The sequence below is a fragment of the Centroberyx affinis genome, unplaced genomic scaffold (genome assembly GCF_046629955.1).
Source record: "Centroberyx affinis isolate AG114_WGS23_722 - 3 ecotype Tasmania unplaced genomic scaffold, CSIRO-AGI_Caff_v1 ptg002349l_1, whole genome shotgun sequence".
Classification (NCBI taxonomy): Eukaryota; Metazoa; Chordata; class Actinopteri; order Beryciformes; family Berycidae; genus Centroberyx; species Centroberyx affinis.
In genome coordinates, this window is record NW_027280612.1 from 1,169 (window position 1) to 112,807 (window position 111,639).

Here is a 111,639-nt window from a genome sequence, read left to right on the forward strand (position 1 = left end):
GTGTGTGTGTGTGCATGTAGGCATATGTACATGTGCTCGATTTTGCATGTGTGTCACTGAACCGATCAAATAAAGCCAAAGCTATCTATAATCTATAAACCAGGGTGACAGACCAACTGACAGACATAATCTGTAGCAAAGCCTGTCTTAGCAGATGATTTGGGCCATGACTCAATAGTTTACATATTGTTCCATATTCACAAATCGCCTCTTAGTACAAGTGCTGAATAAGGATCAGCGATCATGCCTCCCTTGTCTGTTTGGCTGGAAAAAAACCTGATTCCACATGCTGATCAGCTGCTGATGGACTTTCTCCAACACGCCAAGTCAATACGTTGCCCACGTTTCCAGTCTTTTGACCGGCGTCCCATTACGCTAACTCTTAAAACCGTTCAAATGTCCTTGTTTCTGAATGACAGAGGCAACAGCGAGAACAACATTTCTGATGTTGTGATGAAACTGGAAAGCCAACTAAATTTTTTTTTTTCAAAAGGTTACATTTATAACGTTGCTAATAGAATATCAAGGACAGCCAGTGTTCCCAATTTCTGTCTAAATTTTGCAAAATGACATATGCGGTTTCATCATCTATTAGTAGGCAGTTGTAAAGGAAAGCATAGCAGTTTGTGTAGAGGTGAAACCACATCTCAGTGCAGCGAGATTCCCTTGGAATAGACTGAACAAGTGAATCCAGGTGAAAGCTAAGGTCCATTATTGATTTGGCCCATTAAATCCACTTGAGTGATGAAGGAGATATTTGATGTAAGAGGCAAGTTAAAGAAGAATTTTGAAGTCTTGAGACAACTGGGATATGGATTGTGCAAAAGGAGGATGCAACTCAGTGTTTGGAAGGTGGTCCTAATAGATTGTACACTACGTGTATCAAGCACAGGCAGCTGGACACCAGCCAGCCCGGCCAGTCAGTCTCATTAGGTCTGTATAATCAATAACGCTCTATTAATGTCCTGGAATGCTGGGTTTTGTCTCGGAGTGGGTGAAGCCAGACAAGGAGCACTGATGCCAGTTTGTGAAATTTCTAAATTCTAACAGTGTTAATAACTATATTTGTATAGCACTTTTTTTAACAACAACTTACAAAGTGGCGTGACAAAGTTGGACAGTGATTCCAGTGCAATCCTCCATGCTACAGGGTTTCATGACTAGAGTGTGAATGTTTCTCTGTTTCTATTGCTGTCTATGTGGGACAAACGTGCACAAACGGACATTCCATTATTATGTTGTGCTCGTTTAAAGCCCCTCAAATAGCTGAAATCTACTTAAAAGGCTTTCTGTTGGAGGATAGTGGACTAATGGGACACACACACACACACACACACACACACAACACACAGTGTGTGTCAGTGGGATCTGTGGCAATACTAGTATCCAGCACTATCAGTTAAGTCAGTGCAATATCCTTGTATTGTTTTAATGTGTGTGTGGGAGGGTGGGGTTGGAGGATTTTGTGTGTGTGTGTGTGTGTGTGTGTGTGTGTGTGCAAATGAGTGGGCGGGTAGGTACGTGCATGTGTTTTGGTTTGCATCTGTCTGTGCATGCATGCATGTGTGTGTGTGTGTGTGTGCATGCACATGTGTGAATTTGCGTGCGTGTGCTGGTGAATTTGGCCTCTCACGTTCTGTCCAAGCTATCTGAGGCCAAGTGGATTTGAATATAGAGCACGGTACAAATACAAAGCAGTCTGCAGCATAGCGGATAGTGTTTCCCTGCCCCCACTACCACGGTTTCCAGGCTTTCAGGGAGGGTGGCCAGATAAGACAGTAGAGGCATGGATTAAGGGTTGGGGGGGGCACTGTAACATATGGTGGCCCCTGATATCCATGCCCCTTATATCGCTATCGCTGGACTGACAGCACCTGCATAGCTGCAAAAAGCACCTTTTGCAGGAAGGAAGAAAATAATGCTAATTTGCTCTTTCTCATTTATAAAAATACATAATAGGTTTTCAACAGGTTTCAAGGGCCCAAGGGTCATCAAACCCATCCAACACATTAAAGATCATATTACTTTCAACTGATGTGGTATTTCCATGACCCAAACCATTGACTACCCGAGGCTGAAGTACAGGGTGCGGGTGTAAATGTTATGTGCTCCCATTAGAATTCATGAACCAAACAGTAAAACATTTTAATTCTGTACAGTCTATGCCTATGAAGGTGTGTTTCTAGGCCTGTGGGTATCAGGTGTGTGTGGGTGCATTCCTATATGTACTATGTGTAGGCATTAACTGTGACACTCTGCATATGTGTGTGTATGCGCGTGCTTGTAGAGGTATGTGTATGGGCATTTGTGAGTGCATCCATGTCTGGAAACGTGTGCAGGCGTAAACTGTGTATGTGTGTGTGTGTGTGTGTGTGTGTGTGTGTGTGTGTGTGTGTGTGTGTACGTGCATGTGCTCCCTTGCTCTTTTGTCAAAGACCCACCTGTGCCCCCCTCTGTTCTATGGGATACAACAGCGACATTACTTAGGCAAAGTCTGCTGTTACAAGCGCAGATGGGATCTCTCCAGCTTGCCTTCCTCTCTCTCTCTCTCTCTCTCTCTCTCTCTCTCTCTCTCTCCCTTTCTCTCTCTACTCTCTATGTGCCTTCACGCACCATTCTTCCTGGCTGTTCGCATGCATCAGACTTGACATGCTCATTCGTTCTCTACAAGGACAGAACAACCGGGGAACACTTTTCAGTCTCAGCTTCATCCCTGGAAAGTCATTTGGGTGTCTAGTGAGTGTGTGGGAGGACAGAGAAAGAGAGAGGAAGAGAGAGAGAGAGAGAGAGAGAGAAATTGAGAGAGAGTGAACAAAAGAGAGACAGAGAGAGAAATATAGAGCAAAAAGAGAGAGGAGTAAAGTGAGGAAAAATACAGAGACAAATACAAAGCGGGGAGAGGGATACGGGGAAATATAGGGGCATAGAGAGAAACAATACAGAGATAGAGAGAGACAGAGAGAGAGAGATGGACCCGTAATTATCAAGCTTCTCCGAATGACTCCTGAGAGAGAGAGAAAGCAAAAGAACAACAGAGTGGAACAGCGAGAGAGCGAGGCTCCAGGGCGCCGTACAAAGGAGGGACCAATAAGGAAGCTTGGGAGAGACGCTCCAACAGCGTCCCTGCAGAGAGCCGTTCAGCCAGCTAACACACATTTGCCGGAAGGTAATATGTGTCACACCCAGAGCTAGCCTCCCACTCCTGTGGGGACATCTCGGCTCGGTGTCTCACTCACCAGACAGACGCACGCTGTAATGGCTGATACACGCGTGGCCCCGGCCCAGCACTTAGGAGCTGGAGGCATGTCGGGGTTAGCTGCATGCTGGCTTACTTGGAAGTGATATACTTGAACAAATAACTATTTTTATGGTTTTACTGTCTTGAAACGGTTGATGAATTTTTGAGGTATTAATGTCAATCAAAAGTTGGTTTGAACTCGGGTCCTTTAGGGCAGTTTCTTACGCCACCCTGCTGCCTTCAACATTGTGTTTTTAGACTGTGCAGATTTCCAAACAGATTTAAGTAATTTTACTACTGATATCTACATAAACAGAAGAAGAATATTGAAAATGAAGGTGTATTAATTGCATAGCACGTCAATCAAAAGGATTCATACCCTGGATATCGTTGTTTTTAACCAAGCTGCTTGATTGATCCCCAGATCTTTGACATGATACGTTGAGTGCAGAGAGACAGAAAGAGAGAGAGAGAGAGAGAGAGAGAGAGAGAGAGAGAGAGAGAGAGAGAGAGAGAGAGAGAGGGAGCACAAATAAAACAGCAGTATTTCACCCCAACAGTCACTTTATGAATTACCTATGGCTGTGAAAAGCCTGGGGCATATTTAATGCAGGAGAATCTGTCCCCTTTTCTTCTTTGTTCCCCTCTATTCTCCTCTCCCCACAGTATTCTGCATTTTCACTCCATTAGAGGCACAACATCAAATGGTGTCACGAAAACTAGCAGAGGCTTTTCAAGTTTATTACAACTACTTGCTCTGACCACAGTATTTGTAAAAAAAAACAAAAAAAAACAGGATTAATATATCTTGAAAGGTAAGGTGTCAAAGGATTCTTATGAACTCACAAGCTGCCGCCGGAGGAATGAAAATCACGAATATGATGGAAATTTTCACAACCACAAAGGAAAGGATATATATATATATATATATATATATACATATAGCAGAGCACTTGAATAGCAGCAGTCAGCTTCCAAAAGCTAAATGCAGACAAGTTATCCATTGCCTGTGAATCCACATCAGGCCTAGACCCCCTGAACCGCAGAAGCTTTTAAAAATCAAAGGAGAAACATAATTTCTGTTGAAAGTGCTTTCAGCCAGGCACCTAGGAGTACAGGTAGCCATTACTGAAGAGCAGAGACACATTGTGTGCAACAATGAGCAATTTTCCAAATTACATTCTTGTAGAATATGAAATTATCCCTGGTGTATTTTTAGAGCCTGGGCAATTATCTGGTCAAGACGACTCAATGGACCACAATGCACTCAAAGCAGGTCACAGTATCTGGGTCCCCACCCCCCACCCCACCCCACCCCCCCAGTGTGACACCCAAGAGTTCAGCAGTTGGGTTCATCAAGTGCTCCAAAGGTCATTTAGTTCTGGTGTGGATCATTCGACAATCAATTTCAAATTAGTGATGCAAGGCCACAGAGGTCTAGGGAGTACAGTTGGAAATACACTTAAATAGCCACATATAGTCCTTGCTTGAGGACTCATTTGTCAGGAACATCTGACCTAAAAACACCTCGAGCTGAATTTGCATATTTCCACCAGGCTTTCTGTAAATGGAGGATTTTCCCACTACATTATTTCATGAAGCTGTCTGTGAAAGAAGCAGTTTGGGGGGAAAGACTGTCTGCTTCTACTGTTTGAGCAGTGTGATATTTTGTTTTTGTGGTGTGCTGCCCATGATACATTGGTGAAATTTGTTCACCTTTCTCTTGACCAATGTAACGCTCTTTGTTTCCAGTAACTGGCCGCTTCATATTTCCCATTCACATTCATGTCCATCTAGCTTTGTGCAGTAAAAGTCTTTCTATTTTCGAATCTCGCCATTTCTTGACTTATTTGAAAAAGGTATGACTGCGCAAGTCACATTATGCAGATGACTCACAAATTTAGTTAGTGTTAGAGTTAGTCTATCTTTCTTACAAACAATGACTTCAGTGGGAAGGGTGAATCTGCCTTAAAGTGGTGAACCTAAAAGACAATCTGGACCCCAGCCTGGGACCTGGGGGATTGTTCTCCTGGCCTCTATTTGGTGGATCACACTGATGAGGTCATTATAGACCCGGGAAACCCAGATCCTTTGGGAATATGAGTGCATACACACACACACACACACACACACACACACACACACACACAGACCCCTCATATTTGCCCATACTTTAAAAACACACTTGTGGGAATAACAGGTGCACAGTAGCATTTCCTTAGCCATTGATTTGAGCTCACAAAGGCTTACAATGATACACACAGCAACCATTCTTGGTAATACCACAGATCTAGCCTAATGACCCTCTGTCAGACGTTGATTGAGTGTTGCAATATATCACACACACAAGGGAGGTGGCTGGTGTAGGAGAGCTTTTATAAAGTGAAAGTCAATTAACAAGGCTTGTTACAAACCTGAAAGTTAAAGACGTAGCACAAAACAGAGAGCACAGCACTATTTTTTATCAGACATGTAAGAATAAATATAAGAAGAAAATAAATCATTTTATTCAAGAATAAAATATAGCCTTTGTTGTTGGAATGTAAACCTAGTTGGTTCCCCTAAATGTGATTTATACTCAAAAACTTAATATTTTTACTAATAGATTACTTAATAGATTTTTTTTTTGTTTGTTTTTGTTCACTCAAACTTCATAATTGGGCTTTTGGAGCAACAACTGACCGTATGTAACAGCTCTTCACTATTATTCTGAAATGTGGAAAATAGTAAAAATAAAGAAAAATGTGGTATGTCCAGACTTTTGACTTGTAGTGTATATCGGAGAAAAGTCTGCACCGAATGTCTACAAGTCACTGATGGGACGTAGGAGGCCCGTCAGCAAAGGTCCTGTCAAACCTCAAGAGCCAGCAAAGCACACAACCACTCAGTTCAAGGAGAGGAACTTCAGGGTGCCACGACATAAGGAAGACATCCGCTTTAAAGATGCATAAGGCCTGGGCTCTTCACACTCACTCACTCACACACACACACACACACACACACACGCAAGAGAAGGGGAACTCGAGCTAAAAGGTAGTCGTTCTCTCTCATCTGAATGTTACAACCTGTCACAAAATGTTATGGGCCAAGATACTGTGAGAGGAAAATTTCCATTCCATGCAGGAATTGCAGTAAAAGTATATTCACTTAAACGTAAACCAAACATTCTGCAGTCAAATCGGCGGATTTTCATTTCTCTTCACTTTTGGAATTATATCATCTCCTCTGCACCCGTGACAAAGCATTCAAAGCATTATTGCTGATTCCCTTTTCCATCCTTGAGTTATAATGAGGAGGTGTTGCCTTTGCAGTCTCTTAACTAACACCAGCTTTCACCATCTAATGCTGTGATCACACTTAATCCGTATAGCATTTATGCTGCTGCAAACTATGGGCAGAGTTCTACACAATGATCCTGTGGCTCAAGTGTAGTGAGATAAAACTGATAAAACATTAGTAGCATTACAACACAAATTTTCATTGCAGCTTTTGATGCACTGATGAAATGCTTTCATCATTGGGTAAAACTTAAACTTTCATTTATTTATGTGTTGTGAATGCATAAGTACAGTGAATCCAATGCATGCACTTGCTTCACAATGCATGAATCTGCGAGGAATGATGCAAGGACCGAACTTCCAACGGAGAGCAAAGAATTTGAAAAGAAATGGGAATCTGAAACCAGTTTGACAAGTGTACTAAACTGACACCAGATGAGCTTCTGCACTGATAAGCGACACCCAACTTCCCCAAGAGCTTCTATGGATTTGAAAGCACAACTCCTCAAAGTTCTAGTGTGAAGTCAGTCTGTAATCGTCGGTCCAAACGTCTCACCCAGATGAGGGAGTTAAAAGCAAAACTGCTCTGGCATCAGCATCAACAGCGTCTATGTTCATCCGCCCCTGCTCCCTACAGTCATGACTCTCTCATTTGCCACTTTGATTAAAAGCTACAACCAACCCCAAAATCCTCAGAGCCCCAAAACTCCAAACCCCCGAACCTCTGTGAACTGACCAGATCAGATGTTTTGCCCCAGATGCTTGGCCAACTGCCGTGCAGCGGAGCAGCGTGCGGGCTCTTCGGGGGCCTAGTTTAATGTGTCCTTAAGAGACCAAGGGACCAGGCGACTGCGAGGCTCTCTCCTTTCCAAATATCTGCCTATCATTTATTCATACACATCCCCAGGATGGCCGTCGCCGCCATCATCTGAGGACCCCGTCATCTGAAGTTCTCTCTCCGCCTCTGTCGCTCAAACACACACACACACACACACACACACTCATGCACTTTGCAAGCGGTCCCAGAGGTCTTTTAATTTTTTGAGAGGCTATTTTTAGTGTGAAAAATAATCGAGGTGGAAAGTTCCATCTGTCCAACACTCTCGTTCCAGCTGCTCCTTTTTAGCAGCGGGCGGAAAGAGGAGGGGGAAAAAAATGCTACTTACGCATCAATTTACCAGATAAAACTGACACAGACGGGGTTTTGCTTTTTTTTTTGATTGTATGCATTCTGCTTTAGTTGGATTTTTAAATAGAGGGTCCTGTTCTTTTTTTTCATCAAAGGTTGATGCATTTTTGGTGCCTTTCATTAAAAACAAACCCAGAAGTTTACTGTGTAAGATTACCTGTGGTTAGAGAAAGCGGGAGTGTGTTTAATTGGCTCATTGAGCTGTGAAGCCTCTCCTCACTTCCCCGCCATGTTTTTCTCTCTTCAGCGTTCTCCCTGCACTGTCACTTATGTCGCTCTGTTCTCTCTGTCTGTCTCTCATTATCTTTAACCACCTGTGAAAAAAAGCTGATTGAAAATAATTCACATTGAACAAAAAAAGAAAGCAGGCAATAGAGAGAAACTATTCATCTTTTTGCACTGTGAATCCAGAACAAAAAATGTCCTGCATAAATCATATTGGAGTGATGGATTGACTGAGAAATGAAAAGGGCAAACTGAGCAAATGAGACAATGTGAACCACAAACAGACCGGGCTTGCTATGCAATATCAGACTGGGAATCTAGCCAGGTCCTCAAAGGTTAACAAGCCCATAGAGAGAGTGGAGAGGGGGACTTGTCTAAATTCAGCTTTAATGCAGATGTGAACGTCCTGAATGTCAATGAGCTGGAAAAACATTCAATGTTGTCTTTTTTATGTCCTCCTCATCCTCACCGGACTTATCGTTCAAACCATATGGGCAGTGGGATGTGAACCTTGAGGCTGAAATATCTCACTTCATGGGAATTTAAATGTTCTATAAGATCTATTATGCAGACAACCAAAACAACAACTAGTTGAAAGTTTCAGGGTCGCCACCTCCGGTTGAATTTAATTTGCTGCATTGATCGGACACCCGGATTGGTCCCTGCCCCCCACCCCCCGCCCCCCAGGGTCTGTTCTGGGTAAATCGCTAAATCGGGGCATGGATAGAGAAGCGCTGTGTTGGTGCTGCCAGACAAAAGCTGAACCAATCACTTCATTAGTATGGAGCGTCTATCGCTTATCCTTCTAACTTCTGGAACGTTCCTTTCGACTTCCAGAAACTCTCTTCAAGCACTTTCTCTTTCATACTCTCCGCGCATCTGAATGACCCAACTCCTCTCTGCTGCGTCGCTGCAAGATGGCCATTGCTAATTGAGAGGGAGGGATGCAAAATTATTAATGTGTGACTGGGGAGAGTTTGATGGCTGAAGCGGGACATGGCATGTCCTCAAACTTAATGCTGAAAGTGAACTGACGCCTGTCCAGTCACCTGCTCACTGCCCCTTCCTCCTCTCACTCTTTGTTTTTCACACTTTTTCTTTTAAGTTTGCTCTCTTTTAACTCAGCACATGTCTGTGTCTGCTGCTGCTGGTTCCAAACACACACCTTATGTCTGCATACAGGCTGCCATGTGTGTGTGAAGGCACAGACACACACAGGAGATAGATTTGTATTGTTTTGTACAAGTATTACATGAAATAACATCAAGGAGAAAGGCTAAACAAGTGCTACAGGAGAAGTCAAATTTAAATGCTGCAGGTCAATAACTTTATCTCATTGCGTAATAAGCCAAGACGATCCAGTATATGCTATCATAATGAACTGATCAGATCAATCCAGCACCGAATGACAATGTGTGACATGCAAAAAGTGGAGGTCAATACATGCAGCCAAAACAAGCAACCACAATCAATACATAGTTTGCTGCACTGGAATTTATTTATAGAAACAGTAGCTGCTCCCCACCAAGTCTTAAGAGGAGAGGAGGGAAAAAACACTGTTCAGCAAATGCAGTGGCAGCTTTATTTGTGAACAAGTTGGTTTGTTAGTGGAGCTGAGCTCATACATGCAGTTTGTTCTTAGAGCATTGGGACAGAAATCAAGTCAGGTGTGTTGGAAGTGCTGTAACCTGCGGCCTTTCAATGTGTGTGTGTCACTTTCATTCCTTGATTTAAACCTGGATTCATTGCAATAGCTCGTGTTCTTCAGGGGGAGATGGCTCTGAATGGACGCAGTGTATTAGTCCCTCGATCGCTTTAGGAGAAAAGAAGTGAAGAGCGAGAACAATCCAGTGTTTTCATTTGTCTCAGGGTGATTTTATCAGACAAGGGGCCAGACTGATTAAAAACACGTAAAATGGTGTGTGTGTGTGTGTGTGTGTGTGTGTGTGTGAGTCTAACCCTGAGTAAAGGTGACAAGACACCCACAGCCACCCATCGCAGGGGTAGCCCAAGCTAAATAACTAGGCAGTGGAGTGAAACACCTTGGCAATCAGGACCAAATTCAATCTCGCAAAAGTGTGTGAGACCTAAATTGACATGTCAGTGCGGTGTGTGTGTGTGTGTGTCCCTGCATGGCTCAGTGGAAACGCCTGTGTCCTGACATGAGGCCCCACAGGGGCTGGATCTCCATCCCAGCATTATTCAGAAAAAACACAGACTTGTGTGTGAAAGAAACTTGATGATTGGATTATTCGAGTCGAAATGGAGCAGATGAACTGGAGTGAACTTTTGCTTCAACCTATGGCTAAAACTGTCAAAATGCTGTTTTTTTAATCGTGTATTTGTTTTAAATAATGTTTTGAAATTATGTTCATTCATTAATTTATTTTAAATGGTGACATTTATTCTTTCCTTTAAGATGATTTGTTTTTGTTTGCTTTAAATTCCGTTCCCTAAACACTGGCGCCCTAAGAAATAACTCTAGTAATCCTATAATAACATTTAGAAGGATACTTTACAAATATCACAGCAAAACTATAAGCCTCCATGGGAATACTATAGGGATATTTTAGAATATTACACGAGATAAAAACAAGTAGGCTACGATAAGGTCACTCTAAACTCACCACTAAGTACCGCCCGCACATTATGAATCCCTATAGGAATAGGATTATTATAGTAATATTAACGCGATACCATTGCAGATTGAAAATACCATGAAGTACAATAAGGTCCCTAAAGTCACCAGTGAGTACCACAAACGAACTATAAGTCCCCATAGGAAAATTGCAGTAATATTACAGTGATTTTTCTTTGGGGGCTGCACTCCTGCTTGTTTTGCTGTGCTGCTCGGTCACCGTGCACCATGCTCCTCGTTAATCGGGCGGATTACCGGCGCAACCCTCCACCGTCTGCTCCGTTTCTATTTCAAAACACCGACTGCCCCACTACTGTAGCTACCACGTTTTAGTGGGTATCGGTTAAAGAATGATAATTTAGATTTACAGCATGGTAGTGCAGCACAAAATCGACATAACGCGCAGCAGGATGAATTGCGGATAAGACGCGCGCACAATCAAAAGTCGTTTTAGGAGAGATGACATGAGGACTGCTGGGGTAAAGTCATCCTAAATCGGTGCTTTAGTTTCTGGGGAAATGCCGGGGATTTGTCAGCCTGATCCAAACATATTAAGGAGGGGGGATCAAATGGCTGTGGCATGCGCTCTTGGAGAGGAGAGGTTGCGTCCATGGCACGATTTTAATTCCAGATACATCTGTTTTTGCAATAGGCTACTGTCATGGGGTATTGTTATAATGATTTCTTGTATCAGCTGATTTGGAACGTGGAATGTTTCCAAATTAATTAATTCAACGGGACAGTCTAATATTTCTACACAGCGAAAATCGGTTAAAATTTTGAAATCCTTAAATTAAATTGTTTGTTTTTTTTATTTTCTTTACAGTTGTTATTGCTGTCAGTCATTTTGGCATTGCAAAGGTGCAAGGTGTGTGTGCAGTTGGGAGCGGGCACACAAGTTTCCAAGTGACAGATAACTTACCCTCCATGCAAAAAATGACCATCCAGGCTATCCATAGGTCCGAGTTATGAAACTTCACCATGGTTCGCAACTGTTCAGTGAGTCGTCTTCAGCTTCAGCCCAGTGCCACGTTCTTTATCACACAAGAGGTTCGCTCACAGTTTCTCTGAAGAAAAGTACTTGTCCCTTGTAATGGCATGAGACGCTGAAAGCGGTCAGATGTTTCTTTACGCAGCGCACTTCAGCGACATTTTCCTAAGACAGGGCGAAATGTTGAAATGTGTGAGAAATAAAACCAAGTGCATTTCGATCCACGCGAATCCGTTCTTCCTTTAGACGCTTTTAATCGTCTTTTCCTCCAGTGCTTTGGCTGCTCCTGGCCGCTCCAAAACCGCTCCCAGACAGACTCTTCTCTTCCCCCGACCTCTCCAAATCAGTTTACGCGCAAAAACACACTGTCCACTGGCTGGAAAATAAAAAAAAATCTGCCCGCTGTAGTTGACACTGACTTACAAACAGATGAGGAGCTGACACTTTCCCCGTCGGCTTGGTGAGTCTCTCCAGCGAGTCTTGTTGCGCTCCATGGTTTCTCGTCTGCTGCAGCTGAACGGACCTGGCGGCAAGTCAGACACAATTGAAAACAATACGACGTCCGGTCAATATTTTTCAAAATAAAATCCTTATCGACGCGCATATGTCCCAACGTTTTGGTGTAGCCTAATACAAATTTACGTGGAAAGTAATGTGAAGAGGAAGCAGTAGTAGATTCATATGACAGTGTCACCACAACACAATCTTCATCAAGTGCATTATGGCAAATTTAGATCAGTCAGTCAGTGGTGAGACACTATCTGTATGCTATCAAACTTAAAAAGTCAAAAGTCATCTAGCAGTAGGCTACCTTATTAATAAAAGTAGGTAAAAGTTGTATTATTCTGAAAATGTAACTTATAGTCTTCGCATTTTAGCGCGAAAATGTCACAGAAATCCAACAATCGTCTATGTATTCAGAAATAAATATGGTTAATCACCACCAATGTGAGTCTTGAATCTGTATTTATTTTACAAAATGTCCTTTTCACAGCATAGTTGGGGGCCTATTAGGCCCATGTGAGATACACATGCACAAAGAAAGATTCAATCACAAAACATATAGGCAACTTGGCAGGGGGTCTACTACCTTAAAAAAAAGTATATTTTAAGCCTTTACTGTGGCAAATTTGTCCCTAAATGCTGTAGATTCGGACATTTGGTGTCAAGTCACTAAATGCCCTGCTTGCCATAGCCTATAAAAAGGGCTGCTACAAATTTGCAAAGACTCAGACACAAAATATATACCAGACAACTTGGAACAAAGTCAATTTTAACCCATAGCTGTGGCTGACTCTTCCTAAAGGCAATGGATTGAGCCCTCAGTACGCGGTCGTTTTTTGTTTCTAACGGTGCTTTTATTTTGAAAGCAAAATCCACTTAGTTTCCGGTTTGATGCGTGTGTCTCTGTGTGGCTTGACGCCGCTCAGGAACGGATGATTGAGATGAGCTCAAGCCCGGGCTGTTGCCAGGAGACCGCTGACGCCAGTCGGGAGGGAGAGGCGTTCCTGCCCCCCTGCGGTGGGTCAGAGAACGAGAGGAGAGGAGAGGTCCAGACTACTCCCTATGTACACACCTGTAGTCTAATTACCCCTACTAACCACAACTCACATCCTGGCACTATTTACATATACAATCACAATACATTTACACTTCTTTACATGCAAGTATGTACACATAAATCCATAATACCATACTAATTTGGACTAAAAACATATACTCTCTTATAGATAGCATGCCAGGTCTTTAATTCTTTATTGTACTTGTAATATGTACACCTACAGCATGATAACCCTATTGGGACTTAGATACTGTCCTTACATACTAATATAGTTATAACCCCAACTAAACACCACTAGGCTACAATTATGTCACAGTTGTAGATCAATATTTTCATATCAGTTTTCATCAGTCTGATTGAATTATGCCACTATATGACCTAATGACGTTTCCCTAATCTGTAATTCTGCATATCACTATTCAGCACAGTCTCACTTCAACACAGCGATACAACAGTGAGCCTGACACAGCTCAGTTGTTCACTGAGTCAATGCCAGCTGCCTGCTTTGTATTCAAGTCCCCCAGTAGACCTGCGACACAGCCTGTATTACACATCACAAGCACTCAGAGAAAAAGGATACAGCACACACACGTGACCGTGTGCACAGAAAGTCGCCCAGGAAGACACTTTCACAGCACACATACCAGGGTAGACAAATTCCCAAGAATGCACATACATACATACATGCATCCAGACAAAGAAACAAAGAAATACACAGAGTCTCTCTCTGTTTCTCTGGGCATTGTAAAACACATCAAAATGCAACTTACTAAAAAGAAAGAAAAGACACTTCTGTTGAGACTATTTTTAATCTTTTTTTTTTTTTTTACTTTTTCTACTTATACTGTGATGGCAAGCTGAAGGAACCATTCAATAAAAAAAAACCAAGGAACTAATGGCACTGAGTGTACTGCATCAAACGGCCTGTACTCAGACCAGCACATCCACTTGAAATCATTCTGATCTCCTCATCACACTTAGCCCAGCTCAGCACTAAATGATTGCATATATTTTTTTCTATCTCTTAGGGCTTTTGGTCTCTGAACAGTTCCTTGGAAAGAAAGAAAAAAAAAGCATCTAAACATCAAAAGACAGACAGTTCTGATGGAAACTTTTCCCTTATTCATCAATTTTTTTAGCCTCTCATCAAAGAGGATAAGAGGCCATGACAGGGGCCAGTGCCCTATCCATCCATCTATCCATCCCTCCCTCCATCCATCCTTTCTTCCCCGGCTTCTGCCCCTGGCTATTGGCGGTACTTCATAGGGAAATGCCTGTCACTCCTGACTGAGGTACAAATAAGAAAATCTGTAGGATGCCTCGGGGCGCTCACATCCCTTTATCCATTCATCTCTCCCTCTCTTTACTTTTCTCACATGCACAAACAGCTCCAATTTCAAATGGTCATGGGACTTCTGTGATATTGGATTCATGCAATCTGCATCATGGGGAAAACAACATCTGCCACATGGGGTCAGCTCTTACAAAAGTTTGACACTATAAACTCAGTTTGGTGTTGTAACTTGAGGAGTACTGGAATAGTCATCCACATAGTCATAGATGGTCTGGACTCCCAAGAATCACATGATGGTAAATCCATGGGAACAGAATGTGGAAAGACGCTGGCCTTGCTTGTGACAGTGACCTTGAGCTATTCAGCCATAAAGGATAAGTTTGGTGATTTTAGACCTATATATAGCCTAATGTGTCTCTTACATACCTGTTGTACTTGGACCCACAGAGAATATTGACTTGTGTCAGCTGTCGGTTGAAACCGCAAGCTCTGTTGCTAGGCCTCTTGCCTAGCAACAGGAATGCCCGTAAAGCTATTTCTAACAACAACAACAACAAAAAAATGTCAATAATTACGACAACACGCCCTGAAATCAATGTGACAACATGCCCCAACCAGGCATTCCTGACAAAGGTCCCTTCCCTCAGCACAGAGCTTCACCAAACCATTCAAATTGATGATCAGGTTATAGCTGAATGTGTCACTATGTAGAATTATTTTGACTCCTTCATAAGAAAAAAAATGAGAAGAAAAACACCAGTATTTTCATTATTTACTTTCAGGTGTCAAATTTGCTCTTGTTAGTGTGTTTTGACATTTGTATTCAACATAGGTAACCTCTTATTAAGGAAGTAAACATTTGTGTAATTGGACTTTTGGCTCTAAAATATTTAGTTTCAGAAATAAAGCCACTGAGACCCATGTGACAACTTGCCCCACTCTCCCCCACTGCAGGTATGTAAGAGACATATTATATATAGGTCCAAAATCACCACAATTATTTTAAAGTTTTAGTCATGTCTGAATAATAATCACTTTATTTGCCAAGTACAGTAAATGCACAGGGATTTGTGTTGATATTGGTGCAGTTATACAAACAGCTAAGACAGCAACACAGTCTGTACTGTCACACATGGGGAAACAGGACCTTAGATACGGCACAAAGAGACAGTGCAAGACAAACCATGACCTACAAATACAGGGACACTACATGTACTCACTCATTTCTCCCCTTGGTCTTTCCTTAAAGGTTTAATAAAATAAAGGTTTGAACATGACGGATGGGTTAAGTTGGGCATCTTCAACAGCCCCCAAAAGATGCGTGCGTGATTTATTATTGATTCCTCTCCGAAACCGCTCCATTTTTCTTTTTGCGCACCCCCATGAAAGATTCAAAAGACCTGAAGGAGATCCGTAATGCTAAATGCTGTAACTCTCTTCTCCTGACAGTCTTGGCCAGAGTTGACTACAACTTCAATATTGATGTCGAGTAAAGGAAACGGACGGCCCTTTCTTTAGTGCTGCATCATGTATACTTTGAGTTTCTCCAGCTCTTCTTGAGAGGTTCGGCTTTTTTGCACGATTCAACCCAGTCCAACCACGTGTGTCTACTGTCGCCTGCTGACAGGGTCACCTCAGGTCAGATTGAGCACTGTGCACCCATGGGTGTTTCCAAAAAAAGTGACACAGATGAGATACAGATGAGACTTTTGTTGACACATTGGAAACACATTTACAGATGTAATCCTTTATACTTAAGAAAAAAAACATGACCCTGATTTAATTATTCATTATTTCCAAAGTGCATATATGGCATTTTGGAAATAAACTCATTCATTTACAGACCTGGTACCTGTTGCATGTCTAACAGCATTTAACCATTTTAACCATTTTAAGTCATCTGCATGCCCAAATTCCCATTCTTTTATTTAAGCAACAATACCTTTTCTTCAAAATATTCGGTAAATTAAATCCATTGAAGAAAATGTCCATTGAAGAATCGTTCAAATTTTATTGAGCTTACAAATTGAAAACACTGCCATCTTCTGGCAAAGTAAAACCCCTATACTTGACAGTAGTGTGGGAAGAAAAAAACTCTAATGCATTCTGTTTGTTGTTAGGACATTTACTTCTAGGAATTAGGCATTTTGTTCACACAAGACCAGTATATCTCCACGAGGCCGGTGAGAGGATGCTTCAGTGCTTCTTCTTCTCCTGAAATGATAAAAGGACGATGGTGTTACTGCAGGAGGAACATATGATGGATTAAAAAACAGCTCAAGTGCCACAGCTCCTAGTTCTGGTAGCGGCATAAGCCATGACATGCACCAAAATCGCATTCATTTTTTAGGACTGTTACGTAGTCTAGTCAGGCCATGACAGGTCTAACTGCAGTGCGTGTGTGTGTGTGTTGATTTCCAGGGAGGGGATACACTAGACAACAGCTCTTTTATTACTCTCTTATCTGACCTGTTTCTCTTCCCCACCCTGGGCTGGGTTCCTTCCTCTTCGCTACAGTCATTTGCATGGAAAAAACATTATTCATACAACAATGACCAACGCAGAATGCATTGCTCCATTATCACTGCAAAGAAGTGAAAGGAATTCAGTCCGAGCGCAATGGTGAAAAAGCTGATGTGCGATTGGCTGCAGGTTGATACGCTAAAATGCATTTAGATCTGGAAGATAGTCGCTAAACAACATAAGGTGAGTATGTAGAGTATGAGCTATAAATGGAAACAGCGGACACACCCACGGGGCCGGGTGGAGTGTGAGACAGACCAGTTCTAAAGCAGACACCCCCCCCCCCCCCCCAACTCCACCGGTTTGGTTGGTAACCTTTGTAGCTAGGCGTGACCAGTATGTCACCTGTTGAGCTGCATTTTATTGAGTTCAACTGTTCTGGAAAATCCCTGGAGATTTGCAAACAATTGCCATGTTTAATGTAGCGCTGTAATTATAATGCAGGGAAGTCTGCGGGTTGCCGCAAACACTTTCACAAAAGGTGTAAAAGAGTCGAAAGTTCAGTTGGCAATATCCACTGCATCCTACCTCATCACTGCTGGAGGAGGAAGATGAGGATGAGGATGAGGTTGAGGTGTCCGACTCATTTCCATCCTTGTGTTCCTTGTTTTTCTTGTCCTTCTTCTTGTGCTCTTTGCCATCATGGTCCTTTGACTTGTCCTTGCTGTGAGACTTGTCCTTGCTGTGAGACTTGTCCTTGCTGTGAGACTTGTCTTTGCTGTGAGACTTGTCTTTGCTGTGAGACTTGTCCTTGCTGCCACTCTGAAAAAGGCAAATGGGGCTTTTGTGACGACAAGAGATCGATCCGGTTTGCTTAGACATAAGGATCTTGCTAGAGTGCGTTTCAATCATCAGAATTAATTCATCGAGTTAATAGTGTGTTGGCTGCAATACATGGGTCTTTTGCCTCAATAAATGGACATCAAGTCCTGGCCCTGGAGGCCAAAGAGCACAGATTAAGCATGACACCCAGAGAGGTGCTGCCGTCCTCCAAAAACACACTCTAGCCAGGTCTTACTTGGGGAGAACTCTTACATTTATGATTTACTATATTTAAGTGGACATCTTGTCAGAGTGGACATATATAGAGCGCCTACCTCGGACTTGTCCTTGGCCTTGTCCTTGTCCTTGTCCTTGCTGCCAAACCAAGAAAACTTCTGGTCCTGACCAGAAGCATCCTCCTTGCCTACAGCTACACAAAGACAAGGGGGGCAGGTGGAATGCAGGAGGTTTACAATGCCAGAATTGGAATAAAATTGAGGAATAAAAGTTAGAGTTTCATTAAAAGTAAGACAAGCAATTCATTGAGAGAATGGTTTGATTGACAAAAAAAAACCAGCAGAAGGGGAAATTCAGTCCAACCAAATGAGACTGCAAGGTTTCAAGTAATGCTGGTGGGGATTTTTGACGAACTTTAAATAGCCTAGTTCACTATCTTACTGGAATGTTTTTCTGGTCAGTCAGCAATATAGCCTACATCAACATTATTATTACTATTGTCTACAGGTGACAAGTTATTTTTGGCTGTTTTTTCACACACCAAATGTTGGAAACTTAAACCGACCGTTCTGCTTCAATTCCAGTTACCGCATCTTGGAAACTATTAAGAAGTTGGACATGTTGGCTACAGAAGACCAATATCCCCAAACCCAGTCTGTATCAATGCATATTAAGAAAAAAACATCAAGTAAACAAGTAAATCGGAGCCTACCTGACTCCAAGTCGAAAGACATTGTCGCTTCTGTTAGAGCACCTGTGCAAGTAAGCAGCAAGCGACAATGCAAACTGACAGGCTGCTTTTCACATAAACAGGAAAACTGGATTGACCGCACCTCTCCACGCCCAGCGACCACACGTATCCCACAGCGTGCCTCCAGGTGTGCTGCGTGACGTAACCTTTTGCTACGTTCAAGTGCTGTCGGAAATATCGGACTTATGACAGTTCACCCAACAGAGTGGAAAATAGGCTATGATTGGGGAAAATAATGATAGCGTATAATAATGGGAAAGTGGGAATTTTCGATGATAAGTTGCCGAGATGAGTTTATGGAGGAGAGCATGGAAGCTGTGTCAACAACTGATGGTGCAAGTGATATATTTATTGATATATGTTTGACATTCTATGTAGGCCTAAATAACTGGCATTGTTGCATGCTTCTGTTTTGACTTTTATTTGTCATGTATTAGGTTGTTATTCCTAAGTAAAACATCTTAATTCTGCTGCAGCAGCACAAAATGTCTTTCCACAATCAAACAGTCACCAAAAAGGTATTTTGTTACATCGTCCACTTCCACTATGTTACTGTTTCAAAATAAAAGCACTTGAATGTGCGACAAATTGTGCTTTCGACTTCCTGTCTTGGAAGTAGGAACTTACGAGGAGCAGTTGAAGGCAGCATATCAAGCAGACACTTTCTGGTTTCATCCTGTGAGCTCTTTTATCAGTTGTTGTGGATGAATCTGTTCCTATAATTTGTTGAAACGTTTTATTTCACCCTACACTACCGTCGTGTTTTCTACAGTTTTATTCTCAAATAGCCTACAACAATAACATATATTTAGCCAAAAACAACAATAATGTTGACATTAATGCTGATTCAAGACCTTTCCACATTCTGATCAGTTCAGGAAGGACCTAGCCCATATTTTGTTCCTTTTTACAATACACATGCACATAAATCCTCTCCTGTTACATCACATCTTTGCAAAGCTGTGTCACAACTTCTCAACAGGGCGAAGGCTGCGTTCCATGTGAAGTAATTACAGTGTCAGCATTTCCAAAAGCTGTTCTAGGCCTAATGCACTGTACAGAACTACAGTTGCTAATAATTGAATATGCTTATTCTACACTATACTACATGCCATACTGTAATAATAATAACAATAGTTATAATGATAATAAGAAGAAAAAGAAGAAGAGGACAAATAAACACATAACACAAAATAAATAAAATCATGTATTTTTATTCCCCTAACATTTGCATTTTCTTTTGATTTGACTGGAGAATTTATGCACATTTCTTCCACAAATACACTTTTTAATCACATAAAGCCACTGATAACGCCGCCATTTTGCATAATTATATCCCATATCCTGTGCATTTCCATCATGTCAGGACACATCTTTACTCAGCGACGACCTCTCTTCCCCACAGTAGACACTGATAAGTTGTGAATGGATGCATTTGTCTCACATGAAATCAAGGTCCTCTGAGCATTATTAGAGCAGATTTTTTTGGATTAAAGCATTCTCAAACCATCTTATTCTACCACCAAAACCCAGTAAAAGCCTGTTTATCAGTAACGGCTACACAGATCGATGTCATCTCACTGATGGTAAGGCTTGGGGCCTCTTAGTAGATCACTAGAGGTGAGGTGGGTGGTGCGGCTCCCTGGGTCTCCCAGCCTCCTTGGGCTCCCTATCAAGGACTCCATGGGGCTGACGGGCCGGCGGATGGGGTCTCTTCGGTCAGAGGGACTCAGCCTGGAGCCAGATGGGCCCATCACAGACTCGAATCGGGAAGGCTTGGAGTCGGCCAGGGGATTCAGAGGCTCCAGCTTCAGGACGGGTTTGGAGGGGAGCGATACAGAGGAGAGGACCGGGGGATTCAGAGGCTCCAGCTTCAGGACGGGTTTGGAGGGGAGTGATACAGAGGAGAGGACGGAAGTGCTGCTAGGCCTGGAGCTGCTGCTGCCAGCGGCTGAGCTTTCACCGCCGACAGGGAGTGAACCCTCCGTCTTTGGCTCCACGCTTTCCTCAGGGCCATCCTGGAAGAAGAGGGATAGGACATTCAATGAATTCAACAGTAAAATGCATGGTATCAAGGTGGGAATCAGCGACAGTCCATGGGTTAGAGAGCCACTAGGTTGGCCCTGCTTGTGAGGAGAAATACAGTCATTTAAAAATAATAAAGGGGGTTTTGTTCATAAATTCAGCAGTTTTGAAGTTTGTCAAAGTCTGTGTGGAACCTTTACAAATCTCTTTATATCTCTTTCTTCAACTTGACCAAAGATGTCACCTAGGCTCCAAAAATGAATGCAAGTCTATAATCATCCTTAATATTGCTCTCAGAATTCACATTAAAATAAAACTCACTTTCTTTTTCTTCTCGTCCTTTTCACTCCCTGATGAGCCTGAACTCTGGAAAGCAAGCAGAGAGCCAATAAGATCCTGCCGTTCCCCTTCATGTGGAACATAATCTGATGAGATTTCCTTTTCATATGTAATTTACCTTTTTCTTCTTCTTCTTCTTGTCCTTTTTGTTCTCCTTGTCACTGCCGCTGGAACTGTCAGATGAGCTTGATGAACTTGAGCTCGAGTCCTGCTCCAATAAAGAGGGTGAAACATTCCATTATTCACCTTTTATAACGTGGTATAATGGCATCGAATGGTTTTCTTTCTCACACGCTGAATTACCTTCTTTTTCTTCTTCTTTTTGTCCTTCTTCTTCTTCTTCTTTTTCTTATCATCATCACTGCTAGAAGAATCTGAATCCTAGATGGGTGTGAATATGGTAATTGTTGAGTCCTTGGGCCTTAATTTGGATGTAAGCTCAATAACGCATGGGCTTGATTCAAATTTATGCCTGACCAAAACGTTTGAATTTAATTTAATGTTAAACTTTTTACACTTTGGAATAAAATGGACTTATACATTGCATAAGAAACCTCCCATCCTTAATTCTTGGTTAGGGTTAGTATCTTAATAGTAGCACTTAGTATACCTTAATTCAAACTTATAGCTCTATTGGAAAATAATTCACATTTGTGTCAGTGAGGAGAAAGGCTGCTGTGGACAAATGCCAAAACATCCACCCTGCTTTACCTTTTTCTTGTCTTTCTTTTTCTTCTTCTTCTTATCTTTCTTCTTCTTCTTTTTCTTCTTATCATCATCACTAGAAGAATCAGAGGAAGAAGAAGACGAAGAAGAAGAATCCTGGACAGAAAAGAGAAATGATGTCATATGTCACATTCCGCTAACAGTAATGACACAGTCTAAGCACTGACAGCCATACATACATCCTTCTTTTTCTTTTTCTTCTTATCTTTCTTCTTCTTCTTCTTCTTCTTCTTATCGTCGTCACTGTCGGATGAGTCCTGAACATAAAGGGGAAAACATATTGTCTAGAACAGTACAAAGAGATCATTTTTGCACTGTGATAACCAGTAAGAATTCTTCGTCACAGCTCCTGCAGCCTTCAGACACACTGTGACTTCACTTCTTTCACTCCACTGCATCTTCTGTTCACAGCCCATCTGATGTCTGGCTTTTTTTCATTTTTTGTCAATTTTGAATGGGCAAAAATGGCTCAAATTTTGTTTCAAAACTGTGCAACCAATTGTATTGACCTAACACTTGGTACTGCAGCTTGTGACACATAATGTGTCTTGGGAATGGTCTCCCTAGGGTACTCAGATAATGTCCCAAACCCATCCACACTACACTTTCATAATTTGAACAGGTGGAATTTGTTACACTATTTTTGTAAGATATTTATGGACAAAGATTGTTATTCATTGTCAAACTGTCTGTCACATGAACTATCAGGTTGCTGTCTTTCTTTTTTTTTAAAGATTTATTTTATGCTTTATTAGACAGAGATAGTGAGAGAGAAAGGAATGTATGGGAGAGAGAGAGGGGAGGACATGCAGCAAATGACCACAGGGTGGATTTGAACCCGGGTCGCTGCGGGAAGGACTGAGCCTTATATGGTACGCGCTGTACTCGGTGATCCACCGGGCGCCCCAGGTTCCTGTCTTTCTCATGGTGTTTAACTTTTGTATCTGGGATCTATTGTTGACCTTGTGCTCACCTCACCAACACCCTCTAAAGAGGAAGTTGGACTGGAGCCGCAACATAACAAAAAATAACATTTCTTTTTATCCTTATTTTTCTTGTAATCCTCTCTACCAGATTAACCATAATCAATAAATCAATAAATATATAATGTAGATATACACAGACAAATGAAACTAAACAAATGATTCTAGTTGTGCTGCCAAACTGAGTGTGCAATCCTAATATCAGACTAAAAGCTTCCAGTACCACCTCCTTCTTTTTCTTCTTCTTCTTCTTATCCTTCTTCTTTTTCTTCTTATCATCGTCACTGTCAGAGTCAGAATCCTGCCACAGAACATATTATTTTCCACCATGTAACTGCGTGTTTAAAGTCCAACATAATAAATATATCTGTGTATGCATGATATTGTGAGGAGCTTTGGATAAAAGTCATCATTAGATGGCATTTGTCATTGCACCTCTCTGCAGCATGGCATATTGGATTTTCACATAGGTTCAACAATAACATAAATCTTCTCCTCACCTTCTTCGTATCCTTCTTCCTCTTCTTTTTCTTATCTTTCTTCTTTTTGTCCTTTTTCTTTTTCTGATGTAAGCAAAAATGTGTTCAGAATAAACCATAAAACCATTTATCTCCTGGTGATTGACACCTGAAGTGTGTGTGTGTGTGTGTGTGGCCTCACCGTGTCATCATCACTATCAGAGGAGGAGGAAGAGGAGGAAGAGGAGCTGTCATCAGAAGAGCTGTCCTTCTAGAAAGCATATCAGTGAGTCAGTGGTCAGTCAGAGAGGCTCATGGGAAGATTCTCAGGGTTTTATATGTCAGTGCCACCCAGACTTCATCCCTACACTTCATCCCTACACTAGCCTGGATCAATCACTCCTTTTCATTTCCACTGGTTAACCACAGGAACCATTTGAATTTCATGGGACTGGCAGTAATTTCCTCTGAATGGGCAATTTGAGCACAGAGGTATTAAACACTTTGATTGGACTCTCCTGTTTGTGGGTGTAAGGAGGATGAAGTTAAACCAACAAAACAGTATAACAGAACAGTGGTGGAAAGACCACCATCATTACATAAGAGCACGTCAAGTGATTTAAAAGACAATCAGGAACGATTTAGGCTGGTGATTGAAAAATCATCGATCCAGGTGATGAATTCCTGAGGCTGGATCCAGGTTATAAGGCATATTTGCTATCATGTGCCATTTTATCCAAAAATCTCCACCATCAGCCTATTCATGAATTAACTCATCAATTCAAATTCAACTGAAGAATTGGAACTGGAAGTTGAAAAAACCTACAGGAAACAGAATTGGAATTGAATTGGAATCTAAGGGAGTTGAATTTAATTCAATGAAATTCTGTGAAATTCTGTGTTGTTTTTTTTCTTACCACATATTTGAGATTACACATAGTGTTATATATAACACTGAATATCATAAAATGTTAAAGGTACCTTTCAAGTGGTACTTGATGCATAACATGTAATCGTAACCCATACATTATGACTGAATGTATTTGATTTAACTGTCTTTTATTTGATTCATAATGTTTGATTTATTATGTTTAGCAAGTCAAGACAAACTCTCTTAGAAGTGGAATTTCATGGACTTTCCTGTCATTCCAATTCTGTTTCCTTAGAGCTGGGTGACATTCCAATTCAAGTTCCAACTCCAGGAATTGAATTGGAATTTACCATGCATTCTCAGTTCAATTCATGAATGGCCCCATCCCTGACCATTAGTGCATACATGGTTAATTGGTAAGCACACAATATTTGTAGACTCTCACCTTCTTCTTTTTCTTTTTCTTCTTCTTGTCATCTTCGCTATCAGAAGACGAGGAAGAGGAAGAAGAGCTGGAATCCTGCAGAGAGAGAGAGCTGAGAATGATATAACACCAATACAACACACAGCTGAGCCATTCATCAACAACACAAACAGAAGGGGATTTGTGGATGTGTTTTGAGGACACAAACCTTATCCTTCTTCTTCTTCATCTTCTTTCTCTTCTTCTTCTTCTTTTTCTCATCTTCACTGTCTGAGGAGGAGCTGTCAGAGGAGGAAGAGGAGGAGCTGGAGGAATCCTATGGATAAAATGTATCAAAATTAATATCATATACAATTTCTTCCTCTGGATGTCTCTGTTCTGTCCTTTGAAGAATAGTTGCTGTATTTGAGTTCTGTTCAGCGTATATATCTTAAAAATATAATATTCTGTGCACTGTACCATGCTCAGTATACTGTGTTGTTTTTCTGTATAATGATGTTTGAAAAATATTTGCCTATACTGAGGCAGCTTACTGATCCGCAGGCACACCACCATTTGCAAAGGTCTCTTTACCTTTTCCTTCTTCTTCTTCTTTTTCTTCTTCTTGTCTTTTTTGTCATCATCGCTGTCAGAAGAAGATCCAGAACCAGAATCCTGTTGCAAAACAAAACAAAAAAAGAAAATGAAAAGGTAAAACATGCTGTGTAACATTACTATATTATGTATTAACAAATCTTACATCAATTCATTGTGATAATCATATACTATAATATTGTATAATGCCAATACAAATGGCTAAATTCTGTGCTATAAAACTATGTTTTGGGGCAGCAAAGACCAAAGCATTCATCATATTTATATATTTGTTCTCTTTGTAGCACAGTAGACACACTGTAACATGTTTACCTTTTTCTTCTTCTTCAACTTCTTCTTCTTCTTCTCCTTGTCTTTGTCCATCCCTCCTTCTCCCTCATCATCACTCAGGTGTCCCTCCTCCATACCATCAGCTGAACAGGAGACATTATTACATAATTACCAAAAACAAAGTCTATACTTTTCCAAACCTCCAATCACATGTTGACTGGTCGATCAGCCACAGCAGCACACATACCAGTGAATTCAGAGTCCAGTTTGCTGTCTTCTTTTGCTTTGTCCTTCTTGAGCTGTCATGAAAAAGCAAAGGAATTAGTTTGTGTGTATGTGTATGTGCATGTATGCGTGTGTGTGTGTGTGGTGTGTGTGTGTGTGTGTGTGTGTGTGTGTGTGTGTGTGTGGGCTTCACCTTGTCATCATCTTTCTTTTTATCTCCATCGCCACTTGGCCCTGCACTCTCACCACCTGCAGACAGGGGACAGAGTGTGTATGAACTGGTTTGATCACACTTAGAGCTTGTTGCTGCAGTTCGCGTCTCTGTCTATTTCCAGTCACCGAAACACAGCAGGAACTCACCAGCAGCTGACAGAGCAGCAGCACTGCTGAGCTCATCCTTCTCCTGTTCATCCTTCTCTTCTCCCTGTGAAACAACACAAACACAATCAGACTTTTTTATTTAGTATCTTACATACTGTACCTTAGTAGAGTCATTTTGTCTCGGATTCCCCCTGCAACTCTACACACACACACACACACACACACACACACACACACACACACACAGAGAGAAACACACACAGACACACACAAGTGGACACACGTACAGTATATACAGGCAAACATGCGCACACACACACACACACACGCACATGCACACTCACATTTTATACAAAAACAATGTTAACAAATGTTGTTTGTGCCATATATATCCATATATATTACAAAACACACAATTTTGCAATTGTTTTTTACAAAAAGTGTTCACTAATCCAAATATTAGAGCAGTATAATCAGTGTAGAGTGTAAAGTAAACATGCGGTGTCTCTGCAGTAGAATACATGTGGAATACAGCTGAGCTACAGTATGAGCTGATGTGGTGAGAGAGTATGGTAAGACTATGAATCTTCTCATAGCATTCTCTTACAGGTCCAGACAGGTACAGTAGCTAGCTGCCCACTTTCTGTCCTGTGTGACAACACTGAGGAGGCGCACTGTTGGGAAATCTGCCTTTTCTTCACTACTAACTCTAGAGCCACGCATTATGAAAGGGAAAGATTTATATTTGTTGTGTAACTTAATGAAAAGCAAATCTGTGCTATGCAGAAAAAAAGGAGAAATGGGATTTGACTCAGCATTCCCAGAATAAATGAAATGCCTTGCAATGTTCACATGATGAGCGACCTCGCTCCTGACCTAAAAACCTGCTGCCTGACTGAGTTTACAGACTTCAGACTTTCTGGAAACAAAGAAGGGGAAATATACCTTTTTCTCATCCTTATCCTTCTTCTTCTTCTTTTTCTTGTCCTTCTTCTTCTTGTCTTTGTCGCTGTCAGAGGATGAAGAGCTAGAATCCTGTGTCAACAGAGTTTTTATTTTCATTTCCATAAATAAAGCATCTGTTGGCCATTCATGCATTCATTTGAAATTATTTACATTAACACAAGTCATGCATTAATTACACTTGGCAATAATGATCTATATACAGCTGCTTTTTTTTTTTTACAGTGTAATTACAAAATGCATTTGTTACTATAGGTTTAGCTGAACATGATCAACATACCTTCTTCTTCTTCTTCTTCTTTGTCTTCTTTTTCTTCTTCTTCTTTTTCTTCTTGTCATCTTCGCTGTCAGAAGAGGAGGATGAGGAGGAAGAGCTATCTGAAGAAGAGGAGCTGGAGTCCTGAGAGAGAAGAACAAACCGATATAAACTTGCAAAGCAGATCAGACACCCACCAGTGTCAAACAATTGCCACTATATGGTGATAACAAAATGTTTGGAATCATACCTTCTTCTTCTTCTTCTTCTTCTTCTTCTTTTTCTTCTTCTTCTTCTTCTTCTTTTCATCCTCACTGTCTGAGGATGAGCTGTCAGATGAGGAGGAGCTGGAATCCTGGGACAGAGGCAACAGAGAAGTAAATATTCAGTTATATGTTTATAAGTTATGGTTTCTGAGTGATTAAGATATCATTGCAGAATGCAGTTCACAAGTTAATGCTTCAGTGTTGTTATAACAAGTATGACTTTTTGATCTGTGCTAGTCCCACAAATAACAGACTGGCGATGAGACAGTTGTGTATTTGCGGTATATTGTAGACATGTTTGGCATACCTTCTTCTTCTTCTTCTTCTTCTTCTTCTTCTTGTCCTTCTTCTTCTTCTTCTCTTTCTTCTTGTCATCTTTGCTGTCTGATGAGATGGACTTCTGAAGTAGAGAAAAAACACATTTATTTGGAGAAAAAATGTCCTTACCCTGTGTTCAGCAGACAATATTTAAACACCATTTACATTACAGTTTACATTTTAGCCATTTAGCTCACACTCCTATCTGGTGAAAAGCTTAAATTCCTCGATCATCAACATTACAAGCAACCAAAAGTAAGAAGTCAAAGGGTCAAAGCCATAGAGTCAAGACAATAGATGTAAAAAAAAATCCTGTTTTTCTGTGTTTTTTCATACTGCATCCATCTCCTTAATGATGAGTTCAACAGAAGCAGCATGGTTAACATTTCATCTGAGTGTCTCACCTCGCTTACCTTCATGCCTTCTGTAGATATCGGTTCCATCTCGCCATCTGGACCTACAAACAAGCATTATGTCTGCTTTAATGAATGGACAAATACTTTCCATGCTGGGATTCAAAAAAACACTTTCTATATGGTGCATTTGGATCTGAAACTAAAAACTTTTTAGGAACATTTTGGCCTGAGAACCTCAGATGGCCTCAGATCTCATATCATTACTGCAGGGTGAACCATGCATTTATGAATTTAAACACTGTGATTTGAATATTGTTCATGGCCTCTAGGATGATTCTATCGACCTTAAATATATAACAATCATACAAACTTTGAAGTAAATGAGAAGCACTGAAATCTGAGGAATTAAGTTTTTACACGGTAACAGCAGTCACCACAACAGTAGTGATATACTATTCTAGTAAGAATAGCACTAGGGGCTGTAACACAGACCTTTATGTCCAGTATAAAAATCATTATTTGCTGAATCTAAGGGGAATTTTAACAATAATATTTCATTTAAAAGCACAACAGACAAGATGAATTGAACACTTCTTTTGATTTTTTTGGCCAACATACTTGCAAACCACATCACCATTCTTTCTGTAACTGTTAATGCGCAGAGCTTCCAAATGCACTACCTTGCTGAGATTTGAAAACATAAAACAGACTCACTTTGCTCTTTTTCTAAAGGCTTCAACTGGGAAATAGTTTCACTTACCAGACTGAGATATGACAGTGCTGTCCCAGACATATTCCTTCTCCTCATCCTTTTGCTTTGTCTTCTTCTCCTTTTTCTTCTTCTTCTTCTTCTTCTCATCCTGCAAGCGAATGTTGAGGGGAATCTTTAATTATTCTAGTTTAGCACTGAAACAGGCAAAATCAAACACTGATTGATGCAGTGAAATAAGACCAAAGCTTATCTGTGCAGAACGAGGCTGTGAGTTTTAGAATTTTTTATTTGTGTTATTTATGTCTATGAAGCTTGTTTGGCAAGGTAGTGTCTTTGCGCAATCTAACCATCTGCATATATTTATTTAAAATATATTTAATAAAGATAAAGCCATCAGAAACAGGGCCTGGTGCCACCTACAAAGTACATATGAAACATTTGGAAAACTAACATCCACACCCACTCTGGATATGCAGCCACAACTAACACATGTAATGTCATGCACAGGCAACACTGTGGGTATGAGGCATATTAAACACATACTGGATGCATGGACATATTATATATATCCATGTATGTGAGCATGCACATGTAGCAGAGAGATGTTATTACACTAGATTATGAACGGGGACCCTTACTGTGAAATATAAAAGCAGGTATGCAGAGGTCTTTTATTTTGAAGAGCAAAGTTGATCAACACCTCCTGTTTTCATTTTGTTTTATTATTTTTATCTTCCAGGTGAGTATATTGTATGTATTTTCTTTTATGTAGAAATGTGTCATCCTTGAAATAAACAGCGCAGAATAACACCCGCTACATACACATACACACACACACACGTTTTGTGATGCCTGAAGGTTTCTGAGGCTAAATAAAGCCAAGTAGATCACAGATAAATGTTTAAGCTGAGTGTTTTAGTCCCTCACGTCTTGTAATAGATAAGTGTTTGAAAGGTTATGCCTTTCAAACAACTAGTCAATGAACAGGTCAATCCTATCAGATGTTTGAAGGGAGTGGAGAAGTGGGTGGGGAATGCACAAGGTTTCTTTGCCGTTACTCGTTCATCAAAAGCTTGCGAGAGCCAAGCCACTTGCTTTTCCTGAGTCTCCTGATTTCCCACCCACACCCACAGGAGACAGGCAGGAAGTAGTGCAGCACCTGCACTGGCTGGCTGAGTACATTTGGTGACATCTTACTGCATATCATTCAGATCAAATGGTATCACGTCACCATGTGATTGCAGTTATTTGGATCAAAGTGTTATCAAGACTAGACTAAAAAAAGAGAAGGGAGTGAATGCTGCTTTTGGGTTTATTTGTGTGCTCTTTAGTTTGGAGGTATTGCAAAGCTTAAGCTGTTGACAAAGCAGCCCATGGGGAGGGGCTGCTGTGCTGATCCCCAAACTTGCCAAAGACGACAATGAATGCTCAATTTTTAGATTGCTAAATATAGCCAAATTGACAGCGATTCCAGATTTAATATTTCACTTCAGAGACTGCATTGTCTGACAAAATCAAATATCCTCACCTGAGGCAGCGACATAGTTAGAGGGCCTACCGATCTCTTATGAGCTGCTGTGAAATTGTTTGTGCTTACGGCAAGGGAGCTAATTTAGCGGTGCCACGGGAAAGACTTCCCGCGGATTAAAAACACACACGACTGATTGGTGGCAGAGCGGAGAGCAGTCGTGCCCCATGAACCAATCAGATCTACATTCTCTCTAATTGCTTCATTTGGGGGATATTCTGGCTTTAGTGGAAAAGACAGAGACTTCCTGAGAGCTGAGCACATGACAAAAGAGCTCAGTCTTCTATTTATGATGCATGAAAAACACAACAACTCTTCCTCGTTATGTTGAGTAAGTCACCAGCAGAGCGGTTACTAATGAAAATATGCAAGTCTAGGCCTAATAGGGAGAATTTCTGTGGTATTGAAAAATATGTGATGAGGACAACTAGTGTATGACATGTCACAGCAAGACAAGAGTAAAAAGAGTAAAAAGGCACCATTTTACACTCTATATTTCGATTCAAAATGGGCTATTATATAGTGAAAGGATAACTAATTTCTACTAATAATGATCAGTGAAAAAGGTTAAAGCGTCAATAATGATGCAATCCTGGATCAACGCTTTCCAGACTCCCACACCGCCCAAAAAGCCACAACTTACCTCACTGTCGCTGTCTGAAGAGCTGCTAGAGGAAGAGGAGGAGGAGGAGGAGGAGGAGGAGTAGGAGGAGGAGGAAGAGGATGATGAGGAGGAGGAAGATGAAGATGAGCTGGAATCCTGTTGAAAAAGAGGCGGGGAAGTTATTGCTCAAGTTTGTGTAAATAGCGAGGAGGTTTATTTATACCCGCCTTTTGTCGGTGAAAGTGATAAACGAGAGACGAAATGAATGAGTCACTGCACACGAGCACTGTGGAACAATGCTTTGTCATAACCAGTTGGAGATATAGCAGTTTGGCTGGCAGCAGATGGGAGGGGCTGTTCAGGGGAGTTTTCAACACACAAAGGAATGTTTTACCAGAAAGTCACACACACACCAATTCCAGCCAATTAAATTTCTTGCAAGAGTGAGAGTTGATCCATATTTTCCTCAACTGGATGCCACTTCCAGTCCCAACTCTCCCCTGTTTGACTGGCTGTAGTTGGTGTTCTTTAAGCCTTCTATCCTACTTTCTGCCCTCTGTCACATGAAGTCATCAGGCTGGATTTGTTTCTGGTATCCAGCCCTCTAGGTGTGTGGCTTCCAATCAAGACAACACCCTCAAGTAACCATGGGATCTACTGACTGTTTTGCAGTGACTATTCCTTAATCTGATTAGACATGAGGATAGATTTGGGGTGTGTGTTTTTTTCCCCTTTCAGCGCTCTCTGTCCCATTTTTATTAATGCAACGTCATTGTGAGTTTTCAGTATATACTCAGTGCTGGTAAAGGAAAAAAGTGGCTTTGAAGAGAGATTTTCCATAGTCATTAGAACAATTAGGCTCCAACTAGGCTTTGTCCTGCAATTGCAGGCTTACAGTTCAATTGAAAGCCAGATTCTGTTTGTTTACAGTAAAGAAATGATCTTTCTCCAATTAGAGCTGACTTCAAATCCATGTTTTTTTTTGTTTTTAATGACTGAATGACTTTGTTCTGCAAGTAGCAGCGCATGTGGATTGGTTAGTGATGAAGATCAGCTTTTCTGAGACACGTACCTTCTTCTTCTTCTTCTTCTTTAGTTTCTTCTTTTTCTTCTCCTTCTTGCCTATCCCCTCATCCTCGCTGTCTGAGGAGGACAGAGAGCTGTCAAATGAGTACAGCTCCTGATGAAAGACAAAAAGAGAAAGGAGGGATTATTTGCGGTGACATTTACAGCCTTCAGAATCTTGTAAAACACAAACAGGGCTTGAGAGCATTCTTCAAGGGTTCTTGTCATTCTCACAGTGAACTTTTTAGCCTTTCACCTTTAGTTTCAGAAATTCAGTCTTGGCCTTTTAGAAATGCAGAAATGTATTCCAAAAGGAGATAGCCACCATTTGAAACATGTAACACTTGAAGAGTTTCATTCCACATTGCTATATATAGGTATTTGTTTTCAATATTTAGTTAATATTTAATATCGCAAAACAACAGATGATTATACCTTAAAAAGTGCCTTTTTTTATAAGAAATGGTCTCAATATGACTCATAACTTTGAGAGTAACCCAAAATGTTCTTTACTTTTATGCAACATATTATTTTGCAAGTGTAGGTGTGTTTTAGAGATGTCGTGGCTATATCTCATTTTGAATTGAAAATCCTCACACAGTAAAATGAACTACTTTTCTTCCAAATGGATATATGGTGTCATTCTTCCAGTGTGTCTCCTGCTCACCTGTCTGTCTCCTGCCCCTGCAGGGTATTTGGGCTCACTCTTGTCTCCATCCAGCTTGCCCAGGTCAGCAGGCTGGCCTGCCTCAGCTGCCGGCTGCACTCCACCTGTAAGGACCCGCACTGGCTGGCCTGCACCTCCACCTCCATCTGCTCCGCCTGGAGCTACACAAGCACAGAGAGGTGTTTCAGAGCCTTGGTACACTGACACAACTAACTCTGATCTGTACTTTTCATTTGAAATCATAAAAGTCAGGAAGTAATGAGCAGCCAATATCAAACTTTATAGACAATCTGCTGTTAAAAGTCTACCTTTGATGGACTAGATTTCTGTGATGCTACCAGTGATGACATTCAGATATCAGTGTATCAGTGTAAGTATAGCCTCTCCAAGGATCCACATCAACATTGGTTGTATCATACAATATGACTGAGGGAAAGGGTAGGACTGCACTTCCTTATTTTGCGACTTCCTTAAAGTGGACAGCCAGGTAGAAAAAAAAAACCATGTAGGTATCAAAATCAATTATTTGGTCTTAATGAATGGATCAAATGGTGCACTACAGGCTTTTCTCTGTCCTTTGCGATATAACTAGTGAATTGCTTAACTATTACATTGCAGAACAGCAGCACGCCAAGGTGCCACACCCCTGACAGTAAAAAGGAAAAAAGGCTCTATGGCTTTGTTATATGTAAACATGCAGTATCAACCACAGGAACGTTTTTATAAAAAACAATCATATATGGACCATTGGTTTTCTCTTCTGAAATGCTGGCTCACCCAATATACAAAAGAGATGAGCCAAAATTGCATCCAAAAGTCATCAAACTGTAAAGTGCATGATAACTATGGTAGACTGCTGAAAGTGATTATGGCCAAAGTCAAGACAGCAAACCTTTGGGTCGGCTGGACTCCATTCAGCTCCAGTCCGCTCCTCACTTCAGGGATCCGGCTCTCATCTGACTCCCAGACCCACCTGTAGACGTCTATGACCAAGGTGTGAGGAGTCCTTTAGCTCTGGGAGCTATATAGAAAAGGAAATAGGGCCAAATGTCAAGCCAGCCATAATACAAATTGAAACTTCCCCTCACAAATGTCAAAATAAAAGCTCTCATTGATGAACATAATCTTTTATAAAACAAAACGGTTGTGTCTACTTTACAGCTATAAACCTCACTCTGTATTTAATCAAATCATTCCATTGAGTATTTTCATACGAGTTTTGTTGTTCTGTACGCCCCAGTACTTGCTTAATCTTTTCTTCTCAAGAGTGACTAATTGTACACTTTTATTTTGAAGGCAAAATCGTCTACATTCTGGTGTCATTCTGGCTAACCCTAAAAATGGGTTGGTCTACCTGTGTGCTCAACAGGTAAAGCCGGTTTACTGCCTATGTTCACTGGAAAGCATTTGCATTGCAAGTGTCACAGCTGCAGGAGAAAACTGGACTCACGTTTGCGTTTATCTTCTATTACTTTTGAACAGTGTCAGCAATTTTACAATACTGAGTTTCAACCGGTTTCAACCGAGGTAGCATGGCGAGATCCTTTCCCTTCTATAGTCTATTCTACGAAATACAATAATCCTATAACACTTTTTAGAAGGATGTTAGCTACTGGCTCAGCACACCAATACTTTAAAAGTAGAAGGGCATTTCTCAAAAGACGGGCGAGACGATGGCTGAACATTTGTCGCCGCCGTGTGGATTTTCAGCGTTAAAACCTCCCCTACAAATCTCAATAGTTGGTATTCTGTCCCTTCTGAACTTCCGTAGCCTATAGCTGCATCAAGTCAACCAGAGATAGTCAATGCAATACCGGGGAATTCGTTTTGTCTTCAAAATAAAAGAATCGAAATTACTATTTAAAACGAAAAGAATAATTAAATATTGAGCCGTACTGAACCACAAATGGTCGTATAGAAATACTCAGTGGGATCATTAGGTCATTTTAATTATATCTGAACAATAGATACAAAATAAGACCTCAAGATAGCAAAGTTGTGTTCATCAATAAGAGCTTTATTTTGAAAAAATAACTGAAAGTTACCGTTTACTAATTTGGCGAGCTTGACACTGGTGTACCTTACATCGGTGGACTATTTCTTCAGTGTAGCCTACTTTTACCCTTATATGCGTGACCACAAATGCAGTTACAGTGTCAACTTAATGTGATGTGATGTAGATGTGGAACAACTAACGTTTGCGTACAGAAAGAAAACGGAGAGTCGAGTCGGTGTGACGGTTTATGGTTTTTACGCACGTTCTCACGCCTCCTAGCTCCTTTCGCTATGGAAGTTTGCCTATGCAAATTAGTGTTTTGGGACTATGAAAGGTCAGTGCTTTGTCTGCCGCTCTTTAGAGGGCCAGAGGGAAGAGATGACCACTAAATTTGTGTCTAATCACACCTGAGTGACTGGTTGTCGTCATGCGGAGCCAAACGACGACCCCGCCGCTGACGGTGACCCTGCTGGCCGCGCTGTGGGTCAGTCTGGGTCGGTGCGCAGGGACCGGGTCTCCGTGGCCGGGATGCGACAATGGGAAGGTAGGATTTAACTAATGTTCACATCCGTTATGTTGTATTCACCCAACGTTTTATGAAGACATTTGAGCTATTGTACTGTACGCAATACATCCAAAGGGCTGTCAAATCAATGTTGGGTAATAATAGACTTCTGTGTGTGTGTGTTTGACAGTTCTCCCTGGAGAGGGACCTGCCTCAGGAAGCAGAGTGGGTCTGTCCTGTGTCTCCTTGGCCCCAGTCCACTCAGGTAACTATGGATACCCTGAACCTCATCCCACTGAATCGTGTTACACATCGCCTTCAGCTCTGATTTGTTTTAGCCGGCTCAGGTGCCAGATGGGTGGGGTTTTGCCACATAGGACTGCACACTTGAGTGCCAGGAAGTTTAAACAATTGCAGGAAAGTAGTTGAAATATTCATTTAAAGTACTGTTTATATTAGTGGCAACTTTGCTGACATCATCTGAATTGTTCTGATGTGGTAAACCCCGTCCATCTGGCACTTCAAGTAGGTTAAATCAAATATTCAAAAGTGGTTGTAAAAAATATTTGGCCCAGGTTGTCCTCTGTGTTGCCCAATTCTAACCAGTAGTCAGACTGCACAGTTAAAATGGTATTGTATTGCAGTCAATGGAGTTAGTTGATTTAATCATCAAACATAGAATCCATTTTTTGTTTGACATGACCGCAAGCCTGAAATGCATGATTAATATGCAAAGTGTACACATCATCAGTTTAAACATCCATCAAATTTTTTTTAGCAGTGTCTTGCTGTCAAAAACCAGGCTGTTCATGTGCCTCTCTCTCTCCTCTGTCTGCAGAGACTTCCCAGTATCGACACAGTGTACGATCCTGAGGTGAGTCAACACACATTACAAACAGAAATCTCTGTCTTCTAGCAACTGCTATCTTTATGGAGATATCCTTCACAACCTTTGACCCTGCAAACACCAACATGATATGGCTGCTTCCCAAAATCAAAACACAACGGGATAACATGCAATGCCACATCTGATTCCAAAGTTCGCAAAGTATTAATGAATGCATGAAACAAAACCAAAGGTTTTACTTCTTAATCCAGGGTGAGAAGAAATGCTGACTACCACATTGACCTGGCCTGGTCCCAGCTTCAGTTTGGGTTAGGCTAACTAAAACAAACAGGCAGATTGTCCCCTATTTGTTGCTTAGCTGGTTGAGTCAAGACAACAACAACAAATAGGTCAAAACTCAACAGCCTCTATTTGGTATTTGTCTTGTGGGTGTTTGACACTTGGGCATACATTGTTAACCCAGATGCAGGAGTGATAATGTTTGATTTGACCTGATTTCTTTTCACTACAGCCAGCCAGGCAGGTATGCTTGGATAAACGCATCTCCTACAGCCACACCATTCCCAACAGGTAAGGCTGTGTGTGTGTGAACAGAGATATGATACAGTAGGCTAGCCAGAGGTGGGGACTAACTCACTGAGTGGCCCAACACAAGTTGCGAGACTTTGGTTACACACACACACAGGCAAAAATATGCACATCTGCTTTCACAAACACCCACAGCAGTGTCTTTATTATGTTTGTCTATTCATGGTGTCTGTACTTTGTAACAATGCAATAAAATAGTCGACATGCAATTTTGTCATGTTATAGGGAATATCAAGGCTATTAAGGTGTGTGTGTGTGTGTGTTGCAGTGGAGCGTACAGACCAGTGAGGGCAGAGAGTGGAGAGTACTTGTTCTGTCCTCCTCAACGATGGCTCAGTAACCTGCATGTAAGTCACAACACGGGACAACCAATAATACCATCACAGATTTTTGAGCAATCGCCCCTCTGCCCTTCCCATCATATAGAACCTACAATTTGACAACATTCAAAGTGACATGAGTGTCAGCGTTTTTGTGTATTGAGGATGTAGATAATGATAGTTGTGTGTGTGTGTGTGTGTGTGTGTGTGTCTCTGTGCATGTATGCATTTTCCAGCATGGAGCCACCGTATTGCTCTACCACCCCTGCGCTCCTCTCCGTGAGCGCCTCCTCCTGTCCGTCCTGGCCCGCTCTTGTCTGTCTGGCTACATCCTCACCCCGCACCCAGAGCTCAGAGAACACATGTTACCTTTTTTTGTTGTTGTTTTGGGAACTTAGATTAGATTAGATGCCTTCAGCTTGAACAGTTGAGCAGAGCAGAACAACAGAAAACCACATGCAGCACACAATAGAGCACAAATAGACCTATTTGGCATCGACTGCGCACAACCAGGTATCTGTTAAACAACACATCATTGGTAAGTTGGGTGTTCAGCCCAATACCAGTAAGTCAGTACCCTGACAATATTCTTGTGGCCGTAGAACAATTATGTATGAGAGATGTGCTAGGAAATGAAATAAAATAAGAGCTAAGGAGGGAGGTACAATGGATTTTTGAGACCAATGAGAAGTGAGTAGAGGGAATATGATTCAGTGGTGAGAAGGTGATGTGAGGTATTTTCTCAAAAGATGAGTTTTCAGTCGACGAAGGAAGATGGGGAGTGAGTGTATGTTCACTGGTACATCTGTGTTCAGCCGGTAGCCTTGGTATCCTGGGGTCGTACTTTGGAGCTGTCCACTGTGGCCACTGCAGACGTCTGTGATTGGCTGGAGACGACGACGACCACAGGAACCAAGCATGGTGATGTGAGACAGACCAGGAAGTACAACCTCCTGTTGACTTGGCCAGCAGAGCAGCACCTGTCTGGAGAGCGAGAGCAGCAACGCACCCCCATAGAGAAGCACTCACCAAAGACACAGGTGTGGAGACTTTGCTGATGAATTATTAGTAATATCACATGCACTATACAGTAAAAGCACTGGAGAGTGGCATTTTCAATCATGTTCTAGATGTTTCTAGGTATGCTTTATTGAATAGCTCTTATTCCAATCCCCCAGGGGTCTGTGAGGCGATGCTGTGAGCGGACCCTCTTTCCTCTCCTGGATGGAGGGATGGAGGCAGAGCTGGATTCAAGGAGGAAGAAGAGAAGTGTGAAAAAAATAAAAGAGGGGAGGAAACGCAGGCAGAGCAGAGCTGCCTCCTCTCCCTTGACCAACCAGACCAATGGAACCATCCTCAATGGCACCGATGAGGTCCGGAAGTACATCAACATGTCTGAACCATCAGCAGACTCTCTTCCAGGGACCAGGGCTGCGCCTGAGCCCACCCTCAGAACAGACTCCCTTGGTTCCGGGAAAGCACCTTCTGCTCCTCAGCCTGAGATCTCAACCGGGCCCATAACTCCTTTAGGGTCGAATACATTGGAAGCTAAACTTGCAGCTGAACCTTTAGGATCCAGCAGCTCTGAGCCTAAAGCTCATGCTGAGTCTCAGAAACACAGCCAAGCACCACAGCCAGAACCACTACAGTCCGGTCCTGAACATCCTGACCTCAAACACCCAGACCCCGCACCTGGGACGAATGTTTCCAGTGAACGCACCCTTACCACCAGGCCTGAAACTCCACGTTTAGACGGGGGACAGGCAGCCCAGCCCCTCAGCAAGGGGGACAATGCCATAGAAGAGAGTACAGACGTAGGTAAACACAGAGATAAAGACTCTGCTAAACACAACACGACAGAGAAAGACTCTGATAAAGACCTAACAGTCAGCAAGATGAAGGATAATGAAGTAGTAGATGTAAAAGAGAGAGAGGTGGAGCGTAAGCACTCGCACAGTAACACACGCACTCACAGCAAAAGTAAAAAGGCTGGATTCGAGTCTGCGTCCCAAACCCAATCCCAACCTGATCCTCCACCCCAGCCCAATCACAGACACCCCCAGCCAGCCGGTTACCTGTCTAACACCCACGACTGCGGAGACTGCGACCCGGACGGACACTGCGACTGCACCGAGGCCTCCGGAGCCCAGGGTCGAGCCGCCCTGCTGGGTAAGGGGATACCCAGGACCCCCAGGACGGATGAGGCGGTGTGGGCCGCGGCGGCACTGGGCTTCCTGCTGGTTCTGCTGGCGTTGTCGGTGCTCCACACGCGGCTGTACCGCCACTGGAGGACCGCGCCCAGTCTCTACTGGCACGACCCGCGGCAGGACTACGACAGCGTGGCAGGTAGGTGACCGCAGAGATCACACCAGAGAGCCAAACCATACATAGGGCAAGACACTGGCTGCATTTGGGTCCACATTACAACGTCATCTTCCCTTGATGTCTTCCCCGCAGTGAGCCCCTAGTGATGAAACCTCTGACGTACAACAAGTAAACTTCTGGTTCTCAGTGAGGGAAGAAAGGTGAGGGATCAACGCAAGTCAGAACTTAAAAGCCCTCGCAAATTTGTATAGGAAGGAAGTCCAATACATTTACTCTCGGAAACAAAATTAGACAAGATTTTTCCAGTGAGACATTTTACACTCATGTTTGTAACCAAATTAAACTGCAGCTAAAATTGTTTAGTCTCTATAAATCAAATACTTACAACTCTGCATCTTTTGACAACCTGCCCGCTTTTGAATGCAGTACAATTTCTATCAGCCATTTTTCTGTTAAATTCAGCACTGATTGTACCCTTTGTGGAAGGGAGGAAGGGAGAATGAATGCTCGCTCGTTTAACAGAAATTGCAAACAAATTCCACTTTGTCAGCCATTTTTCATCTGGGCATTTTGGAGATTAAAGGAAGACAACATCCATACAAAGCATTTTATGTGGAACTGAATGCAGCCACTAATTTCCTACCAGCACCAGGGCTGCTGTAGCTGACCTCTGACCTCCCTGGAAGGATCATGCAGAATGAGAATTTCCTCATGGCGATTAATTGACATTTAATTTCTAGAGTGATTACAGACGATAATAGGAACTTCCTCCAAATATTGAGTTGAACCCACTTTTTCCTATTCTACTCTCAACTTTATCAAGGCTTAAAAATACCTCACTGCCACCTTCATGACTGAAATAGACTTCAGTCAGTAAGTGTTCCTGGTAAGTTTATTTAAGGAACTGCATACACACAACTACAACTTAGCTCATAAAGACAAAAACAAATGCAGAGCACTCACATTCATACATGTACAGTGTGCACTTATGAGTTGATACATTCTGATTCCTCAGCAGTCTCACACAACACACACACATATTGTACACATGCTGCCTCAGTCTGTACATTTGTCTCATTAATGTGTGTGTGTGTTTGTGTTTTAGATGTGATCCGCAGGAGGCTGAGAATCGCAAAGAGGAGGCGGAAGAGGGGCAGAAGGCAGGAGTGTGTTCTCCTCCCCAACTCCTCCAGCTCAGATGGGGACCAGTAGAACCAGTAAAAACCAGTAAAAATATGAAGGAAGCCTCCCTTAAGGATCCCTTTGAATGAGTCCAACTCTTAATGCGTGCAGAGGAGGTGAAGAGTGGATTTCTTATCTCCAAAATATTAGCACTGCCTCGTCTGTCCATGAAATAGACTGACAGAAACAAGTGGGACCTGGCTTGCGCAAAACACAGTGCAACTTATTATTAGGACAGCGTTCCTAGTATTTTGTACAGTTTATGCATCCCCATATGGCATGAATTAGCCCCGTCTTTCACATGCTACACTGTTTATCTGACAGGATTGGATTGTGCCACCTCCCGGACAAGGGGAGGACATGCTGCTGGATAACCCTGAAATACCACATAGCAGCTACAGCATCATAACCTGTGGTCAAAATAGATTCTGTCTCATGGGCTGTATTTTGATAGTCTCAATTGTCTTTTCCTTGCCCATTCATGTGTGTGAAGGAAATATAGAAAACAAAAAGACTTTGTTGACAATCCAAATGGAGCATTGTACTTGGAACTGCCAGAACACAGGCAATCATTTCATACCAAATGCAGTTCAGATAGACGCTGCCATAGTTTTAACATTAATTGAATCTAGACCCCAAATAGCAGGCATCAAAGAATACGCACAATATAATATAATAATATAATGACTAGCTGGATCTCTGATGTAAACCTACACAATCTTCATTAATGAGGTGGTTCTGGATTAGTCCTTTAACCCTCCTTCACAAGGCACTTGTAGTGAAAAAGTGTCATTTGCATTTCAAATAACCAAAACGCAGCTTTTTCAGCATTTGTCATTGGAACCAAGTGGTAGTATATGTACTTTAAGGACAAATCCATATTTTTCTGTTTCTGTTTGATATCTCAAGTTATCCCTTGAAGCATTAGCTCCAAAGAGAAGCCCTCAGGTTTTGTTTAGTGCAGCGTAAACCTTCTACGAACCCAGTCCAGCATAATTGTATTACTGCTTGCAACACATTTGTCTTGATATTGCCTTCTCCACATTATTCAACATTTAGGGCCCTATTTTGTGCACTATACTTTTTTATTACCATCAATATTGATGGTCAGTACTGATACATGATGTCTCCATTCCTGGTGTAGCCATATTTTCTACCCAAGGATTTATTTTATTGAATTGCATTATATATGCATTTTATTTTATACTTATTTTGTTTTAGAGTAATATTGCGTTGTTTTTACCTGTGAAGGTTTAGTATGTGAGTAAGTTGCTGTTGTAAGCAACGCTGTGTCATGTGTTGTCATTGGACGGTACGAACATGAGAATTGCTGTGATATTTTAGAGAAGTTTTTAGATGGATGGTGTAGAGAGGAGGGACTTGAAATGAGATTAAATTACTTGACAGAGGTGTTGTGGAGAGTGTGGACTGTTGTTTGAAACAGTATTGTCATGGAAACCAATGTATTTTATGGTATTGGGGAACAACACAAGCCTATCCAGTTAAATTCAGAGTCTGAACTGTTGACTGAGTAATACAGCAAATACAATCTTTTCCATAACTGAAGCCTTGATGAGGAAATATCAGTTTTACAACTGCAAGTACATTTAAAAAGATGATTGTGGTCATTTGGCTGAAGGCTTCAAGGTATCAACATGGCATGTTAATGACAAAAACATTATACAGTCGCTTGGTGTGCTGATTCTCAACACTAAGATGATTTCAAACACCACTACATCCTCAATATTTATGGCAGCAATATTGTAGCTATTTACATTTCCTGATCGGTTGCCCGGGAGATTTCTAGACCTCGCTCGGAGAAATGAGGCCATTGCTCCAGCAGCGTCTGGAGTGTCTCCAGCAGCACCTCCGTCCATTACTGTGTAATGGAGTGTGATTACCCTGAATGACTACACCTATAAAGCTGAACTAACAACCGGTGTAAAAACTGCTCAAACACAGGATAGTTAAACATTAAGCACACAAATGTAGAGGGAGAAAGTAGAGAGCGATTTTGTGTGTGCCTGTGTATGAAATGGTATAAGTGGTATCTCACCATCCATATAATAAAGACACAAAATACAGACAGACCCAGGTCAATTAACTTGTTTTATTATTTTATTACAAATGTACAGCTTATGAGTTTCCATTACGATTGACCTTTTAAGTCATTGTTTTCTCTACTTTATACAGTTTTTAACGTCTTCTGTTAAAAGATAATTCTCCCGTCACCCATCTCCCAAAGTGTAGAGCTGTGAAGAAACACAGGGACAGCAACAGTACAGGCCACAGTGCACTGCCAACGGCTGAACATCAGGAGTGTGTGTTGGTGTGTGTGTGTGTGTGTGTGAGAGAGAAGTGTTGGTTCACTGGCTGCAAGTCTGTATAATTAATGTTCAATTCACTTCGCATGTAGTTGTGGAGGGCTTGGTCCACTTGATGGGTGTGTGTGTGAGGCGATGGGACATGTGTGAATGCGTTCTGGATGTATTGTTGGTGTAGAACATGTGTTGGACATGGACAGACGGAAGCATCTAACATTCACACCAGAGGCACCCTACGTAGTGTCCACTAAATCGGGGAAGGACTAGGCTTTGTGCATTTCAGCCTGCCCCCCCTCTCCCACTGATTGAGATGACTGTAGTGCTGAGCCTAAGTGCACTTCAGACCTTCCCTATGGCCCCATTCCAAATCAGACCCCTACATCCTGCACCCTACGTACCTGCACTAAAACCTTTGGGCGAGTGCAGTACATAATTTAGATCCTACTTCACCCCACTTGCCATTTGAATATAGTGCAACTAATACCACACTGTTTAGAAATGAGCTAGATCACACCTAGCCCACACTGTTGTTCATGCTCTTCGCTCCCTGTGCTGACTGCAGTAGTTTCTGGTAGGATCATTAACATGTACAATGTGACCAGAGACTAGATAGGGGGGCAAACACCACAACATAACCATACTCACAAGACCTAGATTAAGATGCATAGGGTGTCAAGACCTAAGGGTTGACTGGAGATTTGGTGAATGGATACCATAGCCTGAAGCCCACTTTGGCAAACAAATAGATGGACATAAATATCTCGCAAACATAATCCTAACATATAGCTTAATATAAAATATACCATGAAAATATATGTTCATATATAAGGCTCTAGTCTAGAACTTGGGCAATCATGATTGAAGGGACAAGTCGTTAGAAGCTGTTCTACTGGCCCCGTGTGTGTGTGTGTGTGTGTATGTGTATGGACGTGTGTGTGCTCTTTCAGCAGACAGTACGACAACACTGTATCTAAGCCACTCAAACAGGAGATGATGATGTGCAAAGGCATACAATATTACGAACAATGATACATTTCAACAGTCTTCTGGACATGATTTGTTTTGACAGGGAACGGAGCAAGCCATCCAACCGATCCATCCTCCCCTACGGGGACATGTGTAAAACCAGATGACAGACTGAGAAACATCGACAGTCAGAGACCCCAGGTGATAGTGGGGGAGTAAAAAAAACAAAACAAAACATGAATAAAGCGCACGCAGAAGTGCTGAAGGTATTCTGACATCAATCTCTCAAAGTGTTTGGAGCTTAAGTTGTAATTGTTCCTCGCTGAGGGCAGTGAAGCAAGGAAAAGGAAATAGTCACATAGTTTCTGTTTGAAGAATGAGGACAATGTTTCACATGAGGAAATTAAATGCACAGAGAGACATTTTGTGCATTGAGAGCATGACTGTAGAGTTGACCAATGCAAGGAACAACAAGCTACAAACCCTTTGAGAAACCAGCCGAAGAATCATTGAAGAAGGGTTAGAAGTGAATTTAAATTAGTCCTCTAGTCAGTTAGATGAGCTAACTGCTAGGAAGGACTCGCTATAGCCCGTCTGCATCCTTGTTACAGACGCAACCATATTTGTTCGGCACAGTACAAGAAGCTTTAAACCTACAGTAGGCTAAGTGCGGTATCTTGTTTGTAAAAACGTCTTTGTTCCCAAAGTTGTCTCTCTCATTAGCAGAGTTCAGAGACAGTGAGCTATAAGTGACGACTTCTGTGGCCCGGATCAGCAGGCCATGACAGAGACAATCCATTGGAAATGGCATTTCAGGAAAACAGAATGTGGGCTTGATTTTGCTTGTCAAACACTTAAAAGTCTAAAAAGTCAAAATAATACAAGGCAAACTAAATCAAGCACACTTGAGGTGGTTGAAACCATTTCAAATGAAGGTATTTTCCCAAATATGTGGATGAAATGAGTTCTAGCTCTTAACTAATGCAGCTGACAAACCAGCCTAAGCTACCTTACGTAACGTTTCAGGTTGTTAGATCTGGTGGTTCCCACAACATGAGGATAAGTCTATTTAAAGCTTACTGCAACATACCGGTATGCTATATCAATCTAATATGTGGCTGAACATTTGATAACATGCATGCAACTAATGGTTGCTGTATTCAGCCCCAATGTAATGTGTGCACACTGGAGCACACCCGCTGTCTCTCTTCAAAGGTTGTTCAGGCTGTCGCGTAATGACATACCGTCTTAAAGCCAGACTGGGGGGGCGGGGTTTGATCCTCATACACAAACCGGACCAAATGGTGCACTTGATTTCATCATCTTGCTTGGCACAGCAAATGTATGTGGGATTGATTCTGAGATGATTCCACTGGCTCTGTTAAATCAGGCAAGTTGTATGGTAAATCGAGTGCACAGAAAACAGTTGAGGAAACATGAAAGAGCAGTTTGACCTAGGTCCTGTCATAGCGCACCAAGGGACTTCCAGTCTGACAGAAAATCAAACTGAAAACAAATCCCCCTACACCCTCTCCCCTTTGGCAACTGTTCCACCCCTTGGCCACAGGACATATCACAACATGACAGGTACAAAACCAAAACGTCAATTCAATATGAAAAAAAAAAAAAACTCATCCAGATAAGAAAAGGAGTGCTTGAGAAGTGTCGAGGACCATTTCACAGGTTATTTTCTGTGTGTATTTGTGTGTGTGTGTGTGTGTGTGTGTGTGTGTGTGTGTGCGTGCATGTGTTATTTCCACCCCAGTCAGAGGTTGAGCACGTACTCCTGGCTGTCTCCCTATTCCACTGAATGAGAATCATATTTGAGACATTGAAATAAACATACATAAACAGTTAAATCATGATGACAGTCAGTAAAAATATCAATAATACAAAAAAAAACAATGAGCATGATAAACAATAATAACAACAAATCACAATTATTCCAGTGTAAGTGTTTGTTTTCTTAAGTCAGTAATTTTTGTCCTCAGAGGTGCAGATCCGACCGATCTGCATATTCAAAAGAGAGGAAAAAAACAAAAATAAAGAAAAAGAAGAGAAGGAAAAGGAAAACATGCCAAGTCATGCTGTGTACCACCAAGTCAGGGTGAGGGGTGTGGGTGGGAGGGAGGGAGGGAGGGGGGGTCTAGAGAACCATAGAGACTGGTGGGAAAGAAGTGGGGCCCTCTGCTAAGGCTGACCCAGGAGGGAGTGTCTTGAGAGCCAGGGTGGGGCAGGATGGGGTGGGGGTGGGGATGGGGTGGGGTTGATGTGGGTGGGTGTAGCAAGGCAGGTCCCTGGAGGGGTCCCTCTCCCCACCTCCAGCTCATCCTGTCTGGGGATAGAGGGGCCTTGTTTTCTGGTAGATGTGGATGGAGAGAGAGAGGGAGAGGCGAAGGGACGGAGAGGAGAAACATCCCGACCACACTCTGGAAGGAGGGATCGGAGGGAGGGACGGAGGCGGCACGGCGTATTGTCGAGGTCTAGTTCATTGATCTAGTTCCCTACCTCTCTCCTGCGCTCTCTTTCACACACTAAACTCCCTCCCTCCCTGGTGAAGATGAACGGCGAGAGGGAGAGGGAGGGATGGCGAGTGAGAGGTGAGAATAAACAAAGAGCGGTAATATCTCGGGATGCGTTTTCTGTACATCACCGCCATCGTTAATCACGTATGCATATCACAGTTAAAGCGGTTATTATACATATCACTGTTTGACTCCGACGCGGTTTATTTGGGTTGCTGCGGATCCCTCCACAACGTGTGGAATTTCTCCCTCCCCGCAATTTTCTCTGTAGTGTTACAATCTAAACAATCAATTCTCCTTACTTTCCTCTGTCCCCTTTCCCTGTATTCCCCTACATTCTCTCCATGTCTTTTCTGTCTCCCTAGTTTTCCTTTCCTCTTCTCCCCATCATTCTCTCAGTCACTCCCCCTCTCTCGTCCTCCCATCTATAGCTGTGAAAATTTGTTCTCTCTCTTCCTCTCCCAGTAGCCCCCTCCCGTCCCTCTCGGCCCATCCATGCATTGATCCCTAGTCCTCGCTCTCCCTCTTCTCTCTCCATCCATTCATCCATCCATCCTTCACTCCATCCATCCGTCTGCGGGTCACTGTTTCTTCTCGCGGGTGGTGATGGTGACCAGTTGCTTGGCGGCCTTGGCGATGTCGTAGGCGCACTGGATGACCTGCTGGGTAAGGAGCTGGTAGTCCACGGCAGGGGCCCCGGGCTCCGAGGGCGACGCCTTGCGGCACTCCACCTGCAACCGCGAGGCGCTGGAGGCCAGCAGGCGCAGCGAGCAGTGGACCGCATCTAACGCCGGACGCTATGGAGAGATGAAGGGGAGTCAAAACTAGCCTCACATGTTCAGATGGAAGATGTTGTAAACAGAGAACAAGGAAGAGAAAGAGAGACAGAGATGGAGAGGCCAAGACAGAGAGAGAGAGAGAGACAAAGAAAGATAGGGAGAAGCAGACGGAGGGACAGGGAACTTACTTTGGGAAAGAGTGAGGCCATCTCAGTGACAGCGGAGTGGATCTTCTCAGAACATGGAACGAAGCTGAAGAGGAGAAGAAAAGGCTTCTAATGATTGACTGAGGTCATGAAGTTGTAATATATAGCCATGAACTGATGCTCTGGACTGGTCTAAATGGCTGTTATAATGCATGTACCACTGGGTGGGAACAAATTGCCCTACTGTACCATGAGTGCATACCCTGGCAATGTTAGCACCATGCTGTACCACTGAGCTAGACAGGACCATTCCAGACAGCATCAAGTTTATCTACTGCACTAACTTGGTGCAGATGTTAATGTTGGTATATGAAAGCAACACCATTTCTGTTAGAAGTGCGACTGATGCAAATAAAAATCCACTGAACTGTGTGTAGGCAGGATGAAGAACTTGTAGGCGTGTGCATGTCTGGTTGGTAGGTGGGCTGCTCCGCTTAGACCAGTCTGTTTTCCTCACACCAAATGTTCATTTAAAAGAATGTAGTGGCACTCAACAGCAAGGATATAATAAGTAGTATTTAGTCTAAGATGTTTTGAAGATGTTTTCGGCACTACATCATTCGTCAGCTCTTGGTGTGTGTGTGTGTTTCTCCCTCCTACCTGTCGTGTTTGAACTCCTGCGCGGCCCTCAGGAGCTCCTGGATGTTTTTGGTCACCTGCTCCGTCTTCAGTATGACGTCCTCTGTGCAGGGCAAGGTGGGGTCCGGCTCCCCCGCCTCCCCGCCCCCTCCCTCCTCGGAGTCCCCGCGGCCTTCCTCCTCGCTGCTGCGGCCCATACTGAAAAGGGAAACGCAGGCAAATACACTTTAATTAACACCTTAGACCAATGAGGCGAGGTGACAGTCACGGAGGACATTTAGCAGCCTGGGTCTGAAGATAGACTGTAGCACCTCGATGCCGTCTTTAAGTGTTAAAAGCCTTAAGAGACCGTCTAGCTCCCCATCTGCTCTGTGATTCTCATTAAAAACTGTTAGTGAGGATCAGCCACTTCCTTTTCCACGTGGACCTTGTGCCAAGTTTACACAGCACAGAGTACAGCATAGTCTCACAGTGAATACAATTCTGTGATGTGTCCAGGACAGTATATAAAAAAAGCAGTAAATAGGCCTAACTGAAGCGTTTCATATATCCATTTTGAGAACAAACTGTAAGCTTAATTTCATGACTAAATATTTAAAAAATACAAATTTTCCTATCCTCAGAGAGGTGAATATTTTGTAAGTAAAGGGCTTTAGTTGGATAATAACTTGGCTAGGGTGTCCAATTTTTTCAAACTGGTGGATACCTCAATTTGGATTAAAATTCTTCAAATTGAGATGTAACACAGTATTTAACACTTGTTATTAGAAATTAGTGAAAGTGTTTAAAAAATAGAAGATGAGAATTGCTGAAATAAATAACATATCTCTGTGAGTACAGTGACTTGCAGTGAGTCTGACCTTAGCGAGAGGTCGTACGTTTGTGTGTTGTCATAGTCGCTATCCGTTCCACTGCCGTGCTTCTCTGCTTTAGGGACCTGGGGAGGGACACACAGCAACAACACGCTGCATCAATACACTCTCCATCCACCTCATCCTCCTGCCCTGTGTGCTGCTGCAGAGCTTAATGGACAGAGCATGGCATCAACACCGACAGGGTTCATTCCCACTGGGGCTTACTATACCATAAAATGGATGCTCTCACAGTGTGATTATCTGAATATGTGATGCTTTCAATAAAAGTGTCCACCAAATGGCATGTATTATTAAAAAGGCATTTATTACTCAGTCTCTTAGAGGATGTTTTTCTGTGAATATTTTGACATAAAAATCCTTAACATTGCAGATGCTTTTCATAAAAAATGCAAGGCATTTTGGGATGTTTAAAGTTTTAATTTGTAGTAAAAGTTGCAAGTGCAACGATGCAACAATTGTTTATATTGTAGTTAAGTTTTTTAACAGGGTGCGAGGGGTTTTCTGTAGTAAAAGTGCAGTACTGGGTAAAAAATTGCAAGCCCTTGCAATATTTGTGGGAGATTGATTTGGCAAAACAATGCAATCCTATAACCTCAATTTCCTGAAGGGACTGAATTCTGAATGCAGAATCATCAAGATGAAAAAAATCAATCTTGAGTCAAGGCGAAACTACAAGAACTCACCATGTATCTTCCCATCTCCGTAGATCCAGAGAGATGCTGGCCCCCATAGGGTGCCGGGCCCCCAGGACCACCCTTCCTCACCTGGAAAGAGAGGGGCACAGAAGGATGGAGAGAGGAAGAGAGAGATGGAAGAAAAAAGAGAGAGGTGCAGGGAGAAGGAGATAGAAGGAGAAAAAGAAGCAGGGAAAAAGATGTAGGGAAAGAGCGGTATAGTGTGGGGAAGACAGAGGGAAAGAGAGGTTTTTGCAGAGGGCAGGAAAACAACCCAATGAGAGCAGTGCTAGATCAGCTCAGCAGTTCACCCATCATCCCACGAGACTACATGCCTCTACAGTGATCTAAAACTGAAGGTCAAATAACACTCAACTAAACTAACTCCGAACTAACACTACAGACTGTTGTTGATCTCCAATACTAGAATGCATAATCAACAGAAGTGATGCATAGTTGCAAATAGAGAGAGAATCCAACGTTTGAGGATGAAGTGGCAAAAAATGCAATGCCCAATGACAGACAGACAGACAGACGACAGAATGCTTACATCCAGAGGATGCACGGCTGCACTGCAGTGAGCAAGGGACAGACAGGTGAAGAGAGACAGACAGAAAGAAAACAGACAGACAAACAGGTAAATCTTTGTGTAAAGAGATGGTGAATTGGACACCGACTTCTATCTTCTATGGGGGTCTCCATAGAGAGCTTGATAGCAGTGGCAAGTAATTGTGTGTCTGCATAGCTTCATAGATGCTGCCATAGCCTTGCTTCTGGGTTGTCCTGAGCCTCTCATGATGGTTGTAAAACATCAGATAAGTCATGGGAGTCATGGGCAACTTAGCATGTGTTTCTGTTGGTGTGCGGGTGTGCAGGGTGGGAAATTCACAGCAGTCACCAGCCAAATGCTGCTAGATGCTATATCTGGTTGCCTAGTTGTCTGCTCTATCATCCACTTTGCCAGGTAAGCAACCATTGGATGGAGCTACTTTTCCATCCTAGTTAGCTGGTAAAATTGTGAAAGTGGCTGGTGAATCTGGGAATTTACCAGCCACTGTAGCCTGTAGACAAAAAAGTTCATTTCCTTCCCTTTGTGTGTCTGTGTGTGTGTGTGATATTGCCGGGGTTCCCAGATTAAGCAGCGGTCCAGCAGTAGGACAGGACAGGAGAGCAAACTGGAGATCAAAAAGGGGTTGAAAAATTGAAAGGTCAGAGGGTGCAGAGCAGGCTGGAGAGCAGAGCATCAGAGGCGTCACCAGGCAACAGACCAGACAAGACAATCCCTATTTTCCATCTTTCTCTCTTAGGTCACACTCATGCAGTTCCCCCCTTCATGGCCCTAAAAGAAAAGGATGAGGTCTAATCGTTCTTGGACATGGCAATCCTACACTTTCACATCTAAGCGGGGCACATGCACGACTGGACGTTTCAAAGAGAAGGATGGGGAACTGAGATGCAGGGAGATAAAGAGTTAAAGGGAAAGAGAGAGATGATACGGATTGGACTACCACCCGTCAATCAGGCCACAGAGAGCCAATCAGGGTCACCAAAAGGAAGGTGGGAGGTGGAGGGGGGGGCGGGGGGGTTCTAACTTACGCTGGGTGTGTTGAGGGGCTGCAGGCGGGCTGCCAGGGAGTCCAGGGCTGGGGGGCCGTGGGCCTTGAGGCCGGGGGTCGCCCCGGGCTCGTACATGGAGAAAGCCTGGCGGTCCCTCCGGTGGGGATGGGAGTGGGGGGCCACCGCAGAGGGCACCGAGAGACCCGGGGGATCCCCGCCCGGCCCAAACCCACCCACCCCTCCTCCTCCTATTCCTCCTCTCATCCCGCCCCCTGGCCAGTGGCCTCCTCCCCCTCCTCCTCCACCGGGGCCCCCTACCCCGTGGCCGGCCGCCCCCCCAGCCTGCTGGCCCCCCCGCAGCGCACTGTTCTCCGTCTGCATCCGCGTGATCTACAGGAGAGGAGGGAGGGAGCAGGGGGGGATGAGAGGATGGAGGGAGGGAGGGAGGGACATGGGGAGGTTGAAGGGGAGGGAGGGAGGTGTCAACTGAATGGTCAAAGACAAGCATCCACAAACACAGGTACAGTTAAGAGGGGAGACTTCATTCAAATATTCAAATATACAGGGCTTCACATATTACTTCACATAATTACAGGGGAGGGAGGGGGGGGGGGGGGTTACATAGGTTACATGCTGAGTTAGGCTTAGGGAAGGGGGAAGGGGCTACATACATACCTAGTTTGCTAAGAAGGGTCAATGAGGGGGAATTGGTGGGGTGGCTCACCTGCACTGAGGCGCTCCTGTCTAAAATGACCCTCTCACTTGACCACACTATTTCTGTTACTTCTCATTGTATGTGTCTTGCTTGCAAGTGCGTGTTTGCATGTACAAGTGCATGTGTGCTTCACTCTTCACTCTATCCTTAATCGAGTGACAACAAGAACACGTGAATCATGGGTCATGGAGTTTGACATTGGCGGGCAACTAATGACTACAGTGAACTAATGATGATGACATTATCATAAGAAACCAAATGAAGCAAAATGGAAGAACAGATAAGCACTATTCAGTAAAAATGACATCTAAATCAAAATGGGAACCAGTATTTGTCCTCCATGACAATGACATCTACTTAATGTATTGAGTGACACTGGAAAGGTGTCAGCAAATGTATCTGTCAATGACTACAGCATAGGAAAATCACACCTTGTCACAAAAATCAGTTTGCAAAGATATTAAACTATCAACTTGTCTCTCCATCATCCTGCCCTCCTTCTGTCTGACTCGACTGCTCCCTCTCCTCTTGCTCACCTGTCTTTCTTGCTTTCCTTGTCTTGTGTATTCTTCTACACTCTCAATCATCTAGTCACCATCTCCTATCTGATTTAATATTCTACCTTCTCCATTTCCCATTTCTATGCTTATTATTCGCTCCAACTTTCTAATAAGCAAAAAAATAAATAAATAAATCACACTTGCATGGCGTCCTGTGTACATTTTGATGTCAACAAAAACATGGTGGTGAGCAGTACTTACTATTGCTATTGGGCAATAGTTATTTGCCCAAAAAAACCTGAGCAAGGACAATAGCAGAGTTACTCCATGTAAATATAGCCAATGATGTCATGAGATCCAACTCATGGCCTTTGTCGCATCATCCCATCTCTCTCTCCTCTGTATATTGAAATAATCATCTTTTGAGGAGTTAGAACTCCCAATGCTAGTTTATCTTCACCTTTATAAAATCCCTCCCTTCATTCCCCATCGCTCAGTTTCTCCTCAAGTTCTGCTCTCTCCATCCCCCCTGTATTTCTCAGAGTTCTGCTGTGAGCTGTTGTTGAACCTCTGACCTTCTCTACCCCTCCTTTCATCTCTTGCTCGCTGCATCCTGCTTACCTCCTTCTGGAGCCGCCGGAGCTCCTCGCTGAGGTTGTTGTTGACCTTCATCAGCTGCTGCACCTTGGCTTCTGAGGAGGCCAGGGCCTTCTTCACCTCCAGGTACTCCTGCAGGGTGATGGGACCGTCCGACAGGTCCGACGAGTCCATACTCTGGATAGATGGGGGGCAGACAGATGGACAGAGACACAGACAAAGTGAGGAGACCAACATTGTGAAAGTTGTGAAGTGATTGCGGGTTACGATCACATAATTTCTTTATTGTTTCCCCAAATTCTTCTCACTGGTACTTGGAAGAGCAGTATACTCCCTGGTTTCTAAAATTATTTGTCAGGTTTATAAAACAATTTCAAAATGGCTCAAGATTCATGCTCGTTTCTGGTGGCCCCCCACATGACAAGAGTCTAGCATGTTTTAATAAGCCTTGGCCCCGGCACCAGAGAGCATACTAGACCAGAAAAACTGTCAGAACCCTTGGTATAAGTTGACACCATTTCATACTATCTATCCAATTTATGCAGGATTTATGCCGAGGTGATATGGAGGAAAATGAGTCAGTTCCATTTGAGCTGGGTACAGACAGAGCTTATTACTGTGTGAGAGGCAGAGGGCTGGCCTGGAGCCTGGAGGCCAGCGGTACAGCTGATCACACATATAGACAGTGGAGCCTTAGTTCTCCGTCTCCATGCACCCCCACCCCCACTTCCTGCAACTGTGGGAGCATGCTCAAACACTTCTATACCACTCCCTAAGATTTTACCTACAAACACTCTTCTTTTGCTGTGTCTCTGTATCTATCCATCTTTAGCTTTTGTTGTGCTGTACTATAGTTTACATATATAGTACATGCTATAGAAGAATAGCATATTTCATTTGCTATTCTTCTTTCTCATCCATTCACCTCTTTCCCAATCCATTTCTCCTTAACCCAGTTGTCCATCCTAATTCCTCCACTTGATAACAGACTACAGAAAACACCATATATAATAGAACACAATGCCAATGTAATTTTGTTTTATCTAAAAAGCATGACAAAACCATGACTGCAAATATTTTTAGTATGGGGCCCCAAACTCTCTCTTTCCATAGGAAAAGCAGTTAGTTACAGGCCTAGTTGTTGTTACTGGTTATTTCCACCACTCCCTATCCTTCTCTACCATCTCTCCTCTCTTCCCAATCCCCTCTTCTCTTCCCTTCACTCCCACTCATCTCTCTCTCTCTCTGTCTGAACAATGCCTCTCTGACTGGGACCCAGAATAGCTGATGATGTCACTCGGGAGCTATGTGGCAGCCCTGACTGTGGCCGCTCCCCGCAAAGCATGCTGGGACAGGCAGTCATAGAGAAGAAAAGATGAAAAGCTTTGCTAGCTGCTGCTACTGATGCTACTGCTGGCTTTCCAGATATTTTCAGAAGCTAACTGATCAGAACGGGACTGAATTGTTGAGCATGTGTGAATCTCGCATTGGCACATTAGTCAGTGTTGCTTTTGGTGATCAAATATTTCAAGAAGTGTGAAATGGAGTGTAGGCATGTATGGAGGTGTGCATTAGTGAATGTTAACTTGGCAAAGGTGTTGCTTTGTGGTATGTGTGCAGATGTGTATTGCTTAGTAGTCTGTAGTGTGTATAGTGTGTGTTCAAGTGTTGTACCTTTGCACGGTTGTTGCGCTGCGTGTTGTTGTTGTTCTGGGTGGTCAGTTCGCTGTCCGTGTCTTCGTCGGAGGCTACGCTGTCATAGTCATGCTGGTCATCATCAATGCCCAGGTCCAACGGGTCTGAGAGAAGGAAAAATTTGCTCATTTATTACATTTCTCTCTATATCTCTCTATCGCTCTATCTACACCTGTCCTTCCCTTCCCTGCTCAGATTGATAGACTGCTGAACCAAATTCAGCCAATTTTCATTCTAACTTAATTCAGCGGTGGTCTCTAAATTGGCTTCACATAAGAATCAACCCTAAGACACAGACAGCATAAGCCAAATTTCTCTGCAGATGGAAAAAGTGTCTCAAGGAAAATGTAGTCTCTGCTCTGGCACTTTTACCAAGTGTCAGAAAAGAGAATAAAGCTCCATTCTGAGAGGTGTAATGAAAGTCATGTGTGCAATGGAAGGCCCCAAAAAGGGGAAATGTCAAGGTAGACAACATACGCGACTCTCCCAGTTGTCAATTAGCGACACTTTAAAACATGCAAACCCTACAGCAGGGACAGCAAGACTGCCAGAGAAATATCAGGAAACGTAATGGAGTTCATAGGCCTTGATATCATGCCATTTTCTGATGTGGATTCTGAAGAGTTCTGACCCACAGATACAGAGTAAATACGCACTTTGCCAGGACTTATGTAATTGAACTGTAGCCTACATCAGTTACAGCCTACCAAACAGTACAATGACAGCATGCTGAAAGGAGAGAGCTCCAAGTATGAAGTATGCATCCCTTGGACATGTTGAACCTCAGTATTATGGCAGATATAGCACAAGGGCACAAGGGGAAGTATCATGATTTGACAAATTCCTACTGACAGGTTTTAGCAATATAAACAATTCATTATTCATCAAGATGAAAGTGAAATGCTTGCAAAAACTTTTAATCGTTATAATTTAGTCTGTGTTATCCTGTTAATGCTTGATCGTAACCTCGACCAAAGCAACAATGTGTGTGTGAGATGCTGCAACATCTGGTGCTTTGTGCAGGCTAAAACCTGTTATTTCATATGCTTAAGGCAAAATTATCACAATGTGCTTTGCGCATAATGTGGCATAGCAAGGGTGATTATAACCAGGCTTTCCGTTTCACTTACCCATGCACCTCTTAATTTTTATATTCTCTCATATAAAATTGTTAATGTTATTGCTGCACATTAAAAACATGACTGAACAGGATGACAAATTTAATCGACCGCTCAGGAACAGAGAGTTTTCACCTGCCTTAGTGCATAATCACAAAAAAGCACAGGCCTATTTTCAATCAGTGCAGAATGTTGTTTATTGCATTACAGTATGTAATTGTAACAATCTTGTTTAGTCAAGCGCTTGTTGTCTTGTCAGTGATAGTTCAATTCAATAGATAGTTCAGTTCAATTAACCCTAACCTTATACAAGCCCACCCAAAGGCGGTGGCCTCGTAAAGCACAATTAAATTTCCGAGCCTACACTTGTCACAGCTGCATTCTAAATCTTCAAACAGACAGTTTAAAAATTTTGTGAATTCACTTTGCTATACAGATAAGTATTAGTATCAGTTAGTTCTGCACACAAGCCACTGGCCTGTATTGTCCCCAAGAATTCAAATCGGATCATCTGTGTCTTTTCCACTTTCAAGTCCTCTGTCTATCCACCCATTACTTTCAGTCTATCCATCTTTGCAACCAGGATAAGGGCTCTGGCCTTGTTCTTTCCGCTCCCCTAACTTTGTTCCTCTTTCAAACCCACCATATTTATCCCTCCAGCCTTCCATCCGTCTATCCCTCCATCCCTCCCCTCCCAGTGTCTCACCAGTAGGGCTGCTGAGGCCTTTCCCCTGCTGTCTCCTCTTGGCGTCACTCAGGATGTCGATGATGAGTGTGGCGAACTCCCGAGCGTTGAAACGGGCCAGCTTCTGACGGCCCTGAGAGAGAGAGGGAGGGAGGGCATGAGGCAGAGAAGAGAGAAGGAGAGAGGGGGAGAGAGAGCATCAGAGATGAGAGAGAGAGAGAGAGAGAGAGAGAGAGAGAGAGAGAGAGAGAGAGAGAGAGAACGACAAACAACAAGACAAGCAAGAGTTAAAACTTGAATAATTATTTAAACACATGCACACACTGGCATGTCAAAAATTTAATGAGTTGTGTGGTATACAAATACAATCCAGCCCCTCAGCCACTGGTTCACTGTCTGTGTGACTGCTGTGGTCAACGACCATGTGCTGTGGAAAAACACAGTCATATTGAACACACACTCACAAATACACACAATCACAACTATCCACATATGTACAGATGCACCCGTGCACAAAGGCACACACAAACCAATTGCTGTACCATGCAATTACGCAAGCATGCTGGTGTTTATATAAGAGAATAAAAATGTCAGTTTTCATCCAAGTTCTAATCTCTGTGGAATTACCCTTCTATTCATAGCACATCGCTTTGTTTAAGGAACACAAAAGAGTGTAGAAAGTTCAACTGTACGTGTGTGTTGTGTGTGGTTTCTCGGTTTCCCACCATAAATAGTCAGCAGCTCCACGGCCACAGTGACTCTGCCCAATCAGGGCAGAGCAAACGTGGCGATGGTGGGCGTTTCCTGTGTACGTATGTGTGCGTTAAGGTCAATGTTTACACTAATGAGCCACACAGCAGAGGATAGAACTATGTGAGAGGACATATGGGATTTCTCTCTCACAGAGGGGGAGAGAGAGCGGGAGAGAGAGAGAGAGAGAGAGAGAGGGAGAGAGAGAGAGAGAGAGAACACAGATGGAAGGCATCTTTCCTCTTCTCTCACAGCTGAAGAACATCCCTCGTCTATTTCACACTCATTCTCACACATTCTCAGCTTTCCCCCTTCTTGGTCACACATACAGAACAGCTGGAAAACATCTCTCTGTATCGAAGCGAAGACATCACACAGCTCTATTTGTCTGTCTATTTGTGGACAAGTTCTTTCACCTTTCTCTCTTGTGTCTTGTTGTTGTCTACAGGTTGAAAAAATTCTACAATTTGATAGGGATGTGTATGTGTGTGTGTGTGTGTCCATTTGTATCAGGCTGTGCACATGTGTGTGTGTGTGTGTGTTTACCTGGTTGCGTGTGGCCGAGTACTCGGGATTGACTGGTAGGAAGGGCACTGCGCTGCGTTCCGTTACCAGAGTGCTGTGGTTCTGAGTTGTCAGCCACACTGGAGACACACACACATAGAGGGCACAAAGTAAGTCAGTGTGTGTGTGTTTAAGAAACAAGGTCATCTAAACTGGAACACAGGCAGCCCCACGCCCAGTCCAGCCACCCACACATACACACAGGCCCAGTTACAAAAAAAAAAAAAAACAGTAAAGTAAAAACTGTAATACAAATACAAAAGCTAAATTCCAACTCCTACAATGCACCGCTGTGCTCTGAACCCTCCCCCTCTGTGTGTGGTTGAGTGAGAGTGTGTGTGTGTGTGTGTGTGTGTGTGTGTGTTCTTGCCACTTACCTGGAGTGCTTCTGTCAGAAAGCACAATATGACTGCTACTGCTACTGAGGAAAAGGGAGGGCAGAAAGACAGAAAAAGAGAAGGAGAGACAGAGAGAAGGAGCCAAGGAGGAGGAGGAGAATTCCTGAGGCACTTCCTCACTCAAACACTCTCTCCTCCTCCCTCACTCATGCCATTTGGCCTTCCTCTTTCACATTCATTCTCCTTTTCTCTTCACTTTCTCCTCTCCTTCTCTGATCCCCAAGTCCTTCAAATTCACTCGCTTTTTCCTCTCACTTCTCTCCTCTCTCATTCATTTATTCTGTTTTTTTCTGCTCCTCTCTCTGCTCAAACAGAGTTCAGCACAACAGACAGAATGATTCTTTTGATTACTTGTTCATCTTCCCCTAGCCATCTTCCTCTCTCTCTCAAATCTTCTCGAGTCCAGGTTTATGAGCTGTTTTAGTTTAGCTCTAAACAATGTGTGTGTGTGTGTGTGTGTGTGTGTGTGTGTGTGTCTCGTAGGGTGGTGTTTACTTCAACATCCCTACAGCCAGAGAAAGTTTCCATGTCTGAAAAAGGCAAAAGGCAGAAGAGCAGGTCTACTGTGGTGAGGAGGAGAGAGGGAGAAGGAAGGAGAGGAGGGTCACCTGCATCGTTCTCTCTGCGATCCACCTCATCATAGACGTCCATGGCTAGCTCCTCAAACAGCCGATTGTTCAGCTACACACACACACAGACAAACATATAGAACACAGACATGGTAACAAATGTATATAGACACATCCATACCAAGAGTGCAACAAACACCAGCGTGGAAAACAGAAAGACGTTATAGGTTTGTATAGATAGGTTCATGAGTACAACCTGACGTATCGTCATGAAGTATAGACTCTAAAAACCTCAGAGAGCGTTAACTCAACAGTCACCATCAATTCTATTGCTACAACCTGGGCTACGATTCCCACAATTTCACTCAGCATGTTGTCTCATCTCCAGTCAACCCTCTCATCTTGCCAAGAACTATCGTGGTCCTAGTTTATGAATAAAGTTCCTTCAAATGAAAATAATTGACCAGAAAGACCGTCTTGGAGAGATCAAACAGACTATTTTGGGAGGTATAGCATAATACTAACTAGGGTTGCAAAGGGGTGGAAAATTTCCGGTAAATTTCCGGAAAGTTTCCGGTAAATTTCCATGGGAAGTTAAGATGGGGAATTTTGGAAATATTCCAAATTGGAAACTTTCCATGGGAATTATGGGAATTTATGGGAATTTATGGGAATTAATGGGAATTTATGGGAATTAACGGGAATTAACTGGGAATTGAGGGTAATTTAATGGAAAGGTATCATATCCAAGCATAAATATTTGTTTTGTTATAAGCAGACATCCATCCAAAATAATACAATTAAAACAGATTTATTTGTAAGTAGAACTTTATCAAGTGTTAAATATTTTATTGAACAATCAATTCTTTCATTGAAGAACAAAAACATGAATGTTGAGTTGCATGTAGGGGGCGTGGTCTCAATAGCCCTGCAGTAAGCAGTGTGTTATGTGTGCATGTGATTGAGGAATAGCATAGATATTCAACTGTACTTGCATGATATCTGGTTGTTTTAGTCAGGATTATGCTAAAATATATTTTCCCCAACTATATTTAAGTTCCCTATTAAGAGCATACCTTCAATTTAGTAAATTCCTGGTTTATTCCCGTTTATTCCCATAAATTCCCGTTAATTCCCGTTAATTCCCATAAATTCCCGTTAATTCCCATGGAAATTTTCCAACTTTGAAAATTCCCAGAATTTTGCAACCCTAATACTAACAAACTCTTTCTGCCTGACACTTCTCTATTTTACATAAATATTCCAAGGACACGGGGAAATTTGTTCCATCTATTGTCTGGGCACTGTGACTTTGACCTTGGCAATCCTTACGATTGTCTGTAATATAGGCATTAAAGCTTATTCTGTTGTTGCACTCATTTTAAGTCGTTTTTGATAAGAGCATTAGCTAAATGCCTGAACTGTAATGTAAATGTACAAAGGCCACATTATTAATCCCAGAGTCTGACCCTACTCACCGCTTGGAGCTTCTTCTTGGCGGCCTTGGCCAGTTCTGAGAGGTCCAGACTACAAAACACAGATAACAATAGTCAGTCAGGCACCGCAGACAGACAGTGGAGAGAAGGAAGGGGGAGGGAGGGTGTAAGGGTTGAGGATGGGGAGAGAGAAGAGAGAGGTGAGGAGGTGGGGGAGTGTTCGGCTAGAGAGGGCTGGACAAGGAGAGGGAGGGTTGGGATGCGTTTGGTGTCAGATCAAGAAGGGAACTTAATATGATGATAATTGTCCTTAGGAGCCAAGTTTAACCTGAAAACAATATTCTGTACAGTCCCATGGTGCATTTGTGGCTCTGTAAGCTAAAATTATATCAAAACACATTGTAAATGTGCAAATATCAGCAATAATTAATGTCAGATAAGTTGTGTATTGTGACCTGGCATGTATTTCCAATTATTTACATCCAAGGAAAACATGATTTTTCCTCTGATGTTGACACGAGTAGTCAAAGATAGAGTGGAGGGAGCAGGACCGTAGTAGTTGTGTGAAAATTTGCTACTCATTTGGGAATATTCATATTTCATAGGTTATATTTTCACAATACGCGATACAAGATACTGCTAAACAAACAAAAGATATAATTTGTCTAAAATTAAACTGAGTTTGTAAACCGAGATGAGGTTTGATTACACGGTTATGGAGGAGTGAAGTGTCCAAAGCTTGACTGACTGACATGAATTTTACTCTTGATGAAAACAGCACCATGGGGAAAAAGATAGCACTACACAGGGCTTCATTTGGTTTAAGTAGACTCAATTTCTTTCAAACTCAAATGCATTTGAATTTGTTCCACCGACTAAAATGAAAGTTCTGTGATGTACAACTTTACTCGTAGGCCAGGGATTCTCCCAAGCTCTGTAACACCTCTGATCCCTAGCAGCCTCTAGTGATTTAGATTTTTTTTTCCAACATAACTGTACAGCCCTGTTTTCTAGTGGTAATAGATTTAGGCCTAATATTCTTCCCTCCTAAAACCAGGGAAGGAGAACTAGGTTTATTATGGTATACAGCAGGGAAATCTACAAAAGATCGGGTAGGAGAGAGGGGGGACTGAAATGAAGGAGGAAAATTCCGGAGGAAAAGGGAGAACAAGGAGAGTGAAGATACCTCTGTGTCGGGCACTTAGGACGAGCTCTGGCTCCACCAAGCGCAGCGAAATGGAGAGAACAGAAAACGAGTGAGAAAAAGGAAGAAAGAGAGAGAAAGAGAGGTACAGAGGCCACATCAAAACAGCTTCAAAAAGTTATTATCAAGAGGAACCATTCACTAGAGCAGAACAGAGTGCAACTGGAGTTAGATGGCCACACCAAAAGTAGCATCCACTTCAAATAACAAATAGATTTTGAGGTGTGCTTGGTTTAGCTGCCTTACATGCACACTTGCATGTATACTTTTGGCACCACTTCTTCAACTCAGTTCAGACTTCATAAACCAAGCAAGTATTTCAAAGGAGTTGAGCCAAGTAATACGGAAGCTGATTTATCACAGCCTGACTGTGCACTTTTGGACCTCTCAAATCAACCCTCCAGTTCTGGCTTCACAAATCAAGCACACCTCAAGTATCTAAATCATTGGAGTTAGCTATAATAGCTTAGATCAGCAGTGAAAATAAACAGCAAGCTTTGTTAGAGAAGCCAAAGACCTCCCCCTTCTAAGTCTCTACAGGGAGATATGATGACCTAATGCCATAGTGCCACCTGCTGGTCCAAATACTCAACTGCAACATTGCCAATTCATCCATGCAAAGGAGATGTATACTGAAGAAAATCAAATTCAAGCTGAGTCACAAAAGTATGGCAAGTGAGGCAGCTGCAAAGACATTCAAGTACACCAACACACCCTCCACATTTAACAAAAATCCTTCATGCAAACAAACCACACACCACACACGCAACAACAGCACATCCATAACCAGTATAACACAAACCAATAATCTAATGAGCTGTGCCATGGTCCATACCTGTCTGCCATCTGAGGAATGATATAGTGGCCATTCTTGTGATCTGGAGAGAGACACAGAAATGAGCTTGGGTTAATAAATGAAGAGAAGAAGAATGGGAGAAGGGGGGGGGGGGGGGGGGGGGGGGGCAGAGAAGAGAAGAGAAGAGAAGAGAAGAGAAGAGAAGAGAAGAGAAGAGAAGAGAAGAGAAGAGAAGAAGTGGGTTACCTGGGCGCCGGCCACACAGGTAGAAGGCTAGCCTGTCAGTCAGCTCATACTGACACTCCACCAGCCGCTCTGCTAGCTCCACCTGGCCCGCTTGCCTGGAACACACACACACAAATGAATTCTATGAAATACTTCTGTCTTTCTCGTTTTGTTTTTGATTATATTTTTTCCTGCAGCACCTTTAAAAGGTGCAGTTACAAATAAAATGCATTATTATTATTATTTGCAGATGTATATCTATGTGTGTCTATTGTCATGTACCTAGCGTAGTCCATGGGTGTGCGTCCGTTGATGTCAGGTGCTCCGGGGTCTGCACCGTACACCACTAGCAGCTCAGCCTGCAGGATCTGGCCTGCCTTGGCAGCAACATGGAGCGGAGTAGTGCCTTTCTCCTGGAGGGTCAGATACACACACACACACACACACACAGTCAGGACAAGAAGTCTGTAAGAAGGAGAGGAACTGAACTGTGCGGCTAATTGCTAGATGGAGTGAGTCAGCGAGTAGATGTTGTTCTCTGACCGGGTGGAAGAAGTTGGCCTGAGCGCCGAGGGACAGGAGCCGAAGACACGTCTCTAAACTCCCTGTCCGCACACTGGAGTGGAGTTGCTGAAAGAGAAACAACGGGAGGGACAGCGAGAGAGAGAGAGAGAGGAGGGGAAAAGAGGAGGGAGAGAGAGACAGGGGTGGAAAGATTAAGCATCGGGGAGGAATAAAAGTGGAGAGAGAGAAACAGGCAGAGAATCCCCTTATTAGCCCAGTGGAGCTCCACAGCATTAGAGATCATTATTACATCCTGCTGTGTCATTCACATCATTTCCTGCCAGAGGGTCTTTTCAGTGTGGAAACTGTGTGTGTGTGTGTGTGTGTGTGTGTGTGTGTGTGTGGTGTGTGTGTGTGTGTGTGTGTGTGTGTGTGTGTGTGTGTGTGTGTGTGTGTCTGTGTGTGTGTGTGCGTGCGTGCATTCCAACTATGCACAGGCATGCATGTTGATGTCTGAGGCATTCCCACTCTCCAGCCTGTACAATAAAACTGTGTTTGTGCTTACACTTGCAGCTGTACAGTATGACTCTCTGTACAGGCTAATTAACCTGAACTCATGACCTCTGAACTGTGAAATCCTGAGCCCTCACCTTGCTGAGGTCCTTGGTAGTGACGCCGTCATCATCGCGGCAGGGCAGCTTGTGCACAAAGGCCAGCATCTGGTACTTGGCTCTGATGAACTCTGACTTGGTGGGACTGGACAGTAGGAGGTGGGGGAAATGGATGAAAAAGGGATGGTTAACAGAAATTCAGACCCCAGAAAAAACGGGTTCATCTAGGGATAAAACAACATTTGCCACTACTGGCCAGTTCAATGTGTTGTTTTAGTTTTGCTCTGCACACAGCAATGTCTTTTTTGAAAGACACTTTGCACATACCATTCAAATAACATAACATAACATACGCCATTTGGTGGATTGTTTCATCCAAATCCTACAGTTTTTTAGCATGGGTCCCTGTGGGCCACAGAACCACAAAGCAGACACATATATGCAATGCTATTGTGCAGCTATTGTGAAGGCAGGGTCGTTCTATTCTTGAACACTGCCCATTTTCTGATTGATTAGACAAACATGATTGCCAAGTTCCCGCTGCCAGGAAGTCACCCCCCATGAAGAAGAATGGTATGAGTAACAGTAGAAGTGCATGAATTGTGTACTTTTCTTCAGACAAGTGACTTCAGCTCATAAAAAGTCCACCCACTCTCCTTTCAAATAAAAAAAGACTTGGAGAGATGGAAGGGAGAGACATGCCTGCCAGAGCGTCCTTCCTCGGCACAGCATGAGCAGAGTTCCTCCACATTTTCCATTTCACAATATCACTTCATCCAAACCTTCATTTCTTGACCTTGGCTGAATCTTAAAATTTAGCCAAGTGTTCAACATGATGCAGGCTTATAGTGGCTGGGCAATATGACAAAACTAGGCCAGATTGGAATAACCTATCAAAACATTTTTTGACAAATTGTCAATTTTATTTTCTACAGTTTTACAGACATTGCAGAACATCGTAGGAACCCTTCCTGACGGTGGAGATAGTTGATCTGCAGAATGGACCAGAAATGATGGGTCACCACTGGTTTGCTGCTCGTTTCACAAACACACACACAAGCGTATACATTTTCAGGGGCTTTGCACAATGTGCTTCCGCATTTGTGTAAGTAACTCAAGTTATGCGAGTGAAATGAGCGAGAAATTATCCTGCAGGTCAAATTCCTGATCTCATGGCCCCCCAACGGCCATTTTTCACCCCAAAAAACACTGGGTTGACAAAACTATCCTGTATCTACTTATGCAAATAGCTCTATGGGAGGAGAGCAAGATTAATTAAGAGGACAATCCATAGCTACGGAAAAACTCCTTTGAGGTCAATAAGGTACGACAACTGGGCGCACATCCTCTACACTTCTTAATATACCCCACATCCAAATTCCCATGCAGCTGAGACAAATTAATATCCCCCAGAAAAGATGATAGGGAGGAGGTTTATGATAAAGAGGTGTGCTGTGTATTTTCAGCCTGTAGGTATACTTACTGGACTTTGTCCTGGGGGTTGGGTTTCCTGCGGCCGCTCTGCACCTGAGCAGGGTCCAGGAGACTGTGTTCCCATATGGAGTTGGCTCCGTTACTGGCCAGAGTCTGCACCATCTTACCCAAACACACACACACACACACACGCGCGTTTTTCAGCAGTGGTTCACCACCAAGCAAGAAAATTACCACCATCACAGGTTTTTGTTGTTGTTGTTAGAACTGTTTTTAGAACTGCACCCTGCACTGGAACCACAACTGGATCCAAAACAGGAATGGATGTGGAACCAAAACTAAAATGACCATAGCATAGACACACCTATAGCAGTGGTGTAATGGGCTCCAGCCAAATTCAGCCACTTGCCAACTAGTCTCTTTATTGCGGTGGCATGTCCACCACAGGCATTTTCTCCCCAGGCATTTTCTCCCCATACTCTTATCTTTCTCTTATCTTGATTACATTGGAAAGTGCACACTTTTAAGCACAGCATGAAACATTGTGCGCTATTATTCTGCATAGCATGTGAGGCAGAAAAAGCAAGTACTCAGGAGTATCTATGGTCACATAGCAACACTCCGCTAGCCAACCTGCCTTTTGAATAGACTGAGACAGATAGAGAGATAGAGAGAGGCCGAGAAAAAGATGCACATATATAGATAGAGGCAAAGACAGATGCAGATAGATAGATAGATAGATAGATAGATAGATGAAGAGACAGATGCAGATAAATAGAGGAGGCAGAGACAAATACAGAAGATAGATGATGCAGATAGCGATACAGATAGATACAGATACAGACTTAGAGAAATAGATAAGAGAAACAGACAGACTAAATAGAAATATACTAAATATAAACAGAATTAATGCAGTGGGGAAAACAGTGGGAATGCACATGCAGCCTCAGTGCTATTCTAGTTTTTCTGTACTAGTCCTTACCTGTGGCAGCACTCAGGGCCTCAGGTTTTTACCTTTTTTCTTTCCGGATGTGTCAACCCAGCCATTCCCCCTGAGTTTGGCTTGCCCTCTCCCTGACCCAGCCCATCCCTGCCCCTGTTTCCTTCCCCCCCTCTCTTCTCGCTTCTCAGCCTCACCTGCAGCAGTGCGGGAGGCCACCCACTGTGCCTCAGGTGCTTGACTATGGAGATATGGCGGCCCAGGCTGCGGTGGACCGAGCAGCACTCATCACAGATCAGAACCCCTCGGTTGATACTGGTCCAGCCCGGGTCTGACGGAGAGACAGAGAAATAGATGGGAGGTATTAGGAGGTTTTAAAGCACACTATGTACGACAGCCAGCCCGCAGCCCTGTGAAGGAGTTATTGAAAGCTACACCACAACAGTCATCAAGGACAAAATGAACAATCCAGCTCCAGGCTCTCCATCCTAAAATAAAGCCCTCAAGATACGAGTTGCCACAGTACAGGGTCTAAATGACAGCCTACTACATCAGGAGTCTATGGTGACATGTTTTTCCCCCAAGAACATGTTACTATATTGAAATAATTATGTAGGAGTATGAGCTAAGAAAATAATTGAAAATGCCAATTCCCAAATTCAATCTCAAGTCAAACATGCTCCTTTTTTGTCCATTTTTCCCAGGTAGCGTGAATAAATTGTGTAGAAGGCTATGCTACGGTAACATAAGGTAAGAACACTGGGATACTGTATTATGAAGCATTAAATGGTAGTATACAAATAAACGCAGACAAGCAGTTGTGCAATACCCAACGTGTGGTAACCTCCGCCCACAAAATTCCAATTAAATTTGAATATTATGAAAGATTTCACAACTGAATGTGTAATTGTGCTGTGCACGCAAATCAGCAAATCAGCAACGCAACCAGATCTGAAGGACTAAGAAGCAGGTGCCTACAGGTACTCTGGTACTACTTTGACTAAAAACTCCACCTGTTAACACCAAAGTGCTGTGGTAGCACAGTGCTGTTGCAACTAAGAGAATCACTGAACAAAATATTTAATTCATGCGTTGACTGAGCCACTGCAGTTAGAAAATCACAGAGCTTCTTCCTGGTATGTGGATGTTCAGCGCAGCAACCTAGAGCTGGCTCATGCTTGCGTGACTTCTACTGTACTGCCTGGTGTACGAGCGCACACTGTATTTCCTTTATGCAGGGTTCTTAGGGCTCTGTGCGGCCTAAAGAGCGCATACCGTAATTGCCCTGAGCATTGCGCATTACAAAATGTGTTACACACGAACGAGCAAAGAACCGAACCAACACACACAGAGAGCCCACCTCTTATAGAGGTGATCCTAAGCATCTCTATAATGGAGGACTCTAGTGAGCCTGATTATGCTGAGGCTGAAAGAATTATTTTAACACAAAGTCACCTCAGTGCTGTGCAGAAACGCTACAAACAATATGCTATCAGCAGGGCTGATTCAAGACCACCTTAGTGCTGTGATTGGAAGGTCTCAGGTTTGATCCCAGCAACAGCTATGAATGTCAAAGTGTGCTTGGGCAAGATGCTGAACCCCTAGTGGCTTTCTCATTGTAAATCGCTCTGGATAAGGGCATCTGCTTACTGCCTAACACATAAAGACATGGGCTAGTCAGGACCAGAGCGAGGCAAGTCTTTTTCAAGACCACAATATTTAATTGTCAGAATATACTAAATATGATGTATATGTGCAAAAGAGAAATTTTAAATAGGTGCAGATTCAAATATTTTCTGGGTAAAGGCGACATCCCTAACGTGTGTACATGCTCGTAGACACACACACCCACACACAGTGAACTCTGACCTTTAATCAGTCATAAGCAGCTTGGTACAAAACCAGTGGTGCCTCGCTTGCTGCGCCAAATGTCAGATCTACTCGTTTTCTACAGTAGTCTGAAGGTTCTGTACCTACTTTCAGCATTTGCTGTAGTGTGTGACATACGAGTGGAGTTAACAGTTTTGGGTAGAACATCACTGTTTTCTATCCCAGACGAGTAACTGAATCTCTTTTAAATGGGAGTAGATGTGGACGAACGAGGTGAGGATGGGACAGGAAGAAGGCAAGGAATCAATGCCAGCCTACTGAGACTTACAGTCTAGTCATACAGTCTGGGTCATGTTTATGCCCTCAGGACCCTGATGTGATGAGCTGCTAACAACTAACACACTCTGCAACATCAACATACATGCATGCACACTTGCACGCATACGTGCACACACACACACACAAACACGTCTACTATCGGCATTAGTCACTCACAGGCTGGGATAAAACTGGCTGAGCTTAGGGCATTAATGGAGCTAAAATAGTCTATCATCAGATGAACTGAACGGCTCTAAGTCTTTCTGCCCGCAGAGAGAGAAGCAGCAAATGCAAAATGGTTTTGATAAGAGCTATAGCCTAGTTTAGAACAGTAGCCCATAGGCTTTAAAGGCTGGACTGCAGCAATTTAATTCCTTAATCTGTGTAATAAATATAAAACTCCCATAGGCTAGGCTATCTGCTTGGCCCGCTGGATCAATACAAGGCTACACCATTAAGCTATTAGACTTGGATAGATGATTGGCAGCAGAGTATTGGCCAAATTTGGAGGATAACATAATTTAGGATGGAGTTGGCCCATCACTATTAGGCCTCAGCCCAATTCATCAATAGAGCATTCGATATTTGTTGGGCCTGCATAAAAAATTCTATCACAGTGAGTATAAATGATGAATAATTAGACTTAAGTTTGCCAAACTGTTGAAATAATTACTGAAAATGTACATGCTGGAAGAGGATTCTACGCCTAACTGGTTGGTTTCAATTCATTCACACTGAGAACTGTGTGCTGTCTGTGTCACAGGCTAATTCATATTTCACACAGGAGGAGCCTCACAGCTCTTAGTATCCATTTTAGCATCCCGTATCCACACTTAGCTCCACTTACCGATCTGAGCCACTAATGGGCTGATTTCAGTTCTTACACAGGCTTTTTCCCCCTCCAATTTTTTATATGGACACAGAGAACAGATGCAGATTTTCATTCTGGATATATGGGACATGAGTCGTTAGCAAACGCTGGCCCAGGCATCAACAGCTAGGGAGACATAATATGGTTCTCTATAAAATGCAGAATGGGGATTGGGTGCCATTGCTAAAATGCAGAATGGAGGATGGATGCCATTACAAAAAATGCATTGAATGCTTGAATTAGAGCCTCAATTACTGACACAACTGTGACTGTACTCAATAGCAACATAATGTGATAATATTTTAATTTAAGGTGTTTACCATCATGGTGACATTATTTATTGTTGCCATAAACGTGCAGATTGCCATGGCATGATATTAAAGCCTCCTAAGGCTTGGCTAGGACAGGGTTGATCAGTCGTCCTTTGTAGCCATGCCATCGAGTTATCCCCTCATGTGACAGAAAGCTGGGTAGCAGGGAGGTGGGCTGTCACCAGTGGCTAGGTCAGCATCTTGCAGAGTACACTGCGTGTGTGTTTATGTGTGCATGCATGTATGTGTGTGTGTGTGTGTGTGTGTGTGTGTGTGTGTCATCCTGAGGAGGGGCTGCATGCAGAATGCTGACTGAAGAATATTAGAAGAGGTTTACAATACCAGGTACGCCAAGACAAACAGGCTAACCAGTCTTTGCTAAAATACACCCGTTTTTACAGTGCAACCTATTTAAATGAGCTCAGTTAATACATATTACTTGTGCTCTGTTGTTGCCTTAAAACAAAGATATGTCTTGACCTCAGAGAACCTTTACCTGCCTTTTTTCCTACCGGATTTGTCAGGGAGATAGCACATAGATCAACATTTCTATGGCATTTAATTTACAAGGGCAAGGTTTCAACCTGGGCTGGTGAGCACTGGTCAGGATATGAAGTGGGGACGGGAATGGGAGGGGAGATGAGGACAGACAGACACTGACGCAGGCAGGTATGTACAGAGTTATAGCAGGGAATAGGTTCAGGCCATAAATCAGAAGGACAGTGTAGCCAGCACAGTGTAGCCAGCAAGGGGTGAGCACAGAGCAGTGGGGCGCTAAAGCTTGTGGACAGTCATACACACTCAAGCAATAGCACACTTGCTTACATGCACACACACGCACACACACACACATTCCTAATAGGGGGAGCAGCTGTGAGGAGGAGAGCAGCTGTTGTAAAGCACTCGCACACGCGTGAATGCAAGCACACACAACACACACACACAGGAGCACCCATAACCAAGTACTCCTACCTAAACATGGGGGCATGTGGGGCTGCATATGCAAGGCCAAGGGGATGCCAAGGTTGTTTTGACATCACCTCACACACATACACACAATGATGGGGAGGGGAAAAAAAGAGGTGAAAATGACCTACAAAAATGGATGATCATTGCAATGCCCATACATAATGTTACATAATGAATGTTATTCTTTAACATTTGTTTATCAGGTTAAATGTTCTAGTATGTCTATTAACAGTCAGTTGCTACTGTAAAATGCCTCAGCTACCTTATAGTATGTGAACTGTGGACGAGAATAAAACATTGGGCATTGAGGAAAAACGAATATATTACAAGCTTCAGTCTAGCAGACTCTTTCAACTTTCTGAACTGTCTACACGGGAACTGGCATTATTATGAAACCTAGCTAGTGTTAGCTGACGCGTTAGCTCAGTCAGCTAACTTAGCAATGCCGTTTGCCAACTAGCCAAAGTTAGCTCGGTTAGCCAACGTCGTAAGCTAACACAGTTGGCCAGGTAGACACATATCAAAACGCTACGGGCAAAAGCTAACGTTAACACAAGGGCCCAAGAAAATAACATAGGGCTGTCGGAAGATAGAATACAAAGTGTTAAATGTTGAATGTTAGCCAATAAGTCGGTCGCTAGCTCGTTAGCCTGGGTAGGCTAACGTGTTAACAAGTCTGCCCCGGTCATGAAAATCAAAACAAACGTCTCTCCAAGTAGCTAGGAAGGCGAGACAAATCTGACACACAAATCTTCTGCTGCAGCAAACAAACTGGTCGCCCTCACATAAAATCAGATATCTTGGTCAAATAAATATACGTATCGACCTGCTCAATGGGGTAAAGTGATGTTAAACTGCTATTAGCTGACCATATTTCCCGTTGTGATAACACGCCTATTTTCACTGTTTATTTTGGGCCTAAGCGACGCCTGGGAGCCCTAGCCGTTTTCCTGCTCTACGGACCCGCTGACAGTGACAGCAGCCCCGGCCATATCGTCCCAACATGTCGCCCTCCCTGCGTATTGTTCCAGGATAGTGGGCTTTTATAATTTATTTTCCTCTCTCTTACCTGGCGCACTGCAGTCGGCGCAGACTTCTGTCCGTTGGAGCTTTCTTGACATGTCGAAAGTGGCTGAATTCAAGAGGTGGATGTCGGTAATGGTGTGGATGTTCGCCCTTTTTCCCCCGAACTAAGACCGACGTCTGCCGTCAACCGATGCGGCCCCTGAATCCCCGGAAGCCGGGCGGTGTGATCGGCTTTCCCGGCCAACTGACAGTTAGTTTCCCGTTTATTCCCAGTCGCTTCGTCCACGTTCAGCAGTAAACTCTCGGTCAAGAGGCAAGTTTTGTGAAGATAGTTAATCTAACTGTTCGTATAGAGCTCATAACTAAAGGCTATACTAGATATATTAGTTCGCTGCATTGCCAACAACTCACCGAGAGACGGCAGCTCTCTACCTGTCAGTTTCCGCACACACACCCAATATGCCTGCATTACCTATGGCAGGGAGGGGGGGTAGTGCAAAAATTATCTTGTCATTGACTCTCCATTAACCCACAGGTATTTGTTTGTGTCTTCACTTCTGTGGCATGTTACAGTCAGATGACATATCAAAATATTTCACATATATTTCACAATATGTTTACAGATATGTTCCAAAAAATAAAATAGAAATTGAAGAAAAATGCAAAAATACCCTACATTACATAGCCTATAGCCTGTATTTCAGAATATGTTAGGACATAGGCCTATGTTTCAACATTTTCAAAACTGGCCAAAGCCTATTACATAGCCTACATGACATTCATCAAAATATATTTTGCAGACTGGAATTACATTTTCTTACTATGGCAGTGTTGACAACATACTAGCCTATAGTCAGTCTGCCAAGTAGGCCTAGGTTATGCCCAAAATATATTTTGACCACTCAAAATATGTTGGGTTTTTTTATTTATTTTATTTTATTTTTTATGTTTTTTTGTAGGCTATTTTGAAACGCAGGCAACCTTCAACAATTTTCTTAATGTATAGGCTATCCTATTTGTTTGTAGACCTATGTTTTTGTTTTTTGTTTGTTTTTTTCTTTTTCCATATGGTAAAGGTGTTACAGGCTATAGTCAGACACTTCAAGTTCATGCCTAATTTTAAAGGTTCAAATGAGTGCCTCTTTTGTAGGTTATGAATCAAATAGGACTTGATGCAAATAGCCTATAGCCGTTTTTATTTAATGCATGTTATTCTATGGTGTTTAATAATAATAATAATAATCATTATCATGATTATTATTATTGTTATTATTATTATTATTATTATTATTATTATTAGCCTACTGAAGTCCAATGCAATCGATTTAATCACTGTAGTCCTAATTAACACGGTGTAGGCTGTGTAAGCCGATGCATTGTGAACTTATATTGACTTATATGGTGGCTGTGGTACTCAATCGTGAGTTTATAGTGACCTTATCATACTTAATGGTATTTTTTTGTATCACTATAATATTCCTATAGGGGCTTATGCTTGATAGCATCCATCTGAAAGTTTATCATAGGGTTATGGTTCTTTTTTGTGATGGTTATTATTTTTTCATCGCAATATCCCTGACAGCGGATTGGCTGAGTGTGCGCACATTTCATTGCGGCTTGTCATCGCATCTCTCAGTCACCGCCGGATGGGAGGAGAGGAGGAGGATAGATGTGTTAGAGTAGGCAAGGAAGGAAGCCAGAGAAAGAGAGAGAGGGAGGCAAGATGTGGAGGTAGGGGTTGTTAGGGAATAACACTGTTATGAGACAATCAAACGAACGGTTTCTTATATACATGATTTTCGCGTGGCTTTGCCGTTTATTCTAAGCAGAGCGAGTAGGGAATCATTCACTATTTCTGACGCGCAAGGCTCCCCTATACGCCTTTGGGCATCACGAGCGATAAAGGATGATAGGCTTGATTGTATAGCGAGAAATTCATTATAAAGTAGCCTTACAATCTACAGTGAAGAAACAGCGAGGGGGCAAACTATGGTCCGAAGATGATTTCTGCCAAGAAAACTCCGGAGAAGAGTCGTTATCCTATCCACTATTTGGTGTGGCACAACAAACACCGACAGCTGGAGAAAGAGCTGGCAGCGAATGAGCAGGTGAGAGAGAAAGAGAGAGAGAGAGAGAGAGAGAGAGATAAAACATCTCTTCCCTCACAGACATAGGCCTATTTCTTTATTATAGGCGTTATTATAAGGGCGTATGGGTCCCTGCACCAGCCTTGATGATGATTTAATAGGAGGTGTTATAGGGTGCCATGCATGGAGCACCTCATTCAAGAACCTGGTCGATAATTGGGAATAGCTCAGTTAATTGTTGTCTGTGTAGGATGAATGAGGGGGGGCGGGGGTGGACCATATCACTTGTGGACCATATCATGGGTTTTACATTTACCCCACCTTATTGCATTTTTCATTATCATTCGTTTTTACATCACATGATGACAGGAGTAGTCTTTGAATGTCTAGGATTTGTGTTATTTACTGCAGTGGGGTTAAAAAAATCTTCATCTACCCAGGATTTCAAAATGATGTCATTCAGTTGAGGTAAAAGCATTCTGGGAAGTTGTGACAGGAGTTTATTGTTGGAAAATTCCTAGTGCATATGGCTATTAACTGATTACCAAGCCTGATAATGTTGCAGTGTGTTTGCGTGCCTGTGTGTGTGTGTGTGTGTGTGTGTGTGTGTGTGTGTGTGTGTGTGTGTCAGACTCGGTGGTACCCTGTGCGTGTGTAAGCAGCATCATTGTGTGATCTATTCAAAACTGTAGGCTCTCCACCTTCCCACCAGCACCTAAACCATTTGTGAGTGGGTGAGACAATGCGGATACTGTAGCTGTGTAGCATGTGGGCGAACAGTTGCCAACCACCACAGTAACTACAGTAATGGAATCATTAAGGTATTGTATTAGGCTTCCAGAGAAGATGTTTGTCATTATGAAAAAGCACAGAAAAATATTTTCACCCACTGGTAAAATTAGAGTACTTCAGCTGTGTGGTGAGAGTGCCGGGCCAGATGATGGACATAATCAGAATTACACAACAGGGAGCTGGTAATGCTGGATTTTGTGCATTATCTCTATGTAAGAGCATACATGTGTGAATTTAATCATCTTTTCTGCAAATGTACTGAAGCACATTTCCATTACATAAGAGATGCTCTGCAGGTTAGCGAAAAGCAGATCTTTGAGTGCATGCAGCCGTCTCAAGACATCATACTTGCACACACAGGTATGCATGCATGCACAGACACCTATCCTACATTTTCTGTTTTAGTGTTATGATAATTTACTCTTGCGGTTATAACAGCATAACCCCATTTTCTTTTCACCAGAATGTGCCCCAAAACAGGGTTTTATTCCATCTATCAATAGTTGGTTTACCACAATCCCAACAATTAAGTGTGGTCGTGGCATTTCCCATTTATCCAGACTGTGTGGTTCTTCTGAAACCCCTGATCGTGATCTGGCCAATTGGGAAACAAATGAGCAAACTGATCACACCTCTCAGTGGCTGAAAGGGCAGTGGAAGGGGCGGTAAGAACAGACTAAGACCTTTGGCATTCAAATCAATGTCACAGGTAGCATATTTCACAGAAGGGGGGAGCAGGAAATGAACCCTATATATGCTCGAGGCAGAGGAGACAGCGAAACCTTTTCAAACTGCTGTAGCTCTGCGGTCGTTGAATACTCATTTTTCATACCCTGCTGACTCCACACTCTAAATAAAAATGAGCAGTTTACCACCTTCATGGGTTCTTTGGTTTGGCACGGTACAGAAACCTTTATAGGTCCAATGTAGAACCCTTTCTCAACAAAGGATCCTTTTTTTCAAAGGTGTGTCATTTTTACCTAGAGGAACATCGAAATAGAAAACACAGTCATTTAGGCTGTGAGTGTATGGTGACCTTCTACACATCATGGACCTCATATATAAAATCTTCTCTAAATTCAACACCAAATGATTGTATAGGCTCAAAAGTGGAAAACAAAACAAAAAACAGACCTAACTTAAACCTTAAAACTTGTGTACATACTGTACCTGCAACATTTATCACAGTCATCCTGGAATTGTTCACACATGAAAAGGCTTTTGTCATCTCCCACTAACTCACAAATAACCACAAACAGCCATTGAAACATGCCATATTTTCCTTTTGCATTTAATTTCTTAGTTGCGTCACTATTCCCAATAAGAAAACAACAAAAGTTACTGCACATCATTACACATAACAAACCATAAGACCATGCTGACATAACAAATACCATAATGTCAGTGTAATGTCAGTATTTCCATAAGTGTTATAGCTTAAATCATTGCATTAAAATAGTGTATTCAAATTCTACAATTTCTCAACAAAGAGATCAAGGAATTAGACACATAGGCTAAACTGAAATGGGAAGAAAAGCAAAACTTGAGTTATTGCATTCAGTGAAATTCTTACCTGACAACCTGACTTTATAAGGCAATTGGACAGGAAAGTAATCAATTAATGGTTCATTGATATCTTCTTCTTATCTAGTATTGCATATACAGTAAATAATATAAGGTGTGAAGTGAAGATGAAGTGACACAACACTGTCCAAGGAAGGTGTAAGGAAAAAGATGTCAAAAGAAGTTGCCATTAGGCAAGTTGTAATGATTCTGAAACATGAATTGTGGTGCAATACATGCATGTTGCATATGTAAATAAATAAATATAGATATTGATATATGGCTTACATATAGGCACACATTTCTATAAATCTGAACTTGTGAGTGGACATTGCCTTGTGCAAAGTTCTGGGTGTATTCTTTTGGCGTACACAAGCTTAATAAATGAGGCCTCAGATCCCTAAAGTCATTCATTTTGCAGGGACCCCGTGTATCTATTAATATTTAATGATGCAAATTTGATGGTTCTCCTACTGTAGATTTGAACCCAGGACCTTTTAATCATATTTCTGATACATTTTGCAAACTGAGCCTCACAGAATGTCTTGTAGCAGTAAATCTTCCTATATGCGAGAGGCAAAAACAAATCTCCTTTCACAACCTTGCAACCTTGAGAACTCTCTTGTGCCAAAAGTGTTCCTCTAGCAAAAATGGTTTGATGCTGAAACCGGGTAAATCAAAGTGATGCTCACACCCACCTCTTTCACTGGTGCTGGACAACGGTTAAACTGCAAATTTCAAGCTAGATCCACAGAGCATTCTTGCTCCACCGGTTTGTTTTAATTGTTTCAGACTTTTCCTATATGCTGAACCATATCACCTAAGAACCCTCTTGGAACTCATACTTTTTTAGTGCGTACTTTCAAATGGCCTTGATCATATTGGATTTCATAGTCTGGGAAACATGATTTTGACTCGATTATGCCTTTACAGCTGTTTAAAGCTGTCAAAATAAGCACACATGAGGAACAGAAACCAAGAGACAGAGAAAGACAGATAATGAGACCTTTTTCTATTTTTCACAAGGGCCATTATTCCTTCTTCTTGTTATGCTAGCTCCAGAGGAACTCTCTTAGACCCTAAACCCTATAGTTGCTATTATCAGCTGACTGTTAGAAGGCAGGGGAGAGGAAGTCATGAAGAGACAGGTAGTAAAGTACAGCGGCGGAACTACAGCTACACTTCTCTGCTCTCTTGTTCCTGTCTCATAGCTGATGGACTTCTGCTTAGTCTCATTTACAACAATGCCTTTCAAACTATCTCTCTAACTCGCTCTCTTGCTTTCTTTCTGTGTGTGTGTGAGAGTGAGTGTGTGTGCGCATGTACTGTATGTGCATGCACCACGGTTTTACATGTGCTGTATACACCCATGTATTTTTGCATAATCAAACATTTATAGCCCTCCAGAAATTCCCATAAACTGAACTCATCAGTCTAGCATCACATCAGTATCAGACCCCATAACTCACTTGACATATATATGGCATGTTTATATGGTAAATTGAGCCCTCAATCTTCGATGTGTTGTACTGCTAAACTAGGACAACACACGCACCAGCTCTGAGCTTCAGTCAATTATACACACATGCAACCCACACACACACACATACACATGTACGCAGTGTGTGATGGTGATGATAAATGTCTGGAAGCAGTCGGCGTTACTGTGCGAGTCCCATGAGTCTGGTCGGTTCGACACAGATTTTGACAGCACAGGCATTTTTTTAATAGCTGCAGGCAAGTGCTGGCAGTCATATTGGACTGCTGCAGGAATAATCAACATAGTTCAATGTAATTTAAATACTAGTGTGTAATCTGTCTACATTGTTTCTAAAATGCCCACATTTGCAAATCAGGACATCAATATTACTCTGCCTAATGCGCCCAAGCCCTGGTTGGCCTGCCTGCTGTGCAAAAACAGAACATAGCATCACATGCATTGACGTACGTAGACTGTTTGACTTGGATGCTCAAAATCTGAATATTGCTAATATGAAAATCAAGGCCACCAAGCTGCATATCTCCCTGACCTAGCCTGACATTACCAGCCAAATCAGACAAAACATGGAGGAGCAGGAGCAAGGTGGTGACTGTGATTATGTGAATATCAAAGCTGCTGAAAATAGACTTGTGATGGATTTTGTGAGATAAACCATGCAGTCTTATCGGCCATATTCCCTTTGAATTACACTCTGTTTACTTGTGTAGGCTTGGCCAACAGCCAGTAAGCTGCGCATGAACAAAACCAGCATTGTATCCTGTTCATTGTCTAAACAATAGGCAAATGTTTGTAATAATTTTTGAAGACACTGCTGTGTGAAAAACGGCATTTGAAAAGGTATTACATTATCCATTCATTCTCTCATTGTAGTGCAAACCGTGGAGGATTTGTAAGAGACTTGTGGTAGCAGAACGAGGCGGGTCCAGGATGAATAAATCAGGTCCATGCAGACCTTTAGTGTCTAGTCCTGTTTATCATTACTATTTAAAGCTTTTCCAGTTGATGGGATGGCTGACAGAGTGATCCTGCCCTCACTTGGCAAACACACACACACACATACACACACACACTTGGCGTACTGAAGTGAGTTCATGATCCACTTTCAGAGAGAGTGAAAACTGAGAGAGAGAGAGAGAGTGAGAGATTCCTATTGTGAGCAGCCATGACAGAAAAGACAGAGGGAAGATGGGAGAGAAGAATGAGAGAGATTGAGTCGTATAGTATGTTGAAACATCATAAAATAAATGCAGGATTCGTATAGTTGACAAAGTATTATTACAAGACATTGTGATAGTTCCTGATATCACATGATAGGCATTAGGAAATCACATTACGACCATGCTGTTATAACCCAAATGACGAAGGCAGCATTGTGCAGATATTGCATGATAATATTCTGTCTCTGGCGAATTGTTCAGTCCCGACTCAACTGTGGAAAAATAGTATAATATCATTGACCTCCATGTTATGCATCAGTAAAATAAAGGTAATCTGCAGCCATCGCCGCATCAGAGTTCTTTAAAGTCTGCCCAGCCTTTGGCAAAGATGATGAGACTCATTTCATTTCACTATGTGCATGCATCAAATATCCGGCACTGTTTATGATCGTGCTGTTATTTCCTTCCAGCACAACAATGCGATGAATGGCTACGGCTGATGCGTAGCTGTGATGGAAGCCGCTAAGGGCCTCGTCCCCGGCCCTTGTACTTTCAGTGTGGGAGTGAGAAACTGCATGTAGACTCCTATGTGCATCCAATGTTCCTTAAGCAGTGTACATCGGCGTGCGTGCATATGTGTGTGTGTGTGTGTGTGTGTGTGTGTGTGGTCGATAGCTCCGTGACGGTTAGAGTGAGGAGAGGAGAAATGCTACCACAGCAGGTCGGGGAGGAATAATTGGTATATCGGCTATCAATGTTACAACGCAGAACCAGAGAGAGGGAGCTGGACAGAGGAACAAAGAGGAAGAGAATAAAAGCCGGAGATACAGAAAGCTCGCCTGGGAGAGAGAGAGAGAGAGAGAGACTTACAAAGGGAAAGAGAGAGGCGGGAGGTGTAGTAAAATAAGAGGGATAAGTAGAGGCGGGTGATAAAGGAAGAAAGAGACGAGAGACGTAGTCGGAGATCAATTTGTAGCTCCGCTCAGCGGCGCCATAAAGCAAGGTGGATGTTAAGGAGGGAGCTGACAGGCAGGTAGAGGGAGGAAGGAAATCCGGGGGAGAGGCGGCGGCACAGCTAAAGCACTGACAGGCTGAGGGCAGGGAGCGGAGGTGGAGGGGAGGGTGTGATGAAGTGAGCGGGAGAAAGTGAAGGAAGGGAGGAAGGAGGAGGACACAACGACAGACTTTGAGCATGAGCAGCGTCTGTCCGGGTTGCGGGGTGTGATGGAAAAAGAGCAGGGGCCTCGTGAAAGAGCGATGGTCTCTCATCAGAGGCCGGAAATGAAATAAAGATCTGCGCTGGCTTTCTCTGTCGCTCTGGTTCTTGTCCTCTCTTGTGTCTCTCTGACCCCGTCTCTGACCCCGACTCTCTCTCTCTCTCTCTCTCACTCACACACACACACACACTCACATAGTGGCTGGTATGAAGCCCTCGGCAAGGTGCTAGTGTTAACTCAGCACTATAAAATCTTATGCTGCCATGCTGGCCCAAGGGAAGGGAGATATAAATTAAGGCTCAAGGGTTCTTCCCCTTCGCTCCGGACCTGCTCCTCTTCTCTGCTCTACTCCAACCATCTGCTGTCTGCTAGCCAAGCACCTGACCACCACCTGTCCACTACACTCCTCCTTCTCTTCTCTTCTCTTCTCTTCTCTTCTCTGCTCGTCTCGTCTCGTCTCGTCTCGTCTCGTCTCGTCTCGTCTCGTCTCTGCTGCCCTCAGCCTCCCTGTCCCTTCTCGCTGTCTCCTCCAATCACGTCTATCCACTCTTAAGTTTTCCTTATCCTCCTCCTCTGGGGCCTTCCATTCCTCCTTACCTCCAACCATCCATCCATCACTCCTCCCCTCCCTCCTCCTCCTCCTCCTCCTCTTCCTCCTCCTTCAGCTTTCCTCGGTGTAATGAAACTCAAGACCTAATTGCAGCACAGCAAAGCCGCAAGGGGATGCCATGGGTTGCTGGGTTGGGGTTCAGATTTAGTTAAGTTGTTGAAAGCTTTTAACACAGAGAGAGAGAAAGAGAGAGAGAGAGAGACAGAGAGAGAGAGAAAGAGAGAGAGAGGCAATAATTGACAATGAAGAGAGGGAACTCAGCGATAGAAACAGAAAGGAGAGAGAGAAGAGAGAGATTGAGAGACAGTAACGATAATGATAGTAACAGTACTACTACTTGTAATGATAACAATAATTCTTTTTGCATACCCGCTTATTGCTAATCAGAGTCATGGGTGGGTTGGAGCCCAGCATGCATTGGGCGGAAAGCAGAAAAACACCCTGGACAGGTCAGCAGTCTATCACAGGATCAACACATAGACAGACAAACACACTCACACTCATACCTAGGGGCAAATTAGAGTCTCCAATCCACCTGATTTGCATGTTTTTGGACTGTGGGAGGAAACCTAGGCAAACACAGGAGAACATGCATATATATTAATAATAATGATTTGTTTATGTGGCAGTCATCTAAAAGCAGGGCTTGCAAAGTGTTTTCCAAAAGGCATAAAAACAAGAATAGTGAAATATATATATTAAAAAGGAGATGGAAAACACGTTCATAAATAAAAAGTGGTTAAAAAATAAACAAAGAAAAAAAGGGAAGAGATTAACAACTGGGCAAAATCAAAAATATTAAGCATAAGCAAGTCTAAACAAAGTGTGTTTTAAGCAGTGATTTAAGTATGACTCTCAATCAGTACATTGACATTTTGAAATTCAGTGGGGCATTTCTCTCTTCACCTGCCTATCCAAATTTATAGATTTGTCCTGCAGCTCTGCCTCTCCGTTTCACTGTGGAATGCTAACTAAGCTGTTGCCATCCATTTTTAACTTTTAGACAAAACTTCTCCTTTCAATGTGATAAGTGTCGAAAAATGAAGAAAAATAAATGAATGTAAGATGTCAGGATCTTCCTCTCTAACACCAGCAGCAGCACACTGTGTGGCAGTGAAACGCTGTGGAGGCAATGAACGGCCCAGAGAAAATGACTCTCTGATTTCATTATCGGCTCTGGCTGAGCACAACCACCGTTAGCTCACCAGACCATTGGGTTTACCTGAAATTGCAACATAATTCACGCATACGCACACACACACACACACACACACATATATACAAAAAAGAAAGTGACAGCTGGGGTGTTTCACTCCAGTAAGCCACATTATGTGATTATGCTCATTGATAGCGTATGCGCTGTCTGTCCCATTCAAACAAAAGATTTAGTCTCTCCATCTGTGTGTGATGTGTGTGTCTCTGTTTGTGTGCGATGCGTGTGTTCATGGCATCAAACAGGTGTCATCACCTTTAGGACAACGTGAGAGAATCTGCCTCTTTGCCTCTCCCTCCATCATTCAACCCTCCCGCCATTTTTGATCTGTCTCTCTCTCTCTCTCTCTCTCTCCCCCTCTATCTCTCTGTCTGTCTTTATGGGAAGTATGGAGAGAAAGGGGCTGGGGGGGGGGGGGGATGAAAGTAAACAGGCAGAGAGGGGCGAAGGAAAAGACACATTACATATTCCGGGATCTAGGTCAGCGGTTTTTGCTTGGTGATCTAGTACATTTGGTCTTATTTCCAGTGCGTGGATCCGCAGCCCCTCAGCAGAGGTGCACACTGTAAGTGCAAGTGCGACTGCGGCTGTGTGAAGACGTGAGATGTTGCGAGAGGTCGCGTTATCCCACTGCGGGTCTATCGCCGCCATTTGTTCTCTGCACTCTATCATCTGCTATGTAGGTTTTACACTGTCCTTTTTTTTTTCTTTTTTTTTTCTTTCCGAAGCTGTGTCACATTGAAAATGGATCAGGGTTTCATTGCAGTCTAGCATTTGTCAAAGTCTCCTCTGGATGGAGAATCACAGAGGCGAGAAGCGAGGGAGTGGGGTAGGGGGTGGAGAGAAAAAGTTATTTTTACACTCCCTCCCTTCGCCACCCTCTGCTCCTGTGTGCCCCATGCACAAACATTTTGGGAAAGCGTCTGTGTGTGTATATATGCACAATCGTGTGTACGTGTGAGTGTGCGCGTGTGTGTGGCGTGTGTATGAAAGATTGATGTTGGCCTAAGTACCTGCCAAGCTGCATCAGGCCAGGCACACACTGAGCGAGAGCGAGAGAGAGAGAGAGAGAGGGAGAAAGGGTGAAGGGAGAGAGAGAGAGAGAGAGAGAGAGAGAGAGAGAGAAGGAGCAGATGCCACAGACAGAGATGCCTATCAATAATGCAGCCTCCACTGAGCTCACTGGTGAGAGAGGGCAAGACGCGAAGGAGCGAATGAATCGGAGGGAGGAGGAGGGAGGGAGAATGGCAAGGAAAGAGGAGAGTGCAGAAGGAGCTTGATTATAGGGAATAGATACGGGGGCGAGGGAGAGATAGAACGGAGAAAGGAGGGGAAGAAAATCATAGGGAAGAGAGAGAGAAATGAAAGGAGGAGGTGAAGGTGGTGAAGGAAGGGCAAAGATATGGATCTGTGGAAGGAGAGTGCAGGGGGTGTTAAGGAACTTTTAGAGAGGAAAAAGCAGAAAGTAAAGGATGGATGGAAGGAAGATACGTAGATGAAGGCTAGAAGTGTGTGTACATGACACCTGCAGGAATCTTCAATGATCTGGCCACTTTATCCATTCAACATAATACAACATGGGCCAAATTCACTGCTGACCAAGTGCTTCACTCAACTCAGTGTAGTGAATATTAGAAATGAAGAATTGAACAACATTTGTATAATCCATGTCTCAGCTGTCTTACGGCGTAAATAAAATCAACCAGTTTCCTAGCCTTCATATGCAAATTCACTTCATACCTAAAGTGGGGAAATCAGGTGAAATTAATACAGATTCACCTGGTCAGTCTGTTTCTTGGACAGAGTGAGTGGTCCTAATGATTTGTACACTCTTTGGTACTTACAGTATGTAAAAGGCAGGACACTGAAATAGAATGAGACATCCACACATTGGATTGACGCTCCCCCAGGTGTTACTTCAGCAATATTTCAATCAAAACAGGTATTCATGCAGCATGCAATGTGCCACTGTACATAAGAGGTGTCTGTACACAATGCCACACCCCACATAACGGACTGTTTGTGATCACAATATGATTTCCATTTTGATTTCCTTCTGGAATAAAGGGAGGGAGCTAGGAGACGAGTGGCGGTGACATAATGTCCCTACTGTAACTACTGATCCACGCAAAAGTCAAACAAGGCCTATGGGACTGCGCTGTGTGTGTGTGTGTGTGTGTGTGTGTGTGAGAGAGAGAAAGAGAGAGAGAGTGAGAGAGAGAGAGAGAGAGAGACTGTACTTGGCCCATTAATTGTAAACAACCATTTCCTCTAGAGAGTTCCTACTTTGTTAATGGGGGAAGGGAACTATCTGTCCTTGGTGTTGTGATTTTGTCCCTGTTTTGTGTGTGTTTGCGTGTGTGCGTGTGTGCGTGTGTGCGTGTGTGTGTGTGTGTGTGTGTGTGTGTGTGTGTGTGTGTGTTTTTGCGTGTGTGTGGGTTTTCAGCAGCACATTGTTCACATGTGAATGAATAAGTATGCCAGTATGTCTGCAGGTCAGTGTGTATTGGTGGGAGGACATTAACTTCAAGTGGTGTTTCTGTGTGTGTGTGTGTGTGTGTGTGTGTGTGTGTGTGTGTGAGTGAGAAAAGGTGTCAGCCGCTGATGTTCCTGAGTAATACTGAAGTGCTCTATGAATAGCTTAGCATGTTGTTGTGTGTCACTGCAGGTGTCAACAGGAACTGTTTGCTCACACTTCTCCCCTGTTCCATCATTAAAGGAGGCCTGTCTTGAATGTTATCTAAATATATCATTCATAGCTTTTATCTAAATATATACTACACATCGTAGAGGGTTGTGCCGCCGTCTATCACCGTATTCAATATCCCCCCCCTCTCCCTACTGCTTTTGATGCAAATTGAACCCAACGAACCACGGCGAATCGTCGAGGCTATACGGTTTGTCGCGGAGACGGTTGCTGTTTTGTGATCGCAGACGAAGGTGTCATCACAACGAATTTCACACATATGGGCTCGTGCTGATGAGAAAAATCCTGCGAGCAATTAGGCGTTGCTTGTATTTCAGTGGCGGTTAGAAAAGAGACCGGAGTGTGAGGGGACGGTCGCCGGATCGAGCCCTCGGTCCGGTCGGGGGAAGCCTGGGACGTCCGAGCAGCTTCAGTCGGTATACCTTTGAGCAAGGCAGAATGCTGAATGCGCCCAACAAATCCCGGGTTTGAATGAAGCTTGTAAATAGATGGATAAAGACTGTTCGAGAGGCTTACATGCTCTCCATTTTGCATTTTCTTTTTTTTACACTTCAGGCATTTAGCTGACACTCTTACCCCCGAGTGACTCACAATAAGTAACACTACAGTCCAGATAATGGATGTGGCAAATATCCCCATGTGCCTAGAATCATAATGTATGGCAGAGAAGTGCCAGGGAAAGAGGGGGAAAAAATATATAAGCCAGGCAGAAAAGGTGAAATAGATTTTTTTTTTTTTAGCAAGAGTGAGACAGGAGTGAGATCAGGTGCAAGTAGAGGAGTCGCTACAGATACTACAGTTCAATGGATTGTCTGTTCTGTTGTCTCCCTGACATGCTGTATAATATAGTGTGTATATGTTTTCTGTCTGTATTCAAAGTGTCATTTTCTACATCCTCCCTCTCTTGACATTCTCTCTCTTTCCCCCATGTTTCCCCTCATCCTCTCCCTCATTAGTATCCCTCTCTCCCTCTTCTCCAGCTCCCCCCTTCCTTTATGCTGCATTTTAGCCGTTCAGCCGGCCCTCGTATACCCATAGTAATTTAAATCGAGTGCAACTGTAAAATAAGCTTCAATTGATCACCAACAGTATAAGCAGATGATAATAGGGAGAGCAATGGATGAAAGGACGGCTGTAAGACAGCAGAAAAAGTACAAAACGTTCCCGTTTCCCTGGAATATTCAAGCATCTTCAGTAAAACAAGTGTCATAAAAAGACAAGTGAAAGAGGAGCCAAGCGACTCCTTTTCTCTCCCATCCTCTATTTTTTTCTCATTGTACCCGTCAGCTCTGTTCTACCCTTTTCCCCGGCTCGCTCTCTCTCTCTCTGACATGTGCTGACAATATGTGAGGGTTTTCTTTCCAAAGTGCTATATATCCATTTTGGGGAAACAAAAAAAAACCCGACCATTTTCATTGCTCACCATATAAAAAACACATTTTCGACCTCTGAAATGTTTCGTATGTCCAGGGTTCAAAATAGTCAATAACTTCAATAATATTCAGTAGTGAGTTTTACTTGCGCAATCACTTTCTCTGAGTTTTCAATTGGTGAACATGTCAGTTTGGACTTATGTTTTCCTTATGTAATGTTGCCTAAGCATATATTTTCCGCTATATCCCTCGAGACATGCTGAGATCTGATCACTCACATACACACACACACACACACACACACACACACACACACACACACACACATGCAGCACTGAATGTGGCCGTGTATTTGCATGTAACACCTGGCCTCCTTTCGTTATTCAGTACACACAAACACACAAACAAAGCTGACTGCTCTCTTTCTCTCCCTCCGTTGCTATAACGCTCCATCCCTCGCTCCCTCCCTCTATTCCCCAATCTCCAGCGCTCCTGAGGGATTCCCTCCTGTTGTTGTCTCGCTCAGCTCCCTCCTCGGCCTCCCTTCTTTCCACCTCTCTTCTCTCGTTCTCTCCTTCTGCTTTGTCTCTCTTTCCTCACCTCATCTCATGTCCTCCCTTTGTTTTTTGTCATAACCCTTGCTTGCAATAGGAATCTGTCGCCTCTCTCTCTCTCTCTCTCTCTCTCTCTCTCTCTCTCTCTCTCTCTCTCTCTCTCTCTCTCTCTCTCTCTCTCTCTCTCTCTCTCTCTCTCTCTCTGCCTCTCTTCTCCTATCTTCCCCTGTCTTACATGTTACAGTTGTTGCTAACAGGCAGTTTCTTACAACAGAATTTTCTCTCACCCACATTGTTTGTCTCTGTCTTTGTCTTTATCTCTCTCTCTTCAGGGTTTCTATTGAAGCCAGTGCTGAAACAGTGGAGAGCAGAGTTGTTAACCAAGGAGTGGATGGTTATAGATAGTAGAGAGAGAGAGACAGAGAGAAAGACCGTGTGTGTGTGTGTGTGTGTGTGTGTGTGTGTTTGTGTGTGTGTGTGTGTGTGTGTGTGTGTGTGTGCTGCTCAACACACTGAAGCCATGCTATCATGTCCATTCCATTGAAATATGCCTGGACAAAAACAAGCAAGTATGTCCTGTATTTGAGAATGTGTGTGTGTGTGTGTGTGTTTGTGCACGCTGTCTTTGTGTGTGTACTGCGGTTTGTGTATTTGCATTCGTACACTCATCCATGTTTGTGTGTATCCTATGTGCTTTGCCTCATTTCCCTTGCAAATAGCAGAAACAGAAGGCTTCAGTGACTGATGGGTAGTGTAAGTGCTGAGTCTTCCTGGCTCTGCACACACTGTGTGTTTCTTCAAGCGAGACTTAACCTGCGTTGTACACTAGCTGCCAATCATTTTTATTACTATATTATACACTGAGTGTAGTAAATATCAGGGGCACTTTCCTCATATTGAGTTGCAGTTTGTTTTGTTTTTTTGACGCACTCTGTTCTCGATTGTCTCAAGGCTTAAAAATCCTCCACTTCAACTACACCACTGCTTAATGATTCACCTGGTCAGACCTGTTTCTGATATTATTATATATATTATATAATATTGGAGATATTAATATTACATACCCGCCATAGCAAATATCACCTCTCAACCATTCAAAACATTCTCATTTCTATTCCTAGATTTCCACAGCATCCTTACTGTCTTTATCAAAGCGCCGATTCTGAGTCACGCCCCACTTGTCTGAGTTTAATCCTTAATTAGGATTCAGGCCCGCAACGGATCGGATCGACAGCACTAACCTTGGATCAGCCGAGGCCCTTTATAAAGACGGGCCGTCAGCAGCTCTGTTTAATTGGAGGACAGATCTGAGATCAGTGTTGAAGAAGTTGCTGATTTCGAAGAAGCACACAGCAGAGAGGGGCAACATCAAAACAGTGGCGCATAGGACGGCATGGGGTTTGGACAGAGGGAGGGAGAGAGAGAGAGAGAGAGAGAGAGAGGGAGGGAGGAAGGGAGGGAGGGTAACAGCAACGCAGAGCAGTACAGCTATTGATTGTATCAGATTAAAGAGACATGACAACTGATCAGTTGTACTCCAGCTCATATAGCTTAATAAGCTACAATCAGATAGTAAGAAACTTATATCTGTCTTTTCCAGTTAGATATTAGATAGATAGATAGTAAGCTAGTTAGATAGTAAGATATTCCAACACTTTTAGGATTCTCAGTCTTGCTGATCAGTGATGACATACTAGTCTATCTATGTTACTCTAGAATCTGCAACAAGAAAACAAATACTATATTCCTGCTACAATACAGGATATCAAGACATTTTCTGTGATGTTTTACTCTCATACAGCATTCATATCTTGTAATTTACATATGTCAGTGAACAATAAATATGCTTTTTTTCTATTATTCTTGTAATCCAACATAGGAAAGAAAACTAAGAAACAAAATGACACTCATAATCATTTTGATATTTTTGTTAGAAGTATGACTTTTTGGACTACATTTAGAAAAGGAAAGCAAGGGCACTGGTGGTTTACTGTTTTTACTCATACGCAGGTAGGCCTATGCATGCTATAGTAAAAGTGTTATGAAGTGACATAATGAGGGCCACGTTATTCAAAAATATTCTAATTAAAGAGATAGTTACAGAAAATGCTCACTGTCATTGATGTCTAACACAGTGATTCTCAACCTTTTTCATATCAAGGACCCTAATTTATTCCACATTAGAGCCACAGACCCCCATTTAATGAGATTTAGTCTCTCTGACCCAAATCTGAGAATATTTGTATTGTTTTTGTTTTATTGTTTTATTGATAGTCCATGACTAACTGTGTTGTAGGTAGAGATATAACAGAGAAACTATGATCAGAACAGTCTTTTCTTCTACATTCTCTAATTGTGTTAACTTCTTGTAAATTAAATAACAATTCATCAATTTGCTGGGAACCCCCTGGAACTCCCTCAAGGACCCCTGGTGGTCCCCGGACCCCATGTTGAGAACCAATGGTCTAACATGCAGTGCCAAAGAGTTTAAAGCGACAAGTGGTGTCAAGACAATTATCTCCTTCACCAAAACCATGGCCAACTGTTCTCCAGCAATCGAGAGGGGGCAAAGAGCGAGTGACCCATCCTGTCAGCTTTTCAACATCTTTGGGCTGAGACAGACAGAAATACATGTTGTGGAGCTCAGCAACACTTGAGAAACTTTAATACTTTTCAACCCTTGATTCGCTGTTTACACATCTGGAACGTATTGAAATCAGACGATAAATGATCTGGAATACGTTATTTTTCCTTAGCATGTGCCTGCAAACCAATAATTCTTTCTAATCATAGAAAACAAAACCCTTTCTGCTTCAAGCCAAACTGCTGTCAGGAGCCAAAATTCCTCCACCCTGGACTTCACATGTAGGAAAATTGTGCATCCATAAAGACTGGTAAAAGCTTGAGGTGGGGCTCTAAATCATAAGCACAGTTTTTCAAAAAATGATGCATGGCCTATTAAAACCTTTTTTTTCATTTATTTATTAATTTCTTTCTTTTTGAGGATGCATCTTAAACCAGAGGCACTACTGAGTTTGTATTTTTAGCATCTAAAATTATCCGTTGCTGTCTCCCAAAAGACATGTCCTGTGATTTCTGAGAGAGTTTTTAAAAGCACATGAAATTATTTTGCTTTTATTCATTATATCAGAGAATTCATACCGCTGATACGTGACACATGATGTAATCCATCCTGACAAATGAGGTTTTGCTGATTTGATAGTGGTGTGTGGCAGGGCATGAATCTAAATACAGTAACAGAGTGGCTGCATTGAAGCCTAAAGCATTTATTTATCCAGGGGAGGCTTACTGAGCACACACTCTATCAGCCACACCCTGCTTCACACTCACACACGCATTCAAAATCTGGGGGCTGCCTGGTATAACCGCAGGCTTACACTGTTGGCCACTAAGCAGCTCCACAGTTTGGGTAAAACACCTCTTCTACCTGCTGGTCCCACTGATTCAAACCCACAGGACTTTATTTTAAATTCTAGTCAAGCTCCCAAAGTTTCCAAAATACCAAATATGTCATGCTGAATTACAAGGCAATGTGTATAAAATGATTCACAAGACATCTAGATTTTTTTCCATTTGATGTAATGGTGCAGCCATAAAAAAAAAAATCACATTTTTGGTTTGAATATTTCACTCAATATAAGCAGCTGTATCTTCAATGAGACATTGGAACAAGCAGATATAGACTTTGTATGTGACTTTGTTGTACAGTATAGAAACATGTTTTTTTTCTAACTGAAGCTACTTAAGGGGAAATTTAAAGGGAAAGTCAGAGTGCAGGGGTTAAGTGCCTTGCTAAAGGCTAACTAGCCTCTACACTGCAAAAAATGTCCATCTTAACAAGTAATTTTCTTGTCTTTTCTAGATATGAGTGGCAGATCACTGCACTACTATCAAGAAAATTACAGTTCTATAAAATACTTGAAACAAGTTGATTTGCATTAGAAACAAGTGAAATTATCTAACCCCATTGGCAGATTATTTCACTTATTTTAAGAAAATTATGATTTTAGTAAAAGACTCAATAATAGACTAAATTACTTGCTAAGATGGAGATTTGCAGTGTAGTGTAGTGTAGTTGTTGGGGATGAGCAGAGCGCTATTTGCTTTCCCTGCTCAAACTGGCAACCTTCTCTAACCTTTAGGCTACTGCTGTCCCAAGTTGCATCTCTTGAAAGATAGCAGAAAGGAGTGTGGTTGAAAAGCTCCCCGTGGTGAAGCCTGTTTAAAAAGCGTGGATCGGTTCAGCCTGTGTCTAGTTACAGCCGGCCCATCCAACCCAGACAATGAGTGGGAGAGCGGACGCAGGAGTGCGTGCCACCCAGCCATGTCGGAGTGGTGACAGATCAATTAGCACCTGTCACTGTCTCTCCCTCCGTCTCTCTGTCATCACCCTCACTCTTCTGTCTCCCTGCTCTCCCTCCCCCTCTGTCTGAGCGAGAGCAGCGCTACAATGATACACAATTAACCCCAATTTCCTCTCCTCCTCCCCCACCTCGCCCTCTCCGCTGTGCACGCTCCTCTTTCCTTTTTTTTCACTTGCTCCCTCCTTTACGCTTCTCTCCCCCTCTCCTCCTTGTCCTCTCTCTGCCCTCTCTCTGACCTTTCCTATTGTTCTTCTCTCCATCTTCTTCCTCTCCATTCTCTCATTCTCTCCCCTCCTCTCTCCCGCCCGTCGCCTCTCTCCATCTTTCTCCCTCTCCTTCCTTCCTCTCCCTCCCTCCCTCCTCTTTGTTTTCTTTCTGCTCTTGCTTCCCTACTCTTCTCCCTACCGCCATCACTCTCTCCCTCCATCTCCCTCGTCTTTGTCCTCTCCCTTCCTTACTCTCTGTTTCTCCTCCATTCTCTCTCCTGTTCTCTCACCCACTTCCAATTCAATTCAATTCAATTCAATTCAATTCAATTCAATTCAATTCAATTCAATTCAATTCAATTCAATTCAATTCAATTCAATGATGCCTTATCATCACTATCCCTCTCTCCTCCTCATCCTCTCTGCCCTCTCTCTTGCCCATTCTTTCTCCTACTCTTCATCTCTCCTCTCTTCTGCACTAACCCACTCTCTGTCTCCCCTCCTCCTCCTCCTCCTTTCCCCTTCAGACTGATTTAGAGTATCTGGATCCTCGTGGTCGGACTCCTCTCCACCTGGCTGTCACACTGGGCCACCTGGACTGTGCCAGGGTCCTGCTGCAGCACGGAGCTGACGTTAGCAAAGAAAACCGCAACGGATGGACCGGTGAGTGTGTGTGTGTGTGTGGAGGTAATTGAGCTATGTGTTAGGGTCTGCATTGTGCATGATGCATTGTGGGAGGTGGGAGGGTTGGTGTGTGTCTCATGGTGAAGGTGCTACGCGCAGCATGTTTTAAACATCAATATATCACTATGAAATGAATTGTGATAGCTTGGGATAATTATAGTAAACAAACGAGACTGTGGTGGAGATGATTGGTAGTCTCTGTTTTAATGCCAGAGGTGTTGTTAGTGCTGTTTTTTTCTCAAAATTAGGACTACATTTCCCATTAACCCTGTCGCTTCCTGTCACAAAGAGGATGCTGCTTCTTCAGTCAAAGGTTTTCGCTTTGATTTGAAGAGGATAAACATGTTGGGAGTGATTTTTCCATTCATCTTTCACTTGTTCCACCATCTGCCATTGCAAACTCTGAAAGCTTTAGCTCCATTTGCACTGGAAGAACAGCGCCCTACCATAAAGCAATTTTCCAGTGTGCCGTAAAGCAATGGGGCAGATTTCCTGCAAAATCCAACCCGGTGTAGAGGCTGCCAATCTTCTCAGTGATGTGTCTTGTGTTGCTAATGTGTCAGAATGAATGCGATAATGATTTATTGATGTTAAAACATTACATGTAGCACTTTAATCTCATAATAATTTATTCAAGGAGTATGAAATCAATTAATTTTTTAACCTTCAAACTATATTGGTTTGCTGATATAACCTCACCCCCCTCGACTGCCCCTTACTCTAACCAGGGTCCATATCCCACCTCGCCCATATGGTTAGGTCTTTATTTTTGCTATTTCCTTGTTTCTTCAATTGTGTCTCTTGTTTGTCTTGATTGTGAAGCTCTTCGTACACTTTGTTTTGGAAAAAGTGCTATACAAATGAAGCTTTAATTATTATTATGAATATGTGTCTGAGTGTGTGTAATTTCCTAGTATCATTAAGTAATAACCCGTTTTCCTCCAATGGCATTACTGTTTCTTGTCAGTAGGTGTAATGGATTACAATCAGCAGTAATTTTTGTTATCAGATTACTATGATCCCACTGCATGTAATCTGTTTCTCTCCAGCTGTGTGTGTGTGTGTGTGTGTGCTAGACTACGCTCACACATTTGTTGTTAGAAGGAAGAGAAAGGAAATTGTTCTATAATTGTTCCTGGGCAAAACAGCCTCTAAGAATAACAGCAGAGTGTCTGTCTGATGAATGATGGGCGTGTTCCTGTAATTGGCCTCACCAGCTTTCCTTAGGCCTACTTCAGTTTAGGCAATTTAGGAGATCCTCGCTGCCTCCTTAAATTGCACATATGCATAAATTTTAGATGAGGCCTGAATGATTGTGTCTCTTTTACTCTCTCTCTCTCTCTCTCTCTCTCTCTCCCCCTCTCTCTCTCTCTCTCTCTCTCCCTCGCTCAGTTCTCCAGGAGGCAGTCAGTACCAGAGATCCGGAGTTGGTGCGTCTCGTCCTCCGTTACCGTGACTACCAGCGGACTGCCAAGAGACTGGCGGGCATCCCCGTCCTGCTGGAGAGACTGCGCCAGGTGGGATTACACACACACACACACACACACTTGCATGCACACACACAAGCAGATACACACACATACATGCATGCCCGCAGAAACACAGTCATACATGCATACACGCATGCAAGCAGACACACACACACAAACTACAAAGGCACGTCAAGGAGATTTGTGAACACAGCTGAACTCATTTGCGTTGTAGATGAATCTTTTTTAATATTTGCATCTTGGTTTTACGATAGAAATATTCTCGGTCTTGTTTGAAGGTATTAATATCTTTGTTTACTATGCGACAAGGGAAATAAACTCCCGTTGTCAGAGGCTGTGTCTCCTGGCGGTACCTAACACCAAACCTCAGGCTCTGGGTGAATTTGAGTCAGCGCTGTGCCTTTAAGCTGCGATAAGTGCCTTGCTCCGAGGCACAATATCAGTGATGGACAGTGTGAGGCGTGGGAAGCCCTGCGGTTGACGGTTCCCATCCTGCAGATACTGTGTGTGTGTGTGTGTGGCGGGGCGGTGGATCGTGTTGAAGCTGCTGCAGTGCTGGAGCTGCAGAGAACAGTAACAGAGACACAGAGAACTGTCTTCACACAGTCTGTCTTCCTGTGTATCTGCTCCAGCTGGCTCCCTGACACACACACACACACACACACACACAAAAGCACACACACACACACACACACACAGAGAAGCACACACACGTACACACATACATACATGCATGCGCTCGTATAGTCACACTCTGTCCCCACTGACACGCACACGCACACACACACACACACACACTTACATAGTCACATGCAGCACACACAACACACTCACACTTTGAGAGAGACAATGAATACACACAGGCATACTCTCTCTCTCTCTCCCTCTCTCTCACACACACACACACGCACACACGTGCACTTGAATACATGTGCTCACACACATCGCACCATCCTTCATCCACTCTCACATCCTTCTTCTATCCATCCCTCCATCCATCTCTCCCTCCAGTTCTATTATTAACCTTCCTCCTCTTCTTCTTCCTCCTCCTCCTCCCCCTCCTCCTCCTCCTCTGTGGCAGTCCCTCCATCTTTGGAATAGGGCGTGAAACAGCATCACTGTGTTTGTTCACTCTTTCCCTGTTCTCTTTATTTCCCCTTTACCTCCACTTTATGATTCTCCCCTCTCCCTATCGATCCATCTTTAAATTTGTGTTTATCAGTCTCTCTATCTGCCCAACTCCTTCTCTCTCTCTCCCTCTCTCTCGCCTACTCCTCTTTATCACCATCTGTCCCTTTCTCATTTGTCTCCCTCTCTCTCGCCTCTCAGGCCCAGGACTTCTACGTGGAGATGAAATGGGAGTTTACCAGCTGGGGTGAGTCCGGTCTCTGCGTCACTCCCGTCAGTAAAGCAGTCCAGTCCCAGCCGGTCAGAACTAATCATGTTTATTATGGTCCTCATGGGGCTGCGGAGGCCCGTCTCTTCCTGCTGTGCTGGACGCTGCTGCTCACACACTTCCTGACATGCCGAATCAACTCTGGGCTTTGCTTTTGGGGTTAAACAGCATGTTTAACCATTTGGCTGAGGCTTTTATCCAAAGCGCCTTATATAGTAGTGCATGCATTTTCAGTCACAAATCATCATGCATAGGAAATATTATGGAATATATAAAGTGGCTTGATTTTCTAATGTTACAAATTTTGTGTATATTGTTACTGTTACATGCGGCTATTCCAAATCTCTCTTTCTCTAAATGAATGAATCTAAATTAAAATAGCATAATGATCATCAGCACTGTGTTCTTTAGCCCCTATCAACTGCTCTGTCTCAGTAGATTTCATTATTTCCACTCCCTGCTGCCTTTGATTCACAGCTTACCAGAACTTATCTATTGGAAAGGACTGAGCAGGGCAGTGAGCCCAAGAACTGCCAACCTGGGCCAAATGAAAGCACAAAACTGATCATTGCGACAGAGTTTTTTTTCCCTTTTGGTTGTTTTGTTTTTTTTGCACTGTGGCATCAGCAGTACAAACTAATTTTGCTCATTCTGGTTTCTTTTTTTTTTTTTTACTGTTGGATTAAATCCTGTGTGCTGACATTAGAAATGGCACTATAAACCGATTTCATGGCGCTTCCATCATGTTGATTTGATTAGAGAGAGTGTGTGTGTGTGTGTGTGTGTGTCCCCAGTGCCCCTGGTGTCTCGTATCTGCCCCAGCGACACCTACAGGGTGTGGAAGAGCGGTCAGTGTCTCCGCGTCGACACCACCCTGATGGGGTTTGAGCAGATGACCTGGCAGAGAGGAAACCGCAGCTTCATTTTCAGGGGGCAAGGTGAGAGGTCAAACTGTAACTCCACTCTGTGTGTGTGTGTGTGAGTGTGTGTGTGTGTGTGTGTGTGAGTGTGTGTGTGTGTGTGAGTGTGTGTGTCGGTTTGTCAAGTAATGTCCTGTCAAGTCAAATTTACTGATAAAGCACTTCTAACAGAACACAGTCATGAAGTACTTACTGTAAAAACAACAAAGCACATAAATATAGACAGGGAATAAGGACAGAAATATAGATGAAACCGAAAGAAAAAAAACACATTATTTTAAGATATGAGGCCAGAGATAGTGCATTTGTGTGTGTGTGTGTGTGTGTGTGTGTGTGTGTGAGCGTGTGTGACATCTTAATGTCACATTTTGTCTTTCCTTTTTGCTGTCACAGGGTCTCTCTCTTCTCTTCTTTCCTTCCTTCTCTCCTTCCTTCCTTCCTCTCCTCCTCCTCCTCCTCCTCTCAGCTCCTCTGATTTCCCAGTACTTCCCAGGATGATGTCATCGATCCCCCCTCTCTCTCTCTCTCTCTCTCTCTCTCTCCCTCTCTCACTCCCTCTGTCTCTCTCACTCAGCGGCTCTGGTCACCATCCAGCCTCATCTCATAGCTCTTTCCCCTCAGTTGATTCTCCACTGGCTTCTCTCCGCATTATTTCACCCAGTTCCTCTTCTCTCTCTCTCCCTCCCTCCCTCTCTCTCTCTCTTAAATTATTCCCCCTGTTCTGAGCTTTTTCCTGGACTTTTTTTTTTCCCACTCCCTGCATAACGCCCTCCCTCTCTGTGTTTCTGATCTTTTCTCTCTTGTCTTTGGACCTGCCTGCCTGCCTGCCTGGATCTTTCATTTGCTCTTTACCTCTCTCTGCCTGTCTGCCGCTCTAACCTGGCAACCTTTCTCTCTCTCTCTCTCGAGATCTGTCATGCGCTCTCTCGACTTTGTGCTTGTGTGTGTGTGTGGGTGTGTGTGTGTGTGGGTGGATTGGGGCGGGGGTGGGGGGGGTTCTCTAGTTTGCAACTTTGTGAGTGTTTCTGCCAGCCTCAGCACCTGAGTCTAGATGTTTGTACTGTATATCTCACACTTGCTCTCTTCCTCTATCCCTCATCGTTTCTCTTCCCCCCCTCTCTCCCTCTCCATCCCCTCCAACCTCACACTACTCCCTCTGCCTCTGCCTTCCCCCTCATTTCTCTCTCTCTCTCTCTCCCTGTCTCTCTCTCCCAGAATCCAGTGCAGAGGTGATGGAGGTGGACCATGACAGACAGCTGGTGTTCTGTGAGACCCTGTGTGTGTCCTCTCTCACGGCGCCCTCCCCTGGCCGGGGGAACGGCGGCGGCGGCGGCGGCGGAGGCGGCAGCGCGGGCTGCAGTACCCCCACCGGCCTGGGCCTGCTGGGGGCGCTGCAGCCCAGCGAGGAGCAGGTGGCGGCCAGGCTGTCTGCCCCCGTGGTGACCACCCAGCTGGACACACGCAACATCGCCTTCGAGAGGTCAGGGGGGCCGTGCCGAAATATAAAGCATGCAAATATACAGGAGGTGGAATTCTGTGCAGCCTGGCATGGGGGAGGTGTGAGAGAAAATGTCAAAATACAAAATTCTTTCTAGACTCAAATGTTTTGCACCGACGATCAATCTGTCACACAGAGAGAAACGATCTACTATCCTATCGCTATCACTTTCACCGTTGCTCTCTCCACCTACACATATATAACCCACAGCTGAATGGAACAAGTTCAAGCCTCTTCTCTGGGGGGTTCTCTAAAGGCATTCTGGGAAATGTAGGAGATCGCTAACTGCAGTAGACGTAGAGGCAGGTTGAGGGAAAGTGGGTAAAAAGGTAAATTACAACACTTTATCATAAAAATAAAAAAAATATCATCTGGAATGCATTGAACATCACAGACTGATGATATCTAACAGTCTAAGTGCATCCGAGGGTGGAATCACCTTGATTGTCGTTTCTAAAATTGTATTTTATTCCACAGAGTTTTAGTTATATTTGCGTTTTAATTGGGACGTACAACACGTTTCACATTTCACATCACATTTCTGGCATCTTTCACCAAGCAAGCTAAGCCGGGATTGACTCTCGCATTAATACATTACTTCTAATTAGCGGAAAGTAGTGAAGAGAATAGGCTTCAGGCTGCGCTTTGGGAATGAGCGACAGGGGCTGCATCTATTTCATAAGTATATCAGCGCGTAAAATCCCCTAACACCCTTAATCCGTTAAAGCACTCAATCAGAAAGTGTTCAGAGGAAAGGTGTGTATCACTGCGTTATCAAGTAGGCATGTCACAGATGTTTGGTTGAATCGGGCCTGTAACAACCCAACACAGCTCAACAGCGTGTTCCCGCATCATACCTGAAACCAGCCTGGGGAGTGCAGGAGTGGACATGGAGACAGGGAGGCAGATAGCAGAATGAAACGATGAGGGGGAAGAAGAAGTGGACGAGGAGAGGATGGAAAAGAATGGAGGTGTAAGGGAGAAGAGATGGGAAATATGCATGGGAAGAGCGAGTGGCTCTTACGCGCTCAGGCCGGTTAGAGAGATCGGTGCGTTTGTTGTCCTAACGGCAACACAGAATTCAGTTTTATGGCGCAGCATCACACAAAATGACACAGACGCATGGAGGATGGGAGATAGAGTGGGGTGGTGGTGGTGGGAAGAAAGGGTTCGGAGAGGGAGGAGGGATATGGATGGGCGAGGAGGAGAAGAAGAAGAAGCCGAGAAGCATAATGAGCCTGAGAGAAAGAGGAAAAGAGAGAGAGAAAGTTAGAGAAGTCAGGAGGAGTTGTGGAAGGTGAGGAGAGGATGCGGGTAGGAGAAGAGGAGAGATGGAGAGATTTGGGGGGGTGGGGTGGAGTGGGGGGGGGGTGACCAAGCGGGGACATAGAGGACAACACTCATCTCATTCTGGTCAAGTGGCGAGATAAGAATGATGTGACAGAGAGAGGGATGAGAGAAACCGTGAGAGAGAGAGAGTTTTGGACAGAGAGGAATGAGAAGGGTATGTGACAGAGACAGAGAGAGAGAGAGAGAGGGATGAGACAGGGATGAGGGAGACAGAGAGAGAGAAAGAGAGAGAAAGGGATGAGAGAGAAAGAGGACAGAGAAAGGTACTGACAGGGGGAGAGATGAGACAGACGGGCGGGTGAGGGACGAGTGTGAGAGAGAGAGAGAGAGGGAGAGAAAGAAAGAGAGAGAGAGATGAGAGAAAGGTATGGGATGATACAGAGAGAGGAAGATGAATGGGACCCAAAAGACTATGAAAAAAACAATACGTGAGGCAGAAAAAGGGGGGGGGGGGGGGGGCAGGAGGAGAGGTAGAAGAGAGAAAAATACACTGTGGAGAGGTGCAGTGATGGATAGGTGAATCAGGGAAACAGACACAGAGGCAGCAAGTGAATGTTAAGGGATAAATAGGGAGTGAGTAAGGAGGAGGAGGAGAGAACGGCAGAGACCCAGTCAGAGAGAAGCGAGCGCGTGTGTGTGTATCTGTGTGTGTGTGTGTGTGTGTGTGTGTGCGCGCGCGTGCGTGCGTGTCCAATCATCTCCCTGTTGGCCTCCTGCCTCAGTGTCACCTCTATGCATTTTCCTTTGTCAGCGCTCCTGTCTACATGCCAATAATCCATTTATGATGCTTAGAGCAAGATACCTTGTCAAGTGCGGCAGACGGAACATCCACTCCTGGAGTTCATCCATCTTCGGCCTTCGAGTCGTGCAGAAGCCCCGTAAACTGCAGCCTCGGGGGTTTCTCTCTTCTCCACTTGAAAGATTTCGAATGGCCACTCGATTGGGGTTTTCCTGTGATCAAAACCCGCTGTATTATTTCAAAAATTCAAAGGGCGTCGATGAGACAAACGGTCATTTGTCGTCGTTCTTGAAATACATATTTATTGTAGATACGTGGTTTCGTCGGGCAGTAGCTCAGTAATCTGTGCCGTAGATCATGACGATGGGATATGCCTCGCTAGCTTCTGGGCAGACTCCCTAATCGCACATTGAACTGTTCACCGAAGACAAACAAGGGCAAAGGCAGCCACGTTTTCAGGCTGCATGTTTTAAAGCGAAACTAGGCTTCGGTGAGGAGCCACTTCAGGAAATGGGAGCATCTTCAGTCTGATATTTAGGAGTTTCTCTCATGTATCTGAGAATTGCCTGGGACTGTTTTTTTTTGACAGGTCATCCCTGTGTTGGCTGGAATAGGGATATTGATATTCCAAAGAACTGAACTGCGGTGTGTTGTGTATCTATATTGCAGGAATAAAACGGGCATATTGGGCTGGAGGAGCGAGAAGACGGAGACGGTGAATGGATATGAAGCCAAGGTAGAGCGCACACACACACACACACACACACACACACACACACACTACACACACAGCTCACTGAGCCCGCCGGTGACTCCCACACTGTGACCAAGCTCAGGAGCTGCAGATAAGCCGCCGCTATCAGAGCAAAAACTTCTCCGAAAAGTCATCGTTTTCACAGATGAACAACCACAGCTTTATTTGAAGAGTTTCACTTCCAAAATGAACCGTTCCCAAAGTTCCGAATCATTTCAAGGCTTTTGCTTATGAAATCTTTTTACGCTTTTAAAGCTATAACCTTCTACATGTTTGAAATATGGGCCGATGAATTTCAGGTAGCAACATTTGTCCAAAATGGATGTAGCCTACTGGAGTTTTGCAGTGACACCTGACATTTTCAGATAGGATTTTTTAAATTCTACAAAACAGAATGAATACATTGACCCTGGGATGAGAAAACTATTTCAGCACATATAAGACTAGACGGCCTCTCATATCAAGTAAAAAAAAAAAAAAGAGAAGGCCATGAGCAGGAGTTATGAAGTATTTATGTGACAGTGCTGAAACTGCTGTAGAGTATTATGATCTATCTATCTATCTATCTATCTATCTATCTATCTATCTATCTATCTATCTATAGCGCAAACAGGTGCATTACCTTGACCTCATTTGTTTTCTCGGCCCCCTGGAGGGGATCGATGGGAGCCAAGTGTTGGACACCCAGGACCATCTGTCACTAGCGGTTTGAAAGCACTTCAGACAGGCTCTACAGTGAAAACGCTCGTCCCTGAAAAGCATCTATTTTCTGCATCATTGATTCCGAGTTACAAATGTAAACAGACAACTCCCATCCAGCTGCTCTCCTCCTGACCGCTTTTAGCCTTTCCTTCTCCCTTCTCCTTCTCCTTCCTCCAGCGTGAATTCACAATCACAAGCAAGAGAAGTTACTGTGAAGACACAGGAACACACAAAGTGGAAACATGAGAAAATAGGATTGTAGAATTTTTCACAGCGAAGGTTATAGGCGTATCTGAAGCCGTAGATAGGATATATCTAGTAATGACTGCCACAAAGTAAATGCTTCTGTTTTTCAAATCTGACTCCTTAAGGTCACTGATAGGGGGAAGAACATAGTGACAAATAGGTATTTCTGGGAAGTATATCACTCCCTCGTCACATCCCTGTCTCTTTTTCTCCTACTCTCCTTTAGGTGTATGGCGCATCCAATGTGGAGCTGATCACCAGGACCAGAACTGACCACCTATCAGACCAGAACAAGACCAAGACCAAAGGTACCTCACTATAGCTTCAGTACCGCAACATCAAATGACAGCATTAGATCTCGTCACTTCTGGAAGACCAATGGCTTCATTTCCATAGTTGAATTTCTCCAAATCACCTTTGTTCCATCGTAACACACCGGAGAAAAAAGGCAGTCTAATTGGAAAGACGTTTCCGGAAAATCAGTCACTGATGAATAAGCCCTTTTTAGTGGAGCTCTATGAGATCACCCAGAGGCTCTGGCTAACGGCCCTTAACGTTCACTCAGTAGCCCCGTCTCGTTTTCTGGTTCAGATCATAAATCAAACTGGATTAGCAGGCTTCCCTCTCCCCGGACCGCCGCTGTCAGCAAGGATCAACCATCACATGCTCCTCTGAGAGCTCCGCTGTCCCAGGTCACAAACCCCATCTGCACTCTGCTAATATGCATGAGGGAAAGTATTCTTGGAAGCGCTACGCCGACTCTCGAATGACTAACCTCCGTTTGTCCTACCCTTGGACTAACTTTCATCATTGCATTCTTACTGTAAAGCAGCTTTTTTTTTTGACTGCTTTGAAAAGTGCTATATAAAGAAAGATACAGTCTCTTGGGCCAAGTGGCTGTAGACCATCAGTTGGCCAAATGTCAAAATGTGGATATTATCCTCAGCTACCACAACACCGCTAACACCAAAGCTAATTGCTAGACATTTCCATTGCTTTGACATTAGTGTCCGTTGAGACACTGGCTAGTGAGGACAATCACAGCACTGGTCTGGTCTGAGAGTCCAAGCCACATGCTAACAGGCCGGTCATGTGTTCTCCCCTGCTCACATCTCCCTCGTATCTAAATGAGCAACAGCTGTTGATGATTCCATACACTCTAAAAACTAGGGGTTACACATTTGTAGAAATGCCATCAGGGTTCATGAATATTTAGTGGAGGGTTTATTCAAGGAACCTTCTGGGGTTTCTTTATTGCTGCAATCTGAAGAGCCCCCAAAGGTCCCTCGAAGCCCTTTTCCTTTATAGAGTGTGAGTTATTGTGACGTAGTTGCAGATCTTTTTAACATGTTCCCATCTCATCTTCAGTAGTGTTTCACTGAGATTTGCGTTTGCATCAGTGTATTTCGCAATAGAAATCTCCTCCTACATCATACTTCAGACTTCTAATCAGCATGACTTTAATCGGCAGAGACGTATTGACAACTTGGGAGACATGGGTCAGGGATAACACAACACTTTCGTTGTGAAGGGACAGTGCATGTACAGGACAGTAAATTATACATCTCTATTCAGTGTCACTCTGTGCTGTCAGGCAGTGTGGAAGACAATATGGCTGCAGCTGTAGAGAGAGGATGGTAAGAGTCCGGCAGAGTACTGAACAAGCGTACCAGCAGACAGTGATACTGACTGGGATGAAACGTTTTGAAATGTATCTTTTCACCTGATGAAAATAAAGGCCCAGCTATTTGCTTTTGCTTGCTTTGCTTTCACTTAACGTCACAGCACAAATACACAGCCATTTTTCAGCAACCGTCACTTGTCACTGCTTGTAAGCGTTCAGTTTGATTTATTTGTGCACACAAAACAGTGTGTAAACACAGGGAATTGATCATTCAGTTCAATTCAATATTTTCTTTTTGTCCTGTAAGGGAAATTTGTAGTAGGAACACATCATAAAATAAAAACACATAATAAAAAATAGTACTAAAATAAAGATATTAAAAACAAATAGCATAAAATTACAGCAAAACACATAACAAAGCACCTCAACATATACCCATATAGATGAATACCAGCTGATCAGACCAGACGAGGACAGAATGCAGTAAAAGGTCGCTCATCTTGAGCACAGGAGTGAGACGCTACATCATTTCATGCTGAAATGAAGCATTCTAATTGCAGTGGAGATAAATGAGTCCATGGCTCTTTCTCTCTGGAGTTCCGGCACTCTAAAGCGGCACCCAGAGGGCATCGACTCAAACTAATGGGACAGTTTGAGTTCATACATTTGTGTATTTAAATGCTGTGTGTGTCTGGCCAGGTGGGAAGACTCCGCTGCAGAACTTCCTAGGGATCGCCGAGCAGCACATGGGACCCAACAACGGGGTGAGTCTATTATCTACATGTATGGGTTCTGCTGCTTCATCATTATAATCGATCATAATCACCATCGTCATCATCATCATCATCATTAGAGGGATGTTGCATGCATGAATCATGGTTGCTTGCATGCCTGCAGAGTAAGACATTCACTCAGAAGCTCCGATCTGCTCTCAAATATTGATTACCTTTTTTAATTGGCTTCTGCTGGGGAGCCATCTATGACTCATACCTCCCTCCTCGTCCTCCTCTCTCTCCCTCTCACACGTTTTCTTTCCTTTCACTTGTTCCCCTCGCCATCGCCTCTCCTCTCCTTTTCACCTCTGTGTACCCATACCTCACTGTCCTAATGCTGAGCTGCCCAATCCGTGTCTAAATAATATATTTAAACACAGACTATTTTACTCACTCTTCTCTGGTCTCACCAAGTTCTGTAACAAGGTAGGCAGATTTTATGTGATCTGATGCAATATTTTGCACAACTGTAAAGCTGCTATGTTGTCCTGTTTTGATTTTTCTATGATTTATTGACCACTATCTGCAACTGGAAGGAATTGCAGCAACATGGAGAACTTTTCTCCTCCTACTCAAGTCTCTGACACAGCCGCCGCACCCTCCAGTAACGGTGGCCCGTAACTGACAAAAACATTTAAGTCATATTTGACTAACAGTTCACAATCAATGGCTAAGCTGAGATCCAACATAAACGTCTAGTGAAGAGGTAATATATCACCATGCAAAATACTGTAATAATAACACGACTGTCATTTATTTTTTTTGTCTTGAGAATGAGGCTTTTTAGCCTTGTAGCTGTCTTGGAATGCGGGACACTTGTGCTCATAGCGCCATCTTCCATTGTTTCTCAGTTAAAAATGTGTGTAGGTGTGGGGTGGAGGAGGAATTGGGAGTGCCTTGAAACTCCATTGGGTGCAGAGTTTTTGTACAGACCAGAAAGTGAGTTTTGAAAGGCAGAAATCTCAGCACCTGGCAAAGTAATCGTTGAGCCATTTTTATTGATCAACAATCCTATTAAACCCCAGCAGATATTTGATGGTCATTTTGCGCTATGGGGCAGTAAAACCTTTATTTTCCCTTTAAAATGGGAGAATGCGGCTATGTCAGTACAGCCTAGTCACCAAAAACCTCATGTTTAAGTGGATGTGATTTATTTTATTATGAAAGAGCAGGCGGTCTTAATATCTCGCCTACTCATGTTCTGTCTTCCTGTTTCTTTCTTCTCTCTTTCCTCCCTCTCTCTCTCCAGGCCCTGGTGACCCAGATGTCGTGTCCCGCGGTGACCAACCCTGCAGCGCTGACCGCCGAGGAGTACTTCAACCCCGGCCTGTCGGCGGCTCACAGGGACATCGGCCACCCCTGCCAGCTCACCACCAAGACCCAGAGGTGACAGAGACACACACTGACACAGACAGGCAGACAGACAGACAGGCAGACAGACAGACAGGCAGACAGACAGACAGACAGACAGACAGACAGACAGGCAGCCACACTGTGATCTCACCGCCAAGTGCCAGAGCTGACAAACTGATGGACACAGAGTAGACTGGCAGGCGCACACACACACACACACACACACACACACACACACACACACACACACACACTCGCAAACACACTCGCAAACACACAGAGAGTGAAATCAGCCATCCGTGTCAGCTGCCCACCAAGATCCTGAGGTGAAAGGCAGACACATACCAGCAGGAGAAAAAAAAAAAAAGGCACACACACACACACACACACACACACACACACACACACACACACACACAGACAGACAGGCAGGCAGGCAGACAGACAGTCAGTCTCTGCACTCACATCACAGAGCTCTTGCTTGATGACTCATGATACATCATCTGTACTTGTCTCTTTCCCCAAATGAAACAAAAAAAAAAAATCAAGGAACCCTGCAGTGTCTCTTCAAAGAGATTGTGAAGAAAGGAGAAAAGTTGTGTGAAAATATGAGAAGATCGAAGAGGGACTTAAAAACTGCCTGGGGTGTTAAAATAAGACCGAGCACAACCAAAGCGATGTTATATCACTGCTTGTTGTGTCACAGCACTGCGGCTAATGTTAGCTGCTTTTGAGTTGCTTATGCCTGTCCTTGGATCACATTGACATGTTTGGGCCCTGGGATCAGGCCAGCAGCCCTTCTACTCTTCTAATTGACTATTGACCTGCCTATCATTTTCAGTAGTCACTCACATTGCTCTTCGGTAGTTAATAACAAGTGACAGGACTTCATGGAGATGAAGTCTCTGAGGTTGCGGAGCGGCCTTTCACTCCGGCGGTGATTATCGGACAAGTTAAAACATAGGCATCGATTGGCCTCAATTGAAACACGACTCAGCAGCTTGCGGACAGTTGTTGTTAGCAGATGTAATCGATGCCTTTGTGTGTTCCTGGCCAAGCAACTAATCGCTGGAATGAGGACATAAATTGCTGCAATTATACTCCGAAGCTGTGTGGAATTCAAGCTCACCGTTGTGTTTGGTTATATTCACCAACAAACTGTTCCCTTGTTGGACATTACTGGCCAGCTTATCGGCCTGTTTCACATTTTGTGTGTGTGTGTGTGTGTGTGTGTGTGTGTGTGTGTGTGTGTGTGTGTGTGTGTGTGTGTGTGTGTGTGTGTGTGTGTGTGTGTGTGTGTGTGTGTTTTTCCAGGTTCAAAGCGAAGCTGTGGCTGTGCGAGTCCCACCCTCTGTCCCTGGCAGATCAAGTGGCGCCCATCATTGACCTCATGGCGATCTCCAACGCCCTATTCGCTAAGCTGCGTGACTTCATCACTCTGCGCCTGCCGCCCGGCTTCCCCATCAAGATAGGTGAGGGAGGAGAGTGAGGTGGATGGATGGATGGATGGATGGATGGATGGATGGATGATGATAGATGGAAGGAGGGAGGAAGGGTGGGAAGGAGGTAATAAGGTGGGGAGAGATAGGGATGGAGGAAGAAGAAAGGAAAGAGAGAGGGAGGGAGGCAAGAAGGCAGAAGATTTTCCAGCTGATCACTAAAAATAGAAGAATGGATATATGGAGGAATGGATATGAACTGAGATGGTAATTTGAGTCAGAATTTGAGTCTTTTCCTTGTCTCTCTCTCTGCTCCCTGCAGAAATCCCTATCTACCACATCCTGAACGCCAGGATCACCTTCACCAACCTGAACGGCTGTGAGGAGGGGACGGGGTCCCGGGGCGACGGGGAAGTAGGGGAGGGGGACGGACAGAGGGACACCCCCAGGACAGACACCCCCTCCCCGGGCAGCGACTCCTCCAGCGTCTCCAGCTCCAGCTCTACCAGTGAGAACACACACACACACACACACACCACAGTGCTTTGTGTTCGTTCAGTGCTGCTGATACTGTAACGGGAGAATCTCATCTTCCTCATTCGTTGTCAGTAGGGTGTTATGGCTCCTTCTGTTGATGACATCACAGCTCGTCTGTTTCCAGCTTTAAAAGAGCCTTCTTTAGATTATGAACTAGAAAGACTATTAAAATATCCTGCCAACTATTTAGGGCTCGTTTATCGTCTTTCATTGGAATCATATCATGATGATATTGAGATATGAGTCTAAATTGATGCTAACAAGCAAATTTGGTAGGAATATTATTTGAAAATTACATTTTTGTTTGACATCACACCTAACATTACCATTCGGTTCAATGGGATGAACAACATTCATTTGATTATTTAACATGTGAATTTGCATACGTGAGCCATATCGTGATAAATATCAATATCGAAAAAAATCTGTATGATTATCATGATATTGATTTCACAACAATTACATTTTTGCTTTCCATTCCCTGAATTCATTTTGCACTGTTATATATTTCTACAACTTTTGTACAGCGAATGAACAAATGAATCATAAATCATAAAACCAGAGGAATTGTTTTTTATTTTTTAAAATCTTTTACAACATGACATTTACTCTACCATCAAACCGCCTCCCGCTATCCCCCAATTCACTAATTTACAGCTGCACGGTGGAGTTAGGAGCCATATTTATCGAGGATGTTAGATGTAAGGTTATGTTCTTTGTGCTGTGTGTGAGATTGAGAGTTAACTTTCATCATATCGCCTGATCAGAAGCCGACAGCCGCGTTAAATCTGCAGCCGCGGTGGAGAGAGAGCATTTATTGTTCGACTGCTCCGAGGAACCTCTCTGGAAATCCTAGATAGCATCTAGCAGAGATGTCCCACCTTGAGTTATAGTCCTATGAAAATATAAAAAATATACCTACTAAGTGAAAATATTTTGCAACCATATAGTATTCTATAAGGGGGGGGGGGTGAATTGCATTATGATTCCATCACAAATAAATGTTTAGGTGCACAGGGAAAGTGCTGATTTTCTTTTTTTTTTTTTTTCATACAACTCATTTAACTCTCTGGCTCATCTCTGCCTCCCCCAAAAATGTCTCTGCGTCCCGACCAATTTCTCCACCCGTCACTCAGAAATGACTCTTTTTTTTTTTTTCTCTTCCCTTTCCTATTCCTATACCTCTAACTCAATGTAGTCTCCCCTACAATTAGATGAAATGTCTTCTGGTCTCCTGCCCTTTGCCTTGCCCGTGTGTGCTGCAGTGTCGTGTCGAGCCGGAGAGATCCCCCCGTGTGTGTTCGAGCCCCCGCCGGGGTACAGCATGCTGGGCGGCAAACAGAGAGACAGCATGAGGGAGGAGGAGGAGGACCTGCTGCAGTTCGCCATACAGCAGAGTCTGCTGGAGGCTGGCTCCGAATACGACCAGGTACGATCTCAGAACAAAAAAATGGCAGTTTTTTTGGCGGGCGTCTGTCAGATTATCATAAATCACGTCACATTTTTTAAAGACAATGACCTAAGACCCATTTTTGTTCCTTCACCTTTGTCGCTTTATTTCTTCTGCTACGTGTTCTCCATGCTACTATTACACTGTTTTACTATTCTACTGTTTCATGTGTTCTTATTTTTCTAGTATCCCATTGTGAAGCACTTTCTAACCACAGTTTAGAAAGGTGTTTTACTTACTATCTATTAGGGATGGGACGATACATCAATATATCGCAATACAAACATGTGACAATACGTATCGTGGGGCAGAAAAATGAATCGCGATATTAGCTATAATTTATTCTGCTGTAGTAATCACAGTTGAGATGGCTGTCCCATCATAATTTCACATTATTTACTCTTTGTAATGACATTTTTAAATTGTTGTTTACTTTGTAGAAAGCCAGTGCCATGCTAGAACCATTTGTGGCTCAGAAATAAAGATAATTCTGCACAGTCATACTTTGTCGTCATTGAACCTTTATTTATTATATCGCATCGTAGTTGTATTGAATCATGAACCCTATATCGTGTATCGAATCGTATCGTGAGATAAGCATATCGTCCCATCCTTACTACCTAAGCATAAATGTAGCCTTGCACTCACATTAGTGGTACTAAAAGTACTATGATTCAAGATTCAAGATTCAAAAATGTATTCCTATATCAACCAAAGTTGCTGTAAATTTGCCTCAGTGTGCTCAGGATAGGCACAAGACAGGACTTCAGGTGCACATATACATACAGTTTTCCCCTATGCAATACCCAATGCAAATTAAAGCAATAAACACACAAAGTCAAACAAGGCCAGTCAGTAGACCTATAGAACTGCAAAAAGTAACCAGTTTTAAAATAAAAACAATCAATAACTAAGTAAAATCAATAAGTAGAATAAATTGCCTGTGAGTTGCAGAGGCCCAGTCCCATCGAGGTGAACGCTGCCTCAGGATATACTGTAGGTGCTGCTTTGAGACCAAGAGATCCTGGTCCTGATAGTCCTTGGCTTTGCTCCAGAGGGACAGGGGAAGAAATATAAATAGGCTTGGTGAGAGTGAGAGAGAGAGAGAGAGAGAGAGAGAGAGAGAAAGAGAGAGAGGGAGAGAGAGAGAGGGGTCAGAGAACAACTCCAGAGCTTTACCTACCTTGCATACAGGAGGAGAATATAGAGGAGACAGAGGCAAGGTTACAGCTGATCGTTGTGTGTAGAATCCATAGGAAACGGCCTCCTGTCCTGAGCTGATGTACCGCCATACCAAACTCAGTCTACTTTATTTATTAAGCAGAAAAGGTGTCAATATGTATATGTTTTTAGCAGAAAAGGTATAAATGTATACGTTTTTCAGCAGAACGTTGTAACAGATGTACATTTACACTGTACATTTACATGCAGTGTTGTACCTCTTTTTAGAGTGTACCTGCTCTCAGTATTAATAGTAGCATCAGCAGTAGTTTTAATATTGGGCCTCAGCGAGGAATAAGTGTGTTTGTATTACACTTTACATTCAGTCACTTCATAATTTATAACAGAGTCAGTCAGCTGTCTGGCTGTTGTGTGTGAGGCAGAGCTGCAGGGAAGGGAAAAAGCCTTTAGGGAGGATGTTCTTGCTCTACATGACCCACCATCTCTCTGTCTATCCGCTTTGTTTTTTGTTTTTTTTACTTCCTATGCGACTTCCTCTGTGGGTCTAGGTGACCATCTGGGAGGCGCTGACCAATAGCAAGCCGGGAACACACCCGCTCCCCTGTGACCCCAGTCGTCTGGAGAGGTCAGCGCTTTTTCTTTCTATCTTCTCCTTCAGTCCTTTTTCATCCCTTTTCTCTCCCCTTCTTCCCCCCTTCCTCCCTCACTGTCTTCCCAAGGACAAAGGCATGATATCCTGCCATTCCTCCCTGTTCTAGAGTCTATTGTCGGCCGCTGGTGTCTTGCACTCTTCCATTGTGTTTCTTCCATCCTGCGATTCTTTCTTTCCATGCTTGACTCATATCCTGTATTCCTGCCCTGTCCTCTCCTATCCTATTCTCTTATCCATCCTGCTATTCTCCTCTCATCGCCTATCTGCTGCACGTGTGTGTGTGTGTGTGTGTGTGTGTGTGTGTGTGTGTGTAGACAGGCTGGAGGACCAGAAAGCTTCCTGCTTTCACAGTCCACAATGCTGCTGTTGACTTTAGCCTGTTCATCCACACTGTTATCTTTAGCCTTGTCTCTCTCTCTATTATCTGTGGATGAGTGGACGGATACACAGACAGACCTGCTTTCTCTCTTTTCTTGTCATTTGCATAATTTTAATGGCAAGAAAGTAATGTATGCACATGCCAAGTCGCCATGTCAGGCGCTTCATATGAATGGCAAAATGGTAAAAAGGCAAAATATATCCTCATGCTGGATTGATGCTTCTGTAGTGTTTTATTTTTTTAATTTCCCTACTTTCTCACAAAAATGGAAATTAGGTACGTTCATGCATAATTAATACTTAATTGATGCCATAGCGAAATTCTCTTTTTGACAGGAAGGTCAAAGGTCAGGCAACGGAGCGCTATGTAAAACTGCATAAAACTTTCCCTCGTCTTTCTCCCTCCTCCCTCTCTCCACCTCCCTCTCCACGCCCCTCCGTCCAGGACGCCCCAGCACAAGCCCCGCCCCCCCTCCAGCCTCTGCTCCACGCCCACCAAGAAGCAGCCGACTACCTGCAGCTACGACGAGCAGCTGCGCATCGCCATGGAGATCTCGGCCCGGGAGCAGGAGGAGGCGGAGCTCCGGAGGCGGCAGGAGGAGGAGGAGCTGCAGCGGATCATCCAGCTGTCGCTCATGGAGAAGTGAGAGCCGACTGGCCCGGCGGGGGTGGGGGGGTGTGTGTGTGTGTGTGGGGGGGGGGGGGGCGAGATGGGAGGGGTCTGGGCGAAGGCCGTGTGGGAGACGGGGCGGTGAGGGGAGCAAGGCTTGGCTCGTACGGTTAAAAAGGCGACTTTAAAACACACCGAGGTTCCAGCAGCTCGTTTTAAAAGGCATGCTGAGCAGGATTTACCCCCTTTGACATAGCATAAACTCAAAAATTCCAAAAATGATCCTACGCAATCATGACTTATGGCCCATTGGTAGTCTGTGACAGTGTGTGTACCTGCAGAGAGCCTGCCTGCTGCCTGGATTTTCTTATTTCTGAATGTTCGGGACGCTTCTAAACGTCAACCTTTTGGCAGTGGGTGCGTACAGGTTTAGTCTCCTACTGGCAGAATGTAAAGCCGAGCCTCCTCCCTTTCTCTCCCACGGCCTAAGACCAGACTCTTCCCATGAAGCCATAAGTGGATGTGGCTGTCCGGCCTGAGACGGACAGCCGGGGAGGGGGGGGAAGTGGTTCTCCTCTGTCTGCTGCTCTGTCAGACCTCTCTCTGGTGCCACACGGTACTTCTTGACCAGTGCCAGTTTACAACCAACACCCCATCCAATACAACTAACAATCTTTTAGTGGAATGCCTCCTTTTTGACTGACCGACCGCGGCCACGTGAGCGGTGCTAGGATGTATGGTTTCTGTGTGTGTGTGTGTGTGCGTGTGTGTGTGTGTGTGCGTGCATGTACCCTTCTGTGTGTGTGTGTGTGTGTGTGTGGGTGTGTGTGTGCATGTACCCGTCCGTGTGTGTGTGTGTGTGTGTGTGTGTGCGTGTGTGTTTCAAAACCAGCTCTCTGTACAGGGGTCAACAGATCACTTTCTGTCCTGAAACTGTAGTGCGTTAGGTCAACTGTCTGTTCCAGCACTAACACACTGCACACTGAGTCCTTTTACCACCGCATCATGGTGTTTAGTCTTTACTGCAATGAGAAGAGAGGGAAAAAAAACGCTTGTGTGAAAGTGCTCAGTAACAGTGACAAGCCAGGACCAGTGATGTGGAAGAGAGCCTCTTCGTGGAGGTTGGTCACATTGGAGTTTGAATGTCGACAAACCATCTGACTTCCTCATTTTTTTAATGGAAAAATAAAAAAAAACAAGATTGCTACGTTTCTTTTTGATTTGCACAAAATCCAGATGTACTGTACTTAGCTTGTAAGTTGGATCACATATATGACTGTTAATGGATCTAGACAATGTGTAGTGAAGAGTTTGAGCACAAAGTATACTCAGGCCAGTTCTAGTTTCAGCCTGATGTCAGACTGAGAGGGGTTTTACATGTGGAGCACAGATACCATGGGGATGCGGTTTAGGTGAATGGCTGCAGTACAAAGCCTGGATGAACACTTGGTGCAGTATATGTGACTGTGAATGGGTTTGTCGCAGGCTTTTGTGCAACACTAACAAAAAAAGGGACATGCCGCCG

At 43.4% G+C, this 111,639-nt stretch overlaps 5 protein-coding genes across 15 annotated transcripts; 2 read left to right on the forward strand and 3 right to left on the reverse strand.

The window, feature by feature from the left end:
* Positions 1-16,401: 16,401 nt before the first annotated feature.
* Positions 16,402-18,779, reverse strand: LOC139655881 (uncharacterized). Of its 2 annotated transcripts, none has more exons than XM_071533275.1 (4): positions 18,649-18,779; positions 18,035-18,129; positions 17,466-17,699; positions 16,402-16,625 (listed from the first exon to the last, which is right to left on the reverse strand). In XM_071533275.1, exons 1-4 carry the CDS (start codon positions 18,668-18,670, stop codon positions 16,611-16,613), a joined length of 366 nt encoding a protein of 121 aa, XP_071389376.1. In that variant the 5' UTR covers positions 18,671-18,779; the 3' UTR covers positions 16,402-16,610. The 2 variants fall into 2 exon arrangements, with proteins under 2 accessions (XP_071389376.1, XP_071389375.1); XM_071533274.1 differs by having other exon boundaries at positions 16,402-16,628.
* A 1,102-nt stretch (positions 18,780-19,881) lies between these two features.
* On the reverse strand, positions 19,882-33,684 carry LOC139655884 (cylicin-1-like). Of its 9 annotated transcripts, none has more exons than XM_071533284.1 (26): positions 33,551-33,684; positions 32,659-32,819; positions 31,999-32,106; positions 30,966-31,082; positions 28,843-28,942; positions 28,140-28,183; positions 27,716-27,805; positions 27,393-27,497; positions 27,167-27,286; positions 26,869-26,958; positions 25,963-26,026; positions 25,796-25,851; positions 25,625-25,676; positions 25,420-25,520; positions 25,087-25,167; positions 24,722-24,829; positions 24,535-24,609; positions 23,421-23,489; positions 23,261-23,323; positions 22,987-23,061; positions 21,957-22,034; positions 21,763-21,873; positions 21,355-21,432; positions 21,170-21,262; positions 21,034-21,078; positions 19,882-20,705 (listed from the first exon to the last, which is right to left on the reverse strand). In XM_071533284.1, exons 1-26 carry the CDS (start codon positions 33,570-33,572, stop codon positions 20,265-20,267), a joined length of 2,547 nt encoding a protein of 848 aa, XP_071389385.1. In that variant the 5' UTR covers positions 33,573-33,684; the 3' UTR covers positions 19,882-20,264. The 9 variants fall into 9 exon arrangements, with proteins under 9 accessions (XP_071389385.1, XP_071389384.1, XP_071389382.1 ...); XM_071533283.1 differs by having other exon boundaries at positions 27,716-27,808; XM_071533281.1 differs by having other exon boundaries at positions 28,131-28,183.
* A 1,064-nt stretch (positions 33,685-34,748) lies between these two features.
* tp53i13 (tumor protein p53 inducible protein 13) lies at positions 34,749-42,491 on the forward strand. The gene is made up of 9 exons (XM_071533289.1): positions 34,749-35,198; positions 35,350-35,424; positions 35,998-36,033; positions 36,518-36,576; positions 36,863-36,941; positions 37,151-37,269; positions 37,720-37,919; positions 38,094-39,260; positions 40,345-42,491. The coding sequence occupies exons 1-9, from the start codon at positions 35,082-35,084 to the stop codon at positions 40,449-40,451; spliced, it is 1,959 nt and encodes a 652-aa protein (XP_071389390.1). The 5' UTR covers positions 34,749-35,081; the 3' UTR covers positions 40,452-42,491.
* A 30-nt stretch (positions 42,492-42,521) lies between these two features.
* On the reverse strand, positions 42,522-71,379 carry git1 (G protein-coupled receptor kinase interacting ArfGAP 1). The gene is made up of 21 exons (XM_071533268.1): positions 71,016-71,379; positions 65,845-65,978; positions 64,757-64,869; positions 63,313-63,418; positions 62,702-62,788; positions 62,441-62,571; positions 62,180-62,274; positions 61,973-62,015; positions 61,120-61,146; positions 59,976-60,024; positions 58,537-58,609; positions 57,513-57,610; positions 56,238-56,349; positions 54,393-54,517; positions 52,743-52,895; positions 50,946-51,296; positions 49,359-49,439; positions 48,661-48,737; positions 47,822-47,998; positions 47,204-47,267; positions 42,522-47,033 (listed from the first exon to the last, which is right to left on the reverse strand). Exons 1-21 carry the CDS (start codon positions 71,065-71,067, stop codon positions 46,818-46,820), a joined length of 2,364 nt encoding a protein of 787 aa, XP_071389369.1. The 5' UTR covers positions 71,068-71,379; the 3' UTR covers positions 42,522-46,817.
* Positions 71,380-72,940: 1,561 nt separating this feature from the next.
* Positions 72,941-110,151, forward strand: ankrd13b (ankyrin repeat domain 13B). 2 transcript variants are annotated; one of them, XM_071533277.1, is made up of 16 exons: positions 72,941-73,080; positions 90,865-91,000; positions 92,414-92,538; positions 93,841-93,886; positions 94,702-94,845; positions 96,043-96,109; positions 96,176-96,307; positions 99,084-99,150; positions 100,343-100,424; positions 102,440-102,504; positions 103,763-103,899; positions 105,181-105,338; positions 105,628-105,813; positions 107,108-107,271; positions 109,023-109,107; positions 109,946-110,151. In XM_071533277.1, exons 1-16 carry the CDS (start codon positions 72,973-72,975, stop codon positions 110,149-110,151), a joined length of 1,908 nt encoding a protein of 635 aa, XP_071389378.1. In that variant the 5' UTR covers positions 72,941-72,972. The 2 variants fall into 2 exon arrangements, with proteins under 2 accessions (XP_071389378.1, XP_071389377.1); XM_071533276.1 differs by having other exon boundaries at positions 96,043-96,307; positions 109,023-109,099; positions 109,950-110,151.
* Positions 110,152-111,639: the final 1,488 nt, after the last annotated feature.

Bases quoted from the DNA above. Each gene is read 5' to 3' on its own strand.
- LOC139655881 (XM_071533274.1), bottom strand. From the start codon at position 18,670: ATGTCTTTCGACTTGGAGTCAG. The intron at 18,130-18,648 runs GTAGGCTCCGAT...GTCTTTGTGTAG, and splicing joins GTCTTTCGACTTGGAGTCAG to CTGTAGGCAAGGAGGATGCT. The intron at 17,700-18,034 runs GTAGGCGCTCTA...TGCCTTTTTCAG, and splicing joins AGGCCAAGGACAAGTCCGAG to AGTGGCAGCAAGGACAAGTC.
- ankrd13b (XM_071533276.1), top strand. From the start codon at position 72,973: ATGATTTCTGCCAAGAAAACTCCGGAGAAGAGTCGTTATCCTATCCAC. The intron at 73,081-90,864 runs GTGAGAGAGAAA...TTTCCCCTTCAG, and splicing joins AGCTGGCAGCGAATGAGCAG to ACTGATTTAGAGTATCTGGA. The intron at 102,505-103,762 runs GTGAGTCTATTA...CTCTCTCTCCAG, and splicing joins ACATGGGACCCAACAACGGG to GCCCTGGTGACCCAGATGTC.
- LOC139655884 (XM_071533279.1), bottom strand. From the start codon at position 33,572: ATGGAGTCCAGCCGACCCAAAG. The intron at 27,287-27,392 runs GTATGATTCCAA...CTTCTCTCTCAG, and splicing joins AGAAGAAGAAGAAGAAGAAG to GACTCCAGCTCCTCTTCTTC. The intron at 26,027-26,868 runs GTATATTTCCCC...GTTGTTTCACAG, and splicing joins AGGATAAGGATGAGAAAAAG to GGAGAAGAGAAGGATGAACA.
- tp53i13 (XM_071533289.1), top strand. From the start codon at position 35,082: ATGCGGAGCCAAACGACGACCCCGCCGCTGACGGTGACCCTGCTGGCC. The intron at 35,425-35,997 runs GTAACTATGGAT...CTCTGTCTGCAG, and splicing joins CTTGGCCCCAGTCCACTCAG to AGACTTCCCAGTATCGACAC. The intron at 37,920-38,093 runs GCACCCCCATAG...CAATCCCCCAGG, and splicing joins TGGAGAGCGAGAGCAGCAAC to GGTCTGTGAGGCGATGCTGT.
- git1 (XM_071533268.1), bottom strand. From the start codon at position 71,067: ATGTCAAGAAAGCTCCAACGGACAGAAGTCTGCGCCGACTGCAGTGCG. The intron at 62,016-62,179 runs GTAACCCACTTC...GTCTCTCTCCAG, and splicing joins CCTGTGTGGCCGGCGCCCAG to ATCACAAGAATGGCCACTAT. The intron at 61,147-61,972 runs GTATGGACCATG...TGGTGGAGCCAG, and splicing joins ATTCCTCAGATGGCAGACAG to AGCTCGTCCTAAGTGCCCGA.